Source organism: Lathamus discolor, chromosome 3, assembly GCF_037157495.1.
Source record: "Lathamus discolor isolate bLatDis1 chromosome 3, bLatDis1.hap1, whole genome shotgun sequence".
Taxonomy (NCBI): domain Eukaryota; kingdom Metazoa; phylum Chordata; class Aves; order Psittaciformes; family Psittacidae; genus Lathamus; species Lathamus discolor.
The window spans coordinates 138,997,498-139,141,676 of NC_088886.1; the positions used below are offsets into that span (position 1 = coordinate 138,997,498).

A 144,179-nucleotide genomic window follows, 5' to 3' on the forward strand; every position below is an offset into this window, starting at 1 on the left:
AAACCTGAGATTAGCGATACCTCCAGCTGCAATAGAGAGTGCTGCTGTCTGAAGCTAAGTGAAAATCAGCTTTGTTTTGTGAATTTTCCCCTGGGAATTTTGATTTTAGATAAAATTGAACGTTGAAGGGGAGAGAGACGTAGAACATGATACAGAGCAATTAACCGTGCAGCAGGGGGAGGGAATGGCTGCCACACACACTCTTTCCAGGACCACAATATAGGTTTTCAGTGCAACTGAAAGGCAATTGCATATTGATGGGACTGAGGATAAGCCCAAAAGGTTTACTCGCAGTTCGATTTCACATGCTCTTTAGCCAGCCATGGAATGATCTGTCCCTTTGCTTAGGAGTGAAGGACTTCCCAGGAAGTGACTTCACACATCAACCAAGCATAAGCAGGTAGCTGTGTCTAAGTGCGCTAGCTAAATCTCCAGCCTTACAGCAGACATGTAAGGTTTGAGCTGCAGGGTGGTGTTACCTTAGGAGCTTTTGTCCATCTCTAGGAATGTTGTTTACAGGTGCAGGAAGCATGTTTCTGAACTGCAGTGCAGCCATAATTGTATGCCAAAACTTTAGGCTGCTGGACTTGTGCTGATGAAAGCCAGCACAGTGGAATCAGGGCTTTAAGAAAGCCTAGAAATAAGAAAAACCTAAGAACATGCATGTCTGAAGAAAGAATCTAGATCAAAGCCTAGAGGAAGACTGTTTTACTACTAGAAGAGAAGGTCAAAACCAATCTCTAGTGGCTTGGGTTGGCCTCTTTCTCTCTGCATCTGCCTACTCTATGGCAGATAATACTGTAATAATCACAATAGCATGGACCAAAACTCTGCTAATTGCCTTTCTGAAAAAGGATTTTATACTGATGTGATCTCTTCTGTTACCTAGCAACACAGAAGCAGTAAATGAGGGGGAAAAAATGCTCCAGGAAGTCAACAGCTCAAAGGAGAAAATGTTGTGGAGCTGCTCAGCTTTAAAGCACGGTGGGTTTAGTTTAGTTTTGTTTGTAAATACCGAAGATTTACTACGCCAAGCAGGACTGCAGATGATCCTGGGCTACAGAACTCACTTTACCACAGTGTGTGGCTGGCCCTGGGAAATGGTAACTCCCAAGCTAGGTAGACTTGTGCTACAACTCTTAAGCTAGCTGCTTCTCAGACCTGTTCAACGCTGATTCAGCCCCAGTGATCACTGGAAGGCAGAGTTATTAATGAAGGGTGTGCAGAGCATTCCATGGGGCTGGAAAACATGTCACCAAGGAAACCGTGGTGGTTTTATTACATTAATTCATAACTAGCTTTGGATTTCCTTCCAAAGCCAGAGAACATTAGAATATTAACAAGGAGGTGCCATACCCTTAAACCAGGGAAAGGGGTTAAACATGAGTCTAAGTGCTGGTAGGTGGTTGCTGGAATTTGGCTGTGGATAAACAACCAGGTAAAAAGGATTCCTCTAGCTGAACTGGAAGTACAGGAGGTTTCTGGTTCAGCCAATAAGGGCAACATCTACCAGCAATATTTAGGGCTTGCCACAAAAGGGTTTATCCAGAACAATTATTTTGAATTCCTGTGGAATCATGTTCTCAGGGAAGTCTGAGACATCCATCCCTGATGTTGTTCTGCAATCGCTATTCCACTTTATGTTCATGTTGCGTTTTATTCTGGAGCCTTTTCTACAGGCAGTCAGAAATCAAAGGTGTTCTTGTTATTGGGCTCACAGTGCTAGGACCACACTGGGCATATCCCTGCTCCATCCTTCTGCTCTCTCAGAAACAGTTCTGGGGGAACTGGAAACAAACCAGACTTCACACTTTAGGTTTTGTACAAGACTTCCTTTATTATAAATAAAGCTGCATGAGAAAATCTATATAAATTCAACAGTGTCCTGCTATAATAGCAGCGGTTCGAGTACAGCATTGTGGATCAAGAAGACCTTAGTTCGGGGAGTTTTGGTGTTACTGCCTATCTCAGCTGCATTGCTAAGATTGATCCTCATACTACAGTTTTGCTTCTGAGCTAACATAGTACCCCCCAATCCTAAAAAAGACAAGTCATAAATAAAGCTATTTACTATGTTGGATCCTATGGGAGCGAGCCCCTCAATGACCAGCAGCTAAGCTGTTACAGGTGGCTAAAGGCTCATTTCTTCACTACAGCGAAACCGTTGCAAAGGCTTTGCATTAAAAACATCTGGTGAACAAGCACCAAATCCTGCTGCTTGAACACTGGATACGTTTTAGATCCTTTTGCTGAAATACATCTTTATACCCCTGTAAGACCTGTGCCCAAAGCAACTCTGAGAAAGAGAAGCTGTGTTCTGTGGCTACCACATACTCAAGAGTGAACTCCCAACAGCTCCCTTTAGAAGACATTCAGCTTCTGAACAACAAGAATAACCTTAGACCAAGGCATTTCCTAAAGGCAAAGAGCTCCTGAGGCTATGATGTAGATCAGTGGCTGCTATCAAACCACCATTAATTCCATTACTTTGACAGAGTCTATAATAAAATATTAAAACCACATTTGAGGGAGGGAGGGTTTGAAATCAGAAGACAGCAGGAATTCATCTGGTAAATTCACCTGGTTAAGCAAGAACAGCACTGAGACACAAGGAAGGGGTCTGGGACAGGCTGTTTACCCTTCCTTAGGATCTCTCATGGAGATACGGGCATTACCAAAGAGGTGGTTTGTGTTTGTTACTCGTGTCATATGCTGTTTGGTTTTAAAAGAACTTTATTCACTTTAAACTACAAAATACCACTTCTACCCCTACCCTTCCTTCTACCCCAAGATGCTTCCAATAAATGGCCTGGCAGAACTAAACACAGGTGTCTTAGGACATTTTTACTGGCTGACAGCTAAACTGCCTTATAAACCTTTTCATGAAATGTGAGTGTGGCCTTTTACTGATAGGGCAAAGATTTAATACAGGAGAAACAAGGCAGTTCGAGGAACAGTGTGCTTCACATCATGGCCTCCTCGTACCACTGCAGACATCTGATCCAGAGGAACCAGTGTCTGTCCACCAGCATCTCCCCTGATGGGACATATATATATATATCCCTTGTACATATTCTGATATATGGCTTGCAAAGAAGATCTCTGCCCCGAGGCTTACTGGAGCACAGCTTATAATCACAGAGCACTTCTCCCCCTGGACAGGTGTGAGTGGGTTCTCTCAGCCTAAATACGCAGAGCAGGCCTCTTAAAAGGTGTTCAGGGCAAAATGAGCCAAGCTGTTTGCTTTCAGGGTAATCAAACCCATGAATTCCTTGGTTCAGCTCCAGCTTGGGTTCAACTAAACCCCATGGGAACACTTCAGGGTTAGTTTGGGCTTAAGGCAGAGCAGGCGCAAAAGCTTCTACCCACTTACCAGTTTAGGTTCCCTTTGAGTCTGAGCAGCAGTGCTTGGAGCTGTGTAAAGACGAGTTTAGGCATGTTTGCAAGCCCATACGACTGGAGTTACAAAGCTTTGTTCTGACATCTTAACAGGGGAGTTGCCTTGTTCTGTTCTACAGCCTTTTCTTCTCACCCTCCCCCTGCTCAACCTTATATAAAAGTTATTTTTCAACCCTGAACGTCATTTCCTGAGAGGCCTGGGTCACAAATTTCTTTCTGTTCTTTGCACAGTCCAAATTTAGACCCCTGTCAGGAAACAGCAAAGAAACTTTTATTTCTCTCTGGCTGGCCTGGGAGCACATTTAGAAGCAACTCTGACCACAACTGCTTGAGCATGACCTGCCTGCCAGCAGCACATGCAAAACTGGATCTGCTACAGGCACTGCGCAGTAAATGTAGGCAGATAAAAACGGCAAATTGCTTGGGTCTGCAAACAACTTCTACAGCTTCCAACGTAGCCTCCAGGCTCCAGTATTCACCCACCCTCCCTGTACCTCTGCTTGTCCCTACCTGCTTGTCATGCCTCCTGAGATTGCTCCTGCGCTCTGTCCTATTGGGAAGGCTTGCTTGGGTGTGCTAGTGAAAGCCAGGGGCTTACAGCACTCTTTAGCGTTAGCAATTAGTCCTACCCTGTAGCTCTGCTAGCCCTGGCAGCCTCCCAGGCACTCATCACTAAGGGTGCTGAAGCAAGCACTGATGATCCAAGACTTTCTTATTGGCATAACCCACCAGCCTCTTCTCTTCCATTTTGCTTCCTACCCCTTATTTCTGCTCCAAAATATTACTTAACCACCCTGATTAAAAAAGCTAAGGGGAGCAGCAATTCGAGCAAAGGATTCCCTGACCCCTTCTTGGAAACCAGGTGTGGAAATGGGAGTTCCAGCTTTCTCTGCCTTTGTGCATGAAATGGCCCTCACTGGTGGAGGGACAGATGAGCAGACATCAAAGAGGTGGTGAAATGTTTTCTGCCAGGAAAAGGGAAGACAGAACATGTCTATGGGGAGTTTGCTTATCATCAGGCTGGGCAATAAGCCTCATGCTGTATGCTGTCCCTAGTAGTGGTAACAGGATTAAATTTTCTCTTATGCCTTCAATATAAGAAGGACGTGGAGCTGTTTGAGCAAGTCCAGAGGAGCCCACAAGAATGATCAGGGGACTGGAGCACCTCCCGTATGAAGACAGGCTGAGGAAGTTGGGGCTGTTCAGCCTGGAGAAGAGAAGGCTGCGTGGGGACCTCATAGCAGCCTTCCAGTACCTGAAGGGGGCCTATAGGGATGCTGGGGAGGGACTCTTCATTAGGGACTGTAGTGACAGGACAAGGGGTAATGGGTTAAAACTTAAACAGGGGAAATTTAGATTGGATAGAAGGAAGAAGCTCTTTACTGTAAGAGTGGTGAGGCACTGGAATGGGTTGCCCAGGGAGGTTGTGAATGCTCCGTCCCTGGCGGTGTTCAAGGCCAGACTGGACAGAGCCTTGGGTGGCATGGTTTAGTGTGAGGTGTCCCTGCCCATGGCAGGGGGTTGGAACTGGATGATCTTAAGGTCCTTAAACAAGCAGCTTCCTGAGGGAGTCCAGGCACTTCCGTTTGCCCACTGGGGTTTTTAGCACATGATTCCAGACTCTCCCCTGCCTGGAAAGCCTGCAGAAGCTGTCATTTCCCAACCATGCTCCTGCAAATTAGCCTGCTAGCAGCAGCTCCTCAGAGCCTCGTCATAGCAGCAGTCTTTAAAAGGACTGAGGAGACCCTACAGGGAGGCAAACCCAAGCTTTTGCCTGGGTACCTGTGAGCAGAAGGAATGCAACACAGACCACAAGGCAGCTGCAGAGGCAGCGCTGCCAAGCTCTGCTACAAGTGCACCTCCTTCATCCCCTCCTGCTAGCTCAGGGCCATCCTGCTGGCCTTGGCCTCATTAAACCATGCTGGGAGAGGCACACTCTCATTCGGAGGGTGATTGTTCCCTCCTGCTACCAGACTGCTGGGACTGGCTTCATTACAGGATAATTTTGGAGAACTGCTTCTTTTATGAAAGCAAAACCTGCAGCAGTCCTTTCTGTCTGGGCTGTTCTTGGCCTTGCTGCCCTGAGGTAAGGAAAAGAAACAAGCCAAAACACCAGAACCCAACAATGGCTCTTTTATCTAAGGTAAAAAAGGTCCCTGTCCATTTATCCATGGAAAGTGGCCAGGAATAGAACCCACTAGCCATGTTACCATGAAGAAAATGGAAGACTCAAATGAAATGGCCTGAAGGCACAGACCCTGCTGCCTGCTCTGCTACATCCTCCCCGGGGAGGAGAAACATGCAGGGTGCAGGGGTGCTTCTGAACAAAAGGACAAGCCATTTAAACTACTACAAGTCCTATCAAGAAGGCGCTTTTTTTGTCACTACAGTTCCCTTCTGATTTAAGAGCTGTGGTTGACTTAAGAATCTAAGTCCAGTCCAGATCTTGTGCACGACCCTCCTCCCCACAGCAGCACTGAGTCTTACGTTGTGCTTGTAGGCTGCTGTCTGCAAGCATACAGGCCCCTGCAATCCCAAGATCCTGTTTCTGATTCCTCCACCCTTTTCTTATCTTCCCTTTCCAAAGGAAATGAAGTATTTGGCCGCCACCACCACAGCTTGCATTGCAGGCATCTGAATAAATTAGTCATATTTGCTGCTCACCACCACTGTAGCATGACTGAGGCACAATAGAAAAATATATTCTTAGCTGCATCAAACCCAGCCAGCACACCAGTGGAGCAGAAACTCACTTTTATACCACATCTTCCAGTTTTCCCTATCCTTCCCCCATCCCCTCTCCCTTACTGCAGAAACCATGGCCCAGGACCGGTTCAGCTGCAGACAAGACGCTGTACAGGCAAAGTCAGTTGTGTCCAGGAGGCTTCGGAAAGCTGCCCTCTGGACTTGTGCTTAGCGGAACAAGTGCTCTCCCGCTGGCTTTGGTTAAAGGGATTCTTTACGGATCCCGTTGGTGTGTGCAAGGGGAATGTGCACCGTGTACTCATTTATCAGTGCAGACATGTTCCTGAGCATCTCATGAAATGTGTCCACTGTCTTCCTGTAAACGTCCCTGTGTAGCACAAAGGGACGGAAAAGGTTCAGAGGCTCAGCCCTCTGGAATATGATGGGGAAGCCCAGTTCTGCTGGTACCTTCCCATTGCCAATGAAGAAGTGGTAGAGCTTCTTTTCGTGCAAGCATTTCTCCAGGTATTTCAGCATGTCCTGTAGACGGGCCTCCAGCTTCTCTGGGGCCCAGTCCTGGCTGGGGCATGCCTGCAGGAGATGCAGCATCACCGTCTTTAGGTGGTAGTTGCTGAGCCCGCTTGGACCTGTGAGGCTGCACTGCTTCCCATGGACAAAGGAGAGGATCTGAAGGCAGCTGACATGGCAGGCGTTGGCAGGCAGCGTTTTGGAGACGAGCTGGATGAACCTCCTCTCATACACTGCAAAGGTGAGGAACCAGCGAGTGCTGGAGGGGAGCTCGGCTGCCAGGCCACCCCGCGGGAAGTGAGAGATGAAGTACACGTCCGAGTTCTCGTACTGCACCACAGGGGTAAGGTTGAAGGCAATCGATTTCCCTGATCGAAATTTGATCTTCAGGGCTCCTGGCGAGTCCAGGAGGCTGAAAGAAAGGTCAAATTCATACTTGTGAGAGATTCTGTTCCAGGCCTTGGTGACTGCGATCTGGAACCACTTCATGACTTGATCAGCATCCAGATATTGAGTGTTTTTAAAGCACAGGAGGTCTTCCATCTCACTGCTAGGCCTTGTAGTATTGGTTTGGCTATGGAGGAGGCACAGCATATCTTCCCCTAGTTTAGTCTTGTCACAGATGCAACCTGTCACATCCTCATCTGCCCTGCATACCTTGATAGTGCCATAACCTTGTTCATCTGGGGGAGAAGAGTCGCTAGAGCACCAGGCCTGGCACCGAAAACAGTATGGCTCTGGGGGGGCAAAAGGCACTATCAGATCACAGACAAAAGGTTTACGCACTCTCCAATTCTCATACATGCTCCCCACACCCATGCAGTCCTCCACTTCCATGTCAGCATCCCGGTTACAAACACTCCTCAAGGCTTCCAGCAGGTCATCTGCAAAGCCTTCCACCATCTCCCGCATCCTGGCCACATCTCCAGTGGTACCCAGGATGCGCTTTTCATAGAAGCTGGCCAGGACGGCCTTGTCAGGGAAGGACACTCCTTTAAATGCTCTCCCCAGGACAGCCATGTCATCCTCTTCTCCTGTGTCCTGCCAATTCCCTTCCTGGAAATCCTGCCTCCAGAGCTCGATCAGCAGGAAGATGACCATGGAAAGGGCAGTCCACATATCCCATCGGACCTTTTCCTCTTTACTTCCCTCTACTACCTCTGCAGCATTTTCCACAGCCTTCTGTGTGGCTTCCTGGTCTGCAATTTCCTGCTCCAAGCGCAACTGCTCCAGCCGAAGGCTCACCTCCCGCTCCTTCATCTTCTGGATGATTTCTTCCACATTCTCAGGGACAGTGCCATTCTCTTTAGGGAAGAGTAGCGGGTGGTTGACAATAGCTGTAATCACCACTAGGCACACCCGGAAGATTCCCACGGGCATGGCAGTTCCTTCCCTGGAAGAGAAAGAAAGGTAGATTGACCCACAATTCGGAGTATATGCCCTCAAGAAGAAAAACGAGACACTCCCTTCTTAAATAAAAGCTTTGGCATCCTTTCTAACCCTGAAAAAACTGCTTGAGTTTGGAAGCTCCTAAGCACATGCCTGTTTCTGCAAGTTATCAACCACGCTTCCCAAGGAGACTTGTCATGGTTTAAGCCCAGCCAGTAACTCAGAACCACATAGCTGCTTGCTCACTCCCCCCTTTTACCTTCCTGCTCCTGGAGGGATGGGGAGGAGAGCTGAAAGAATATAAATCCCATGGGTTGAGATAAGAACAGTCTAATAACTAAAGTATAATGCAAAACTACTACTACTACAATGACATACTACTACTGCTACTACATACTACAATAATAATGATAAGGGAAATAACAAGAGGAGAGGATATAAAACTAAAAAGGGAAGGGGAAAAAAAAAAACCCAGTAAACGTAAGTGATGCACAATACAATTGCTCACCACCGGCTGACCGATACCCAGCCTGACCCGAGCAGTGACCTGCCCCTTCCGAGTATCTCCCCCCAGTTTATATACTGGGCATGATGTGCTGTTGTATGGAATACCCCTTTGGCTAGTTTGGGTCAGGTCCTGTCTCTGCTTCCTCCCAGCTTCTTGTGCCTCTCCTCACTGTCAGAGCATGAGAGACTGAAAAGTCCTTGATTGGGGTAAGCATTACTTAGTAACAACTAAAATACTGGTGTGTTATCAGTATTGTTCTCAGACTAACGTCAAAAACACAGCACAGCACCAGCTACTAAGGAGAAAAATAACTGTTACAGCTGAACCGAGGACAAGACTTTATTAGCAAATGTTGGGTATGAAAGTGTCCCCCTGCCAAATTAAGGCTGAAGAACAGAACTGTGAAGGCTCATGCTACTGTCAACCCACTGTGATGCTGTTGAGGCATGTGGGAGGGCATGTCCTTCCTCCCTCCTTTAAAGTTCTCAGGACAGAAAGGGAAAGAAGCAGGCAAGACCTCCCTAGGTATTAAAAGGTAGGACCGGAGATGAGCACCGCTTTCCCTCAAGATAAGGCAAATATTGCAGACATGGCAACAGCACAGGTAGGGCTGGCCTGGCCACCTTCCATGTTATGAATATCTGGGGACCCACACAGCCTTCTTGTATAAAAGCAAACTTCACTGCCAGTGCTGGTGATGTGCACCTGGGGGGTAATAAGCCTATCTATGGGTTTGTGCTTCTAAGCAGGCATTACAGGCAAAGCTCTTCCTGTCTTTCTGCACCACCAAGATCAGGCTGTGGCAAACCTTCTGGGCCCCCAGGATGACCACAGGGAAAGGTCAGAGACAGACAGACTGCTGAACTGGAAAGGGTTTCCTTTACCCCAGTGGTTTTAAAAGCATCGGGCTGTTTATTAATCTTCGGAAGACACTGGTAAACACCATGGCTTTGATCTAAGCCATCTCTCCCATACACCCCTTTAGCAGCTGCGCTTGCAGCCAAGCTCACTCCTGTTTGAAGTGACCTCAGTGTGGCTGTGAGACACATGGTGCTTGCTGCAGGCAGCTGTGTGCCAGCAACAGTCCCACGTATCACCCAGCGCACAGGCCCTTGGCATGGCCAAGACTGCAGTGGTGTTTTGTGTGCTTACTGGCTCTGCCGCTTGGACCTCACACTTCATAAAGCTTTCCATGCCAGGGGGATCATGGAGAAATGATTTAATTCCCTGCTTTCTGGGACATGGTCCCATTGCTGGGGTATCTGCCTGGCTCTGACAAGGCCTCCAGGGGTCTGGAACAGAGTGCCTGGGTTAAAGCTTGGGCTGTTCCTTCCCAGGTGGCATTTCTGTTTCTGGAGAGCTGGCATTGCCATCAAGTACCTCCTCAGAACAGGACAATCAGAGGTTGTCACCCACTCCTGAGATATGGCAAGTTCACCCTCTTTCTAGGAATATCAGCCCTCAGTCCTAGCACTGGGGAGACCAGAAGGACAAGACTGACAAGTATTTCTTCTTTGACATTTAATGCAGCTGCTTTTTAGTGCCTCAGAAGTGTTTGAGAGAAGGGTTTCTGTTACAGAAATAAAGTCTATCAATAAAATACCTTATCAATCAGACCAGAAGTTATAATCTCATTCCTAACAAACCAGTTCACCCTGCTGTGGGAATGAGGCTGTTTCACAGAGAGCCAAGAGACAGTGAGACACCAAGAGTGCACCAGGAGCCGAGGGCTATAATTCCCTCCACCTGCAATAGCTCCTTCCTGCTTATGCTTTGGTTCCACAGCAACTCTGCTGTCCCGGCATCTGGGCAAGATGGAAAACATCTCTGGCAACCACATTTTTGTCTCCACAGGGCATGCAACAAAGCCAGATCCACCCCAGTGGGCCTTGTTATCATTACTGCACAACAAACTGCTGGCTTTCTCTTGATTTCCTCCGCGTAAGCCCTTACTGTACATAGGAACTGCATCCTCCGGCATGCAAATAGCTTTGCTTCGAAGAGGCCTGGGACTGGAATAACAAGGGAACAGGATTGAGGTACATTGTCCAAGCAGCAAGAAAATTCACACGGTGCTTAGGGTAACACTATGTGCCCCTCCCTTGGGTAACATTTACTAACTACCCTTTTTCTTAGATCCCATATACATGCACAGATGAAGGCCCTTTTGCAGATACCGCTCTGGAGATGGTTTGTAGGCCTTTCTTGTCCTTTTTACATTTATATTAACTCTTTGATTCATCATGCAATGAATGAAAGGTGAATTAGTGCCCAAAGCTGGGTGTTCCACTTATTCAGTGAGCTCCGTGCCTGGCCACACTTTAAAAATAAACTGGGGTCACCGTGCTTTGGACAGGGCTTTATCAGCCTGCCAGGGCAGGGCAGGAAGCGCGGGTGAGTTCCTTTCCTTAGTGCTACATTCTTGCAGACCACGTGTGCTTTCCAAGCTTAAAAATAACATGGCCAGAGGCCAGGTGCCTCCTTTTGCAGTCCTGACCAGGATGCTCTGCCCTGCGAGACCTCTGGCTCTGCAGATGAAGTTGTTTACTGTCAACAGATAATTTCTTAGATGAATTACCTTCCAGTATCTGAAGAGGGCCTATAGGGATGCTGGGGAGGGACTCTTCATTAGGGACTGTAGTGACAGGACAAGGGGTAACGGGTTCAAACTTAAACAGGGGAAGTTTAGACTGGATATGAGGAGGAAGTTCTTTACTGTAAGGGTGGTGAGGCACCGGAATGGGTTGCCCAAAGAAGTTGTGAATGCTCCATCCCTGGCAGTGTTCAAGGCCAGGTTGGACAGAGCCTTTAGGTGACATGGTTTAGAGTGAGGCATTCCTGCCCATGCAGGGGGGTTGGAACCAGATGGTCTTAAGGTCCTTTCAAACCCAAACCATTCTATGGTTCTATGATTAAGGCTGAAAGAAGTCAGCTTCATTAGGATCCTCTGGTACCCTTCAAGACTCTCTCATACCCAGCTGCCCCTGGGCACACTGCTTCCAGAGGTTACCTGCCTCAAAGCTCTGCTAGCAGAAGGGGTTAGGCCAGGTATTCCCAAGTCCATCACCATCTGGCTCAGCTGAGTTCATTCTGGGTCACATTGACAGCCTAGGCTACCCCAGGTGACTTTACAGGAGTAGATTAGGAAGCATGCACCCAACCTCTTCTCCCAGCAAACTACAGGCATCAGCCTCTGGAAGAAAGTCAGGGTGGAAACTGAAAGTGACAATATCTTCAGGTTGCATGAATTTGCCAGAATTACGTCTGTTTTCAACCTGAACAGAGGAAGTTCTCCTGGTCAAAACTGCCCTTTTGCTACTGTAGCTATTCACACCAGAAAATAACCAAACGCTAACCTCAGTTAAGGCTTAAGGGTCATGATGCTCAGTGATCAAAGTCAGCAGAGCCTGGCCATGACAGCAGCAATGGTTGTAAGGGCAGAGCGTTCCCACATCTCATCAAACACAACTTTACTAATATGGAAAGACTAAATAAGACAGGTGAAACCAGTAGCACTGCCTGCTGCAGCAGTCCAGCCCTTCCCATAACAAAGGCCGCTCTTTTCCCTTGCTTTTAACTTCAGCCCAAGTAATTTAAGTCTGATAAAAATATTTATGCTTGCTCTGGCTGAGACAGCTTTTGTGTGGGGAAGAGGGAGAGTCCAAATGCTTCCAAGCTGAAGACTAAGAAAAAGAAACATTGTTGTTTCATCTACACATCAAATTTAGCAACATTTCAAGTATGGGGTGGGGAGAGAGGGCAGGTATTAATGAGGTTCTATACAGCAAGTTCCCAAAGCCATCTTCAACCTTCTCCAGATTTCTGGCCCTGACAGTTTCTTATTCAAAGTATAGACAACGTCCAGACTTGGTAACAGGCTTAAATCTACTGGAACAGGCTTCCCAAGCAAGTTGTAGATGCCCTATCCCTGGCAGTGTTCAAGGGCAGGCTGGACAGAGCCTTGGGCAACATGGTCTCTGTGAGGTATCCCTGCCCATGGCAGATGGTTGGAACTGGGTGATCTTAGGGTCCTTTCCAACACAAACCATTCTGCCATTCTACCTTTTGCAGACCCTCTTGTGGCAGTCCCAGGGCTCCAAAGCCCCCCTGAAGGAGGGTGCTGTGGTCCTCATCGCTTCACAGGCAGGACCTCTGCAAGCAGTGGAGCCTGCCCTCCCCCTGCTCCCTGGGTGAGAGCGCAGAGACCCCATCTCTTGTGCTCCCATGGGCACAAAGCAGGGAAAGAAGCAGACCAAGGAAAGCTTTTCAGGGAAGGGAGGAGGGCAGGAAGCAAGTGGATATGTGGAACCCCATCGTCTTGATGCAAAGCTCTGTCTGCTCGCTGCCCAGCATCTGATGCTGCTTGTTCAAACCTGCCTCTGGCACCAGAATTAGTTTCCTTCTGGGCTTTTCTATAGCAGTCTCTGCTTCAGTGGCTGAATACTGCACTGATTTTAAGGTTAACAACCACTGTGAACAGCCCTTAGAACTGAGGAGGCAACCACATCCCACTCTCCAGCTGGAGAGTGAGGGCTCTGAGATAAACCCAGCTGATGGCTCTGCTGCCTGATTAGAAACAATCATTGGCTGCATCCTACAGCACTTGGTGTGTTCAAAGGCCTCACCAAGAGCACCTGCAGCCCTCCAGCCTCAGCTAACAGGCAAATCAGGCCTCATCCTTTCAAGCCTCCCAGCTGGAGGATCCCAATCAGCCCCACAGCAGGTCCTAGATGATGTGGAAAGGCCCAAGAGGCGAAGGGGGAAGATGTTACTGCTGTCATGCAGTTCAAGTTGGTGTTCTGAAGCCGCATGCAGAAGGATGGCAGCTCTCACACTAGCTGATCTGAAAGCCCTTCCTGCACAATTCAGTAATGTTTAGTTTGCCATCTTACCTGGAGCAGTTATAGGTAGTGTGTTGCAAGGAAAAAGAAGAAGCAGGTGAAGCTCACAGGCACATAAAGCCTTCACACAACCAGGCAGTGGCTCGCCTAAGCTCAAGTGATGGATGGAGAGTACCCTCTGCATGGGGACTTTGAAAGCTGGCTGATAATCCTCTTGTGTACACATCATAAAGCGCAAGGGATGAGTGTGTCCAGAGAGGTTTGCCCCAGAGCTGACACTGGAAAAGACTCTTCTCCTTTGCCACATTTGGGCAGCACCAGACATGCCAAAGGCTTGTGAGAAGACAGGTTGGAGCTCTGAAAATGGTCCTTTGGGTGAGATCTGGCTCACCAGCCAGTGGAGCACAGGCAAAGTTGTAGCTCCTCACCAGCACAAATGCAGCCCCCTAAGCAAAAAACTGGTGCTGAGCTCTGCAAACCAGCACTTGCTGTGCCTGCATCTCTGCAGTAACTGTCTTCACATCACATGTGCTACCTCGGGCCCTGCACAAATGGCCTTAAGGGAAAATCATGTGCAGAGGCTACTGCAAGACAACATCAAAATAGCCATCCTGACTGTAGTCAGCCCTAAAGATGAATAGTGCTTGCAGTCCATGCTAGTGCAAGCAGATTTATTTAGTGGTGTTTTATGTGCCATGGGGGCAGAGCTTAGCTCTTCCTTCAGTTGCTGCCATGAAGACCTCCTCCTCACCTGGGAGCATCACAGTGCTCATCTGGTGTCCTTGTGGGCCAGCTTGGGACAGCCACTGCCCTGTGCATGTGCTTTCCCCCTTCCCTCCAGCCACCCTGCCATAGGGGACCTCTGCATGAGCTTCTTCGAGATGACAATGCTCAAAGCCATAGCAATGTCCTGTCCCTTCCAGCTAAAATGAGCTCAATTTCTGATGTCCCTAAGCCTTCCTCACACCTTTTTCCACAGCAGCTTCAGACCCTTTTTCCTCCTGCTCAATCTGGCAAAGGAAAAGAAAGCAGTTTGAAACTTGCCTCTGTAGGCTGGTCATGTGCTCTGAGCCCAGATAACCTTCTATCTTCTCTGAAGACACAGGAGAGTATTTCCCTTTCACTAATGGTCCTTTTCTTTCCTCAAGAGCTCCTCATACAGCGGTATTTTTTCCACTTAAATTTTGAATCATGGGAAGCAAAACACGCTCTGGTTGGTGTTCAGCAATAAACCAGAAAGGAGTGAGCTGAAGCTTTGATTCTTAAATTGGAAAAAACCAAGTCAAGCCCCTGAACGCAGTTCAGTAATGCACTGGAACACGCCAAGACATCATTTACGACACACTCGATTGCTTCCTGTGATTCGACTGACACAAAAGGCACTGAATAGGTGGTTACTACATTGTGCTTTGCTTTGGTAGGCTGCAAGAAAAGAGGCGATTCAAAGAGATGATAGAAAGCACAGCTGGCTGGGAGCTTGTTTCATTGAAAGCTGCCAAGTTTTTGAAACCAGAACTTTCACGGGAACAAATACGATTTCTGAGACTTTTTCTGGTAAAGGTCCTTGAGTTCCGAAAAGGACTCCACTGCTTGTTTTGACTGGAGAGATTAATAGCCCCAAACAGCCACTAACTTGCACTTGAGACTTGCTTACTGGGAGATGTGAGTCTCAAGCCCAGGGGTTCCAGGCCCAGCACAGCTGTACTTCCTTATGACTGAGCTTCTGGGAGCTTCATGATCCTTCCCCTTGCTGTAACAGAAAACAAATTGTCTTTTGACCCCTGAAGGTATAGCCTGAAGATGATTCTGCTGCATTTATGAAGACCTGGTCAAGAAAAAGGTTTGCTGAAAGCCCTTTGTAATATACTATGTCTTTCTCCAGTTTGCAAATACTGTTGCCACCTCTGCAAGTATTCAGAGGTATGCCTGGCTGCAGCAGAAAGAAATGATGTTTTCACTTACTAGGGACTGTATGCTCTAAACTGCAATAAACTTGCACAGTGAAAGAGAAATGGGAATTGCAGAGGCGCATGTCAGTCACTACTGTTCCTGCCAAACCCTAAGAAAGATGCAGTTTATTTAGTCAACCCCATACCACGCTTCTGTTTCTCCACCATCTACCCATCAATGTTTACAGAGCAACTGAAAGGCCCTTGCTGGCTCAGAACAGACAGTGAGGGCTGTTTTCCTTCAGCTGCTACATGTAAAGCCTCAGGAATAGACACATGCTGGATGGACGTTCACAGAAAAACATGAAGGTACCACTAGAGAAAGCAAAACCCTGGTGAAGATATCAGACTGGTCTCTGCCATTAGTTGCTGGGAGTATGTTATTCATGTTTTGCCTCTTTTGCACTGGGAAGAATGAGAAAACGTTCAGGTTTTAATTTTATATGGACATATTTGGAAAACAGAGCACGTATGTATGCCCTTATAGTCTGATCACTTACTTGGGATGACAGAAACTTATTTGAAGGCTCTCCTCCAAATTCAGGAGGGAGTAACAGTAACCTAAGCCTTGGTCTCCTTGGCCCCTGAGGTTGCTGCCCTCATCACTTGGCTGCTGTTTGACCTGGGTTTCACATGACTTGAGGAGTTAGTTTTGGCAGAACTTCACTCAAACCTGTCTTGTTCTTGAGACCATTTTTACTGGAAATGTATTTTCTGGGGTGGGCAGAGGAGGAGTCCCATTTTGGTGAAGAATTTCAGACCAGAAGTGGGAGAGGTTTCCTTCCACGTCAACATCAAGTTTGTTGGGTCCTGTGGGTTATCCAGCATCCTAGTGTAATGGATGCTGCCAGCATTGCATCTCACAACAAAGAGCTTCCATCTTCCTTGAGTCAGCAAGGTGGAGCTATGACATCAGATGGGGCTGGCGAGCTGTTGGACCCTCAGGGGGGTTGTAGGGCCCTTACAGCCAAGGCAAACACTTGTACCCACGTACTGAAACACACCCCAGGCTGACTAAAGGTTTATTGCACCAGTCTACCCTTCCCACCCCATGGCATACGCATTAGCACATGTGACCCTGCCCAGGCACAGGCAGCAAGGGCTCAGACACTCAGATGAGGATCCTCAGCTTGTTTCTACCCTCCAGGGCAAAACCACCACTGCTGCAGTGAGAACACATCCTCAGCCCTGTACAGACCCATGAAGACCCCCACTGCCTGCTCCACCATCAGCTGTGACAGCGGCCAGTACAGCCCACCCAGAGATCACACAGCACAGGGCAGCCAGGAGGGGCTCCTGCTCTTCCCTCTTGAGCACACAGTCAGCTGCAGCACACACAACCCTGCCAGGAAACTTAGGAGCTGCAAAAATGCCATACAGAGCCTGAGCAGCATCAGCTTGTGCTGTTCTTTCACCTCCCATGATTTAAGCTTGCATGCAGGACATTGGTGTGATGAGCTGGGACAGAACAGTGCCAGCCACAGCAGCTGTAACTCATGCTCTGACATGGCTTTTTTGAGCATTAAATTAGTCCTACAAAGTACCAAATTCCAGTTGCTAGCACAATCACAGCTGGTCCAGTACAGACTGGTGGGATTGAGCGCTATCTTTGGCTCTTCATCAAAGCCACCAGTGGAAAGGACCAAGTGCACCAACAGAAGGTGCAGAGGCCTGGATGTTGAGGCTGGTACCACAACCAGTTGGGTCAGGACTGCAAAAGACAGGTACGGCAGAGCAACTGGCTTCCAGAACATGCCTGGAAGCTCCACCCCAGGTCAGCTGCTTGGCCACAGCACAGCAGTTGAATAAGGCCACTTGCCTGATATAACTATTGTTTTGCTGTTTGAGAACACGTTAGCCTTTTGTAACATCCATGGACGTCCTGTCCTGGGCCTGCTACAGTGCCAAGGGGGTCAGTTGTGCAGCCTGAGTCGGACATCCTGCCCAACAGGTCTGTTGTGGACTTTCGGAAGCAATATTTTCCTCCCTGGGTCACTAGATCAGGTATTTCCAAGGAAATGGTGATGCTCATCCTGTGTTCAGGATGAGATAGCCCTCCCTTCCCACAAACAGGCGGATTCAGGGTGGATAAGCGTGTGAGCGGCACTGACAGTGCTCTGGAGGCAGATGCTATTGTGCACTCCCAGGTCCAAGTGAGGAGTGATTTTGCCAGCATCTCTCCAAGTAGAGGAATGCTTGACTGGCCCTGGGGAAGACAGGGAGTCTCTCGCATGCCTTCCAGTCATTCGCTCCCTTTGCCATCAGGAAGCCTTTTCTCATTAACTCTCCCTTGCTGCAGTTAGTGGTTCAAACTTCCCAGTGACCAGCCTAGGTAAAAGCAGGCCAGATTGCTTTTCTTCTCGCAGTAGCACAGAAGATGTTCAGAGGTCCTCCCCTCCTGCCTCAGCTTTCGCTGCACATAGATATATTTGTAAGTGTTGCCATGAAGTCCCATGGCCCCCTACCCCCAAAGCCTAGACAGTACAAAGCTTGCTTTCTGGCTCGGGAGTTATTTTCCTTCCAGGGCTCTTTTCCAAAACTTGCTACATTTTCAGTTTCCTCAGCAAGTGGGGGTAAATTACCTAGCTATTTCCAAGTCTCTATTTCCAGCACATACAGGTGTAAAGCCATGATTCTGGCCCCCTCTTCTTCCCCCAGCAGCCAGCAGCTACTGTCAAAGACAGCTGTACTATCTACTACATAAACACAGAACCACGTCATGCCCCCAAAGCATTGTTTATCCACTGTAAGGCTGGACCCAAGAAGAGGTGCCCGTGGAGACGACGAGACCGAGCTACCAGCATGAGCAGCCTGTTACTCAGCATCCTGCCTGCTGCCTCAATGTGTTATTTTGCTTTCCGGCTGTGCAGGCGGCTCCTGTCAGCAAGCAGCACGTGTGCAGTCTGCGCAGCGCCTCGGGTTCCCCCTGCTACAGCCAAGGAGGGGTTTTACAAACTGGAACGCAGCGCTGGCTGCGAGGGAGGCAGGAGGGGAAAGGTAGGAAGTGTGCTTGTGGCTCCCACCCACACACCGAGCTGTTGTGGTAGGATGCTGGCCAGGAGCAGCTTGGCTTTTTAAGCCAAGTAAATTTTGTCTTTAATTGTCAGGAAAACAATTGGAATAGAGCGAACCTTTTGTTTGTTTGTGGTTTGTTTCTATTTCTATGAGGAGAAAAGACACACACCAAGCAAAAAATAAAAGAGGCCCTACCACCCTTACCAGGTCCCTACCCCTCAAACCGAGTGTGATGGGAGCCCAGGCGATCGCTGGTCCTTCCCTCAGCATGGATGGACGCAACCCCTGCTGCTTCACGGTAGCGTCAGCCACAACACGCGGAGCAATGTCTCTGCACAGCTGCCCTCCGGCCTCCCCAGCGCTCTCACTCGGACCCTCCATGGCCTCCAAGACCTCCCATTGCACATGCAGGCAGCCGCGGCTCATGGATCCCGCCCCTGCAGCCACCAGTGAGGGGGTGCATCAGGGATGTCGGTCGGTGGGAAGGGGACAGGGGTGGCCATGAGGGGTGAGGGGAGATTGTGAGGGGAGAGCGTGAGGGGAGAGCAGGGGCGGCCATGAGGGGACATCCTGAGGGGAGTGGTGGGGCAGTTGTGAGGGGAGATCGTGAGGGGAGAGTAGAGGCAGCCATGAAAGGTGAGGGGAGATCATCAGACAAGAGCAAGGGTGGCCATGAGGGAAGATCCTGAGGGGAGAGGTGGGGCAGTCATGAGGGGAGATCGTGAGGGGACAGGAGGGGCAGCCATGAAAGAGGAGGGGGGATCGTGAGGGAGAGCAGAGGCAGCCATGAGGGAAGACCATGAGGGGAGACAGCAAGGGGGGAGCAGGGGCGGCCATGTGGGAAGATCATGAGGGGAGTGGTGTGGCGGTTGTGAGGGGAGACAGTGGGGTGAGAACAGGGGCAGCCATGGGCTGCCAGGGGTGGCCATGAAAGGATATCTTGAGGGGAGATGAGGGGTGGCCATGAGGGGTAAGGGCAGCAGTGTGGGCCACTAAAAGGGTACGGATCAGGGGTGGCTGTGACTGGAGATTATGAGGGCCAGCCAAGAGGGGAGATCAGCTTGCCCTCAGTGACATGGTTGAGTACTGGGCTTGGCAGTGCTGGCGTAACAGTTGGACTCAGTGATCTTAAAGGTCTTTTCCAACCTAGCTGATTCTATGAGTCTATGATCCGGCAGTCACCTCAGGGAAAGGTGGTGAGAATACAAAGAGGGTTCAATTGCCAAGAGGTTTGTTTAAATCTGCCCTCCTTTTCTCTACGGAATTCTCAACAAGGTGGAGAAAATCACACCAGTGTTGTTAAATCAGGTAGTTGTTATCCTGACTCTCCTCATGCTAAGCTAAGCATATGTCCTGCATCGCTACACATCCAACTTAACTGTATATTGTACACCCATCAAAATGAATGCTTTGGTATTAAAGTGTTGGTGGAAGCATTAATAGGAAGTTGATTTCCCAGCAGGGATACACCACTCCAGCACATCTAAGAAGAGCACATGTGGATATCGGCACGGCTCAGACATGACTTGCAGAATGATTATGTTTTGACATGTGAAAATATGAAGTCCTGTTTCAGTCATGTAGCAAGGAGCACTTATACAGTACAGACAGCAGAAAGCACAGTAGCTACCAGACCCTTCCACACTGAGATGCTGAACAAAAACACAGCAAAAAGAAGCTGTCATTGCAGGCTATGAACTAGGTTGATCTGACATCTTCTACTCCATCACAGTCTTGACTCAGTGACAAAGTCACATTCTTATATTAGGAGACCTGCAGGCCTAAATATCAGCCTTGAAAAGAGAAGCTCCATAGAGACTTCATAGCAGCCTTTCAGTATCTGAAGGGGGCCTACAAGGATGCTGGAGAGGGACTCTTCATTAGGGACTGTAGTGACAGGACAAGGGGTAACGGGTTCAAACTTAAACAGGGGAAGTTTAGATTGAATATAAGGAAGAAGTTCTTTATTGTGAGGGTGGTGAGGCACCAGAATGGGTTGCCCAAGGAAGCTGTGGATGCTCCATCCATGGCAGTGTTCAATGCCAGGTTGGACAGAGCCTTAGGCAACACGTTCTAGAGTGAGGCATCCCTGCCCATGGCAGGGGGGTTGGAACTAGGTGACCTTAAGGTCCTTTCAAACCCAAACCATTCTATGATTCTATCTGCTTAAAAAGGGCTCAAAAACACTGGATGGGACTGGAGGCTTGTGTGATATTGCACTATTGTTTTGCTAACTAGTTACAGCTGTAGTATTCAAACATTTGGGGAGGAACAGTATTTAAAGCTGGCTATTATAGCCAAAACATCACCACAGAAATGAAAACCAGTGCTTTATCCCATTGCCTGAAATCCCATTTTTTTTTATAAAACACAATATAGTTCCCTAAATAAAGTACAAAAAAACCCCAAACCCCAACACCCCAAAACAGACTGTGAAACCCCCTGCAGGGATGGGTAGAGGGTGTGGAAGGAGGAGAGAGCAAGAAAGAGCACTGGTACTACAATGCCCTGTTTCCCTGACTCTCAATAGGATGACTCCCTATCTAACCAGAAGCACTGTGCACTGCATGCCACTGTCTGCAGGAAGAATCAGGCCCTCTAACTTCATTACCTTGTGGCTTTAGAAAAGACCAGAAGAAACAACACAAATGCTTTGGGAAGCAGTAAGCCCAGTCTTGGCTCACTACTCATAAACCTAGGAACTGCCAAGACACACGCACGCTCACAAGTATGTTGGCTGCTGTACTGCTGGCTAACTCTGCTGCTCAAAATGACATTGAATAAATAAAAATTAGAAGAAAAAAGCAAAACCATACAAGAAAACAAACTGCCCACTTCTGTACAATATTTCCATGAAGCTCATCCTTTCAGCGACCTGTGGCCACCAACCCAGAGCCATTTATATCCAAAGGAATGACTCCAGAAACCAGCCTATTACCACATGCACCCATATTTAATAATTCTCATGTGCTCTTTGCTCAGTCACTTCAGTTTACCAGCAAAAGAAAACATCTTTAACCTCTTTCTTTCCCTGAAGAGTTTCTAAAGTGAATGCTGGGAAGAAAAACTCTGAAAAGACTCCATGGGATAAGAGCAATGTAACGTGCACTGTAGCAAAAGCACCAAACACACATGTTAATGCTGTGAAGCCACATGTTTTTCATTTGGAATGTGTGGGGTGAACACATATGCCTGCCTCCTTTATAGTATCAGCACAACAAAGGAAGGCTTTGTTTGAAAGCCAAGGGACAGCCTCTCTGCACACTTAAAGGCTAAGTTATAACGTAATGGGAACTGTGAGTCATAGCTATGGGGCCCCTGCTCATAGCACAAAAATCCCCCCCACTGCAGCAGGAAAGGAGCTTAGCGAGGAGCAAAGACAGCTTCCAGCTCCACATGGGAGACTGAAGTGTCCAGGACTAGCAGCAAATACAAGGCTGAGCTAAGAGCACGTGTTGTGGATGACTTAGGTTGCAAACACGTCCCTTTCAGTTTACATTTCTTCCTGTAACTCCTTCAGAGCTTGAGATCACAACCCTGCATGCATTCCAAGTGCATGAAGCAGCTCAAGAGGATGCCTTTTGACTTTGGCTGCAGAAGAGAGTGGCCATAATACTTGGAGTGAACATAGCCAGCTCGCTAAGTAGGACTGCAGTAAAGCTTTATGTCCTTAAGTCACCTAGCAAGCCAGCTAATTTATGTCACTGTCTTACAGTAGGGGAGGGTCAGCTGATGGGCTTCCAGCTACTCAAAAGACAGACACCCTTCTCATCCTTGTGCCTACTAACCTAGGAGAAAAAGATAAGGGTCTTCAATTACAATGAGTTGTTGCAATCTACAGTGCAGAAGTGGCTGTGCTGCAGAAAATCCAGCCTTCCCAAGATATTTGTTCGCTATATCTTCAGAGGCCTTTAGAAATCAAACACTCATCTGAAAACAGAGGCAGTTAGGTACCTGAACATCCAGGAGGAAACAGCTTAGGACCTAAGCATTTTGGGTGCAAATACAGGATCATAAGTCCCTCTGGGAAGCACTAGACTGTGAACATCAAGTCCCACAGTTTAAGCTTGAGAATGTCTCCTTAGCTCCATTGCTGATATATATTAATATTCTACAAATATTATTTAGAAGACTCTTAAAAAAATTGGGTAAAAAGAGGTCTCTAAAAGCAATACACTCTCCCCCTTCTGCCTATGTGCATGGCCTACACTGTGCCTGGATGGTTTCTGGCAAGTCTTTGCCTGCTTCTGAAAAGCTTCCAGCAAATCTCCATCTCTGCTTCCCAAGGCAGTCTAGACTACTGCTTAACTACCTCTACCTGTAGGAAAGTCTCTTTCTCACCACATGAGCTTTCTCCAAAACAAGCTGTAAGCCCTGCTGAGATTCTGGCCCATGCAGGCAGTATCTTGTCCTAGGGAGCTACTTCCCTCCCTGCAGGCAGCATGGGAACCATTTGCTCCCGCTCCTCATCACGCACTCCCTGAGCATCACCAAATCTTCTGCAATTAGGAAGAACTGAAAGCAAGGCACCCTGAAGCTGATTTTCATCACTTCCATTTGAGTTTGGTCACAAACTCTATTTTTTCAACCAATGGCACCCACCATCCCTTGAGGCAACATAGAGGAAGATGCAGTTGGTTGTGCAGGTGGCTCAGCTGACACCCTGTAGCTAATGTTCTGCCTGAACAGAAGGGTGACCTGCTCTACGTGCTCTTCCTCCTGGTTTTGAAAGTGAAGGAACAGTATGTTTTCCTTTGCCAGGCAACTGAAATAACCATATGAATTGGAGACTGTGCCTAACAGGGCTTAAATTCTGCAACAGTTGGCCTCAATGGTCCTCATTGTTGCCAACACCATGCTTGGTTTTTCCAAGCCACATGTACAGCCATGGGGTGCATCAGGTATTTTCCCTATAAATGCTGAAAAAGCATCTCTGCCTTGAGGCAAATACCACTGATATAAATGATGTACTAGATCAGCCAGAAAAACCTGCCTCTGGAAGAGGGTAGTAATGAAAGACAGTGAGGGGAAAGGAAAAATAGAAAGAGCTTAATTTACACACAGGAGGATGGCAATGGGCCGGCTCTCACAGCTTTGATTGGAGCTGGCTGGAGCAGCATGCCAGGGAATCCTGAGCTGAGCTTTGCTAGAGCAGAGCAGGCGTTTGAAATGACTGGGGTGGGAAGAAGGGGATAGACATCACCCAACACAGCTCAGATCCAGACTAAGTGAGAAAAAGAAAAAAATCGCACGGAGTAAATGAAGTAACAGGTACTCAGAGCTGCAGCAGGACATTGTGGCAGCCAGGACTGCTGTTCTGGCTGCTTCAGTTCCTATGTTCCCACCACTGCTGTTCAGAGCCTCCTGCCACACGCTCGCAAAGCAGCACAGCCCCATGTCTGGGTTTCACCCAGCAGTTCTGCTTTCAGTGGGTTTTTAGGGGTTTTCATACAAACATCAAAACTCTACACATTGCTGGCTTGTAAGAGCTGCTATTTCTCTTTGACCTGGCTGCCTCTGTTTATCTTCAGGAGGCTCTCCTGATACTTCCAGGCCTTCGCTCCCCCACTAACACCCGGATGAGGGGGGAATTAGAATTCTTCCAACTGGGCAAGGTACCTCTGGCAAGTTCCCCTTGCATAGCAGCAAATGCAGTAGTAGGTGTTATCAGGAAAGCTTGGACCTGTTGGTTCCCTTCTGCCATCCCTCTCTGACTAGATGCCAACTGTCCTAACCAGTGAGATAAAAGCGATTTTTAACTGAATGCCAAAAGAGAGGCTTTTAGCACTGATCTAAACAGAAGCCATTTCCAAGTTAAACCGTCACAATATTGCTACTTCTGCTTTGCATGCTGTGTGGCCCTTGCTGCTGGGAACATCGACTACAATATGAGCCACACCACTTTGCTTCCGGCATTTCTGCTGCAAGGCTCAAGATCTCCTAGTGAGAGCTCATCATTTTAAAATCACACCAAATCTGGAAGGAAGAATGACCCCCAGGCACTTACCTGCTACACGAATTTGCAGGTGCTCATTAAACTTCACATTACTACTATCACCGTGATGCAGAGAAGACTAGATTCAGTCACCCACCGAGACACAGCCAGGAAGTCTGCAAAACACACAGAGAATGAATGAGGAAGTTCCTGCAGAAGATGGGTATATAATGCAGTTATCTAAATTAGAGACTGATTAAAAGATCACTCCCTTACCTAATAAAATGATCATAAAAGTTCAAGAGGCCAGAAATAATCAGCTTTGAAGTGATCAGGGTAGAGTTAAACCGCTGCTTCTCCCATGGGAAAGCCTGCAAATCACACCATGGGTCTGTCAGGCAAGCAAAGACCTCTCTCTTCTCACTCCATCCTCACCCACCAGCACTCTCCTTTTAAAACGGATTAGGGTCAAATTAGCAGCTGCATAAATGCAAGTACTGAGACAGTTTTGTCTGGGATTGGTTTGTCTCAGAAAAGGCAAGTAGCTGCTGTAAGCAGCTTGCGAGGTAGAAATACTTGCTTGGGGAGCTGGGTTTAGAAAGCTAACATGAGAAACAAAAAACACAGAAGAGGCAGGAAGTCTGAGAGCATGCAGGAAGACATGAAACACATAACCACAAAAGATAAACTACCATATTTCAGCAGATAGAAGTTGAGCAATTTTAGATGAAACAGGAAACAAAGTTTTCCAACCAGGAGAGGACAGGCCCAACAAGGTGGTTGCAGGCAGTCAGCTGCACTCAAATGGGCAGGGGAGCAGGAATCTGCTGCCTTCATTACCAAACTCTATCAGCACTTCAAACCCCTGGCTGCCTTAATCCAAAGCCTGATGAAATCCTGAATAGTGTGGGCTGAGCCAGGTCCTTTAAGGGCTTAGTTTAAGGTGGATGTGTACTTGCTCTCCTGAACCCCTCAGTTCGGCAGCCTTTGGGGAGGGATGGATCAGCTCTCTTTCCTCCCACATACCTGCTCCACCAGACCTCACGGGTAGTTTCACTTCTGTGTTTCTCTCTTCAACTGCAAGGCCAAATGGGCTGTGCCCTGTCCTCCCTGTGCTTTGCAGGCTGCAGAGCTCCTTGTGCCTCTGCTCAACCAGTGCTGTGATACTACCAGCAACAGCACAGACTGCCAAGCATGGGAGCAAGAGACCCCAGTTCCAAAAGGGCTGGATCTACACTGTCATATCCCAGTGGATGTTTGCCAGCCTTCAGAGTCTACAGTGCTTGGTCTCATGATGGCTCAGGACCAGTTACATATAGCATGCACTTCTGCTTGCAGGAAAGACGCTACGAGTTGGATCTGCTGCTACAGAAGTTATGTGCTCATACTTGTTAGAATGATATTTGAATCTTCAAAGAGAAAGTCTGGGTCTCCCTCTACTACATGGGTAGAGATGTTGGAGAGACCTTGACTGAACCTTAGGGAATGGTTTAAGGTCACTAGAAGAAGGTCCTTCTTAGCAGTGGGTGCATCTGTGCTGCATCCTCACATACTGGCACAAACCTTCTCTCACTCCCTCAGAAGCAGTCCAAGCAACACAGCACAGTATTTGTTGTGGGTCAGCCCTACATGAGAGCCTCCTCTCCATGCCAGAAATCAAACTGCTCCAGTGAAACTCAGCTGCTAGTCCGGTCCTTAGGTTGTGGTAATAAGATCCATTTGTTTTGCTGTATTGCTGAACAAGGTTGGCTCGATGTGGAAATCTAAACAAGCTTAAGAAAGAGCCCTGTAGCACCTGCACCCCTGGCCAGATCCATCCCTAAGGCTGCTTGAGACCTGGCTACCTGCCTCCCTTCCTATTACCCATGCCAAGGGTGAACGGGCAGGTTCTGCTTACACAGCTGAGCCCATGCCCCTGCAAAACCTGGAATTCATGGTTGGGCACACAAGGATGCACACACCCTGGCCACTCTCCTTCCTGCCTGAAAACCAGAGTCTCTACCTCTCTCCACTACCTAGCAATTACATTTGCTGATGGAAAGTATGCAGCTTGGCAGCAAACCTGCTTTTCCCCAGTATAAATGGATTATAATAACACTTGGGAGTGAAAAAGCTGGCCCACCCAACAGCCCATTTTAAAGGGGATCTGAGGGAACAAGCCAGGAGCTCTTTTTCAGCTCCCTTCTTAATTGCACCATTGCTATGGATTGCAATTGCAGAGCAGAATGTGCAGGGCAGGACAGTCTTGCAGACTCTTCATGGAGTTTATATACTTCACCAGTGCTTCCCAGGACAACTGCTTCTTAATGTTCACCGTGTGAGTATAGGCTGAGTTTAGCTTAAATTTTGCCAGGACAGTTGTTTTGCAGATGTGTCAGTAGAAAACAATACAACTGGAAAAATAAACCACCCACCCCTTTTGTTGTGTACCCACTGCACTCAGGAAACTAATTTAAGCTATCAGGCATGGAACAGGGGAGAAGCACCCTGCAATACAACTCATTAAGCATATTTCATGATATCACACCATCTGCTTTAATTTACTTGCAGGCAAGCTCCAAGATAGTAAATAAACAGTCAGCAGGTAGACAGCTGGACAGTTGTAAAAGCCAGCTTAAAGCTGGCCTTTTGAAAACCATGGGTTTTGCTTAAAAAGCAAACTCAGAAATTAGTTGGATCAGCTCATGGAACACCAACGTTAGGTTTCTGTGGGTCAGATTCCCTTCCCCTGTTACTCATTGACACGTAAAGAGGATCACAAGCACTGGCATCCCTCTGAGAACATTGTGCAGCACAGGCACACAGAAGCCCTTATTGCCATGGAGAGAACCAACACAAAACAAAAGGAGAGCAGAACATGCAGCTTTGGTCATCAGACATCCCAAAACAGTCACTAAGGAAAACCAAATTCCCCCACTCCCCAGCCAGGGAGCTACTAACTTGTAGCGGGAAAAAAACCCCAAACCAAAACAGAAGAAGCTGTTCTTAGTATACTGTGATGCTTCAAGCAACAGAAAGAGGAAGGCAGCTAGGTGGGGAGGGGCCACTGGCTGAGCTCTTGATAAACAGGTACATCTTAGGTATGCACAGATAATTTCTTCCTTGCAGATCCACTTGTGCAAACAGATCACTGCATTCTGCACACCAAAGTTGTGCAAAAGATGAAGTGTCACCTACCAGCTGGGAGCCAAGCAGCCCTCAGGGCTGATCCCAGTACTGACATTGGCTCTCCAATCTTTGGCAAATCAATTCATCTCTTTCACATCTGTGGCAATCCCACTTAATATGTACATTTCCCATCTGGGAGCAGCGTGAAGCATCTATTGTGCTGAAAACAAGGCTGAAGGGAAGGTTTAAGCTTCCATTTCTAATTTCCATGCTCCATTTCCTGTACATTAACGAAAAAATGGTTTTAAAAGCAGATGCCCATGGAGGTAGGCAGAATCATTTTAGTCAGAGCTGCAGAAGAGTATTATCATCACCAAACTGAACTAAAAAACTTCACAAAACAAGCCATACTACACTACAGCTGCTCTCTTGTCCAAGTAATGTTTGCCTGGCAGCTCAAGCCTTGCCTGGTAGCTCACACCAAACACATGCCTGAAGGAGATGCACTGGGTATAGTTTAGGCCTATAGCACTCATTAAAAAACCCATGTTAACAGTAACAATTGCTTAGAGATGCTGCTGGTGCTCATCTTGCCTGACCACATAACACACCAACAGCAACAAACCCTATTTTCCTGATGGATTTTAATTTGGCAGTTCCCAAGAGACCTGCTGCAGTGGGAGATTGCCAAAGTGAAGATGCAGAGGCTCTGGTTCTGCATGTCGGTTTTACAGCCCATGACTTCCAGTATCCCACACTCCAAGTTGAGCTACAAACATGTACTGGCCATCTTCACAAAGATGCCCACACACATGAACAGCACCTCTACTAAGACCATCGCTTCAACTCTCTGTACTCATTATATGCTGTATCTCAGAAGAAAGGCAAAGAAATTTTGTGCCAAGCCCAAGCCACACACAAGTGAAGGCACAGGGAAGCTCCATGATGCATTCTGCACGGGTTGTACATCCCTGGGATCACCACTGACCGAAGGACCCCATGAGCTGTCCTCACCATCACACAGGCGGCTGCGGGGTCTCCTTAGCACGGCTCTGTCCCGCAGAGGCTCCCCATGGGCTCCAGCTCCTCTGAGGGGCTGCGGCACTTCCTCCCACGGCTCACAGTGCCCCCGAGAGTCGCATCCTTCTGCCCGGCCCCGGAGGAAAGCCAGCAGCGCTGTTCAAACTCCGGCGGGAGCAGGCGTGTGCCTCGGTGACTGACCCGTCCCGCTGCCCCAACACCCGCCGAGACGCGTCACTTGCGCAAGGACAGCGGGCAACACGCAGAAGTTACTCCGGAACGAGAACTCGGGGACGGTCGCAGCCACGCGACCTGTTGCAAGCGGACGGGGTACCCGACACCCCGCGGCTTTTCTCTCTGAAACCGCAGCAGCAGACACGGCCAGAGCCCTCCCTTTGTGTGCCCGGGATCCCCCCAGCCCCGAACGAGACTTACTGGGCCGGGCCGGGGCTGCCGTAACCTGCGGAGCTCGGCGCAGAGCGGCGGTGTCGGGGCGTCCCGCGGCGCTCCGCTCGGCTCCGTGCCGAGCCCGCCCAGCCTGGCCGGAGCGGGTTCCCTTTCCTCTTGGGTGGTTTCTCTCCTCCTTCAAACCACCCGAGCCAGCCCTAGGAGCCGAGCCATTCCCCGGGAGGCTACAGTTCTCTGCCCCAGGTCCCTCCCGTCTCCCCCATTAGCTTCCCAGATGGTTTTGCACTGAGGGCACGGGGGACGGAGAGGAAATGCGCTCATTTTGCTTCTCGGATGTGTTCTGACCTCCTCGTGGTCGCGCCTGAGAGTCAGGAAAGCAGCTGAAACACGTAACCTCGTTTGTTGCTCTTATCAAAGCAATACCCCAGGGATGCTGAGCTCAAAGCTGGCACAAGCAGAAACTTGTGAAGCTGGCTATCAGCCTTCCGAGGCAGAGGAGTGGTATAGAACTTTCCGTGTAGGGGCGGGGGAGCTGAGGCACAACAGGGTTAACTTACCAATGACAAAGGGATTTTAAGAAGTCTTTTCCAACACTGCCTTCATTCTTCAGTTAAAGGGCTTCTTACAGATCTAGAGAGAAATTAGTTTGCTCAGCATCTGTTACTTCCCCAAAGAAGTTTGAGGGCACCAGGTTTGAGCAACGGCATAGTAACCTCTATCTAGCAGGTCATGGGAGATGATTCTCACCCTCTACTCTGCCCTTACGAGACCCTACCTGCAGTCCTGCGTCCAACTCTGGGGGCCCCAACACAAGAAGGATGTGGACCTGTTGGAGAGAGTCAAGAGGAGTGCCACAAAAATGCTCAGAGGGCTGGAGCACCTCTCTTGTGAAGACAGGCTGAGAGATTTGGGGTTGTTCAGCCTGGAGAAGACTTCAGGGAGACCTTAGAGCAGCCTTCCAGTACCCAAAGGGAGCCTACAAGCAATCCGGAGAGGGATGCTTTATAAGAGCAACAGTGATAGGACAAGGTGGAATGGCTTTAAACCGAAAGAGGGTAGATTTAGATTAGATATTAGGAAGAAGTTTTTTACTGTGAGGGTGGTAAGTCCCTGGTAGAAGTTGCCCAGGGAAGCTGTGGCTGCCCCATCCCTGGCAGTGTTCACGGTCAGGTTGGACGGGGCTTGGAGCAACCTGATCTAGTGGAAGGTGACCCTGCCTGTGGCAGGAGGCTGGAATTCGATGATCTTTAAGGCCCCTTCCAACCCAAACCATTCCGTGATTCTATGATCCAGTTTAGGGGACCTATAGATCCCTTTATTTCAACCTTCCTCTTTTCACAGCATTGCAACAACTGTCTTACATTACCACTGGTATGGCATGTTGTATGTTCTCCACACTTGTGCTTTGATTTTATTTTTGTTAAGCTCAGGTGGTGGACATGTGCTGAGGTGAGAGACAATCTGTGTGTCAGATTGCACTAACAATCTGCAGTATCGAGAGGGCACCAGGTAAATGCAGTAGTGCAGCTTTGCATCGGAGCTGTCTTGCTGCTGAGTAATAACTGGGACTGTTAAGTCGGCCCGTTCTTTGAATTTCCTGAAGTCCTTATTGAATTAGTAACAGTTTTAATGTTATTCAAAGGGTTTGTGTTTGTAAATGTGTGCATATGGGTATTACTTCCTCAGTGTCTGAATCAAGTTTACTCAGGTTTATTGGCAACCTGGGTGTTGTTAGTACATTCCTTTCTCATTATGCCATAATCTATGAAAATCATCTCTAGCAAGAGCTGGAATTTCCCTGCTTCTGTGCTGCAGGACTCAGCCTGTCTTGGTGCATTATTTATTTCCTCTGGGAACTTAACAGCAGCAGCAGGAGAGAACACAGCTCCTTCTCCAAGATCACAGCTATTCATCACCTAAGCCGAAGTAAAATATCTATTAAATATCAGCTGCATAAAGCCTGACAAGGTAGTAATTACTGATTCTGGCCATGTATATATATATATATGTACACACACACACACACATTGAACAATACAAATCACTATAGGTTACAGTGACTATAATTTACATTCATCTGCAAAATTTCTGTAGGATACAGGGATAAAGCCTGAACATTTTTCAAAGAAAGGCTCACATCCCAACAGATTATATTACAAATCCACCATCCCATTCAGGATCTACTTTCTGTGCAACCTAAGATGGTATAAAATTATGATAACAATACGATACATGTAAATGGAAAAGTCAAACCAAGACACATTCAATTTGATTTGTATTAGGTTTTTTGATGCAGTTCAGCAGTTTGAAAGAGGAGGGAAAGCTAGAAGCACATATCCTGACAGCTCCAGCACATGATTCATTGTTTGAGTACTGCTGCACTGCAGAAGGCTTAAGATCATTATCTTGCTAAAGGTAGTAATTTATTTGATAATGAGCCAAGCTCCGCTAGCCTTACTTAGATGTTGGCCAGGACCTGAAGCTGTGACCAGTGGAGTAACAGTACTACAGTTCCTCTCACACTGGGACATAATCTGTGGCTCTGTGATGTGACTGCTACTGCAGCAGAAAGGAGATATAATATTATTTCTAAAATGGACTCTAAGATCCCATCAGCAGGAGCAGGTCAAGATCGAGGTTTGGCCTGAGTGTTATCCTGGGCTGCATCAAAAGGAGCGTGACCAGCAGGTCGAAGGAGGTGATCCTGCCCCTCTACTTTGCTCTTGTGAGACCTCACCTGGAGTATTGTGTGCAGTTCTGGTGTCCTCAACATAAAAAGGACATGGAACTGCTGGAACAAGTCCAGAGGAGGGCCACGAGGATGATCAGGGGACTGGAGCACCTCCCGTATGAAGACAGGCTGAGGAAGTTGGGGCTGTTCAGCCTGGAGAAGAGAAGGCTGCGTGGAGACCTCATAGCAGCCTTCCAATACCTGAAGGGGGCCTATAGGGATGCTGGGGAGGGACTCTTCGTCAGGGACTGTAGTAACAGGACAAGGGGTAATGGGTTAAAACTTAAACAGGGGAAGTTTAGATTGGATATAAGGAGGAAATTCTTTCCTGTTAGGGTGGTGAGACACTGGAATCGGTTGCCCAGGGAGGTTGTGAGTGCTCCATCCCTGGCAGTGTTCAAGGCCAGGTTGGATGAAGCCTTGTGTGGGATGGTTTAGTTTGAGGTGTCCCTGCCCATGGCAGAGGGGTTGGAACTAGATGATCTTGAGGTCCTTTCCAACCCTAACTGTTCTATGATTCTATGATTCTAAATTCTAGGCATTTTTCTCGGCTGCTTTCAGACATGTTAGAAGATAGAGGAATTATTTTATTCTTTCCACTAGTATTTCTAAGCCATTACAAAACTAGCAATATTCATTTAACTATAGCAAGTAGTAAATAAAAAAGTCATCTTGCAAGATCTACAGAGAGAATAGGAATACAATAGAGAGGCCATGGGTAGGCAGCAGTGAAACAGGTTTTAGTACAGCTACCATCTGTCCCCTTTGCAAGGAACACAGGAGATGGCTGCCAACCTGGAGCACAGAGAGGGATCACATTGACATTTAACACAGAGAAAGCAGGAATGATAATCTTGCTGGAGTCAGGCCTTGCTGGGGCCTTTTAGACTGCAAGTGTTTGTGTGAGCCTTAGAGAGACTGCAGCAGGACAGTTTTCTAACAGGTACAGCTCAGTGTGATCCAGCACAGCAGGAACATGAGCAGACCAAAGAGAGAAGGGAGCAGGGGACTCCTCTCCACCCATGAATATTTCACACCTCATAGTTACTGTGCAAGGAAACATGCAGGGAGATGGAGTTACCTCCTCACAGCTCACCATATGGTGTCTCCATCTACCCCGTTACACCTGACCTTATGAACATCTTAAATCTCTGTGATTTCTATAGCCTTCCTTGGGTATTAAGATTTTTTTTTTTTAATAGCCTCTTCCTCCCAGAGGACTCAAGTGTCGAGTAGTGCAAGATGCCAGACAAATTTTCAGAAGGGAAGATTTGGTGGTTGAGAATTAAAAGGGTGACAAATAACAGGGAAACAGGAATCAGAGATTAGGGCCTGGATTCTGCTGCTGAAAAGCTGTTGGAAAGCACGGGCGGAAGTTGTTTCTGCTAATGAACATGTGTCATACGACATATTTTAAGCTCATTTTCAAATATACCCAAATGTTCATGATTGGGAAGGCAGCCATGGATCAGAACTGGTAAGCAGGTAATGGAAGTCGTTCACTGAAGATCCTAGTGCTGTACAGCACCAAGTGTGTTTATGTTACCTTGTAGGCTTTCCTTAATAACCTTTCTAAGAAGTAATAATGCTGGGCAGCCAGGATGGTAGGAGGTCACTTCTAGCAGACTATGCCTCCAAATACATAGGAGGAAGTTTCCCCCCTCACTCCCCCTGTCACTCTCCAAAGCTGTAGGTCAGATCAGTAGCATAAACCATAATGCTGCTGGTGGGCAGTAACAGTGATGGGGATCCACAGAGTGCTGCTTTTCCTCCAGTCTTGAGAATCCCTGTGTTTGGATGGGAGAAGGGTAAAAGGGAGAAATTTTCTAACAAGCATGGCAGGCCATTGTAATCCTCATTGCAGAATGGGGAGGAAAAACTGTGAAAGAAAACTTCTGCAGTTTCAAGCCATGTGGGGAGTGACAAGTCCAGTTTAGTTCCAGGATTACTGACTTAATTTTAGTTGCTTTCCATATTTGTCATCTATTTTATGTAGAGCATGTAATTGTACATTATATGCAAACTGCTTGTCAACTTTAGCTTTCGTCTCAGAACTGAGCTCTTTATTTGGGTGTTTCTATTAATTAAAATGATTTAACTTTTTATGAAATGGTAATGTTTCTTCCTCTTGAGATCATTGGCTCAACTCTCATGCAAGACATGATCAAAGGTTACAGCTATTTCAGATCTGTTGCATGATCTTTATGAACAAAGTAGAAAGCCTCAATCCAATTTAAACTGAATGACTGTTCACATTATAAACCTATCAGTAAGTTGGAGAATAACAGGAGGAGAGGATGTTCAAAAAGGGTGTAGTAAAAATGTCAGATAATTAAGTAATTGAGGACTGCATAGTATTTCTTTGTCACTGGAGAAAAAGAAGCATTTTAGTAAGCTCTTGTTCCTTTTAATACTGCAAAAGTGATGTAACTGGGAAGGCAGACTGGCTTCCAGGATACGTCACAGGGTATCGGCCCACAGACAGTGTCTGCAGCATCACTGGTGCTTGAGGCTGTGAGGTTGTGATGGATTTCCATATCACTGGGGAAATTACAAGACTTTCAGTTAGGTACGTATATATCATATCTGTAATAATATATATAAAATTATATTGTCATGTTAGTAAATTGGCAAATTTTGCTTTCCTTAGTTGTAATATCCCATTGATGAGATTATCTGAGTAAACGGAGAAAAACTATATGCAGAGGACCTTATCCATGAACACATGTTCACCCAACCATTGTGTCTTCATGTAGTAATTAACATTTGTAATACATTTCTAAACCAGAAAAGCTTGACGGGCTGAAAGTAGTTGTTCCGGGGGGGCAGTTTTTCAAACCACTGTGGTGGTGGGGTGCCACCTAGCGATGTCCTTCCTTACAACAGCGTGGTGTGGAAGGAAGCATACTTCACACACCCTCCCCCCCACCCCGAGCTTTCCTTTATCAGTTCTTCTTATTGTTACTTTCCAGTGTCCACAAGGTTTATTTTACACTGTCCAGAAGACATGTACTGTCATGGTCCTTGCTCCAAATTTCTTGCATTCTCCTGGGTGACGTTATGATAAGATTTGACTCTATTTATATATAACTCTGCAGTAGCCCATAAATCCTTTCAGTCAGGAAGTGATGGCTTATCATTTTCATGCCACTACAGTTTAAAACATGCATTAAATTAACTGCCTGGGGGTTGTGATCTCAAATAAATCAGTGAGCAAACATTTCTTCTCTAGTAACCCTTTCTGTACAAACACAAACATACCCCACTGATGCAAAACTCACTCATGCAGCAGGTGATTCTGCTTGTTTACCATACAGTATGGGTATCTCTTGAACGAAGTCAGACACTCAGGGAAATAAATAACAGCCTTTTCAATGAGCTGAAACTTTCTGGGTCTGCCTTGTCCCTGCTGTTAATGGAGATTTATTTGTTTTTTTTTTTAAGGTGATTTATCTTTTTTTTTTTCCCCTTCCTTTGTGGCTGTAAGAGTTTTTTTTGCACTGACTAGCAGAAAAGTTTTTCCAGAGCTGGGAATGTAAGATTAGCTTAAAAGGGGGCATTAAAAAGTGATTCCACTTCCAGAGCTTCACTTTGTCTAGAGGTTCACTCTATGACATGAGTGCATCATTTACAGCCATGACAGTCACAGCACTATTGTAGGATGGCTGCTGTGGTTATTTCCACCTTCCTGATGGTCCCAGGCTACAGATAATACTTGCTAAGGTCAGAAGCCCTGATGTTAGACCAGCTTCTCAGGCGTGAACCTGCTGAGACATTCTGTAGGTTTGCTGCACAATTAATTAAAAGTAAATATTTGAGTCTTGCCACAGATTTGTGTCCTGGTTGCACTTAAACCTATACAGTGTGAGTTGTGATGTTTTAAGGCATGGTGACTGGCTTATCAAAAAAGGGCTTTAGCATGGCTTTATCACAGACTCCTAACACAGTCATCCTACTATGTCTGCACTGCAGATAGAGGTGCAGCTACCATGATGGTGAACTTACCAGATTTGAATGAATTTAGCTCAAATGACACTTGTCTTGAAGAACAGCCTTTACAGTCACCCTTAGAGGGTCTCACAGGACACAGATCACCAGAAGTCTGAAAAACGTAGAATAGAATCACAGAATAGTTGGGTTGGAAGGGACTTTCAAAGGTCATCTAGTTCATTCCCCTGGCAATAAGGATACTTTCCAGTATATCAGGAAACTCATGGGAATGCCTCGTGGGAATAAATAGGCACTGGTTTTGGACACATTCATGCTGTTACTCAGAAACACAAACACGAAGCTAAAGCACAAAGGTAATCACTTCCCTTCGTAAGTTTCCACTCCTGTTTTGTTGTTAAAGGTGTAAGAAAGAGTATAATAAATATCAGGGTTACATATTTAAGATGTGAAATTGAAGGGTTTTGTGTTTATCATATATTTATTTATTTATTTATTTAAATTCTGAGCATATCCACTTCCTCCAGCAGTATTTTGATAGCAACATTAAAATCATACCTTTGATATAGCAGCCTTCCAGTATCTGAAGGGGGACTATAGGGATGCTGGGGGTGGACTCTTCGTTAGGGACTGTAGTGACAGGACAAGGGGTAATGGGTTCAAACTTAAACAGGGGAAGTTTAGACTGGATATAAGGAAGAAGTTTTTTACTGTAAGGGTGGTGAGGCACCGGAATGGGTTGCCCAAGGAAGTTGTGAATGCTCCATCCCTGGCGGTGTTCAGAGCCTTAGGTGACATGGTTTAGAGTGAGGCATTCCTGCCTATGGCAGGGGGGTTGGAACTTCATGGTCTTAAGGTCCTTTCCAACCCTAGCTCTTCTATGGTTCTGTGATATTTATTTACACCTGCAGCTGTTTTATTTTAAAGGTGTGAAAGTTTGGTCCTCTTCAGAATCTGAAATCCTAGAATCAAGGAATTTATCATGATCATCTTCCTAGTGATTTTATTTCATAAGAAACATCAGTACAGAAGGAAATGAGGAAAAAAAAGAGTTCAAAATTTAGAAAAGGAACTTTATTGATTTTTTTATTAGAAGCGTGCTTTGAAATGATTTGAACTATGTTTCAGTGTGTAGGATATTTTGTAAATTAAATCATACATATAGCGACTATTTTAGAAAATATTTGTGATTCTCCAGTTCTGATGGCAAAATCAAACCATTTGAAAGCATTCATTTGAAATTGTCTATTTTGCCATGTAATCACTAAAATGAAGTGTTACAATTCAGGCTTCATTAAACCAGGAAAAGAAGAAGGTTTTTGCCATCATTATTAGTTTTGAGTGGTACTTTAAGGTCGTAACTAACATCCATTCAGCTAGGAAGTGTATACGTGGTGCAATACTTTCCCTGCTCTAGAAAAGCTACCAGATGGAACTGTGGCTCCACAGATAAAGCCAGCTATTTCAGGGGTTAGCAGGGAGCAGAGCGAGCACAGCAGCCGATGCTTTAGCGCATCTCTGGAAGTGCAGAGCCACTGTCCTGTTCTTCTACACTGTGCTTTGTACAAAATCACTGCACAGGCACGCTAGTGTGAATAGTCAGGTGCAACGAAATGGCAGAAACCATGCTCTAAAAGCAATTTGTGACCCAACCCCGCACAAACCCTCTTTCCTCACCTTCCACAGGACCCTGCCTACCTCCGTGCCTTGAGGGCACTTGCGACGGGCTTCTCCAAGCGGCTATTCGGAACTCTCAGGGCCCCGACCCTGCTCCCCGTTCCATGGGCCCCAACGGCCCGCCCGGCCCCGCCCGCCGCCGTTGCTACGATACTGCGTGGCGGCTTCTGTACCTCCGCGGCTTCGGGCCGCGGTACCTCCGGCCCCGACCGCGACCCCGGTCCTCACCGCCCGCGCCCTCCGGCAGCATGGCTGAGGTGAGCCCCCTCACCCTCCTCTCCCCGCCCGTCTTTTGTACCTCCGAATAAGCCCAGCAACATCGTCTGTGTACCGTCTGGATCTATGTACCATACTTCAGCCCCGAGTTATTTCTGTGAGCAGAGCTCAGTTATGTCCTGTGTTCAAAGTAGGAGTAATCAGGCTACTGGTACAAGGCAGTAGTAACACTTAAATTGTAGTAACGCTGCTTTTAAGATTGCGGGTGTAATTCCCTTGCCCCATATGCTGTTACTGCTCTTCTTTTAAAACCAATTATGATCACAAATGTAAACGAGGTCAGAACTGAAGGATTGATGCTTGAGAGGAAGGTGAAATGAGAAGCAGCCCAAATGAATTGCTGTGAGCGTCACAGCAGGTTTGGAGGGGTTACACACTAAGCTTTGTCCATGTTAGGCAGATCGCCCTTCCATGCCCGCAGCAGCCCAGGGTTCAACATTCGAGTTGCCTTTGCTGTTTTACATTGACGTTTCTGACAGAAAAACAAAACACAATCCCTCAAATAAGGGCCCTGGCAGGGATCAGGGATTTGCAACCAGTGCCTCTGCCTCAATGTGTCTCATAGCATGACCTTTCAATTATAAAGGTGTGTTTTTACCCTTTTAATTTCAGGTTTTCCAGGTAGCATGAACTTACATATTCCCCTCCCTTTCCTCCCAAACATGAAATAAGCATGTTGTTTTGCTTTTAGACTTTTTTAATTTTGAAAATTCCCACATTTAAGCCATTTATGTTCAAATAGTGAGTAAGGGCCTGAACCATTCTTGAAACAGCAGTCTATTGCTTTTGGGGGGGCAGATATGTCCGATGGCTTGATGTCCGGCTGGAGACCAGTAACGAGTGGTGTCCCTCAGGGATCGGTGTTGGGACCGGTCTTGTTTAACATCCTCATCGCTGACATGGACAGTGGGATTGAGTGCGCCCTCAGCAAGTTTGCCAATGACACCAAGCTGTGTGGTCCGGTTGATATGCTGGAGGGAAGGGATGCCATCCAGAGGGACCTTGACCCGCTTGTGAGGTGGGCTGATGCCAACCTTATGAAGTTCAAGGTCCTACACCTGGGTCGGAGCAATCCCAGGCACAGCTACAGACTGGGCAAAGAAGAGATTCAGAGCGGCCCTGCGGAGAAGGACTTGGGGGTGCTGGTCGATGAGAAAATGAACATGAGCCGGCTTCAGTGTGCGCTCGCAGCCCAGAAAGCTAACCGTATCCTGGGCTGCATCAAAAGCAGCGTGACCAGCAGGTCGAAGGAGGTGATCCTGCCCCTCTACTCTGCTCTTGTGAGACCTCACCTGGAGTATTGTGTGCAGTTCTGGTGTCCTCAACATAAAAAGGACATGGAACTGCTGGAACAAGTCCAGAGGAGGGCCACAAGGATGATCAGGGGACTGGAGCACCTCCCATATGAAGACAGGCTGAGGAAGTTGGGGCTGTTCAGCCTGGAGAAGAGAAGGCTGCGTGAGGACCTCATAGCAGCCTTCCAGTACCTGAAGGGGGCCTATAGGGATGCTGGGGAGGGACTCTTCGTCAGGGACTGTAGTGACAGGACAAGGGGTAATGGGTTAAAACTTAAACAGGGGAAGTTTAGATTGGATATAAGGAGGAAATTCTTTCCTGTTAGGGTGGTGAGACACTGGAATCGGTTGCCCAGGGAGGTTGTGAGTGCTCCATCCCTGGCGGTGTTCAAGGCCAGGTTGGATGAAGCCTTGTGTGGGATGGTTTAGTGTGAGGTGTCCCTGCCCATGGCAGAGGGGTTGGAACTAGATGATCCTGAGGTCCTTTCCAACCCTAACTATTCTATGATTCTATGATTCTATATAAGGGCAGATTTCTAAGGCTGAGCTGTGCATCTCCTTGCCTGTCCTCTGTGAGGTGGGCTTGCCATACATCTGGAGCCAGCGCCACCAGGAGATCTATTTGTGTATCCAAGCGAGTCCACCTCAGAGGTATGGTTGTAAAGATACAACTAGACTTCAATTTCACAGTATGGAGATGTTCCAGTCAGTTTTGATCAAGCTTGAGTAATGGCAGCAATGTACCTGTGGCAGCATGATGCATCCTCTGGGCTGATTCACCTTGCTGCTTAGCAGATCATGCTAACTCCAAAGAAGTTGCCATACTGCTGCCTTTTGGTATGATTGTGTTCTTCTGAAGGCTATAATGGAGGCTTATTTTAAGCTGTTTTGGAAAATACTGGTGGAACTTGGTGTCCAGCAACAAAGCTGGCAAAATCTGGTGTTAGAACTGAGCTAGATTAAAAATTCTTCCCTGTGAGGTGCTGGCACAGGTTGCCCAGAGAAGCTGTGGATGCCTCATCTCTGGAAGTGCTCAAGGCCATGTTGGACAGGACTTGGAGCAAGTTGGTCTAATGGGAGGTGTCCGTGCCCATGGGAGGGGGGTTGGAACTGGATGATCTTCCAACCCAAACCATGCTATGATTCTGTAATTCTGTGAGTTGCTACAGAGGAAGAATTGGCATGCACTGGCATTACTGGAGCTTTCAGACATGCTTATCTGCAAGTGGTTTGCTGGCACTGTCTCCATAGAAAGCGTAAAGTCATCAGACTTTAGGTGTAGAGAACTGGGAAGAATTGAGGCTAAAATACTGGGCTTCCTGAATAGTTGACATCTTATTCAAATACTATCACAATGATGTTTTACAGCCCTATCTTTAAAGTAGTTATGATACTCAATGCTGTTAAAGCACAAGATGTTTCATTAAAATCGGGGGAGATCTGTTTGAAAAATAGCCTGCAATATGTGTATCATATGCTAGTAAGAGAACTGTTATTCCAGAAAATTTTGTTATGATTTCTTAACAGCTGTTACACATTCAGTATCTTGTCTTTTTATATTCTGGGGTGTCCTCATTTCAGCTGTGTTAATTTTCTTCTTGGTAGCTGATACAGTGCTGTGTTTTGGATTTACTATGATAATGATGTTGATAACACAGTGATGCTTTAGTTGTTCCACATTACTGCTTACCCTAAATCAAGGACTTTTCAGTCTCTCTTCTTCCAGTGAGGAGGGGCACAAGAAATGGAAGGGAAAACAGCCAGGACAGATGACCTGAACTAACCAAAGGGATATTCCATACCACAGAGAGTCATGCTTAGTATAGAAACTGAGGGGAGCTGTCTGGGAGCCATCAGTCACTGCTTGGGTACAGGATGGGTATTGGTCAGCAGGTGGTGAGCTGTTGTGTTGTGTGTATTGGATTTGATTCCTCTGTTTTTCCTTTTATATTATTATTATTATTTACTTTATTTCAAATATTAAACTGCTTTTATCTTATCTTACCTTTTTCTGATTTGCCTTCCCATCCCACTGGGATGGTGGGGAGTGAGTGAGCACTGTGTGGTACTTAGTTGCAGGCTGGGGTTAAGCCATGACATGGGGTCGTGAAATGTTCCATTCCTCCTATTTGCTGATTATCTCTTTTATTTCATTCAGTCTTGCAAACCATATCTAGATGAAAGTACATTTGAAGCACTGGAGAAAGACTTCCAAGATGTCATCAATCACCTTAAGGGAGATAAAGCTCTGGAAAAATTCCGAATAGAATATGAGAAGCTCCATACTGTTCTGAAGAAGTCTCATGACAATGAAAAGCGTCTCATGGAGGAATGCAGGAACCTGAATGCTGAGCTTGTGGTGAATTCATCTAAAGTAGCTGCTCTCACAAAGCTCTCTAAAGATGATCGGAGAACTATATCATCAATGAAGACGGTAACATTTTGAATAGAATTAAAAATGATCTGAAACTGGTAAAGACAAGCATGATAGTAAGAAATCCATCTACAAGAACACTTTCTTTTATGTAGAGAACTAGCTGGAGGACTAACTATAGAGCTGGCATCTCCAGTTCTTTACCCTCTGCTTTGCAATCAGTTGCTTTGTTTCTTCAGCAAATTCTGTCTCAGTCAAATTCTGTGTTTATTTGCACTAAACCAACTTTATCAGCTTTCCGGTACTAATAATTTTGTTTAAATTTTCCCTTTGTAAAATAGCACATTTTCAACTTAATATACAGGTTTTGATTCGTTACCATTTCTGAAGGGCTGCTTGGATGTCAGCTGCTGCCAGAACATTAAAAAAAATTACTTACTTGCTGAAATACAGATTGTAGACCAGGGAAGTGCCGTCAACTCACAGAAGTAAATGTTTCACAACTTTTTTTTTTTTGTTTTTAATAGAGATCCTTTACAGCATTTCAATGTGATTTTACCAGTTGAGTCTGAGGTGTTCTTTGTTATTGATTTGAACTCTGTCAAATCAGAGTGTTTCACTCAGTAAAAACAGTCAACATTTTTAGCCTTGCAATGAGGTTTGACTAGCAGAAACATAAAGCTGACAAATGATCAGAAGACTGTATGTTTGACACTTTCCCTTCTGATAGTTTAAAAACTTAGGCTTTAATTTAGCAGTTAATTGAGAAACCTCAATGCCTTACAATCAAGTGGTTGGTTCCAGTAAAATAAATTCAGTGTAACAATCCAGAGTGGTCTATGAGCACTACATAAATAGAAGTTCTTTGAAGTGAAGTTTCTTGTCCTTATAATTATTAAATAGCATGCTGTCATCCTGTGGCTGCAGCTCACAAGCCTGTGGTACTGCTCCAAGAGAAGGAGGAAAACTGTATAGAAAATCTTGTTTTTCACTGCTGCTAAGCAAAACCTGGTAGGAGGGTGTCAGGAATCACAATGATCCTTCTAATTTACTTTCTGGTATTACATGGCAATACTCTGAGTGTGTACAGTAGCAGAGGCAATCCTTCAAGATGTTCCCAAGCTGAGGAAACATTGTCTTAGTAATGTCATAAAACTGAGGAGGGGAAGAGTAGGAAAAATAAGAGCCTTTCCAATTTCAGCCGCTGATTTGGAGCTCGGGCAAGATTATCAGTTCTAGTGATTTTCTGTGGGCCAAGTAAAGAGCACTGACACATTATCAGTTTGATTATGAGGATTAATTTTCCCCTTAAATGTTCAGGAATTATTTGGATGTTGTTTAAAATGTTTAAATGTCATGTTTTGGGGGTCTGTTTGCTGTAACCCCCATATTTCACATTATTCTCCTTTCTGAAGGGAAGTTCCATTACAGCTGTAGTATTTCACTACAATTTTACTAATGTTCAAACAATGTGCTTTGCGAGTGCCCAAGGCAAGTGATGAGGCAAGTTCAAGTGATAAAATAGCAAAGATAATATTCTTCAGTGCTAAGTTAAACAAGCAGTCTGTTCCTCTGTTTCATTATTTATAAATGCTGGGAGAACCCTGGTGGGGCTGTTCCTGTCAAAGTGGAATAGCTCCTTCAAATTAAGGCCCTAAATCTTGGTGATCTGATGGATCATCAGGGTTGCAGGTATAAAACTTTCCTCTTTTAGGTCATTGTTTCATATACAAATACAAGTTGCAGAAGCAAAATTTTTCTCCATGTGAAGCCTAGTTGTAATCACTAGGATTGTTTAGGGACAGGGGTTAACCACACAGATCAGTGGCTGGTAGCACCCAGGTCACTAATAATTGATGGCTGTTAACTGTATGATGATTGCTCAGTGCTCTGGTTTATAGTTTTAATAAACTGGATGCAACAGTCTGCTGTTTACAGTCATCAAAGGAGTAAAGGGTCAAGCTGAACACGAAGGGAATACAGTTCTCTTTTTTCATTGATAGGGACACTGATCCACAAGGCTCCATGGGAAGAATGCTAGAATGGGAATTTATAGGAGCTTGTATTACCCAGCTTGGAATCACCAAGTTTTCAATTTCCAGGGGTATCAATCCAATATACTAAGAAAGCATTTCAGTAATTCTCAGTTTCTGAGCAGTGAAACTGGTGTGATCTTTTGGGGTACTTAATGAAAAAAAATTAAGGCTGTCACATTTCTGAATCACAGTTTCCAGAGTTCCAGTCCTTCTCCACAAAACTTTTGAATGATTCTAACTGCAAACATCCAGTGGACTTCTGTCTTCAATTATACACAAGTTGCATGTGTGTTACCTACCCAACAATGCATGTTGCCTACCTACCTTACACTGTGATGCTGACAAACTGCATTCTTTCAGTTCCCCTCTCCACTGAGTAATAATGTGGATATTTTTGCAATGAAGGCTTCCACCATCAAAATTTTCCTTCTCTTTATGTTTGAAATTAAAGAAAGCAATCAGCTGATCCACTATTCCAGGTAAAAGACACGACCAAGAAACAGAGAAGCCCAGTTTTGCTGATGCTAAAGTCTGTAGCAAATTCTTATTTACATTTTGCTTATTAATGAGGCCACCATCTGTGCCTGCTAACTTTATTGATCAAAATTGGTTTTATCAATATAAATTCAATAAAATTGTTTTTACCCATCAAAAGCAAGACAAAGTTCAAAAAGGACAGCTTGGGATGATCTGAAATCACTGCTTATCTGAATGGCCTCACTGACTTCAGTGATTGCTGTTGTGAATATTCACCAGAATAAAATACTTGCTGAAGCCAGTAAGACCTCTCAGAGGTCATATTGATTTTATTCACCAGTTCTATCCCCCAAAACTCCAATCGTAATGATTTAATTCACCAATTTTAATCACAGTCTAATCAGCCAGCAGGAAGCTTTGATTTAAGTAATCAGCTTTAATCTTATTTTCCATTTGCATTTTTCTAGAGAAAGGTTGGTTGCCTCTTATTGGTTGGCAAATCTGAAACATGTTTATTTACAGTTATATTTTATGCTATTCTGCCAGTCAAGATGATATACTATATCTTCATGCTGTTATTTCAGCCTAGTGTGCATTTATTTCAATTTCATAATTGAACATTTTTATGTAAGATAATAATGAATGGAAAATTTAATATTTACCAGATGATACTTAATACTTTCTGTGTGATCATTGCTGCATTTGAATGGAAATTAGAACTCAAAATATATAAACCAAAAGTTTACTTTAATATTTAAACCTGTTTAATTATGCTTGGTGCAGAAGTGAAAAGCACATCTTTTAAACTACGTTTTGAGCTAAGTAATGTACTGAGTAATGAAAATACTGGTTTTAGGTAGTGAATTTAATTGACTATAATCTCCTTCAGAATTTCTGAACAAGTAAAGTCCGCTGCCTAACTGTTTAATAGGGTGGGAAAAAAAAAAGAAGAGCAAACATTCCTGATCTTTAAGTTCCAGATGGCTTCTCAAATTTGGATATGCTGAACTAGTTGGGTAAATAAAAGGAAAATGTATTCCCTTTCCAGTTTGAAGAGGCCGCAGATGTTACATTTTGTGTTATCTTTTCAGCAAATTCTAGTAGCCTGTTACTTCTGCCAGTTTAATAGCTTCAATTTTTAATTTAGGCAGTAAACAGCTAAGTACTACATTTGATTTTAAAGAGTTCGGTAAATATATTAACAATATACCACAGTATAGGTGTCATAATTTTGAGTTTAATGTTACATGGGGTTCTTTTAGAACCAGATATGTTAATTTCAATAAAGAACTGCTGTAAACCATCTGATATAAATGAAATTATTTTACATACTTCATTGTGGAGGTGTTTTAAATTTTTTTCCCTGTTCCATTTTCATATGATGCAAATAAGACTTGAAAGGCATAGTATGGCCTGATGTAATGATGCTTCTATCTGGCTCTGCTTAGGGAGACCCTAGAGCTAATATAGAGCCACACAGCCACACTAGGAGTCTAAATCTGTACATGTCCATCAAGTCAAGGACTCCACTAGGAGCCAGCCAGGAAAAGAGCATGAGAGAGGACATCATGCTGTGATTTGCAGCTCAGGGACTTCTAGTGTCACAAGCAGTGTCTTCATTATTTACTGAGTCTTTGGGAACTTTTCTTCCAGTCCAGTCACTTTCTGAATTTATGCATTTTTTTTTTAGCACAGGATTCTAGAACTGGTAAGAGCTTGGTTTAAACCTGGCAAGGAATAAGCCTGCTCTGTGACTCTTAAGGATCTGATTCAAAGGAGAGAGATACAGAGGAAGTTAAAAGATTTGAGTGAACCCTGTTCCCCTATCCTCTTCTATCCTGTTTGTGGGTATCAGCCCCGGGCTTGTGAGAGGCTCATGAGTCTGTCATTCAAGTAATTCTATGTGCTGAAATTTGGCCTAAGAATTATAGCTTGTCTAAATATACAGTTAAAATAAAAATACACTAGGTCCTCACAGATGAAAATGAACAAAGGGAGAGAAAAGCCCAGAGTACCATCTTTTTCTCATCCTAATTAAATTGAATGTTCATTGTCATAACATCTAATAAGATTTGTACAGACATAAGTGAGCCATTTAAGTAGATAGTACCTTTGTGGGCACTGAATTTTCTGTAAATTTTTGGGTACTAGTGGGTCTGACATGGCCATAACCTTGTAGAGTGAGATTTGATAATGTTCAGATCTGTGTGTTAAAGAAAATGTATTAAAGCTTTTGTGGTGTAAATTGACATAGTCTGTATGGCTCAAAATATTTGCTATGCCCTTATCCAAAAGAAAAGGCAACTAATAAGGAAAACTTTTGTGAATCTAAGCATGAAAAGGCATGAAAATCCATTTTCTTAATTAACTAAAATGCAAGGCAATTAATTTGTTGTTCATTTTCAACACAATTTAATTTGTGCAATTGTTTTCAATTTCATTCCTAGGAGATTGACAAGGCCTGGAAAATGGTGGATATAGCCTATGAAAAGGAGCAGAGAGCAAAGGAGAAGATTGCTTCACTGCAAGAGGAAATTGCACGCCTAAGTAGTTCAGTGGAGCAAGGATCTGAAGCATCCCTAGGACAAGATCACAAGTAAGTTTTCCTCAGCGAGGGGGAAATCCTAATCTGATTTTCTGTCATTCTACACTGCATTCTGTTCTGGTTAGCCGTTTACACACTACAAAGACACTGGGAAACAGAAAGAGAGGTCTTTCCTGCCTTTTACTTTTCTCAGGACTGCACATTTATTGGTCTACATGTGCATGCAGTAAGCAAGTACAGAATCAGGCTCTGAGCAAGTTCATTCAGTGTTGGATTAATCTGGGAGTTCAAATAAAAATCAATATTATGCACTTTCTCAGTATCTGTCATATTGTTTTATCTGAGTAGGATTTCAGCATACTCTGTCTTTGAGATTAGGATCCTGTCAAGATTTTTACATGTGATGGCAGCAGGGTCAAGTAGATAAGTCAAGGAAGCAGGAGACTTTATTTCTATTCCCAGCTTTGTTACAAACAGTTATTATTGTTTGTATTCTTGTTTGTATTTTATATTTACATACTTTCAAGACTATGGATTTTTTCTACTGAGCATCTATGCATAGAGGGACTTAGTGTCAGGTGGAGCCTCTGGCTGCTACAGCACACAAATAATAATGAACTTCAGGAGCTGCTCAGAAGTCCTCTAAAAGTTAGTGTTTGTAGTATCAAATCCTCAGACTGTGTTTATGCTGTAAGTTTAAGTCTAAACTCAAAGATGAGATAAATATATTGACTTGTGCACTTTCTGTGGAGATTGCTGATGCTTCACCTGGCTGGTTCTGGGCTGAAATTCTCTCACTGTATAAGGTATTTATGTTAAGCATTCAGGATATGTATGGGCCATGCTTATCTCCCCATGCACTGTGTATCCAGGGCGCATAAACAAGACTCGTGTCTGTGAGTAAGGCCTTTAGTGTGCTCAGACATTTCCCTCCCAAGGAATGTGCTAGCACATAAACCACCTGAATGCATGAAAAATCCACTCCTTCACCTTTTGTCCCTGAAATGTTCTGGGCCTGTGTAACAGGTTTCCTTGGATCTAAAAGCTTGGTCATTAAGCCTTCCCCCAGTATAACTCTCTCTAAAAGCAGCTCTCTGGCTGCTTGTAGCATTTTCCTGCAAGAGCCAGGAGCTGCTTACCGTTTCCAGCTGCTGCCCACCATTTCCAGCTGCTGCGCAGGCTGCTTGAGACCTGCCTACTTAAAATCGCTTCTTAAAGTTCCTTCTGTATTTCCTGCTAGTTCCGTGCTTAAATACTTTGTCCAGTGACAAGGCCAGGGCCAGACAACTCCTCTGGAGGTTTTCGGCCCTATGAGGCTGAAAGTGCTGTAGTCTTTTAGAACTATAGGCTGGTTTTGAAGGTTGAGCTTGAACCCACACTGCTTGGACTTTCTTTTAGACTGAAAATGTGTCCAAAGAGGGAGTCTGGTTTATTCTTACATTAGGTACTGTAAGACATACCCTAATTAGGTGCCCAGTCAGGTAATCTGCAGAGAGACTGGTTACAATAATGTGACATATTTGGTCCCTGAGTAATTTTGCAATAGGCAGAGAAGAAGGAATTTTGTTCCCTGTTACCTTTTTGGGAAACTGAGGGTTTCTTCATACCCATAAGGATGTGATATTACAAGAAAGAGTGATTTATTGGACTAGGTTAGCTTTTAAGGCTACCTATGCTGAGGGTGGCTACAGTGACGACAGACAGTGTATAACTCAATTGACCAGTAGAGCCTTAATCCAAAAGGAGTTTAAAATGAAACAAATAACTTTAAAACTCCTGTTTCTCGCAAAAGAGCTTGCTCTGGCATAGCAGGAAGAACAGAAATGGCCTGTGACACTGCTTGACTGTTATTTTCTTGCTTCCAGTATCTGGGATTTGCTAAAATCTAAAGAAGACATAACAAAGGAGCGAGACCAACTGTTGTCAGAAGTTGTGGAGTTACGTCAAAGTCTAACTCAAGCCACAGAACAGCAGCAGGCTACAGAGAAGGCAAAAACTGAGGCAGATCAATCTATTAAGCAGGTCAGTACAGATCACCAGGTGGTAACTCTAGACTTTATCCTGAACCATTCTCCATGCTTGCAATTGGTCTCCATTGACTAGTTTGCTACTACCTGTTCTTTCACATCTCAAACATTTTCAGGAGTGCTCAGAAAGGAGTCTATTGTGAACGATTTTTATGTTTTTTCTCTACTTCTAGGCTATGTCCTTTGCAAAGTGTAATGTCATAGACCATCTTCTTCCATAACTTCCCAATAGCCTGAATGAGGCCAAGCTTCCTTTGCCTGAATCATATATATCTTTTGTACTGGAGATGTTGGTTTTTTTTTCTGCATTGTAAATCCTTATGCTTCCAAAGAACCATTTAGAATGTAGACCTGAAGTAGAGATCGTAGATTCTTTGTTGTTGGCAGTGGTCACCATACCATCCTTTTTAAGAATGTATCAAATTCTGACTTCAAAGCTAATTAACCTTTGAATTAATTAAGCTTCCCCTACTTTTTTTGTGGGAAGCTTTCTCCAACATCACTTTTCTAATGGTTAGAGACCTCCTTTGTTCTTCACACTGATTCCTGCCTACTGTTTTTCCGCTTAAATAATTTTTCACATCACCACTGCCTGTAGGGAGCAGTCATATTATAGAGTCGTAGAATCACAGAATAGTTAGGGTTGGAAAGGACCTTAAGATCATCTAGTTTCAACCCCCTGCCATAGGCAGAGATGCTTCACAGTAAACTGTGTCACCCGAGCCCTGTCCAGCCTGGCCTTGAACACTGCCAGGGATGGATCATTCGCAGCTTCCTTGGGCAACCCATTCCAGTGCCTCACCACCCTTACAGTAAAGAACTTCTTTATATCTAACCTAAACTTCCCTGTTTAAGTTTGAACCTGTTACTCATTGTCCTATTGCTACAGTCCCTAATGAAGAGTCCCTCCCAAGCATTCTCGTAGGCCCCCTTCCGATGCTGGAAGGCTGCTATGAGGTCTCTATATTCCATCTCAGCTTTACTTTTTTGTTTCCTTTTTAAGTTAGGTTTTCTGTTTTTCTGACCATCTGAGCAGACAGTTCTACTTTAGTGATCAATCTGTACAGCTTCCTTTAAATGCATATAGCAGCTAGAGATACAGAAGACTGAGGATCAATAGGATGGCCACTGAGTGGAAAGAAAGTAGAAAAGCATGGAAGATGGGATGAAGAACTCTGATTGATACACAAAATATAAAAGCAAAATAATGAAGAATAAGAGAATTTAAAGGAGAATGTAAATACGGGCTGGAGCAAGACAACAGGAGAAAGGAAAAGCAGAAAAGAACACTTAAAGAACAGAGAAGAAAAGAAATATTTAATTTACAGGGTTTTATTAATCACAGATAGGAAAGTAATGATCAGTTTATGTTTTGTGCACAGCATCTGTTTCTAAAGCAGGTGGCTGGGAGTGTATTACAAGACAACATAAATCTTTGCTTTTCTGACAGAACTGTGGGCATGGGAGAAAAGAGAGAGGATTGAAACTCCCATCAAAACTTACTGAATCTTGCCAGCTTTAATCTTCTGATATTCACTTTATCAGCCCTTAAATTTACAGGATTGGTACAGTATTTGTAACTACCCCCCATTCTCCCAGTTCTGGAGAAATTATTCTCCACTTCAGACTGCTTAAATGACAATGTCTTTCTGAAGATCCTATCAAAGACCCTGTCTGTTCTGGCAACTTTTCATCTGTGGGCACAGAAGGAGAGGAAACTTCAAGCAATGAACATCTTACAATTGCTGGTTCCTGGCTGAACTGAAAATTTCCATGTGGATCAACCCCCTGTGTCTCCTCTCTGCTGATTCTGCTCCATCACATTTTTGGGGAGGGAGAGAGCAAGTGTCACAAGACAGTCTATTAAATATGAAAGGAAGCTCCTCTTTCAAAGTTCCCACAGAGGAACTTTGAGAACAGAAGACTAAGACCAGTTGTGAAAATGAACACTGGTCTGACATCTCTCTCTTTCTTTAAATATCAGTATAATAAGTGTTTCTGCTGGTGAGACAGAAAAATAAAAATCCTTGCAGTACAATATGAAGCCCTAATTAGTTTTAATGCTGCATTCAGAAAGTACAACTTTACCAGTAACTTATAACTGAAAATACATGTCCAGAAGAATGCTTTTTTGCCTGAATTGTGTCAGACCCTTCTGTGTAGTTGAACTGACTGATGCTTAATTAATTTTTGTCATCAGTGAATAGGTTCCCTCATGCAGGATATTCTGTTCAACCCCTAGAGAACATATTTTCTTCTGAGAAGATATGGCATATTACATGGAGTAGTGGGTACAGTAATACAGAAGCTGTTGTTTTCAAAACTAAGCACAGTAAAAGGAGAGGTGAGAGGCCTTGTTTTCCGGAATAAAAGGCTGCAGAACTTAAAACCCTCATCTTGTCTGTTGTTACAGCTGCAGCAAGACATCCAGGTGCAACAGAATGAGGTAACACGAGAGGCTCGAAAAAAGGAAAGATTAGAGAAGGAGCTGAAAAATCTTCTAGCTGAAATGGATGATAAGCAAACTGAGATAAAGAATTTACAGCAAGATATACAGAGGAATAAAGAGGAACAACTGAAAATGGAACAGAACCTAAAAGAGCAGAAGGTAGGGTACATGGTACACTGTATGTGTCAGGTCTAAGCTGCTAAAATAAGAAGAAAATGGAATTTCCTGAAGGGAGAGGGAGGGATATTAATTTAAGTCAATAAATTTTAACAAATAATTATTTTAATGTAAATATTAATTTACTAATAAATAAATATGTAAAGCTTGCTGACAGATTTCAGATAGATTTGCTCACAGAAATCCGTAGTGGATCACAATGATATTGTAAGACATCATTTTGGAAAGATCACATCAAATGAGACAGTCTAATGGTAGTAACAAGAGACTGCCAGGTGGAATTTCTGATGTGTATTGCTAGTTTTGCCACTGATTGACTGTAGTGGCATTAGTAAAAAAGTCATTTTACCTCCAACCCCTTCTTTCTTCTCTGTCACAATAATTTTTATCTGCCTCTCAAGCTTGTGGAAGACTTTCTGTGAAAGGGCAGAGAGCTGTCTTCGTAAACCTTTTTGATTGATTTTCTCCATTCTGTTTCTAAAAACTTTATCTGGAAATGCCCTAACATAGTGTTCTTCAAGTGTTTGAATTTCAAGGTTTTCAGTCCATTTCCCCTGACTTTAAGAAAGTCTCAGAGAAGCAATTTCGGTAAATGGCAGGAGAGATCTCATCACTGTAAACTAGTCCTACCTCAAGGGAAACTTCTTTGGGAGTTGTGTGTATCTTGTAAATTTATTACTTTTATAGCTTTTTTCCCCTTCAGGTACCTGAATTTGTGAAGGTAGATGCCTGTGACAATTTTTTGTCAACAGAGAATCCTAGTAAAATAGTTCACATAAAGAGGTACAGAGAAGACTTGATTTTTTCTCTGAATATCACTCATTTGATGCAGCTTTTGAGGGCAGCTCCATGATCTGCCAGGAAATCACATTTTTTAAAAATAGGATACCTACATTTCATGGTTCTGTTCCTTTCTTCCTCTTCTTTATAGTCCCTTTCAACCTTTCTAACTGCAGATTTTAGGGGAATTCAATTGTCCAAGCTATCCTGGAAACCAATAATTCACATAAAGTGCTGCGTCCAGGCTAATTAATCAGGCTTTGCGCTGTCTTTGTTACTTGTGCTGGCATGAAGGTGTCTGTGGATGCCCTGCATTGTCTTTTTCAAAAAGTCTGTCCGAAACACAGGGTATCCAGCTGTGCATGAGCTAGAGATCTGTGAGGGAAGGTGACTCAGCTATTGCAATGTCATTGGGTTGCTGTTTCTCAACTGAATGGTAGTTGGCTTGCTTGCACGACAGTGAAATGGTTTGATACAGCTACTATGGACTTCATCTGACCCATGGACAAACCTCAATAAAAAGTCACCTGAAACACAGTGTTATCCTAACATTTACAACACAAGAAACAATATTGCTTGTTTTTGATAAGAAGGAACTTATCTTTGCTTCTGTATGAGTTCAAAAGAGGGAGATTCCACTTCTTTGAATGTTTGTAAGGGCATAGTATATATTGACTTCACGAGTTTATCACACATTAATGCTTGAAGTGAAAAATATGATGCTTTTTCTTTCCTCACTTATAGAGTAATATTTGTTAGGGGAAGTCCCATAAAGCAGAAGACAAGACTGCAGCTCCAGTATTGAAGTATATGTTCTCCACACAGACCACGAAACTGCTGTTGCAGGCTTTTGACTGATGACAAATTAGAGAAGAAAATGGCTGTGTCCTGGTCTCAGCAAACCATGTACCCAGAGAAATGTAATCAGCATATTAATGTAGGATTTGCTTGCTAAGAAACAGAACTTCCCTGCCTTCTGCTGATTGAAGTAATTTAAATCTCATCCTCGTTTTCAGCAATTATGTGTAGCACGTTGTGTTACGTGGTGCTTGCCAAATGCCTAACAAGAAGTAAAATATTTATCTACCACCTGCAAGAGAGACCTGCTAAATGTTTTTCTTATTTTTTCCCTCCTAGAAAGAAAATTTTGAAATGACACTGGCTGTGTTATTTATTAGAAATTATCATTTCCTGTAGTCAATATGAGCATGTATCATATTTTGCATTAGTAATTTCATCAGCAATTAAGAGTGGTTTTTAAGCATCTAACAGTCTGTAGCAGGCTTTATCTCCTCGGGAGATGGAAAGTTCTGTCTTCGTGTATATATAGATATTGTAATGAGATTATAAAGAATTACTATGATTGTTCTTTAATCTAACAGCTCTTGAATGAAAAAGCTGGTAAGGAACTTGAGCAACTACATATGAGAAATAGTAAGCTCATACAAGAGACTGAGCAGCACAATGTGATGTTTGAAGAGGTGATGAAGAACATGCAGCAGAAGACAGCAGAACTGAAAGTAAGTACCAGAAGGTGCATGCATGCTATCAACTGTGTTGCTCTGATGGCAATCTTACTGCCTGGGACAGGGATGACCTCAGTTCTTGTACTGGTAGCTCCCTATGGATAGTTTTGGAGAAAATATCAGCTAAGGAGTTTCTAGGAATAGATCTGGCTATCACTGGATGCCATTCTTTCGGTGGCAGTACCATGCCTCCAACCCTGTCACCTGACAGTGGAGTACCCATCCTGCTGGAGGAGCTGTGTTTCATAAAACACATAAACCAAGCCACTCAGTACATTGTGTTCATAAAGGATGCATGGTACTTTGAACAAGCATGATGGTTATTTTGATTGTGAGATCTACAGATAAAAGCAATTTCTTGCTTACAGTGATTAACATAATCTGAATGTTGCCAAAAACCTTGTCAAATCTTAAGAAATTGTAATGACAGTTTCCTAGATAACTTCTATTGAAGGGAGTTGCTTCCAACACTGAAATTCCCCCTTCCCCAGTATCAGTTCGGAAAATGAAATATATGTAACTAAGATGGTGTTTACTTGCTGATATAAATTGTTTTCTTGCCTGAATTTACATTGTTTAACAGTTGTTTTGTACCACTCAGAAGCAGGTGAGTTTCATCTGGGGAAGGATTAAATGATTCCTGCATATGCTTTTTAGGGTACTTTGATTACCCTTTGAGAAAGGGTAATGTGTGTTAGATGTTATTACTCAGTCTACTGTACCTTGAATTTTGTATTATCATTGGGATTAAAACACTAAACATTCAGGTAGAGAATAATTATCTTAGCAAGGTTTAGTCAAGTGTAATCAATTCCACTAAATAAAAAGGGAACTGTTAGTCAAAATGATGAAAACTAAAAAACTAACCACTGACAGGTTAAACCACAGATGATTCTGATCCTCAATGGACTGTATGGTAGGAGCTTGTTTTCTGTTGTATTTTGTTAGGCAGACTGAAGGATTTTTTTTTTACCTATTTGAAAACCAAATTGCTGTCTTTTCCAGGTTATTTGATTTTAACATTGCTTCTGGCAATACCATCACTGTTTAAAACTTCACAAGCAATGTGTTCAATTGTGACTTACATTTGAGGCTCTAGAGTGTCTAAAGGAAGATTTTGATTCTATGATCTTATCCTAACATCAAGAAAAGTTGATAGAACTTGTAGAATCATGCAGATGGAATTCTGGGAACAAAACAAAATAGAACTTACTGAGTAGTGACTAATTAAGCCAATTGCTAAAACTTCTACAAGCCCCAGTCATGATCTGAGACACCCTTTTTATAGCTGTTGTGCTTGCAGTTCCATCCTGCATCATGCTGAGTGCCTCCACTGTGATGTTCACTGAACCATGAAAGTACTCATACGTGTGTTCAAGGTTATTGTTAGTAAGAACTGAAGACATTCACACTCTCCCAGAGGATGCTCACACAGTAGGATTCAGCATCTCACAGGGTCAGTAGCTGAGGCTGGAAGTGGAACACTGTAGTCTGTGATGGCTGCAAAACCTAACAGTGGCACTAAATTGTATGAGGAAGTTATATTTACTTCTTAAAAGGAAATATACTAATTTCTCTTGCAATTATTGGTTGTGTTTCCTGGTAACTAGTTATGCAGTGTTTTGATTGATTATTTTCCCCTCTGTACAGCAGATGAGTTGAACTCTGCATTTTGCTTTTTTTAAAAGCCTGTCCTGGGTTAAACCACAACAAAGCCATAGGTTATAAAAGAGACTGAGGGGTGACCTCATCAATGTTTACAAATATGTAAAGGGTAGGTGTCAGGATGATGGAGCTAGGCTTTTTTCAGTGATATCCAGTGATAGGACAAGGGGCAATGGGTGTAAACTGGAGCATAGGAAGTTCCACGTTAACATCAGGAAGAACTTCTTTACTGTAAGAGTGACAGAGCACTGGAACAGGTTGCCCAGAGGGGTTGTGGAGTCTCCTACACTGGAGATACTCAAGGCCCGCCTGGACAAGTTCCTGTGTGATGTACTGTAGGTTACCCTCTTCTTGTGGGGGGGTTGGACTAGATGATCTTTTGAGGTCCCTTCCAACCCTTGGGATTCTGTGATTCTGTGATTCTGTGAGATAGGGATAACAGATACTTGCTATTAGGGACATGCGATGAGATCACACTACAGATATCTTTCTCATCACAGTCACTGTCCCTGATACTTCAAAGGAAATTAGAGCTGCCCATGTTTAATCTGCGGGACTAATAGGGTAGTGCTGTGCAAGGTTTGCAGCTGAGGATTCCTTATTGATCATCTTTAGCCCTAAAGCATAAGATTTGATTATAATTTTCCTTGTCCTAGCTGGCTTTGCTATAAATTATTTTTAATATTGTTAAACTAGCTAATTACTTTCTCTCAGGTGACCCATGGCACTTATGCCTTTGCTTCCTGAATTTAAAGGAATAAGTATATGCCAAGTACAGAGGCGTTTTCTTTCTGTAGAGGCATTCTCTCCCCTTTATTGCTGCTCTGTAGGCCAGAGATGAGGAAGTGACTCAGATGCGCCTTGAAATTTCAAAGCTGAGCAAAACCAGAGAGATTCTCCAGAGCAAGCTGCGTGCTGCAGAGGAACAAAAACTTGATGCATCACATGAGAGAAACACCCTAAAAAATCAAATATCTGGACTGGAGAAAGGTATGTTCTAACTGATGGGTGGATCTGTCTTGTGATTTGTAATTTATTTATTTGGGGTATGTTGTCCTCTTAGGATTATGCTCTTTTAGTGTCTAGTATAAGACTGTATAAATAACGTTTGGAATCTATAGCAGCATTTGAAGAGCCTTGTAGATTTATTGAATTTTCATAATGTAGCATATGTGGGGTGGACATACAACAGGCATAACTGAACTTTGTGATGTTCCAGTTGGTGCCATGTCATCCCCAATGCAGTTTCATTGCTCCTAAACTGACCTGTGAGAGGAGCAATCTTACAACTTAATGAAAGCAGATATTGTTAGGACATGGTTTTTTTCGCTCCTTTGATTCCGCTGAATAGTTACAGCCTGGAAGTGAATTTCTGCAAGTGAGCCGATGAGCTTAGTTCTGGTATGTTCAGGACTTCAGCTGGTCAGTGTGGATGCTACAGCTGTCTAAGTATTGACTTTGACTTGCTGGCATATCTGGAAAGCTTTAAGAAGGAACTTGAAACATTTTTGCCAAATGGATGTTTTGGAACAAATGGGTCTAATAAAATATTTTGTTCAGCTTTTAAAACCAACTTTCTTGTATTTTTTTAGCATTTAAAACCACCTCTTTTTAAACATTAAAGCGCAAATACATTTCAAAATCAAATATGCTTTGAAATACAGGTGCATTTACAAAGTGATTTTTCAGAAAAAAAAACCCCAGTTTTGTGCTTTTTTCCCCCTGAAGTTATATTATGAAGTTTGCAAAATATTAGAGTTGTTGGGACTTTTTGGGTGGAAAAAACTACTTTGCTATAAATTTCATCTAGTTTGAGTTGATACATACAGGCATAAATGCCTCTCCCTTCCCTTGTTTGTTTCTAGCTTATGTTCTGAAGAGATTGCATGTATGAGATATGAATCCTCACGTGTAACTGTATTTATGGAAATTTATGTCTGGTTTTCATGCATCTCTGCGAGGGTGGAAGAGCTTTCCCACAAGTATTGTGCTAGCACTGCTTAAGGTCATGAGCTGTGCTAGAAAGCAGAGAGGAACTTAGGAAATTCAAATCTGTACTGGAATGCCTGAGAATGGCTACTAGTAATGTATTTCACCCATCACTCCAATGTACTGCATTTCCTGACTTGCAGTGTTGGTGTAGCAGGTTTTAATTAATTTAAAAATGTAGTGAAATCATGTCTCCAGTTTTTAACATCTTTTCAATAGTATATTTCTGGTGTTAATCTTGACCCATAGCAGGTAGTTTTAACTCCACTGAAGCCAACAGACTTCAACTGCCTCAAAGGAGAACTGGATTTCATATAGAGGTATTAGGATAATTCTCAAAGTCCCTGCTTTTGAAAGCACCTCAATTTTTGAATGCTCAAATTGATGCTTCTTAAAAGGCTCTGATTTTCTGTGTTCTCCATGGTTTCTAAATATACACTTCTTTTTGGTATATTGGTTTGAAAATTTAAATCTAATAAGTCCTCATACCATTAATTACTGTGCCTGAGTTCTTTTAAGTACCAAATAAATATCAACATTATTAGCTGAAGCCTGAGGTTGTAAAACCTGGTCATAAGTAGTTGAACAGTTCATGTAAGCTTGAAGCTTTTTAAGAAGTCCACTAAGTTGTTTCTTTATTTTTAACAGCTGCACAGGTTGAACCCAGGATTTAGTCTCTTTTCTTCTTTTTTCTAGAGTTGGAGACTGCCAAAAAGCAGGCTGATATTGACAAGAAAGCTATAGAGGAGCTTGTGAGGGAAAGAGATATGCTAAGCAAGGTGAGCTTGCATTGGTAATACTGATAAACAAATCCCAGCTTGAGAATGAAATACCTCTGGTTTAAACACAGCAGCTCATAAATGTTGTAGAATAAACAATGTTGAGTAAAAACCTCAGATTTTCTTAAGCAGATGCTCACACTGTTTCTTTCCTATCCATTGAAATAGCGTACCCATAAATGCACAAAAGATTTCTAAGTTCTAACATACAAACTGTTAGGGAGTTAAAAAATGCTACATATGTTCACCTGTATTGCAAATCCATTATTTGATATCCAGAGTTCATTACGTCTGCACTTTTACACTCTGAAGCATATGAAGTTTAATATTCATTTTCGGCAAACTAAGTCTTTGCTAGTAAAAGAGCAACCCAAAATGTTGATGCACCACGTAGCAGCTTGGCAGGCTATGTTAATGACAATCCTTGCTTTTAGGTCCATTTCTCATACTGATCATTTTCCATCAGCCCAAGAATCTTGTACTGCAGGGTAGCATCTCATGTTTATGGGCATTCCTGAAGTGTAATCTAGTACATTCAGTGCTAAAAGATGATTTCTGAGGTGCTTTACTTTATATAGATTCGCTGTCGTGGGTCTCAACTCTAGCAGAGGTTCACATTTGGCAAGTAACGTTTTGTGTAGGGAAAGTAAATTTTTAAGTGGGACCAGAATGCTGATTTTATAAATATTTCAGTATTCTCTGTTTAATCCTTATGCATAATTTTAACCCAAGCTTGGTTAATTTCCATTTTGAACTTGCTATTTAGGACATGAGAAGGAAGGGTATTTGCCTTTATTATTTATTTTTCTGGCTGTTGGCATGCTTTACAACCTAAATGCCTCAAAGCTGGTAAGGTTTTTCCAGTCATTAGTTATATCCACTTGTAAACAATCCTATCCACTTTTTGTTGTAATGCAGACACTAGTGTTTTAACTTCAAATCAGAAAAAGCACTATTTAGCAGCTCTGTTAGAGATGGGTAGTTTTTAAAATCAGATTTGAGGTTCAAGTATTTCAACTGAACAAATTAGCTAAGGGGTAATGACATTGCGAAGTCCGTGATCATATGGCATATTTTTGCCATAGTGGTGGTAGTGTTGCCTTTTCAGCTCAAGAGTCATTATTTTGTGTTCCCTGTAGAACTTGGTCAAGGCCACCAGTGCCACTCAGAAGCAGACGAATCTGGTGAAGCTCCATGAACAGTCAAAGAGGAACTTGGAAAGTGAAATCCAAAATTATAAGACTGAAGCTCAGAAACAAAGGAAGATTATTTACCAATTAGAGAGGGAGAGAGATTCTTTCATCAGTGAAACCAATGAGCTCAAACAGAAGGTATGAACAGATTTTTGTGCAAGTGGTTCTTTCCTGTCTTACTCTCAGAACTGTAAAGATGCTATATTCATTTCCTAACATGCCAGTGGCAGGAAGCTTAGATCAGTGGTCTTCACGTTGTTGACAAAGATTTCTTCTTGTCAGTGCATATTGCCTGCTGCTCTTTCAATCTTCCTGGGCGAACAACATCAAGGGGTGCGTATTCTATGAGAGGCTTGGAGTTACAACAATGTATTTCTCTTATTCAGTGATCATTTGGGAAATTAAAGTAGAACTGGAGTTCAAAGCAAGGCCTCTGACTTCCTATAACCAAATCCTACAATTGAAACTCTCATACGCAGTTGGAAATTATTCTTTGATTTTTCTGTCTTATCTGCAAAGGACCTTATCCTGCATACTGTTGAGGCCAGTGAGAGATGACTATGCTTGGCACCTTTGTAAGAGACAACATTCTGAAGGATTACTCCCATTACGTGAAAGCATCTGAACATGTTCAAGCTAGTCTGCAAACCAAAAGTCTTCCAGAAACAGCTGCAGAGAAACACTGCATAAAATTTGTCTTGCCTTCTACGCATTATTATGTACAACTTTATTCCTGATGGTATACTTCAGAACATGGTTGTAACATGTTCCATTAATTGCTGAAGATCACATTGAAGGGCCCTCCAAAAAACTCATTGATTTACTGGGATTAGCTTTCAAGCTGTTTCAGTTCAGAAGTTATTTGCTATCTCTTCAAGTTAAAATGATCCTTTTTAACATGTGACTGGCGGCTTTTAAATCATTTTTTTTGAATGGTATATACTCCCTTGTCTGGATTACCTTTTGTCATTTCCTCAGAATAATATTCCATGAAAATGAGATTTGTCTTTGTGGCAAAGTCATATTTGCATCTTTCCCTCATAGTGCATTTCTAACAGTACAGATATGAGTTAAGAACATTGTAAAATAGGGCGAGGGAGTAATTCATAACACTCAGAACTACAAGGCTCTTGCTTTCAATTCTGATTAAGGTTGCTTGCAGTATTTTGAGGGTGAAAATGACAGATGTTTGCTTGCTTTTTCTTTTCTCTTCCACTTTGGGTGCAAATTTTCTGTCACTTATTATAAGGCAGATTCTCAGTAAATGGATTATGGCACATGTGCTGTTCATATAATGATGCCTGCATTGTGACTGCAAGTTTCTGAAGGACTTGCATGCTTCTGTGGTTCACTGAAGGGGCAATTCCTGACTCAGCTTGCAGGTGAAGAGCAGCAGGATTTCTGAGCATGAAAGTATGTGAGACAATAGTCTATTCCCTGCAGTGGTTCCCTACATGAAATTATGGTTTGGAAGTATAAGACAGGACAGAAGGACATAGGATCAGAATTATTATATCCACTAGGTAGTATTTAGGTTCACTGTTTGACCTATGCAGGCTTGAGAACCTGTGGCAAAACCACAGGAGCAATTTCACAAATGGCGGGGAATGAGCTTCTGATGGGCAGTAATCATATGACCAGTAAAGGCTCTTCTGTCACCTTTTACCGTCAAGCCATCTCTAAAGAAGCTCTCTGCATACCTTCTGAATTGTGTAAGGGCTGGTAAAGAGCCAAATTGGTCTAAGTCCAAAGACTTCTTGGAACTCCTGCAAGGCAGACAGACCCATGCTGGCTCTGAAAGCTGTCTGGTTATTTACAGCATGACAGAATCTATCGAGCTGCAGAATTCCTCTTTTAAAATTACCATTTACTATTTAGTAACTGATGAACAGAGTCAGCAAAGTTATATCAACAACAGCAAAATAGTTCAGTGGTGTAAATTCATGCTAGATTTGCTCTTCTAATTATTGGCCTGGCTGACCACTCATTTGTATAATTTTTAAGCCAGTGTCACTTGTTGAATATCCTTTGAGATTAGTCAGCACAAAATCTGTCTCTTTGCTGTTTGCTGTGTAGCCTGTATTACTGAGCTGCTAGTGTTAGTAGATTATTTCTTTTTTTAATTAAAATACTTAGAGTATGAAATCTTAGTTTCCCTGTGGAAGGTTTAGGCTGCTGAAAAGGAAGCAGTGAAGTACAGCCTTCAGTTTCACCTGAAGTGTTCCCTAAATTGCGCCTTATGAGACGTTGCGAAACTAGCCGTAAAGTGTTGGATTTTTTAAGAAAAAAAAAAAAAAAGCCATTTTCAAAATTCAGTTTTACAGTTTAACAACATAGCTAGGAAAATTATTAAAAAAAAAACCAAAACCAACAACCAACCAACCCCATATTTCTTTTTTCAAATTCACATAATCTTTGGGAAATCTAATGCGCAGCAGGCACATCGTTAAGACCATGGCAGTGCTTCTAGGAGTGGTTAAACAAAGGTAAGAAAAAAAAATGGTGCCTTTACGGAGATCTTGGGTAGGTTCATTGAACTAAAAGGTAACCAGCAGTAGATGCTAGTTAAGTGTACAGATGAAATACTGTGTGGTACAGAAGAAAACTATGAATATCTAATACTTTCTGCTTAGCTTTGGCCCCTTGTTGCGGAATCTGAGAGGTGTAGTGTGAGGATGCTCAGCTTCCCGCAGGGCTCTGTTGGGAAACATTGCATGTATATTTTCTGTATTTATAAGGGAGAATTATTTGGGTTTAATCATTCCAGAAAAAAAGCAGTGTCAGCGTCCAACCTGTGAACAGAACTCAAAAAACTTAGTCCACAAGCTTATTGTGCTTATATTGTATCAAAACCAAGTAAAAGACTTACAAATGCGGTGACCTACTTTCAAATGTTGCTCCAGCCTATGATCACCATAGCGCAAATAGAATACATGCCTCATTGATTTCTTCTCCCTGCTATTACTATTAGCAGGTTGTTTTAACAGAAAAGGAAAAGGCAGGAGTAAGTTATAAACTGGGACTGTGTTTTTGTATTGCACTGTAAGCAGTTCCTTGGATCCTCTGCTGTCAGCTACAAATGTGCTGGAATTGTATTCCTGCCACTGTGATAAAATTTTCTATATTTAGCTATCCCCTATCTTCAGAGTTGGTTGGAGGTACCTGGTGGAATGATCAATTAATTAAGCTCATCCCCTTCGTTACACCTCACAAGGGTTTAGTGTTAAGCAAGGGACAACACTGTCAACCACAAACTTTGCTGTTATTGATTATTTGTTGTCTTTTTATTTTTTTATTCTTCTGCTTTGACATATGATCATAAACCTTACCTCAAACTGCTGCTATCAAAAAGAGAGCCAGGAAAACTGAGTATGAAATGCAGTTGCAAATGGACTTCTCCCCCGGATTTTGTCTATGTGATTCCTCAGCTTTTTTTTTAATGCTTCATCTTTTTCCCAGCTTGAAGGGTGGCATTGTGTTCTTCCCTGGGCAATGAACCTGAAAAATTATGTTCTTGATGTGTGTACTCCGTTTTCTTCTTATTTCTTTTCTTTCTTTGTAATGCTGGATTCTGCTTTTTTGTGCTCCTCGGCTTTCCACTTTGTACAAGCAGGCAGAAGGTTCTTACATTATAAAAAGAAACAATTAGGAAGCCCATCATAACAGTTAGCAACTATTTGCATTTTTGATCCTTTAATATAGTAATCCTTATGAATTGTTGTGTAACTGTTAGTAAAGGTGTTCATAAAATTTTGTATTTTTGCTTGTTGATACTGCATGTGATCATCTGCTTTCTACAGTCTACAATTCTCCATTCTCTTTAGGTAACCTTCACAATATTATTTCTAACCCTTCATAGAAGCAACTAATGGTGATTACCTACTTATTTAGATCAAGTATAAGTTACCTTAACTGACTTTCTTCTTATTATTTTGATCATATATCAACTGTTTGTGACCATGTGTTCATTTAAAAAAAGGTTGGGTTGTTAGAATATAGGAGTACATGCAGATCTTCTTGGGAAAACCTGTGTGGTTTTGTTCATCTTGTCATACAGCTGACATGCAAACCAACATATAAAGTCTAGCTTTGCTCTATACATAACCTAACACTATTCTCGATGAAAGCTGTTTATATTGATTTTACTGAATCTGTTCAGTGGCAATATTTTCAGTAGCTTGTTTTTAAATTACATGTTTTAAATTACATGTGTGCACGTCTTTAAGTTTTAGTCTTGAACAAAACCTAGGTATCAGATTAAAACAGAATGTTGTCCCATGTAAGCAATCTGGGAAGGTTAAACTTGTACTTGGGCTAAAGTTGTTTTTAGCTGTAGCTAAAACTTCTTATCACAGGGATCTGAACTTGTCATCTTAGAAGAAAATCATAAACTCTTCCCCATCCTTATAACCTTGTGATGACAATTTAATTGTGTTCACTTTCTTTCTGCTCCAGGTCCTCCAGAACCTGAAAGATATTGAAATACGGGAAATGCAGATCTGTGACTATGAGAAGAAATTAGAAGAGTCTACAATTAAACTTAAACAGGAACAAAGCCAGTGTGAAGCTGTGAGAACAGAGAGGAACCTCTTCAGTAAAAACCTGGTTGAAGCTAAGGTAGAATAATACATTTTTCTTTGTGTTTTTCTCTCTGTTCTTGTTATTTCTTTCCTGATCTAATTTTAATCTGATAAAAGGAAAGCTCACTGGGTCAATGACAGAAGTGGTTTCTTTATTTCTGTGTGTTTTGGGGAATGAATGTTTTAGGTCCCTGACATGTTATCTGAACAGTATGTATTTGGAGTGGAAATAGGAACCCACAGTCATCATATGGCAATTTCCCTGCTTCAAACCATGCATAAAATCACAGTACACTGAAGCTATGGAATTACAAAACCCTACCAGAGAAGAAACTTTTTTCTTTTCATTCTAGCTCCACTCTGTTTATTCCTCTAGGAGATGTCTGCATTTATGGGAAATAGGGTAGAAGGGGAATAAGATTGCCTCCTTAGCCCTGAATGTGTATGCACATTACTGTGAATCATGATTAGAAAGCAGAGGGAAAACTTTCTCAGCTGAAGTGATATTTTCTGACACAACTTAACGCTTCCACCTCACTTGTTCCTTTTAGGGAGTGTAATTTTCCTCAGCTAATGATGCTCTCTGCATTCATATCTCTTCCTTGGGGATCTCACTAACAATAGTAGAGGAAAAGAACAGATCACTGTCTGTTATTCTGATGTAACAATCTAAAATACTACACAAATCCTATTGTAATCATCAGAGATTTGGACCTCAGATAGCTGTGGGTTATTTCAGAATAAGGATTTATAACATAGACATATACAGTAGATTATAAATTTATACTCTGCTTTGAATAGGTAGGTGCTTTGCTTGAGAAGCAGATGGAAATGAACTATCCAAGCTCTTATCTAACTGTGTGCTGAGGAATGAACCATTTTGTCATTTATGTGGGATGCTTTACTTGACCTTTGTCTGCCTCTCATCACTGGATATGGTGTTGGGATTCTTGCTGCTTACAAACAATCTCTCAGGAGAAATAAGGGTGAAAAATTGCAACACTGATTTTTATTATTTTTTTAATTTTCTTTTTAAACATACAACATAAATTTGCTTACTTATAAAGAGCTGGCATCTATGTGCTCAGTTACAAAATAAAACAATGAACTAAGCCTTTCGGGGTTTTAGAATATTATATGGTGATATCACCAATGCTGTTCATGGTTCCAGTTGTTAGAGGCTGGTCTGCAGACTTCAAAAGCTTACTTGGCTTACCATAGAACTTTTTTAGCAAGCCCTGCGTGTGAAGATAGGTGATCCTAAAAGTACCATAATGTTCAGCTCAGTAAAATCTCTTGGAAGAAGACATTCTGGAAGGCTGTTAATATGAGATAAATATCTGATGCTTTTGTCCTTGGGATTTCTTTTAGTGTTAGGATCTCATTTGTTTAAGCAAGTTTATTAGGAGACCTGTTTGCAAAAATTGTGTGTTCTTACTGTTCTTCATTAAATATAGAATTAGAGGGTATTTGTCTATGTCTGAGAACAATGTTTTAAATATCTCTCATCTCTTACAATACTGAAGAGATTTATAAGCTATTTAGCAATGAGAACTTTTACTATGACTTTTGCATTCGCAGGAGTGACTGGACATGCAAACAGGTAGGCCTAATGACATTACTACCTTTATTTCTTTTTCATTTAATTTCCCAAATAAATGTGGAATCCATGGATTTTGGTTTTGAGAACTGTTGGATGGCTAGTCAGTACTTTCTGTGTGCTCTTTGTGAAGACTGCTATGACTCAAGGCCTAGCTTAATTATGTCAAGCATTTCATGCAAGAAAACATCACTCGTCTGTCAAGTAAATCCACCCCTGTGATGGACAGTGCTGAAAGAGCTTTACGCTACCCTGGTTTTGTACTGAAATGATCATATTCACATGAAAGGTTATGCTATCTTCTCTGTGAGGTGGCAGCCTCTGGCAGAGGAGTAATAGCTTCTAAATCATGCCTGTCTAAGCACTGAATTTATTAGCTTCCATTTCATGTTACAACATAAGCCATCACTGCAATGAGTTGAAACAAGATTTTTTTCGTACAGGCAGGCATCTCTGTGCTGTGAGTGGAAGTATTCCTAGTGACCTGATCTCTCTGCATGCTACCAAACTTTTTGTTCTGTGTTTTGAGCTTAAAATATTTGCTAAATATTCTCCTATCAGGGACTTCGTAGTCTCTGAGCACCCTTTTCCCCCTTGCACCTATGTGCAAGCTAGCACATAGGCAAAATGGAGATAAGCATTTCTTATACTGCCTTGCAGGCATATAGGTATCTTATGGTTATGTTCATTTACACAATGCAGCAGCTATTCTCCAAATATTTGTGCCCAATTGCATACAGCATTATTGAAAAACACATTACTAGAAACATGATAACAGATGGAGAGGATCAGAATCTTATTAGTTTGGATTGACTGCTAGTTCTTATTATATATTCAGCACTTTAAATAGATTATTATACTCATAATTGATGGTCCTTATTTTTGCCAATGTATCTTTTAAAAGGCTTTTTTATTGCAGTGTCATTCTGGCATAAATGAAAAATTGTCATTTAATGAAACTGTTCTGTTGGATTAAAAAGTAATTGTCTTGTGGTACACAAACATATCTCCTCTTAAGCACTGTGGCTACATTTTCCAACATCTAAATGGCCTGAACTCACATCACAAACTTACTCTTTTTTGATCCCTCTCTGTAATCACACTTCTTGTCCTATTAGGATGAGATATCAGAAATGAAGAAGAAATTTAAATCTGTAATACATCAGGTGGATCAGCTGAAACAGGAGATCAAAAACAAAGAAGATGACCTTGTAAAAGCACATCTGGAAAATCAGCAAACAGAGAAGGAGAAGGAATTATTGAAAGTAAGAGCCTTTACACATACACCTTTTTACAAAGGATGGTTGCCATGATTTCACAGACTGCATTGTGTTCCTGCTCTGTGGTAGTTGTTTTGTTGTATTTTAATAAATTGTTCTGTAGCTGAAGCATAAGATCCTTTACACTTTAGAGGTATTAGTTACATAAATATTCTATGTATCTGCCAAATTTAATCTCTGCCTGTAATTACAATCCAAAACATCCTGGTTTGTCTATTGGAAGCTTTAAATCTCTTGGTGATTAAACGGTTTTACTATAAAGTTCCATTTTGCTTGCAGAAATGTGGGTTTTGAGGCTAGCTTGATTCTGGCAAACTTTTAATATAGACCCTTATAATTCAAGTTTTTCTTCTTAAAACTTTTTTTCTCTCTGCTGTTTTCAAGTGCAAACCCCATTGTGTTATACTTCACAATATTGTATTTCTGTGTGACTAGCAAGCATTAGTCTTCTGGGAGTTAGGTAGTGCATTTTAGTAGGTCCCTCTGTGCAGAAAGTTATTTTAATATTGTGGTATAAAGCAGCAAGAATCTGTTTTAATTCAAAGGAAATCTGAGCTTGAAGATCTGTACTTCTCAGCATTGGCTGCAGCCCATCCTTAGATAAGCTGTTAGATTTGTGGTGATATCTCAACTCAATTTACTGCGCTCTCAAAAGAATGAAGGAGTTAGTGTTCACAGCAGCTTATTTTTTCTCTTCACTAAGCACTAGGAAAAAAAAAGCCACAACCCAACCTGGAAACAAACAACCCCGCACAAAACCAGAAGTCCCCTGCCACTTTCCACAATATTTTCTTTTGTCAGTTTATTGCTATGCTGCAATGACTCCTTGAGTTTTCAGCCCTTCTCAGCACATTACAGTTATGACAAGATGTCAATAGAGCTTTGTAAAAAGGTGATGAATTTGTGTTCTTGTACCTGATCTGTCTCAGAGTTGTTCTATCACCGATGGAGAAGTCAAACAGTGTCTCATTTCCTGTGTACAGCTTTCTGCCTTAACTAGTCCCCAGTTCTGTCTGATCATCTCAGACAGAGGTGCCATCCGTTTGACAATAGGATTGCTAGATGGTTTACCCACACAATTATTCACTAGCAAGTATGTCCATACACTGACATCACACTACTGACTAGCTTAAGGACATTGTGTACTTCTACCTGAATGTCTCTGCTGAATACTAAAGTTGAAGAGAATTCAAAGAGGGAGGTGATTGATACAGGCACAAAAGAACCCAATTATTTGTGTAGCAAGGCAGCTTCAATTTGTCCTGTTCGCACTGATATGAAGCAAACAAGCAAGCTGTTCCTGGGAGATCAGTTTAAAGAATGTGCTAAATCATGGAGGACTGGGTTTCATAGGAATGAGATCATACAGACATTGGAATTATGCTTGCCTCAGCTAGCATAAAGATCTTAAAAATGTATAGTCATGGTAAATGAAACAGAGGACACCTTACCCAAGCTCCGTTAAAGCCAGTACAATGCCATCTTTTGGTTTCAGTTGGCCTTCATACAGGCTTGTGGATCAGACTGGTTTGACAAAGCATCAGAATGGTGAGAAATGCCTGTCTATCTGAAAGCTGTAAAAATATGGACCTCATGCCTGAACTGCAGTGGAGTGCTTTTGTATATTTTTGTAGATGTTAATGCATGTCTTTTATTTCTTTTTAGCATTTTCTAGAAATCTGCAAGCAAAACTTCTGACTTGTTATTTCAGCATTCTGTGTCCAGTCCCAGTTACACCTTTTATAAAATCCATATTCTTCTCCCACCTCTAGAACAAATAAAACCTCTCTTCACTTACACTAGTATTTCAGAATCTAAGCAAGAATTTGGTTTGAATTTGGTTAAAGATATTGCCATAGGTCCCACATAAATTCTTCTCTCTTGCCGGCTGTTCTTCAGGTCTTCGAAATTCTATGAACCAACTTCAAACGAGCTGTTGCTGATTTACAGCAGTTTCACACCTGTTTTCCTGCTTGCACTGTGACTGTGTTAATTCATTTCCTTTTCTCTTACCTAATATATACAGATCCTCTAACTCTAGTTTTTAGCATATTTAGTCTAACTGAAAGTCCTGTTAGGTTGTGGGGCCTTTGTGTGGCTTGAAGTGTTTATGTTCTTTTCTACACAAGGCAGTTCAGATTTATTTTAACTTAGTGCATTCCAGTGAGGAGATTTGTTTATATGAATGTTTGCTGTCGACATCTAATGCCGCCTTTGTTTACAACTCATACTTTTTCTGACATAAGGAGACTATAGAATTTTGATATATTAAAAAAATATTATCCAGCAATGCCAAACGCATGAGCAGTTTTACATTTGTAGACAGCTTTTGCACAGTGTTGATTGCACTTCAATATGAAGTGGCTTGCATTTTTATTCGACTGATGGATTCTGATGAACATCTAACACTGAGTAAGAGAGATGTGAGAGTTGCACATATGGGAAAATGAGTGTTGCTTTTTTTTTTTTTTTTAAGAAAATAAGAATGGAACAAGCTATTTTATTATGACAATGGAACTGTTTCTGTCTTAAATCATTGTTTTTGCAGGTGCAGCCTTCATCACAGCTTCATTCTTTCAGCATTGGATGATGCTCTTTTCCAAAAGACAGCTTGAACATCATCCTTTGTAAGGGTCAGAGTTGTGGCAAAGTGTTTGAGTCAAGGCTTGAAAGTTTTCCTATCTATCTATCTGTGGAAATAGACTGTAGTCAGCTAGTTCCATCTTGGCTCTGACTAATTGCCTAGCAGTGATAGAAATTTCCTATAATCCAAGAAGACCCTATTAGTTTTTATCTACATACATGCCTTGAATTATAGACATGACAGTGGGGTAGAATTATTGGGCACATTCCAGTCTTAGTTTAGGTTAGTGGTGTGCAATTACTGTAACAGTGCACTTAGGGACAGCTGCTCTTTTCCGAATCTTCCTCATCTACACATCTACTAAAAAGATGCTAGAACTCTTTAATTTTGCTGTTCCATGCCTGGTTGCCATGTTCCCCATTTATTCTGTTATTCCAGTCTGAAACCTGTCCCAGGTTGATGCTGATTTGTATTACATAATCCTTTGTTAAAAGGATTGTTGCCCTTTCCAGCAAGGTGAGCTATCATTTCTCACATCTCTGACTGATTTTGAACTTTAAATATCAACTCCATTAAAAGGCTTTCCAAATAAGACCTACTTAATTAAAAAAAAACCCCATCATTTATTAAATGAGGTGCTCCTGAATTACAACGTGAATCATTGTAATAGATAAAATTCCATTCAAATTTCTGTTATGTATAACAATATTAAAATACTGTTTACATTTCTTTAGGGATATTCATGCTTTTTTGTCTTAGTGATTTGTTCTCAAAAACTAACAAAATGCGTACCTCTCAGGAAACTAAAAGAATGTAGGAGATTTTATTAAAATCCTAACTCCTGATCCCTGGTTTTGTAACGGGAAGTTGATGCTAAGTGCAGTTTACCTGTATTCTTTGACTCCATCAGGCTGAACTGCTTCAGATGAAAAAACAGGCTCTGGAAACAAAACACTTTATAGAAAATCAGGAGGCAGAAGAAAAAAAGCTGCTAAAAATTATTGCTGAAGCTGATGCTGAGAGGCTGAAGCAGAAGAGGGAAATTGATCAGGTAGGAATCTCTGATTTGGCTTTTCAAAAAGTCCACATTCTGTTCTCTCATTTGTCCTGTGTATTTTTAAGATTGAGATCCTCGGCTACTGTAAATGTGGTACTACTAAAGCTTTACGGTGCCATTGAAACAAGAATGTTAAGATACTGAAGTGAATGGAATATGTAGCTTATGCTACTCAGGCAAGTCAACCCTTATAGGGGAAACTATTGGGCCCTTGCCATATTTGTTTCACTAGTAACTGTGAAACCTCTTAATGCGCATGATTTTGACTAACACAAATACAGTCATGATCCTTTGGGATTGTACTGAGGAACTATAATTGATATTGTTGCTTTGCCCTGAGTCCTTAGGTTATCAACGAGAGAAACATCCTTGGGTCCCAGCTTGTTCAGCGCAATGATGAAGTTGCTCTGCTGTATGAAAAGATTAAAATTCAGCAGTCCATTCTAAACAAGGATGAAAACCAATACCGTCAGAGAATGGAAGACATCCAGCTTCTCAGGATGGAGATCAAAAAACTTCGGCGGGAGAAGGGAATACTTGGCAAAAGTGTGGCTAATGTGGAGGATCTCAGGTAGAAAAACTTGATTAATGCATTTACATAGCAACTGCATCTGTGATTCTGTGTTTGAGACAGGAAGTATGTTCTGTGCATCGTAAAGATTTGTATCAACAGCATTATAACTTGGAGAAGGGAAATGTTTGGTTCGACCTCAAACACAGATTGGATTAAATTCATGAAACAACAGCAATTAAGAAAATCATAATATAAGAAGGAGGAAAGGAGGAAAAAAGATCTTGGCCAAAGCTGTAATAGTTTCCCTATTTCCCTTTGTACTGTGAGTTACTGCCTACAGACTAAACTTGACAGACAGGAGCAGAAAAGATATTCATAGTTCAGTGAGCTACTTAGTTGTACCCAAGGCCCATATTAGTGGAACTGCTTTTTATTAGGCAATCCACAGAGGATGGGGAGCACTTGACATATTTATAACAAACCCCTGCACATTTTCACAGCTCTCTTCTTCCAGATTTATATGAAGACTTGCTCTCTCAGAAAGATTTAGTTAAATTTTCATCGAAGGTTGTGTTTCTTTAAAACAGAAGTTTAATAGCCCCAGCCTGATTTATCTCCTCCTTTTCTGTTGTAACGCTTCCTTTCTCTTTTTAACCCTCCTGTATTTGAGGTGTATTATTTGCTGATGGGAAATTATTGTCCTTTTTTATAGAATTAGCCTTAGTTTGTAAGGAGGGGCAGCTATGTTTTTAGCAGATAACTGTCATACCAATTCTATATAGCTAGCACAGTGTTGACTGAAATCTTTAGCTTAACTGTATCGGTACAATTCCATGGCTTTCAGTAGAGCAAATTAACTTCAGTCGTGGTCAGTCCCATTGACTCCAGTGGAATTATGCCAGTTTGATTAGGTGGGACAGAAGAGCGAATTGGGCACAAAACATTAGCAATTGCAGTTTTCATTGACTGACTGTAGACAGGAATAGGGTTTGAACTTGCTGCCCAAATGCATTCAAGCTGAAAGTCTGTTACTGTATTGAAACTCGGTGATGGTATTGAAGTATAGTGCGATGCATGCCATGATGGGTGGATCAATTCTTGCTAACTGCAGCAGCAATCACATACTTAATGAAGTCCAAAACCATCATGAAAACTGCCTGTCGAAAGACTCCATTTATCACTTGTGTTGCTAATTAGCTTTCTTGATTCGCCAATTGGAGATATGGGGTTTTTTTTCCTCCTCCATAACCTTGTCCAATCTCACAGTTAAAAAAAGGTCTTTTTCTCTCTACTGACCTAAATGCAACTCTGAGCTTAGCAAGAAGAGATTCAGCAGCAGAGTAGGCACATGTTGATCCTCCACCCCCTTTTCACCTTGGAGAGCTTACAGAATCCACCCACTAAAGTGATAAGGGTTGGACCATTGCAGAATGTGCCTTTATTTTCCCTGCGCCTTGATACCCTATCCTCGCCATAAGAGCCTAGTTGTCAAAGCATTTTGGAAGTGCTCAATTAATTTTAAATTCAGCAGTAAATCACCCCTGAAATTCCTTGAGGAGAAGTAATGAAAGAAATCAAACTTACGTTCTCTAAAGAACAGTGTCCATAATAGTTAGGTCCTAGAGTGTATTTTATTTATTGGATTATGTGGGCCATGTAGATTTCAAACCTTTTTTCAAACACAAGATGTTAGATTCAATACAGGATTAACTAAGTATGACTCCAAAACTGATCTGTAGGTTACTCTAGATGAACTAACTTTCCTTCTGGCCTTAATGTACGTGGGAAGAGATGAGCAGTGGGATCCAGTAGGCAGTGGAGTAGATTCCCTAAGAACTGAAGAAAAGTCCCTTTTTTTAAGCCAGTCTTGCTGAAGTGAGTGAAAAGGTCTAACTTTGTTATCTTATGATACCACCTGATAGTGGTATCAGTGTTGATTATTAATCACAAAAGTCACTTTGCTCATGCTGTAATGCATGGAAGAATGATGTGTTATTGTCCATATTAGTGCCTTGGCCACATTGGTGTGGTTTTGGTGTGGTTTTTGTCTTTTCATTTTATGCTGGTCTTTAGACAGGAGATTCATCACATGCGGAAGGAGCTATTAAGGGAGCAGACTCGATGCAAAGTTTTGGAAGAAGAGCTGGAGAATCCCTTGAATGTTCACAGATGGAGAAAATTAGAGGTGATATGTGAGCATTTCAAGTCCCCAAAGCCCATGTTGCCAAGTCAGTGACACAGCACAAAGCCTATTTCGTTTACTGTTATGCAAATTATGTGGAGGGGCAGGCAGACTGAAATTTCCATAGTACCAGCAGAATGGTTAACTGCTGAATGGTTTCCTTGCACAATGCAATCAGTGTTATTTTTGTGTTACTTTCTCAATGAAAAATTGCAGAGGGATTTGTAAAGAGCCAGTCAAATGCTAAAGGAAATAAGAATGTATAAGGTGAATTTAGAAAGGGGTGGTTCCTTAACATGGATGATGAGAAAGAGAATGATAGGAGAAAGATACAATCCTACCCTCACCAATTAGGGAGAAGTATATGGGAAAAAAAGCCAGAATTAGAAAGGAGTGTATGCAGGTATAGAATGAACAGGTATGGAGTCAAATGGAGGATGAACAGTTATGAAGTCAAATGGTAAGTTACATCTGTGAGAAAATGAAGAGGCCTCCACATAACAGTGGTGGGCTCCCAAAGATAGCCATGCCAGGTAATGCGAGTTCAGCTGTTATGTAAACAGCAAATCTAAATTTCACACTCTTTGAACCTGCCAAATGAAGGGGAAAAATAAAGAATCCATCAAGCACAGACCGAATATGTGAACATCAATTGGCATGACTGGGTATTTTCGAAGTCAGTGCCAGCTGAGACCTCTCTATTGCGTGTATCTTTGATCTGATGCCAGCCTGAGTTGCTTAGCTGCTCTAATAATGAGTGGTAACATGCTAGTCCCTACAGAAGCAGAACTGAATATTTTGGCTGTGCTTACTAGCATGATAGTTCATTTCTGATCTCTTCATGCTGAGCTTAAAGCAGAATGGTGCACTTAGCTTTTCTCATGGAAGGGAGGTAAAATTCAAGATGCTGAAGTAGCTTAAAGGCATCTAGGTACAATCTCCAGCAGCACGTTGGAACAAAGGAAAATTGGGCTAGTTAAAACATTTCATATTGGGGAAATGAATTTATGAAGAGACTGATACAGGAAATCATGCCTTTCCATTCTAGGCTAGTGGTCTGTATTTGGAACACAAAAAGATGTCAAGATCCATGTGAAATAATCCTCATAGGGTTTTCGTTTAATTCCTAATGAAAAAATACTCTTGTATCACTAGAGTTGTCACAAACTGGCACCATATTTGGGCAGTGCTATATACTATATATAGGTTGGGCAGTCAAGGACCGTGCGGGTCATGGGGACTGAACTACTTTTTAGCCTAGTTTCCCAGGAGGTGATATTCTGTTGTGAGTGGTGCATGTGTATCTGTGTTAGTGTCCTGGTTACACTTGAATTGATTAGTCAATTTAGATAATATCAGACAAAAGATTAAGAGCCATGAGATACCAAGTTCCTTGTAAGCTCAAGCAAACATACAGAGAGCGGGACTTTACTGGAGCCTTTACTGCAATGTGAGTTTAATTCTCATGAGACATCACACGAGAAAGGAGAAACCACCTGGGAGAGGTGTTGTGAATGCCTGAGTGGGGAAAAACTTCTTTCAGAGTTTGCTCTTCATTAAAGGATCCAACAAGAAGATACAAAGTGGTGGGAAAGTAAGCTTTGCTGGCTTTTCCTCACAGAATTATTTATTATTATTAGGTGTTTTGAGGAGGTTTCAGGAGGGTAACAGTGTTAAACATAAACATGCTCCAACCTATCTTCAAGAGGCAGAGCTTCCAGTTTCAGGACTGCTTGTGTACTTGCCATTTAAAAAAATAATCAGCACTGCCCTCCGCCTTTCATATTTGTTACTTTTGAACACTTAGATATTATGGTTTTAATTTGCAAGAGAGAAACACTAACTTGTTATTTATTGTTATTATAATTTACAATTTTTGAGACTGCTTTGCTCTTGTCTAGGCCAGTGACCCAAGTACCTATGAGCTGATTGGGAAAATACAAAGACTACAGAAGCAGCTTATCACCAAGACAGGTGAAGTGATAGAGAAAGAGCTGCTCCTTCAGGTACTGCAGCATCGTTGTTTTGTTGTATCTTATTAACACATTCGACTTGCCCTGCATTCTCTGTCTACTCAGGTGTGCTTCCTGAATGTTATTTAGATGCGTGACTTTGAATTTCTTTTGCACGCTTTTTAGGTAGCTTTAGATGGCAGCACTGACTCACTGGAAGAGAACAAATAGCATATGATTAGCTGATTTTTATAGTCTGGTTACTGTTACCTGGACAACTCTGAGGGGAAAAAAAAACCAAAACCCATGAAAAAGAAAAGATTACTTTATTCATGTAATAGATTAGTCTTCAAGTGAGTGTTAGACCTCTGGAAAGGCTTTTCTGTCCTTTTGAACATGCCTGTTATGACCGGAACATGAAGGAAAATCCTTGCTTGATAACATTTTGTGCTTAGCTTGGCTTTTGGCAGAAGTGATACTACCGAGTTTGTGTGATTTAGATATGCTGCTGACTGGGCCATGTTTGTCTTCAAGGTCTTCTGCTGAACTTTGCCATAAAATAATTTTTGTGGTAGTTTATCTTTTTTAACTGTGTCTGATGTCCCCTAACCCCAGTGCTACCAGTGAGATTTATGTTGTAGAATCAAGGGGAGACTATATTCCTGTAGAGCAAACCTTGCTATCAGATATGACAAAAAAGGACCACCTTTGTCTTAAACACAGGTGTAAAACTGTGAAATTTATCTCCTTTCCCGTAGTGACTGTAGGGATAGCTACAGTTTGCCACCTCTAGATATGATTTTAACATCTCAGTCTTTAATACCCTAATAGTCTTGAAGCCTATGTTGGGTGTTGCTCAATGAAGAGTCGAATGTGACCTGAATCTCCCTCTGTTTTGAGAAGCAGCTCAGCAGATGTTATCAAGGCTGGGTTTGTCTCTCTTTATTGTTTTGTAGGAAAAAATGGATCTGCAATTTCGCTTGAAGGTAATGTATGGTGTATTATGCCTTTGCTTGGAAAAATTTAATCTTTGCTGCATAGCACTGCTGCACACTTAAATGCTGTCAGTGAAATAGTTTGTAGGCTTAAACAAAATGTAGCAAAAATAGCTTCAAATTTACTGTTATACCCATGCACAAATCCAGTTCTGTTAGATTTTTATGTAGTCTGTATTGCGTATCTTGCCTTATCCTTAGTGTGCTTCAATTTAGTTATTGTCCTTATTTAGAAATGAAGAACTGAGATGTAGAAATATTAAATTGCCTACCCAAGAAAATCGTTGAAGTGATAGGTACCTGAGCCTCTTGCTATACTAGCCATTGGCACAATATGTCTATGCAGCAGTCTTTCTATGGCAACTCTACTATTTTTTGGTTTGTTTTTCTTTTCTGTTTTCCTAGAATTAAGTCAGAGTTTGGCAGTATGAAGTTTAATTGTTACATCTAGAATTGTTAATGAATTCCTTTGCATCCTGAATTCAGGCACCAATTTCCTGTGCAACAATGCTGAAATGAAGGTCTCCCTCAGAGTGACTGACAGTAAAGAGAAGGCCAAAATACCACGCTCTACATTCTGTTCAGGGCTTTATCATCAACATTTCTGATCTCTTTTCTGTTTTGCCACAGTGTTTTTGAGTCCTCCACAATGACTGAGATAGGGCTTTTTCGTAGGAGGGTGTGAGTAAGGAAAGGTAACCATAGATGGAGCTAGATCCCCCAGTTTATTTCCTCAAAGGGGTTTCCTACTGGATAGGTCATTGGTTTAGGAGCTGCAGATTAAGTGTCCTAGCTAGGCTTCTTCTGCTGTGCCTGGATAACCTTGTACAAGTAATTTTATTACTCTTTGTACAGGTTTTCCTTGGTATTATGATAATATCTGTTTTGTAAAGTGATACTCTGATGCTCATAAGGCAAAATACTCACTAATAGCTTATGAAACTGATGCTATCATGCTCCAGCACCTCCAGCAGCAGGAAATGAATGGAGAGCAGTAATGGTAACTTTACAGAGGGAACTGAGCTGTACGCAGCAGGAAGGTTGCTTCACTAGACCTCCTTCTGGGCAGTGTTTCCTTATTCAAAGGACAGTGTAGGGTGTGATCCTGACTGAAATTTAGGATTGTGGGAAAATGCAGCAATTTAGCTGCCATTTCTGGAATTTTTAATTTTTGTCCCATCAATATAATTCATTTTGGCTAGTGAGTTTGTTGTGTGGTCTATACAACAGTCAGTGTATAAGGCATTGCTCCTCCATAAGGTCTAATAATTACTTTCTTATAACCACCCCACCCCCCTTTTTTAAATCCTCTCATGTTTAAAGGCATTCAATATCTGTTTTTTTATCGGTCTCTCCTTGAAGTTGGCTCTGTTCAGTTCAGTCTCTGCTCATTTGCAGGGGTAGGGGAATTGCTGATGACTTGGCCTGTGCAGAGTTGGTGTAACATCCCCTGTATTTGGTGCCAGAGACTGTAGGAGCTGAGGGACATGAACTTCCTAGCTCAGAGAACTGCTTTCCCATATTGAGTTTGCTTGCAGAATCATACCTCCTCACTCTGAGCCATCTTTATCCACATCTTGCCCTATGACGAGGGCATAGCAATTGCATGTATCTGCTTTAAAATGATCTTAATCTCTTGCTTGCCATATATAACCATTTTTATGTGTGTGTGGCCATCATGCTGGCAAATAGGATATTTGTTGAAGGTGAAGCTTTCGAGTGCCTGTGTCTATGATTTCTGTGTATGCATATTATGTAACTTAAATTCCCTCACATCAAAATGTAGTAATAAAATGGAGTGCAAAAAACCTTTGTGGGTTGAATATTGAGTATTAAAAACACCCTTGGAATTTAGAAATAACCCATGTCTGACAATGGCTGAGCCCAGTGTCAGCAACCTGCAGTTTGATTTGTAGGGTATTCACCTTGCTGCATCCTCATGCAGAGCCGTAATGTTTGTATAAGGAAAAAAATAATTCCATTTGTATTGTATACACTGTAGTTCTGTCTCCTGACTTTTTTTTTTTTTGTTGTTGTTGTTTTTAATGGTCTTTCAAATAAAGCTGGTTTATGCAATGTTTCAGGATGAGGTGGATATATAAATGGAAAATTTTGCTAAGGATTACAGTATATAGATTCATGTAGAAAAGCATCTGCTTACTTTACCTGCTCCTGATGTGTATTTGATCATATCCTTTTTATTAGCTTTTTCAATATTTCTCACCTGTTAGCTCTTTCTTTAGAAATGATGCAGCTGGAAAAGCGTGCTACAATCCCTGCTATGTGATTAAAAGATTCACCATGTTTCAGTCAGAAAATTTTGATTGCTGACAGTACAGAAAGAACCCAGCTTGACTCTAAAATCCCATACAAAAATATCTTTTAACATGTCAGCAGGGCACATTTTTTGTGTCAGACATTAACTGAGAGGTATTGAATATGCAACATGCCGTATGTTGTTTTTTTTAGAATGACTTTTCAGAGTTGAACACTTTAATAAAGCATAGAAAGATATCCCATGTTACAGAAACTATTAAACTCTTTTCTTGTTTCTGATTTATCTGTGCCCTGTAGCCACAGCATCTTAGGTTATAACCTATCGGCTCTCATACACCAAATAAGTGTGGACACCCTGAGACTTTGAAGGGTAGCTGCAAAGCAGGCAGTCATACTTTCTCCTTTAACTCAGGTGTTCTTACAGTTGTGAACTGCTGTGCTGATGAAAAATGGTGTCTTAAAAATCAGATCCAAACCCAAGGTCTTGAATACTTATGGTCAACAAGAATGCAAAGGCGTTTTTGCCACACACAGGAAATGTTACTTCAGGGTTATCCAACTTCCATGTTTGAGTCATTACCTTCCTTCTGAATCTGTGCAGCTAAGATGCAGCATTTTTTTGGTTCTTTTTCTAAGCTGTTGATTAATACTGCAGGACTTTGTGGAGAAATACACTCCGTGGTAGCCAAGGAATTTCAATGAGGGGTGAAGATATTTGGGAACGCATGTGGTATGACCAAAACGTGTTGTATGTCCATAAGGTATAAACAGTAATAAACAGAAGTGCTCTGCTGAGCAAATTCCAGCTGCAAAAAAAAATATACTTGCTCACTTTGCATGTGGGGCAAATCCCTCACATGCCTGAAGCTCTACTGCATACTGAACAGGGATGTGGTAAACTCACAATGTAATGGATTACCTTGTTAGGATTATGATTAGTGTGGTTTTAGGAACTTATCCCATTAAAAGTGAATTATGCACTGCTTTATTTGTTTCAAATTTAGTTCTTTCTCTTCGGAGTGAACTACTGTAATTTGATTTTATGTCTGACTGAGCAGAATTTTATTCAGCTGCACGTCTAGAATGCATAACAGTGGGAAGATTCACATTACATGTCAGTTACCTCCGTTGTCAGTCATCTCAGAAGATTGTTCATAACTGTAAAAGAGATGTGCAACCAAGATTATTTGTGAAGGGAGGCAAAGGCAAATGTTTTTCATTTAAGCCTTGCACATAGTAGCAAAAGTACTGTTTTTCTGTATGTATATATTTTTAGTCACCATTGTTTTAAGTTGTCAGCATTCAGTGTGCAGGATGAGGCAGTCAGGATGTGATGCTCCCAGACTGTTAGCATCTTGAGCTCATAGTTTCAAAGAGTGCAAGGGCAAAAGGCATGATTAGCTCATATATCTGACTCAGAGATTACAGTGAGATAGCACCCACATGTCCTTTGTATTGAGCCAAGATTTCAGTCCCCCCAAAGAGCTGATGGTCCCACTGACAGAGAGTAGGAGGAGTAGAGGGGGTGCTGCTGTCTTCAATATTTATCGGTAGAGTTTCATTTTGAGTTGTGTGAGATACAGGGAGGAGACAGAAAAAGAGGCTTTCTCTGCGACCTTGGGCTGGTTACATAGCTTTTGCACAGCAAGCAAAAAGGGAATAAAATAATTTCCACTCTTATAGTGGCGTGTGAATGAATATATTAGAGACATGACTCACTTCAGTAGTAACAATAGCTAGCTAAACACTCAAAATAGGCAAATGTTTTATGGCATTTATGCTAACTTCGTAGTAGAACTGTTTTGTCCAGTTTGAGGTGCTTGTTGCTATAATCTCTGAACATATAGATAACGATCTTTATTTCTCAGAGCTGGTACTATAGTTTCATAAAGAAATCTGCTTTAGAACAGTGTGTTGCCATGTGGGTTTGTGCAGGCTGGCAGCTACTGGAATCAAAGTTTTCTCCCGACTAACACAGGAGCATTGGGGTTTGCTTCCATGTATTCGTTATTACAAAAAATCTGACCATTTATTATTTAAAAATACTATTTTTTTCAATCTTGTTTCATTTTTCTCAGCCCAGTTCATGAGAGCCTCATCCTTCTGGAAGTAATTTCTTTCCCTAGCTTGGCAGTTTCATGAAGCATGCTTCTGCTAGGTTTTTCATTGTTCTCACAGTGCTCATGTAGCTTCCATTATACAGCATGTAATACAAAAAAGTGTGCTCAAATGCTGAGTAAGAGAGTTTTTTCATCAGACGTCCTGCTAGGGAAAATAGGAGAATATTCTCCCATTACCTGCTTTTATTTTGGTACTCTTAAGGCACTGTTCAGTTTTAATTTAGGTTTTATCTGTACATCTTCAAAATAGTTGAGACTTGCTTTATGCACTCAAATATGGCGTATATATGTTTTTGGTGCTGAGTATGGATTCTGCTTGGATTTGACAGTATAACCTACTTCGTGCTGCATGTAGGGTAGAGAGTCTGAGTTGGGGATCTTTTATTTTTTCTTTGCAGAATTGTCTATTTTCATAAAAATAACTGCAATTCACTTTGGGAAACTAATGACTGTAGAATCCCTAAGAGTCTCTTTTGACCTGCCCATTATTGTTTCTCTGTCATCTTGCCTTTAGAGAGATTTTAGCAGAGGTAGTTTGGGAGTGCGCTTTGTACGTACTGAAACTTACAGGTGAACTGTAAAATCCACTGCCAAAATACAATCCTTTTTTTACTGCTCCTTTATCATTTATATATAAAGTCAATCTTTTGAAGGGATTTTTCCATCTAAAAATGAAAAAGGAATAATTTTTTTTTTCCTGGCTTTTAATACTTCACTGGGACTTGCCTCTTTTCTCTCTCTGTTTCCTGGAGGATTTGATTTCCTCTGGAAGCACTGGATTAATGCCCTATCTTGCAGCTAAAGCTAGTGGTTCTCTCAGCCCTCAATTAAAGGGGTGAGTATATTGAGCCTGAGGCCTTTTCTATGCTTGGAAGTACCATTCCTACTCACAAAAAAGGCCATTTTTCTGATTTAGCTTATACCAGCTCTTGAATGGCAGAATATTTTCTTGCCAGTATAATTGCATCTAATTGTATAGCAAGTAGCTGGCATAGCCATGTCAGCACAAAGAAATTGCACCACTGAGAAAGCTAAGCTGGCAAGACTTCTAAACATTGATCAAATGACTCCTGACATGGTGAAAAAAAGGCAGAAAAATTCTTTCGTGTCCTCATAAAAATCGGGGGGTTGTTAGAGATCTTAAGGAAGAGGAAAAGAGAAAACAGTACCTGGTGGAGTGTGGGTCTTTGAGTTTATGATTCCATTCGTAAACTGGTGGCCAGAATTTCAAAGAATTTATATTGGAATATAGAAATGAGAAATATAGTGAGGACTCAGGCCTAACATTTACTTTTTGGCTTTCATCTGGGTATGAATCATGAAGAAAAAGTTTACTTCCCCTGTGCTACGCAAATTTAGGCACTGGTATGTCAAAGGCATGCTGTAAGAATTGCCTTGATTTAGAATTGGACTCCAAAGAAATTCTCTGTGTTTTTTTTCAAATGAAAAACTAATATATTTCCATAAACTCTGGCTGTAACTAGTTCTATCTAGTGATGAACAAAAAATATCTTAATTATCAGCACAATATTTTGATGCACAACAGTTTACTGAGTTTGTGCCATTAAATTAATTTCAATCCAGTGCCTTGAATCTGATTTGAACTGGAGTCTCCATTGTAGTATGAAGTGACATATCGAGGTACGTAATGCATTGATTCATCCTTCAGGAGTACTTTTTGAGGTTCTTTCCTTCTTATGCTGCCCTTTTATTTTGCTTTTATTGTACTTGAAATGTTCGTTGCTGAACTAGGGCTTTGACTGGGGTCTTTTTGACTGTAGGTGGAAATGTTTTGTATTTTAGTGTTGGTATTAAGTTGAAGGATTAGTGTCATTTAGAGATCTTATGCCTGGCCTGATGTTTTCCTATGCAATTTTGTTCTGACACAGATATTATTTTTCTGATTAATTAAATTAATTCAATTATTGATTTCTTTTTAAACTGATTGCATATCCAGTAGGGTTCTGTGAGTAGGTTAGAACCACTTACACTGAGCAAACTGTAGGATCACTGTGTTAATTCTCAGTGCAATCCTGTGATGACGCGGTAAGTAATCACATCTCATAAACAGGAAAGATATGATTCACCTGTGTGAAGGGTCTATTGAGGGTCTATATATCTAACTGAAAATTTCAAGTACGCCTTAAGAATTCATTAGGAATTTGGGGAATGTTCAGTTCTTGCCCTAGCTCTCCTCAGAAAGGAGCTGATTTCTATTTCTGCATATTATAAATATGCTTCTTGGCGCATTAGTTTATTTTAGCCCTTCTAATCTCAGTTCATCTAGAATTAGAAGATGTTCTATGCTATAGAAGCTTTACAGCATGATAAACTGCTCTTAAAAACACGCTGACATTTACATTCTTTCCCTCCTCCCACATTTGATGCAATTCAACTGGAAGAGAATAAAGTCTCAGGAAAATAGCCTTTTTAGGGTTTTTTTTTTTTGTTTTTTTTTTTTGTTTGTTTAGGGTATGCTTGTTTAAACAGGGTTCTGAAAAACCACATAGGAAAAGTGCTGATCACTTTAATCAGGTTTAATCGACTACTCCTTAGGGTAGCAAAATAATTTTCCATTAAAAGTGATTCTGACACTGGGAACGGGGAAGCAAAGCAGATTATTTAGCAATCAAACAAAATGTTTTTTTGGAAAATTGTCTTAGTGGAAGAGTTTAAGTCTCACTGAATCTCTGTGGAACTACGCTGCCCTGAAACAAAACAGAGTTCCTGTGTTAAATGGTTCTGGATAGAAGCAAGGTGCAAATTTATTTGAGAAATTAGAAGAAAATAGATCAAAACAACTTTAGGGGTCCTGCACCGTTATTAGCTGCTATAATGATGTTTTAGTAAAGAAATATTCAGATGCCATTTACAAAGATGAAGTAGTTGCAGGTGGAGTAAAAATCCCCCAGGGTTTGTAGGTGGCAAATGTAGATGAATGCTTAATCTGGTTTTGAAATTTTTTAGGAGAATCGATATATTTACTTGAATTTGAACCTGGAAGTGATCTCTAGTTGGGCCCTCAGATGCCATCCCTGTACATCATGCAAGATTGATTTAATGACACAAATACCATCCTTTATTGATCAATGCAATTTCCTTTATTCCAGTACAGGTACTCCTAGTTCATGAATTTTAGCATGCCAGATTGTTGTCTTGAAGTGTACTCTGGTTTATGGTTGTGACTTTTCTCCATGCTTCTAACCTGCTGCTGTTGTCCAGCCCTGGTGTTTCTGAAAAGCAAGGAGCTTTTCAGCATGGTGGTCCTGGGAGCTTGGGAGAGTGAGTTTCATCTCTGTGTACCTTCAAGGAGTTTTAGTGAACTTTGGCAAATTCATGTAGCAGCTGTTCGTGTCCAGACCTCTTGTAGGATGAGAATAGGAGCACTGAAGCAGTACTTCAGCATAAGTACATTAAAGATTTAACTGCATTCAGATACTGACAGGAGGAGGCTACATGAGTACCCGCGGTACATCAGGGTTATCTGCCATCTGCATCAGAAAAACAGGAACAGTGATCACCAAAGTATTTTATTCAAATACATTACAGAATCACAGAATCACAGAATCCCAAGGGTTGGAAGGGACCTAAAAAGATCATCTAGTCCAACCCCCCTGCAAGAGCAGGGTAACCTACAGTACATCACACAGGAACTTGTCCAGGCGGGCCTTGAATATCTCCAGTGTAGGAGACTCCACAACCCCCCTGGGCAACCTGTTCCAGTGCTCTGTCACTCTTACAGTAAAGAAGTTCTTCCTGATGTTAACGTGGAACTTCCTATGTTCCAGTTTACACCCATTGCCCCTTGTCCTATCACTGGATATCACTGAAAAAAGCCTAGCTCCATCATCCTGACACCTACCCTTTACATATTTGTAAACATTGATGAGGTCACCCCTCAGTCTCCTCTTTTGCAAGCTAAAGAGACCCAGCTCCCTCAGCCTCTCCTCATAAGGGAGATGTTCCACTCCCTTAATCATCTTTGTGGCTCTGCGCTGGACTCCTTCAAGCAATTCCCTGTCCTTCTTGAACAGAGGGGCCCAGAACTGGACGCAATAGTCCAGATGCGGCCTCACCAATGCTGAGTAGAGGGGGAGGAGAACCTCTCTTGACCTACTAACCACTCCCTTTCTAATGCACCCTAAGATGCCATTTGCCTTCTTGGCCACAAGAGCACATTGCTGGCTCATGGTCATCCTCCTATCCACCAGGACCCCCAGGTCCCTTTCCCCTTCACTACTTTCCAGCAGGTCAACCCCCAACCTGTACTGGTACATGGGGTTGTTCTTCCCCAGATGCAAGACTCTACACTTGCCCTTGTTAAATTTCATCAAGTTTCTCCCCGCCCAACTCTCCAGCCTGTCCAGGTCTCCCTGAATGGCAGCACAGTCCTCTGGTGTGTCAGCCACTCCTCCCAGTTTTGTGTCATCAGCAAACTTGCTGAGGGTGCACTCAGTTCCCTCATCCAGGTCATTGATGAAAATATTAAACAGCACCGGTCCCAGCACCGACCCCTGAGGAACTCCACTAGTCACAGACCTCCAGCTAGAATCTGCGCCATTGACCACAACTCTCTGCCTTCTTCCTCTCAACCAGTTCTCGATCCACCTCACTACTTGATCGTCAAGCCCACACTTCCTTAGCTTATCTGTGAGGATGCTGTGGGAGACAGTATCAAATGCCTTACTGAAATCAAGAAAAACTACATCTACCGCTCTACCATCATCCCTCCACCTAGTCTTTGAGCCAAGAAATCCTGAGCGTGGATACCTTGTGTCATTAGACTTAAAATATTTTGTAAAATGACCCATTCCTAGAGTTCTTACTTGGTCAAAATTGCCATTAGCTTCAATGATAATTTGCTACAATAAAGCTAGAGTAAAAAGTTCAGGAATTGTTCCAGTAAATAAGAAATAACTGAAAGCAAACTTGTTTACTCCTCATTCCTGCATTCAGCATGTATCTGGGAAGGAAATAAATCTGCCATGCACCCCAGGGTAAAGTATATTAATCAACCAGTTATCTTGTTAAGGGAAAATAAATGACTCGCTGTGCTGACTGAATACATTGAAATGCACAAGCTTTGCAGTGCTGTTAGCAATCCGATACTGTCAGCCATCCAGAAGCTGCTAGAGAAGTTAAAATACTGGAGGAGTGCAACAGCAATGTAGCAGTACATTCGCAAGCCTGTATTACATAGTGTGGCCCAGAGCCAGCTGCAAATCTTTATTATTCAGGTATACCCTTTGGCAGGAGTTCTTGCATTGAGGCAAGGGTGTTCTGCTCTTCCTTCGGCACCAAGATATGGACAATCTACAGCAGCCCTTTCAGTGAAGGATTGTTATTTTATATGGTAGTTACAACTTTAACAACAAAACGCAACAACAGCAGCAACAACAAAAAGACATTCCACAGGGACAAACTATATCTATTTTGGATAAGTTATTTTTATTCTTATAAGAGTGTGAATGGTGCCCTTGTTGAGAAAACACATGCAGAAAGATGCAGCAGGTTAAGGCTGTTTTAGGGCAGTGAGAGGGTGCAGTTAGAGTCACTGTGTTGTTTTTTGTTGTGTATTAAAAAGTAGCTTAAAATTGGACACATGAGGACATAAACATGCATAGGAAGAACTTTGTTCCTCCATTCTTCACTCTGAGACAACCAGACACAAGCTGCTGAGTGCACAGGAGGCAAGCACTGGGGGACTGCCAGTTGCTCAACATCCTCTAAGCTCAGATCTCAAGTCTTACTGTGCCTGTCTTGGTAGATATAGCTGTAATCTTAAACAGGGGATATCACGCTTCAGCACAGCAGTTGTCTTTACATTAGGATTCACTCTCTTTCCCCTTCCTTTAGTCCTGTTTCTGTTTCTTTGAATTTGTAGAAACAGGCAAGGGGAGCGGAAAGAGAACTCCTCAAAGGATAGCAGAGGGTCAGCTCTAATTATAGTGAGTCTTAATAAAGCTGTATGCTGAAACAGTCATGATTTCAGAATTGCCATATGTGTTTCTTAGATATACTGTTATTTCTTAATAGGTTCCAAAATGTGACAGGTGACCACTCTTTCTTCCCTGGGGTACTTGGCATATGCAGGCAGACTCTACTATCATGTCAGAAAGATGTATGTAGGCTTTACTGCCTCGTAAGATATTTGTAGGTTTAAGTGGTGGCTCGACTTTAGACAGCTGTTCAGACATAGCAATTCCAGAACATGAAAGGACTTGAAGTTAAGTGCTCTCATCTTTCAGGGAAATCTAAAGATCTGAGTCAAGCAGGTGATTAAAGTGATGTAGGTGCCTAACTTAAAGATAGGTATTTCTAGAAGCAGCTCTGCAGTTACTCTGACCCTTTGAGGTCATCTGTCAGATCAGTCAGAAGTGAGAGCAGAAGCTGGGTCTGCTGGGAATCCCTAACACAATCCTCCACCTGCAGGAGCAGCTAATCATTAATAGCAGAGCTGTGATAATTCTAATTTGATTCATCTGATAGTCTGAAAATCTAAATGGTTGTGGAATAGCTAAAATACATGCTGTTACACTGATGTTAAAATACAGAGGTTTTAAAGAGGCTTGAAACACTGTACGTAGTAATTATTAGCCAGTAAAAGGTTCCCCACTGTTTGCTTTGTAGACTTATTTATTTAGAATATTTAGATTCCTTGTTGATAAGATTCATATCAACCACTGAATCTCCTCCAGGACACTTTAAGACAAGCCACTAGTAGAATGTGAAACAAAGGTTTGTTTAGAGCTCTCTTCAGCCCAACTGTCAAGCTGCAGGCAGAGTGGAAATAGATGGAATATTTACATCAATCCATGCCCTGTCAAGGGTAATTCTCACCTTCAAGGAAAAGCTCTCTTTTGTGTGTATATAAGTGCATGCGTGTTTCTGTTCACACACATAGAAGAGCAGGGGATAATTAATTGATCATCTTCTGCAATGTAAAGTATAAAAGCTGTGACTAAATGAGCTACTCTGGATAATGATTTAATAAACTCATGTGCCATCAGTAGTAAAAAGGGAATTGCAGCTGTTATGTCAGCAAGAGGCATCCATGCCTTTTTCTTCTTATAGATTTTTATCCTTGCGTGGCAGAGTTCAGGAGCTGAAGGACGGGAGGATATGTAACCTGTTTGTTTTTCCTTTGGCAAAAAAAAAGCAAATGTTTCTCTCCACAATACCTAGCAATAATAATAAAAATAATAATAAATTGCAATTGCACTTTAGCTGGAAATGTTTGTACTTTGTTGTTCCTGGAAGATGGTAATAATGCAGCATTCAGCTCTTGTTGTTACAAAAAAGAGTCAAGGGTGAAGACCTTAAAAGATGCTCCAAGGTGTTTTTTCCTCTTTCATTAAGTTGTTTTGAAAATGCCAGTCAATTTGGTGCAGTCTGCTCTGTGCCAAAGGAAATGGATTAACTCTTGAGGAGCATTAATATCAAAGGGAGTGATATGTCGTTAGACAGGTTTAATTTAACTCCATGTACATTGGTGCAAATTTCACCAAAGATGGGGAGATTACCCCAGCCTTTCCTTCAAGTTGGTAGCAGCATATTAGCAAGAAAACCCAAAGTGTCTAATGTGTTCTTAGTGTTGACACATTGTGAAAGGGCTTCAGTGCTCTGATTCAAACCTGAATTAATTTCCCCAATAAAAATATCACATTGGACAGTTAAAGGAGGGTCTAGATGGTGATGATGAAATACAAGATGTCCTAGGGAACTGCATGCTTGCAAAGGTGTTTGCTGATGGATATGGAATAGACAAGAAAGAGCAGAAGCTGTTGAAAAGTCTTTATTGAGAAAGTTTATCCTGCACATTTCTCATAGTGCTGGAGGCAACAGTCTTCTATTGTTCTAAAATTCATGAAGGTTACCATATGCTAATTTTTTCCTCATAAAACTTTTAATTATAGATGTCCTGGGACAACAGGTATACACATACACACAAACATGCAGCTTATACAGGTAAAATGACTATGACTAGATGTGTATGTCTATTTATGTATTTAAACCATATTTCAGTGTCCTGTTTAACGCTTCTGAAAAGGGATCACAACCCCTTAAGGATGCTCTGCTACTGCATGGCATCGTAAACAAAATGGCTCTGGAGTTCAGCTTAGTGGTGACATTTTGGTTATAATGTCAATAAACAAGAAACCCCCCTGTGGCACATTGACTGACTTTGCCTCATCAAACCAGGAGAAACTGTAGTGTGCTTACATGGTTATGATGTTGCTTTCTCCACCTTACTAATTAAAATAAGGATTTTTAGCTAGGTTAAATATGCTGGGGTTTCAGCCCTATACTACATTGCACACTTTTGCTTTACATCTTTACCTTGTTGGGTTTTTTCTTTAGCTCAATTGCTGGAGACAGGCACTAACATGAAATTTACTCTGAGTCAGAGGCTTTGGGATTTGTGTGTGTGTGTGTGTGTGTGTGTGTATGTGTTTAATAACATGTGTGATAGAAAGCTTTCGGTGCACGGTAGGATTTTTGTGGGTCTGGTGAAGAAGTCTGCTGATGTGCTGCTATGCCAGCAAATTTGTTGAATTATCTACTTGGAAAGACAAGCTGATAAAAATGAGGAAGCTGGGACTTTGTGGCGTATTTCTGGTGTGAATACATCTTCATTAAATATACAGTCATTCATCGTCTCTGGCTCAGCATGATACCATGGGCTAGCTAACAAGATGGGTCATTTCAGGAGTTCCCTGGTGTCATGGTGAGGGATAAGATGACATAAAATGGAGTCACATCTTTAGAGCTACTACCAGGTGCACTGGTCTATCCCAGCACTGGTGACTGTTTCCCACTCCTTGTCAAAGCAGTGAAATGCTTTGGTGTCACTTTGGGAATGTGTCTAATGGTGCTGATGGTCCCTCTGACAGGGAAAACTGAGCAAAACATGCTGTGCTGGTTGGCAACAATAGCTTCTTTTGAAGCAGGATTATGCTGGCAAAAGTGAATCTTCTTGCTGTAGACTGAGCCAACTTGCGACCACTGAATCCAGAAGAATTGATTGAAATTTGCCAAACACCAGCCAGTCTCCTGCAGAAGAAAATTCTTTTTCTCAGTTTGCTGTAGAGCATGCAGAGTGGGAGAACTCCAGATTCTGCCTGAGACAGCAACTATGTAAATTTAGGGGAGAGCACCACTCACCCCCACCTTCCCCTGAATTAATGGCTGAGAGGCTTAGGGATGCAGAGAGTTATTGTCATGGCCAAGCCTAAAGGCAGGTGTGTGTGCTCCTTGGAGTTCCCCTGGAAAACAAATCTAAGGCAAGAAGGGCTGTTCCAAGAATAATGTGGAGTTTTATTTACACAATTTTTACAGCAGGTATTCACAGAGGTGCTGAAATTCTCTTTGGTATGCCTGAAATTTGACTGTAACCCTCAATCTGAGTCTCCCAGTGTGCCCTGCATGCACAAGATGAATGTGCTCTCATCAATCCACCATTGGCTTGTCTTAGTTTCTGTGTCATAAACCAATGAAGCTGGTTGACATTAATTTGGTCCTACAATCAAACACCTCCTGAATTCCATGGGAATTTTGCAATGGAAAAGATTGCATAAAAAGCTTTGGTACTGGCCTAGACCTGATCTGAAGACATGTACATTACTCTTACTGGTGAAGACTTAACAGCATGGAGTTATGGAGAGATCTGATAGGTCTTCCTTCACCTCCTCAAGAAGAGTAGTGTCTCACAGCATGTTTATGACTTTTAAGTTCTATTCATCTCAAGAACATGTAACACTGGCAAGATGTTTGTTGTGATTGCAGCCAGGCACGAGGATGGAGGGGAGTGCGAGGGAAGGCAGTTGGGGTCAAGCCAAAGAAATCAATCTTACACACACTGTAATGGATTGACTTATTCCTACCCAACGGGTGTAGGATTTCAGGTAGCTTTTTCTTCAACATCATCTATGCAGCCACCAACAGAAATAAAAGTTTACTGACTTCTACTTTGAACAAAATAGTGTTAACTGCCTTACAATAGGCATCAAACAGATCAGTTTACCCTCTTTAAATTAGTGTTACACTGCTTATTATCACTGCTGACTTATGATTTTCTTGACAGTGTTAGGATGCCTTCTCTTGTCTGGTCCCATTAGGTTCTCAGACATTTAAAGGAATGTACAGGTATTTTGCTTGTTCCCCCCAAATCCCCCCCAAAATGTAGCTATGCTGGTAGCTGGCTATTTGTAAGGTATCCCTGTGTAATACACATTGCACAGCTTGTCTGTCTCTTGAATATAGGTAGAAGCTAAAATTTTGCTTTATTAATTTGTGCTGATTTCCCCTCCCTGGGCATTTCTGGTTTCTTATGTGTAAAGATAAAAGTAGCTGCTATAAGCAATGTGTTTTTGGTAGGCGTTTCAAATGTACCTTGTGACTGACTTAGATACACTCGTCATTGCTGGTTTAAAATTAATTGAAATCAGTTGATTGTTTTAAATTATTTTTCTCATCCTGGGGTAAAATGTCAGAAATTATAGAAATGCCGACCTGTGAATGCAAACTTCTGCTGATGAGGAAAGAAGTAACCAGGTTTTTCTTTTAATGTTTTGCTGACATATGGTGCTTCTAATCCAGTGACAAATTAATTGACTGGATGTAAAAGAGATGGACAGCTGTTAGCAAGGAAGGACAGGATATGCATTATAAGACAGCTGGTTCTGCCTCTGTTGGATTATGAAGACAATATTCAGTGGACAGCTAACGAGTCTCTGTTGCTGTCCGACAATAAGATAGATTCTCCTTATAATAGAATTGCACACTTTGTCTCTAAATGAGGTTATTATACACACCATTGCACAATGTTTGAAGAGCTTGGTTGGCCCTTGTAGAGGTTTAGGAGAGAAATAAATTGGAAAACAATTGCGCATAAGACCTTCAATCCATCAACTGCTCCATATTTATCCAAATTACCATTACACTCTTCCAAAATACAAATCTGTGATACATTCAGGGGTGGAATGTTAATACTGACCGGCCAGATTTTGACAGGGCCTATTTTTCTTTTGCTGTTGTTTTTAACTTGCAGTATAATCTTGTTTTCCTCAGAAAGAAAAGGTGGTAGTGGATACCACTTGTAGTGACGTAACAGCTCTCTACTGAGAATGAATTCTCAGTTCTCACCAGTACGCAAATTTCAGTCCGGGTCTCAGGAGGTTTTGATTTTTCCAGAGAAAACCTGTGAATGACTTCATTTTTAAGGAACTTTTCCTCAGTAAAATTAAGAGTTTAAGGGCAATGCTTGCAAAAGTAATTTATGAATTGAAGCGCTTTCATTTTTGGGTCCCAGCTTGTGACCATTATAATGCTTAGTTTTCAGAACATGCTGAGGTCTAAAACCTTTGAGCTTCTTGTGGTCTTGAAGACTGGACCCCCAGAATTTTCCATCGTCTTCAAAGTGACAAGACACTTCTGAAAAACCTGGCTCAGCCACCCAGCAAGGCCACATGTAGCAGTTCTAGGTGATGTGGTGGCACCTTTTCCTACATTCCCCATGAAAGGATTCCATGATAAGAGTTATAGACAGAGCTTATAAAAAAGACAGCAAAATGGGGTTTTGCCAGAGCCAGAGTAAATAATCACCTGTCCTACCTCCTACTTGCCATTTTTGTCTGCTTCAGTTAGATTGTTTGTCTGCAAGTCTGACTTCCAGTCAAATAACCCTCCTTTTTAATTCCAGCTCTCCAGGTACCAGACAAGGATAGGATCTTGCTAAATAATATTAAATAAGAATAAAAATCTTAGTCTGACAGGGCAGATACTGAAAATCTTGTAATATGCAAAGCTATGAAGATAGTTTTGTTCAGAGCTTTATTCCTCAGACTAAACCCAAGTACATGCTCAAAACACAGTTGAAGCAGCATTTCGGTACAGAGAGCTATAAGTGGGTCCCTGGTGTGGTTTCTGTTCAGGCACGGCTATGTCCAGTTCCCACAAGTATACTGTTCCAACGTGAAGGAAGAGGAGACACGTGACAAAGACAAATTACTTGGTGGTAATTGTGTTAGTCATAGTTGTTGCTGTTTATACTTCTTTCCCTTTCCCAGAGCCCCTGCGGTTAAAATGAAAGGTGTTACATATATGTGTGTATGTGTGTGCGTGTACACGTGCTTTGCAGGATTTCCTTTGGAAGAAGTTATTCTTTTGTACAGTTTTTCCCTGACATTTCTATAGCCTGCTTACATCCTGTTTGGTGATGCTATGATCTTTAATGTAAGGCAATGTTGCTCATAAGAATAGAGATTGCAATGCACACAGTTACTAGTAATTAATTTTCCATCCCTGGATACTTCTCCAGTGACTGTTTTATATTCTCTGTGGCAGAGAGTGCTCACTGATGACAGTGTTTAAGAGTATTTCATTTGTGGCTCAAAGTAGTTGGATGTTTCTCTTAATGAGCTCTCCCACTGCTATCACAACAACTTTAAATACCTTATGGCTAGTGAGAAAGACTGACACACAGGCAGATTTGTTTCTGCAGATGTCTTCCTAAGTTGCATTTTTCAGTGAGGTTTATTTCATCACAGGTTGTGCTGATTCTATAGTAATTTTATAAGACCTTTCCCTCTTCCCTTTTTCTTAGGAAAAGGAGAAACTGTATGTGGAATTGAAGCACATTTTAGCCCGGCAGCCTGGGCCTGAAGCCGCAGAACAGTTGCAGCTCTACAGGCACACTCTCCGAGAGAAGACTAAGCAGCTGAAAGTAAGAGATGCCCTCTGTCTCTGGTTGGGGGGCTACCAGGAGTGCAGAACGACTTCATCCTTGATCCTAGGGAGCAGGGCCTCAGGAAGGTTTCTGATGAACAGTGTGCATGCCTTAGTGTATTAGATCAGGAGAATAAGGTTAATGCTGCATCTCCCTAAGGAAAAACCAATAGCAGTAGAGGAAATTTTTTTTCACATTATGCTAGTTTGTTTCATTAAAATGGAGGAAAAGTCCTATTAGAATATGCGTGTGCAGCGCAATTCTGTAGATGCTTTTTGAGCATGGGCATTCTGGGACACTAGCAGTTTTCCATTAAGCTTATTCTCCTTCCCTTTTCTTAAACTTTTAAGATCTTTAATAAGCAAATCAAAGCCATTTTGTTTTCCTTTTAACAAACTAGTGGGAATACATGTGGAATACAGTCTTTAATTCTTGTTATTTCTCTTGCAATATGCATATGCATATTGGGCTTGCAACTTTTAAATGGATGACAGGAGTAACCTGTCCTAACCCTTTGTCATTAGAAAGGAGGATTTCCTGCTGAAGGTATCTTGTGGAAAACTTTGAAAGCATGATATTAAAAAGTGATTTTTTGATAGAATAAGCTGATCTTCCCTTGTTCCTGCCTGCATGAAAGATCAGTCTCCCCAGGAGTTCATCTACTTCTACTGCTCCTCTCTTTGTTGAAGTCATCATCTCCTGTTCACTGCATCATAATCACGTCTATACTAACCATGAGGAAAAAAATGCAGGAGCAGATGGGCCCTTAGGAAACAAAGAGGCTGTTATGCAAATCTTAGCTTTCCATGGAGAAGAAAAACAATGTAGAAAATGTAAAATAGAAGCCAGAATTTTGCTGAGCTGAATGTGATTTCAAGTTTTCCATACGGTTCCCATTTGTCCTTAATGCAGTCTGCTGCTACTGTGTATTTCAGGCACAGTATGCTCTAGTGTACTGGCGTGCATGCCATTCTGTAGTGCCAGGTCAAGCTATTCTCCTTCTTAAAGAAGGAAAACACACTATACATGTTCCTACTTCCTTTAGGGTTTACTGATTCATATGAAAGTGGCATTGTATTCATATTTGCACTACCTAGCACATCTTTGCTTGTGTGGATTGAATTACTTCACATAATAAAGTGGATACTGGTGATAAAACCAATTATTATTATTATTAAATAAATCCGTGCTTTATTTTGAAGATCTTCAGTTGAGGTTTTCACTCACATTTGTATGCCAGAGCATTAAAAGCTAATGTATGTATTAATACCATACCCCTAATGTTTGGAGCATATTTTACATGTCTTATTGCTGTTAAATGACATAGGCTTAATTTTGTAAATTATCCTTAGGTGAGAAGAGGTGATCAAATGAAATAACATGATAGAAAATGAGATGTGGTACAGAATGGTGATTTCTTATATTGTCCAATGTGAAAGGAATAAGTGCTTGTAAAAGTACTAACTTATGTGTAAATGAAACTAACAGCTCCTGTTCCTGCTTTTTGCCTTTTGCTCGTTAGGTTCTGTCCTCAGAATTGAATATGTATGAATCAGAGAACCAGGAATACAAACATGAAATTGAAAGACTTGGCAACGAGCTTGTGAATGTGAAAAAGAAATATCTGGCTCAGAAACGCAAGGAACAACAGGCCAAGTATGGGAAAATAACAGTTTTGTCTACACAACTTTTGCATAAACTAGATTTTTATTTAGATCCTGCTTTACCCTTCTGATTGGAACATGGCCAAATTTGACTGAGGTGTTATAATATTGTTCCCTAATTTTCCTTCATATTACTTCAGTCTGGTCTAGATTTATCATGATCTATGGCCTGGGCAAGAACATCCAGGAGAGATGTTGCTGACCTGTTCTGCAGTCCAGTTAAATTATTCATACCAATGATGCCCAGAGGACACAGATTAGTGTCTGGTCTCCAATGTTGAATCAGAACTGTAGAATAGTTTGGGTTGGAAGGGACTTTTAAAGGTCATCTTTAACCGAGTCTCCCCTACAATAAGTCAGGATATCTTCAACAGATGGGGTTCCTCAGAGCCCCATTATAACCTTGAATGTTTCCAGAGATGGGGCATCTACCACCTCTCTGGGAAACCTGTTCCAGTATTTTACTATCCTCATTGTAAAAAATTTCTTTCTTATAACTTACTCTAAACCTACCCTCTTTTAGTTTAAAACAGTTACCGCTTGTCCAACAGCAACAGGCTCTGCTAAAATGTCCTTCTTATAAAGCCCCCTTCAAGTACTGAAAGGCTGCAACAAGATCTCCCCAGAGCCTTCTCTTTTCCAAACTGAACAACCCCAAATCTCTCAGCCCCTCTTCAAAGGAGGGATGTTCCATCCCTCTGATCCTATTTGTGGCCATTTTCTGGACCCACTCCAACAGGTCTATGTCTGCCCTCTGCTGAGGACTCCAGATCTGGGCACAATACTCCAGGTGGGGTCTCATGAGAGCAGAGTAGAGGAGCGGAATCACCTCCCTAGACCTGCTGGTCATGCTTATTTTGATGGAGCCCAGGGTATGGTTGGCTTCCTGGGCTGTGAGCATACGTTGCCAGCTCATGTCCAGCTTTTCATCCACCAGTACCCTCAAGTCTTTCCCTGCAGGGCTGCTCTCAAACCCTTCATCCTCCAGTCTGTATTGATACTGGGGGTTGCCTTGACCCGTGTGCAGAATCTTGTACTTGGCCTTGTTCAACCTCATGAGATTCACATAGGCCTACTTCTCGAGCTTGTCCAGGTCCCTCTGGATGGCATCCCATCCCTCAGGTGTGTCAACCGTACCAGTCATCTTGGTGTTGTCTGCAGACTTGCTGAGGATGCACTTGAACCCACTATGTCATTGGTGAAGATATTAAATAGCACTGGTCCCAGTACAAACTCCTGGTGGACACCACTCATTACTGATCTCCATCTGGACATTAAGCCATTGACCAGTACCCTCTGGATGTGACCATCTAACCAATTCAGCATCCACCAAACAGTCCACTCATCAAATCCATTCTCTCCAATTTAGGGAAGATGTTCTGGGGGACCATGTCAAACCCCTTATAGAAGTCCAGATAGGTGGCATCCATAGTTCTTCTTTTGTTCACTGATGTAGTTACTCCACTGTACAAGGCCACTAGGCTGGTCAGGCTAGATTTGCCCTTGGTGAAGCCATGCTGGCTGTTTTGAATCACCTCCCTGTCCTCCACATGCTTTAGCATAGCTTCTAGAAGGATCTGTTCCAAGATCTTCCCAGACACAGAGGTGAGGTTGACAGGTCGGTAGTTCCTCCTTTCTACCCTTTTCAAAATTGGGTGCAATGTTTCCCTTTTGCCAGTCACCAGCGACTTCACCCGACTGCCGTAACTTTACAAGTATCAGGAGAGATCTCAAAGAATTATGAAGACCTCAGTGCACTTTAAAAGTTATAATGGAACAGCATCTGATATGGGGGACAACCTTTCTTCGAGTGGCAGCTGCATAATCCTGGTGTAAGAGCAATGTCATTGTTATTTCCAAAATGTAGCAGTTGTGACTGATGACCATCCCCTACTGGCGGCATATATAATTGCTGATGGTTACAGAGAAGAGCATTCCCCATCCGCTATTTTTTTCCCTTCCTACATCCAGATGGAGGAAAGTGAGCAACGCTTAGTCTGGCTTTGTCAGATGTTTTACCCTTTTGATGGCAGAGCCTAAGAACTGTCCTGTAAGTAGATGTTGGCTCTCCTTAAGCAGTAGCAATTTGATGGTACTTCCCTGCTACTCTCAGTCCACAACTGAGCGTTCAGCTGCTCCTCTTGATTAAAAGCAAATAACTAGGATCTTAGTTGCCCAATTTCTGGTACAGTAAAGTGACCTCATTTGTACAGTCTGAGAGATGAGACTACTCTCATAACGAATCCCCAAGCTGGGACGCCAAAACTGTTTGTGACTTCTGAAAATGGACTGATTGAACTTTACTTTAAAGAGTTTCTTAATTAGATTTCTGCAGTTACATGACATGATCTGTCACCAAGTTTTTCTGTGTATGCTTTTTGTCTTTCCACCCCTTTCCATCCTCAGCCTGTCCCTTCCTCACACACAAAAGCCAACAATTCTCTGTGTTGCTGAATATAATTCAAAGCTGCCTGTATCTATTTTTCCTGAATCATATTCCAGCCAGCAAACAATTTTGATGACTAAATTAACAAAATTGTCAGTGATAAACAGTGACGAGTGTCTATCTGAAAATGGCATAATGTTACCTTTATGTTTGGAATTAGCAAGAATTGTGCAGTGCTAATGGCTTTTCTGGAGCTTTAGGATCAATATGAGAGGCCACCATAATGCCTGATGATCCATTTCCAGCGGCTAAGTGTCCTCTTCGTAATAGTTTTAATGTTTCCATTTTGGACTCTGGCATCATGTTTCTTTCTGTTCATCAGATGAAAAGAAATTTACTCATGTTGCGTTGTTGCATTGTACCTAGAATTGATTCCTGTCATAACTATTGAAAAATCCCAATAACTGTTAGGGGCATAAGTGCTTTGAAGTAAAACAAAAATAGTGTGTGAGGTGATAGTGACTGAACTTGTGTCTTTTAACCACGCACAGTGAATGGAATTTCGTGTTGTAGGTCAATTAGTGCTGAAATCATAACACTGTTTGTAGGTTCAGGATAAATATCTGCCATTAGTGTGGCTTGTTGTTCTTGTGGTCAGGCATGGCTGTAGTCTGATAAGCATGGTGTCTTTGTGACATACATGTTTTGAATGTACGTTCTGTGAGTGGTGCTTCCACAGGATGATAGCTCCTTGTTGTTCCCATCTCAAGTTCAGAAGCTACCAGCACTGTGCTGACTTGCCCTGATTTACACTTGTGTTTGTGGCAGCCAGACGTAGTCAGGTGCTGGGCTTTGCTCTCCTCTCCTCTGTCCCTCACTGTGTTGTTCTCCAGTCAAACCTGTTGGACTTCATCCTGCTTTGAAGGATATGCGCACCCCAAGGCATAACTGAGCATATCAATCCTGGATAACTGCAGCTTCTCTAATCTCCAGGCTGTGTTTTGTGTTGCCCAGCAACAGTGCAAAGGAAACAACCTTGCTGTGCAGCCTTCCTTCTCCAAACTGCCAATTGTGCATGACGTGTCCTTTGCTTTCTGCAACACAGAGCGCCTGTTGTGCAGCCAGATACTTCCTCAAGGAGTGCTTCATCCCTGACATACAGCCATTCCATTCCACATTGTTCCTGCCTTAGACTGGGCTGGACAGGCACTGTTTGGAGTGTACATGCTAGCCAAAGAGACAGGGCAGTACGATTCCTACAGTCTCAGGTTGCTCTAAATCCCAGCTGACACAAACCCACTGACTTGATTTCTGTCATGCTGGCTAATGTTAACATCGTGTCTGAAATAAATGTGGCTGGTTTTGCTAATAAAAAGAGGATTCTGTCAGGACAATAGCATTAATAGCATTATTGACTACCCTGGTATGTAAGAGAATTAATGCACTCAGATAACCTCACACAAAGGTATCATCAAAAGCTTTTATTGATTCGCACAAGACAGTTCTGGTTTGTGATTTAGAGTCTTGATACTGACCTAATGCAGCTTTCCATGGGATGCTGAAGGAATATAATGAGTGACAACAAGAATGTAGCTTTGTTTGTGTTCTAGCTGAAAATCCAATGTTTAAGATTTTGGTTGTGAATTTGAAATCCTCTTTTTCTGCTCTCTGATTCTGAATGTAGTGTTTCCCAGGTGTCTTAGGCTTTCTTTCTCTTACTCTTCCCATTCTCTTCTTCTGCTTCTTGCACCCTTTCTGCTTCACTACTTATGCTAGTTACTTCTGACACCAGGGTTCCAGTTTGATGTTGATAAGGATTGGTGAGAAAATATGGAGCTTAAAACCATACCAGAGACCTGATCTTGCAGTCCTATTTAAGTAACTGCACTGAGGGATGTCAGTAGTAACTTGGAGCTTTTGCACATGGCTGCTTGCACATTGATTGTGCATAATATATTACGGTAGTCAGCTGCGTAGAATATTCCATACAAATGAGCACATCTGTTGGCTGTCTCCATGGGAAGCAATGACATGGACTCTGGATCATTTTATCTTCCCAAAGTTGGAAGCGCAATAATGAGATAGGATGAGCCATCTAAACATAGCATGTTAGATTTTAGAGCTGTCAACTGGCACATCCATTAGTGCCACAGTGATACAATTAAAACCAGTTATAAATGGTTGTCATGGTTAAGTTCAACTGTGCCATCTTTTGCCTATTCTCCCACCTCCGTATGGGTAAAATTTGGAAAAGGAAGCATGACTAGCCATCCTACAGTGTTTCTCTGAACTTCCTCCTCTCCTGACACAGTTATTTAGGGACAAAGAGAAAAGTATTAATTCCAGAAAGTGTTTTCTTTTCCTTTACTGCGGACTGAGAAAGGGTACTGATATGACAAGGCTACATTTTGCCAAAGCGTGGTCACACGTTTCAGTCTCAAAGACTAAAATAAAAGTAGTGGCACCAAGCTTCTTTGTAAAGCCTTGAGACCTCTACTGTTCAGATAAACTAGGACTTCATAAAGCTTCAGTTGGTTAATTATAATATCACAAGACCTTTCTCTGACACCTCCGGGTATATCACAGTAAATGTGAACTAGTGCCCTTCTGATTTGTTCTGTGTTTACATCCCCAACCTCATAAGTGTAAAAACAGCTAACCCTTGTTCCCTCCTCCTAAGGCCATTTAACCGCCCCTGGGTCCTCTGATGGAGAACATTCGTGGGGCTATCAGTGCACCCACAGCACATTGTTAGTTTTCTGCCAGTGTCACAGGCAGGGTAATTATCACTAGAACTCTGTTAAAATATGAAGACAGACAACACTATTTATTCGTTAAAATTCAACAAAGAAAAGGTATCTCCCCATTGTGCCTTTGATGAATGTAACTCTTTGAAAACAAGCATATACTTGCTAGAATGGGATGGTGATTAGGAACCTGAAGTCACTGAGCTCATATACAAACTTGCTCTAATGAGGTGCTCTGACCATTTTGGGAAGTAGCAGGAAAAGAGCTCATTTATTTCTAATTTCTAGCAGTTCCAAAAAGCATCAGTAAGCTTGTAATTGGATCCAAACAGACACCTAGTCTTGGCTGTTTAGCCCAACAGGCTTTAATCAACAATTTTTTTAATGATCTCTTGATATGTGATGGCATGAAAATAACTTTGGAGGCTGCAGATTTCCTTGGTTTGCAAAGGGCTGCAGAATGAAAGATGTGTTTTCCTTTTCTTTGCTTCTATTTAAAGGGAGAAGGAGCGATTGTTGACTGACAAGGAGCCAAAGTTTCCACGCAACAGGTCTGATGTTCCTCACTTCATCGGAGCAGGCTTTGCACTCAGCAGACCCCTTCCCAAAGTTACAGCTTAGGAATGGACTCATCTCGCCATATTCCCATTCCCAATGTTTTGCTAAACTCTATTTGTGCTGGATTGTTTGAGAAACTGTAATTTTAAAAGAAATTCAGAATCAATTTTCTCTCTGAAATCATTGTATTGCCTTCAGGAAAAGGCACTTTATAGTAGAATTAACATGGTTTTGGTTTAAAAACTGTGGACCAAATCTGCTCTTATAATGCCAGTGGAAGCTTGCACTAGTGTAACTTAATAATGGAGACCATGCAGACACTTCTTCTTCAATATTGTGTCTTTATTTAGCACTGTAACATCACAAAATGCCTTAATATGTAGTTATTTCTCCTTTCTCTACCTCTATTGTAAGCACTCCATTTATCTTCTGACTGAAAGCACCTGAAAAAAAAAAGAGAAAACAGAAAAGAATCAAAATTAATAGGCTGATGTTTCAAGCCCTGCTGAGCAAATGCAAAATTAACAAGTCTTTACTTAGATATACACATGCAGCAGTTCTTTGTGCAGGTAGGATATAATAGGGTTTATCCAGTGTTTGCTACAGTTAGTAAGATCAAGGAAGTTCGTGGCCACATTGTGCATTATTAAGAATACAATTCTGTTTACTCCGGTAGACACAAAGTGGCATAATTATGTCTGTTCACCTGGGGAGCCTGTACACACTGACTGGGATGTGCTGTTTTCCCACATAAATCCTTCCAAGTGATTCAAACTTGGACTCAGAACACGGCAAACTTCACTCTTTAATTCCTAGACACTTGGGCATTTTTGTAACTTTCAGAAATTGTTTTTGTAATGCAGCAGGAGCCCTCCAACCTTTTCAGCCAAAAGAGATTTAATTACCATTCATTAACAAGTGAAATAACAAAGTCACGGCATGAGGTGCTGAAGTATAGAAAACTTCCAAGCTGTAAAATAAAATGTTTTGAAACTGATTTGTACACGGAAGCTTTTTCCCAGCCTGGGGGATAAAAATACTTGTCCAAAGAGATATGCTGATAAATATTTCACATGCATATAAAAAAATCCTTTGCAAAGATTTTGTTCTTTCCTTTGGTGGAATACATAATTAAATATTAAAGCTACTGTGGGAAACTTTTAATGGAAGTGTTTAATTCAAAGGAATCAAGTTAAATACGACAGGGATCTACTTTGCTCTTACACTGGGGACCAGAACACTTAGTCATCAGATCCATTGTGTTTTTCTTTTGTTCCCAAAATAGCTATTATTGCTTTTTCACTGTCAAGTGCATTATGCTAAAGTTATCATTTTAGGGCAGTCATGCTGTCTGAATTGCGTCTTTGGTGTACCTGACATGTCCTTATAGTTAGAATAATTGAGAATATCTGACACGGGCACTTGAGTTTGATGGGATCCCAAGTAGGTTTTACTGAAGCTTTTAAAAGATGATATTTGTTAAGGGTACCCAGCCTGGAGCTGGACTCTGCTACGCTTACTGATACTGTGAAGTAATTTGCACTCAAATAAATCATCAAAGTCAGATTTGTTAATGCACATGAATGAGAGGCACAGTTAGACTCCCAGAATACCATCGTGCTGTAAAGAAACGACTTTTCATTACACTCTGAATTGTACAGTGCACCCCCTAACTTATCCAGAGTAATCCAAGTCTGTGTACATCTTTCCCTCTGTTACCAGGGTTTAGGAGACAAGGTGTTACAATGGTCAGAGCAAATGAGGGGGAGTCAAACAGATGTAATCTGGTCCCTAATTACATGCATTTTTATGACTAACAAAACACATTTTTTTCCATCTTCATAAGTACTTAATGGTAGCTCGCATTGCACAGATTGGACTATTTTTAGGGTAAGAAACTCCATCCCTAAATGATTCTTTACCTGAGTTTTCCAGCCTCTGTAATGGGTGGGATAGTATTTGTCTAATGACTTGCAAAGGTGAATTCACTTATTTCTAACAAGTGATTAGTCTTCTAGATTAAAAAAAACACAGAGGAATGCAAAACAATGGTGATTTTCTTGCACAATATGTCCTTCCAGTCTGTAGGGCTGGGAAGTGAGTACAGTAAATTCCACATACAATGTACAAGAGCTTTTACTGTGTTAACCCACAATTTCAGGCATACAGATGTGAATGTGTTGGCTACTATCTCCAGTTTTATTGCATTATTTACTTACTGCCTGAGAAACTAAATTCACAGGTTAATTCTGAAAAAGAAGGTAAAAAAGAAGGGCAAGGAAATATAGTCATCAAATTATTCCCAGTAACTTTCAGCATAATCAGGAAAAGAATAACTGCAGCCAGCTTAATTTATAGTGCTAGAGAGTGAAAACCATTTCTGAGTTCATATAATAGAATGGATTAAAGCACACCAAATCCCTTCCCCCTTGGTCTATAAAAGTCAGGGAGCTTGAAAAATTGCTCTGGATGTCTGTGAACCCAGCTGATGCTGAGGTGCTTTTAGTGTTCAAGGATTTGGCTTGCGCAGCAGGGAAAGGCAGAGCGTTAATGAGAATATCATTTGTTCAGTCGCTTCTGCATTGTGAGCAGCAGCTCTGAAGTGCTCCTCCAAGTTTTGTAGCAGAAAAATGTTAATTGAATTCCAGTCTGTGCAAGATGTAAGCCTAGAAGTAGCAAGTATATCTTTAACTTCTTGTTCCTGTAAAGATATGTGAAAAGATGGAGGCGAAGGGCTATGATACATGGCACTTAAGTTAGAGGAAATCTTTCTTCACTTTAATTGGTTCCAATTGGAGCTGTAGTAGCTTGCACAGTGTATTTATCCCGGAGTCCCTTTTGGTGAGCAATGTGTGCAATATTGTTCATTTTCAGAGCTTTGGCAACATATAGATAACATTTTAAGTAACTTCACATCTAACTTAGGTCTGATCTTGTCTGGCAAGTCTGTATTCGTTGTATTGTGTAGCAGGACACAAACAAGACCCTGTACACCAAACTATCCACTCAAAGGCAGAGGTACAACCCTTCTGGGATAACCTGCCAGCTACCAAAGACATGGCACAAGAATCCAGCCCTTAATTTACAGTTGCTTTGTGAACTCAGAGCAACGGGAACGCATACTGCACACCTGATAGCATGTCCTGCTGCTGTAAACCTGGGAACCCTTTGAGTCAACGGCAGTGAAAAACACAGCTCAGGCTCTGTTGTGTTAAAAGCTACAAACTCCAGGGCAGGCAGAAGGAAAGGCTGAATGAATGCACAGCACCCACAGAACACAGGCTTTGCAGTGAGTAGAGCAGCAGGTGCTGGGCCTTGGGGCACTAATGAGCATTAATGGCTCTGATGAGCTCCACCTGAGCCCATGGGCACCATTTAACAAGCTCAGCCCCACAGGTGAGTTTCTTGTGCTTTTCTGTCCTTGAGGGAGCAGCTGGTTCTTGCTGCACTCTGGCACTGGGACATGAGAACATTTAGTGTCATTTTCTAAGTGTTTTTAAATGCAAACTGCTGCAGGATGAAGAATAATGGGTTGCACAGGAGATGGGGATGTGTGCTGAAAGCTCAAGTGAACAAGAGGAAAGGTTTCCTTCCCATATCCTATGGACAAGGAATTGCTACAGCGGTGTTCAGCTGTGTGTCCCAGCATGCTGCTTGCAGGTAGGTTACTGATAACCGTATGAGTACACAGTAGTAGGTCTCAAGATGTTGTTTTGTTCCCTTGTGTCAGGATGAAACTGTTGTGCCTTAAAGAAGGTGCAAGAAAGAGCAGCGAGAGCTAAATCCTTGGCTTATTCCCTATCTCTCATGTGGGTAAAGTTAGCAGGAGAGTCAAAAGAGAGAAGTTGGGCAGCCAAGCTAGTGCCTGCCATCTCTGAAGTGATGACTCTTCCTGAAAGTTAGTCCATCCTAACTGTCTTTACCCAAATTAGAGTCTCTAAATCACATATCTTTGTATTTAGGCACTTTAGCAGTTGAGTATTATTTTCCTAGCAGGTGGTTTAGCTGTTGTGCCATCTCCTCTAGCAGAGTGTATTTTTAGTGTGTTTCTAAAAGCAGGAGTTTGATTTTGATGCTCTTTCTATTCTGCACTTGTGCGCTTTTTAAGCAGCTCCACGCAGATCAGCTACTTATGCTTATACAGAAAGACGTCAGGATCTCATCCCATGGGCTTGCTTGAGGAGCCTCATTTTCCCAGTGGGATACAAAGCTCTGCCTATGGCACACACTGGTGTGAGAGAGCAGGGCAAGGTCTGTAGGATGTCTGCATATCGCTGAGGTCAAAGCAGCTGCCTGGTCTTATCTTCAGTCTTGCCCTTCAGCTGGGTTTCTCCCCGAATTGGAGCACCTCTGCGGGCTTACTGAACCCACATACCTTTTAATCCCCCTGCTGACCTCAGTGGGTTTATATTCCTCACCATGGGTATGTGGAGCCAGCCAGATAAACCTGTATGAGTAGTGCTGCATCTGTGGGGCTGGAACAGCCTGCTGAGGTCCTCCCCTGCCCTTTGCTGCCTCTCCTCTAGTGAGTGCAGGGTGCTGAGCTTTCCCCTGGGGCTGCTCTGCCTTCAGTACCCAGGTCCTTGCAGGCAGCCGCAGGAGCAAGGTGGTTTGGAGGTGAAGCAGCAGTCTTGGCCTCAGCGCACCCTGATGTAAAGAGGCTGGGTAGGGGCCTCCCAATATTGAGCAACCGCTGCAATGTGGCCACCCCTAGGGCAGGAGCTGCACCATGGTTGTCCCATGATGCAGCCTGGGACATGGGTGTCCCACTGGCTGCTAACTGGGTTGTGAGTGACCACAAGCAGGATGCCCAAGAGGGGAAGAGACCTTAAGTTTTAAGATGAAGGGGAGGACTTGCTAAACCCTGCAGACTGCTCTGAACCAAAGGTGCAGGTAAGCTTTGCTCTTGTGGTCTACCTTGGCTACAAACAGCATGTTTCTTGGGCTGTTGTGCCTAATCGCAGGGTTGGAATGTGCACCATTGGTGTCAACTCTCTGCAGGTTAGCTGCTGTCAGCCAGGGCTCTGACAGCATGGGGAGGCACTTCCACAGAGATGGTTTTAATTCGGTCTTCAAGAGGAACTGGTATTCTCAATGCATTTGTGCATCCAATAGCCCCTGCCCTACTTGCTGCTGGGGCTCCTATTTTCTCTGCTTCCTTGTGATCCTCAATCCTGCAGAGCCTCCTCTGAGAGAACAATGATGAACCCAGATCTGTAAATCATGGGTAAATTGTGGAACTGTTTCTTAACCAGGGTGTATTCGTGCATTTTCTGTTTGGGATCCTCCTTACCTTACAGCCTGAGTGCTTTTAAGGAGGTATTGCATCCGACAGGAGGCTGGCCTTGTCGTGGCTGGTCAGAGCTTTCTTGTAACGGTGGCTTTCCTGGTTGCATGTCTTATGCTGGCTTTAAGGGCTGTCTTGTTCCCTTATTGTGAATCCCAGACGAGCCATTTTCTTTATCTTTACTGTTATTTGTTATTTTGCAGATATTGTCAGTATTTTCTGTCTTTTTGTGTGTGTGTTTGGGTTTTTTTTTTAGCTCTTCAGCTTACCGAACATCCAGAGAGGTAAAAAGGGTGCAAAGGCTGCTTTGGAGGATGTTATTTTTGTAGCCTGGATTTTGGCAGATCTCAGTTTCTCTCCGAGGTGGCCTGGAGCCTCCTTTTCTGATGGTGGGCACTTTAATCTGCCCAGGTGTGAAGTGGATATAAACAACTGTGCTTTCAGTCAGCCTTGAGTATTTAAACTTCACAGCTCTTCACAGCAAGAACCATTTCTCAGGGCTTTTTCTTGGCAGAAGACTAAGCAGTAATTTTAAAGCCATTTTAATCTGTAATGAGAATCTCTTCATGGGGTTTGAATGCACTCCAAGTGAAGTATGTATTTGCAACTTTTGTTGATCCCTCTTAATTTTCCGAGTGTCCCTGTAGGAGCAAGGTATGTTTGTGTAGTGGCAAAACACAGATAGCTCAGCCTTCTTGAGAGCTGTAGGATAATAAAAGCAGCAATAGTAAGGGAGTGGTGTACTTGGGATCAGCACTGGAAAGCAGGTGATCGATCATTCTTCCCTACAGAAAATATAGATAGTGGCCAGCGTGTGCTCCTGTCTGCCCTCCTCAGGGACACCCTGAAATCTTATTCTAAGCACAGAGTATTTCTGGAGGCTAAGTGCATGTTTTGTTTCTAATATGAATGATTGAAGCACGGTGCCCAGCTCCTGTGGGAAAGCACGGTTTTCCAGGGCTGCTTTGACATTCATGTGAACACAAGCGATGGTGCCAGAAGCTACCCTGTGGCAGCTGAGCTGCAGGAATCGACAGTGGGTATTTTCTTAGCTGGCCCCAATTGCGGAGTAAAATGTGTTTGCTTAAACCATCTTTGTCACTCCAAATGAAAAGGTGCCTGAAGCAGCAGTTTAAGTAAGCCTGGTTTACTTTGCAATCAGGGCAGGCTACGAGCAAACATGCTCAGTTACCGCATCTCACCTGAAGGCTGATAAATCACAGCTCTCTGAACATCCTCAGGGTTGCTTGGTCTTGCTCTGCTAAAGCTGTGTCTTTTTGCAGCGCCATTGATGAAGGGTGTGCAGGGGCATGTGGTGTGGCTGCACAGCAGGGCAGACTCTGGGGGCTGGCTGGGTAATAGATGTTCTTGCTTCCAAGTCCCTTTTTGAGCTATCGCATCTGCTGCAGTTTGTGTTATCATTCAGATATATTCCCTTTGGCAGGTTAGGAAAACTCGTCACTGGAGTTTTATTTTAACTGAGCATGCACAGGTCTTCCTGAAATTACCAAGCCCTTTGTTGATTTAAATGCTATAGAGGAAAAAGGCAGACCTGAAGTGTTTCCTACCAGCATTTTCAAACAGCCCTACATGGCTTTATTTGCGTAGTGGTGAGCTGTTTGCTAAGTCCTCATGCTTGCACCAGTCCTCAACTGGGAACAGCTTCAACAGTCAGCTTTTTTTGCCAAAATTGCCTTCAAAATTCCTTAAAGCAACCCCTGTTGTAGCTTGGTTTTGGGGCGAATCCTGGTGTCCTTGTTGCAGAAATGAGTGTTTCATTGGTATGCAGCACAGCAGGTGAGTTAGAACTGCAAAAAGTGAGCAATTAAGTGAACTTCGGTTACAGAAGTCAACAGTTCTCTGCCTGAGTACATTAGCTGAGGGCTTAGTGTATTTTCAGTTGCTTCCAATCAGCTGCAATTCCTTCTTTGATTTTAATATGATGTGTGCTTACTGGATCCAAGTCTGATTTGGTTTTACTTTTTCTGTCTTTTATCATTGATATTGAGTGTTGATGTTATGCAAACCATTCCCAGAACAATTGCTGTCAGTAACACAGGATAAGTAGCCCGATTCTCTGGATGGTTACATAGGGATTGTCCTCAGAAATTAGTTGCTTCTGTCTTACAAGAGTGAGGGGGCTCTGGTGATGGTGGCATTTCTGGTGGGTTATTGGTAGACCCCATGGTGGATCCTGTGGTGGAAAGGCCCTAAAGGGAGGATGGATGTTTGAGAGATTACTTCTTTGGTACTGGGCCAATGTTTGAATACACGCTTTATCTCTGTAGCTTCCATGGAGTGGGGAGGAGTCAGAAGGATGTGATTCATAACCCTGGGAGACCTTATTTCTGCTGGCAAAGCCAATTTTTGCCTGCATAAAGCAGGGCAGATGATCGTCTCCACGAGGCACCAGCTGGCCCCCATGTGCCCAGCTCTGGCGGGGTGTGCAAGGGCTGGATGGAGCAGGGGATGAGCTCTGTCCTCCTTCCCCAGATGTGCAGCCTCTCCCTGTGGCTCCACCAACAGCAGAGCCAGCGCAGGGATGCTGGTGCCCAGGGCTGTGGGTCCTGCCCCTTCTGCATGGGAACAGATGCCTGTATTTTCCGGAGCTGTCAGTCATGCACCTTTCACAGCACTAACATTCAAATAGGGTGATAGCAGAGGGAATTACACGCAGCATCGCTTGTCTGATCAAGAGCTTCACCTTGTGCTCTTGAGGGATGTGTCTTGTAATTCACTTCAGGCTGAGGGATAACTGGGTTTTTTCTCTCCTATCTGCTTTAGTGCAAGCTGGCAGCAAATTACCCAAGCCCTCTGCTGCCCGATGTGTCCCCCCTGTCTCTTTCCTTTGCTGGCAGCATGCAGATTGCTGCTGGGCTTTGATCAAGTTTTGCAGCTGGAGCCTGGCTTTCTTCAGTCTGTTCCATGTGTTGGCAGTTCTGGTTTCCCCAGCACCATCCTGTGTCCCAGGCCTGAGCCTGCTTTGCCCGTGGTTGCATCCAGCCCCTAAACTGATACATCCAACCCTGCCTGGGAGAAATGTGTTGGTGCTCACTGCTGTACCACAGGGCTTGGCATCTGCTTACATCGCCTGCACTGCCTGGGTCGAAGCAGAGTTTGAGCAAAGAGAAGCAGGAGGCAGTGGCCATGTGTTGCCTCTGGTGCTCTATGGGTGCCACAGGTAAGATGGGTCATAAAGGTCTGTTCTGCTGGAGTTGAGGATGGAAACCTGAGACTTCTGGTGACAGATCTTGAGCTAACGTTCACCTGAGCACAGCACAGAGGAGTGTCAGGGTCTGTTGCAGCCCTGCCTCCTGGCATCATTAAAAACAGCTTTATCCTGCTCTCATGACACCATAACCTGCCTGATTCCCTCCCATCAACTCTGCCCACAGCCTGGTGCACGCACAGACAAATCCCCTGGGTGAAGCTGAGCAGGAAAGGGCATTAAGATCACCTAGCTGCAACCCCCTTTAACCCTTCCATGGGCTTTATTGTACTCCTGGAAAAACAGTAAGACTGGGTTTGCTGGGCAATGTTTCCACTAGGCAATGCTGCCATTTAAAGCACAGTCGATAAAGCAATGTGCTGCAGGCAAGATGAGCAGGTGAGTGTTGGGAGCAGAGGCCCGCAGGGTAGGTGAGAGGCTGAAGTGTTGTCACTGGTTTGAGCATGTGGTGCCTTCATCCCTTTCCTCTCTGAGCAGCTGCAAAGCAGAGAAAAGCAAAAGTGTGTTACCATGCAAGGCTTCCAGACCATTGCTCCCTGCTCCTGCACTGGGTTTGTGGTAAGCTGGAGAAGGGAATTTGGAATGAAATGTCATCTGGCTGCTTAGAGAATGGCTCTCGCTTAAGACTACAGCATGCCATTGCAAAGCACTTGAGCCCTGCTGAGCTTTATCTGACCCTTGGGATGTCCAAGGGAACCTTCACACCCTGCTGTCCTCTGGTTCAGTGCTGCTGCAGGAGATGGAGGATTTCACTCCAGACACCATGAGGCCTGTAATAGTATTTCACCTTTCTCTAATGCATTCTAGATGATGACTAGAAGGAATGGGGCCAACACTGACCACATCGTAGCAACCCTGCTCAGGAGAGGTACCCACATCACATCTTGGGCAGCTGGAAGCTCAAGACAATTTATTCTCAGACAAGTCTATGGCGGAGTCCCTCAGAGAAGTGCCTAAGGTGTGCTAGGTTGTTGCATCAGGATCCAAGCTTCTTCCAGTTTCTAACTGTTGCCTGGCACAGCATCACTGGGCACAAACCTCCCCAGTCTGGGTGAGCATACAGGGCAGGGCTTAGAGCTGGGGAGATGCTTCCGAGCCAGGACCTGAGCCAGGTCCGCATACCAACCATCCTGGCCTCAGGCCCTCTTCCTCTTTGATTTGCTCATGAAAAGAGTGAAGTTCCTATGCCAAGCCTTGGGCAATCCCTTGCTGGATTAGGCTATTACAAATGTAGCTGCAATTCTACCTTTTCAAGTCACTGCTTTCCCCATGGAGTCAGCACAGCAAGAGCCGTGTCGAGGTGAGATACTTCATCCCTTCTTGACGTTTTTCATCTAATACCCTTGTCAAAGACTTGCAGGCAGTTGCAGCTCAAATCATCCTGCATTTTTTCTTGTGATTGCTTTGCCTGATAATGTGGTGAGTATTTGTATCAAGTCAGTGCATGATAGATGGTTAGATTTATGCTGTATATTGTAATCCAGGGGTATAAATGTATTTAAGTGACTTATTCAGCTTAAATACCAGCGCTGTCTGCTGCTCCCTTGTCAGCATTACAGGCAGGGAGAGATAAAATAACAGCGGTAATTGTGGTGGTGGAGTCTCACTGGCAAATAATATGAGCACAAGGACCATTTTCAGAGACAGATGGAGTATAACTCGTCTGTAATTTCTCTTGACTTATTTTTAGAGCAGGACAGGCTGGAAGCCCCTTGAGAAGGGCAGCGTGGAAGGTGGGAAGGGCTGGGAGCCTGAGTGAGCTTTGGGATTTACAGAGAACAATGCTTGTTATAAAAACAAGGGCAGGGAGGGAAGGAACCTCAAAGTGAAAGACACAGCACAGGAGCGCGAGCTGTTTTCCAGGGAAACTGCTCCCAGAGCTGGAGCAGAGTTTAGTGAGAGCCATGGTGATAAACACAGCTGCTGGATAACGGGGTTGTAACCACAGCTCAGGGCTGAGGCTCTGCATAAATCATAAGGATGCATTTACGGCCCTTTAATGCCATCTTCCTCCTTTAAACCTGATTTACTGTGTGGATCGTGTGCCAAAACCCCTTTGCCCCCGGTTTTCTGGGCTTCCCTGCTCTGCTTGCGAGGTGGCAGAAGCTGCTTGTCCTCCAAAAAGCTTCACCCCAGTGCTCATCGTGCCTCCAGGCTGGTGTGCCTGCCAGAGGGGTTTGGCCCAGCTGTCTTGTGACTGCCTTCAGCGACTCTGCTGCTCTTTGCCTCCTGCTTGGTGCTTCCTCGAGGGCAAATTGAGCTTTGCAAACCCACTTGCTGCAATGGGTGTGAGGCTGTTGTGGCACCCATGTGATGGGAAGATCTCTGGGATCCCCCTCTTTGGGTGCCTGTTGGTCATGTCTTGCTCAACAGAAGAACTTATAACCCAGCCTATGGTTTTGGGCCAGCCCAGGGTCAAGCCCTGCTGTACTGAGCCCACTGAAGGGTTTCAGTTACTTTTTGTGAGTTTAAGGTTTTGCTCTCCAGGCCATGCCCATTCCCTTGGCTGGTGGGTACCACATGGGAGAAGTTTATGTGTGGTCTTGGTGGGAAGGATTTCTTATGGCCCAGTGTGTTTCCAGGTCCTGAGAAATAGAGGGAATATGTGGAGCCACATGGATGAGGGCTGACTGCTGGTTGCTGAGGGCTACTGCCATTTGGCAGGCAGGCACCTGGTGCAATAGGATTGTTCCTGAGTTATTCCCAGGTTTGTGGCAGTTGGTAAAACCAAGTGAAACCCTTCGGAATGGACAGCTATACCTGTACCTGGGTAAGAGCTGAATTTGACGGCAGCAGTGGCAGAGCGCGTTATAGGGACACAAGCTGGCTGGTGGAGTGCTGGAAGTCCTCAAGTGTCCTGAGCTGATGCCTGCAAGCACAGAGCCTGCAGCCCTGCTCATGTAATACCAGAGTCTTCCCATCTCTACTCAATTCCACATTGCTTTTCTTCTAATAGCTCCTTTGGGGCTGTTATTAAAGAGTTGGTACATGCTGCCAGTCCCTGGGGAATTGTCTAAGAGCATTTCCAGTATAAACTGTGGGTTCTTGTTACAGTGCAGTGTGCGAGTGTAATGATAGTATCCTGCAGAGGAAAATTATTCAGTGGTTTTTTGTTAGGGGAAAAGAGGAAGAAGGGAAGAGGTGTGCAGCACGCCTAGTGCAAAGAGTGGAGTGTTTTTCTTTGTGCTGGGGCTTCAAAGCCTCATCCTATATGCAGTGTACAGACCAAATGTACAGACAAGAACTAGTCTCACCCACAAGGACCTTACAGATGCTGAGGAGAGCCCAGGTCAAAGAGAATAAACAAAGAGTGATGGGCAGTGACTGAGCCACCAGGACAGACTTACCCTGGCCACAAGCAAGTATGAATTGTCTAGACAAGGACTTTGCTTTTGGAGTCGAGTGAGAAGAGGAACATTGTCCTTCTCTCTAAGAGCACCAGGTTCTGGCCAGGGCTCTGACTTGCAGCATTTCTGTGGCCATTATGTACCTCCATCCCATACAGCCCATCACTGCTGTGTCCTGGCTCCCTCTTTGAGTCAGGAGGCCTCTGGTCCTGCAAAGGAGCTGTGTGTGTGATGGGGCTTTGTGAGACCTCACCTGGAGTATTGTGTGCAGTTCTGGTGTCCTCAACATAAAAAGGACACGGAACTGCTGGAACAAGTCCAGAGGAGGCCATGAGGATGATCAGGGGACTGGAGCACCTCCCGTATGAAGACAGGCTGAGGAAGTTGGGGCTGTTCAGCCTGGAGAAGAGAAGGCTGCGTGGGGACCTAATAGCAGCCTTCCAGTACCTGAAGGGGACCTATAGGGATGCTGGGGAGGGACACTTCGTCAGGGACTGTAGTGACAGGACAAGGGGTAACGGGTTAAAAGTTAAACAGGGGAAGTTTAGATTGGATATAAGGAGGAAATTCTTTCCTGTTAGGGTGGTGAGACACTGGAATGGGTTGCCCAGGGAGGTTGTGAGTGCTCCATCCCTGGCGGTGTTCAAGGCCAGGTTGGATGAAGCCTGGTGTGGGATGGTTTAGTGTGAGGTGTCCCTGCCCATGGCAGGGGGGTTGGAACTAGATGATCTTGAGGTCCTTTCCAACCCTAACTATTCTATGATTCTACTGGAGCAGCCTGGATTTCCTTTGCTGTTTCAGACTCGCTGCTTCAGGTGCCTCTGCAGATAGGAACAAGCTGGCTTTTTTGCACTACTTTTACTAACAAACAAATGTTGGGGTCCTCTCCTAGAGGGCCCTGTCTCCAACCTTCATTCAAGAGTGGCCCTATATGAAACCAACTATTATGGGATGGGAAATAGAGTAGTTGATCCTAGAAGCAAACAGCATCACTCTATTGTTAGAGAAATAATATTAGGAAGAGTCCTAAATTGCCTCCCAAAGAGCTGCTGTGCCAGGGCAGGCTCTTCCCTAGCTCTGTGGTGCCTGTCTGTCTGTTCTTGTATGGATGACTGGTGGCAACTGGGGCCTTGAAGGCACCCAGGGCCACCATACACCCTCAGAAGAGAAATGACCATAGCATTGTGTTGCTGCCAACATGACTCCTCCTTCCTGGCTGCCTGGGCAGGGGCACAGCACACACCTGCTCTGAATGTCACCTCTGTATTCAACCAGGAGTGGTGCTGAGGACATAAGGAAATCAGCACAGCTGTGCCAATGCGCCGCTCCTCTGCGCTGCTGTGTGTTCACGATGGGAAAGCTGCTCTGACTTAGAGCTGAAGTTGTATTTTCCCCTCTTCTTTGTAACTTTATTTTGTTACATTTTTGCAATTATCCCCTCTGGGGCTGTAATTTTTGTTTAATATCTAATTCATTTTTAAAAGCAAAGTCATTGCTGTTTTGGAACTATGGGTAGATTTTATTTTTATTATTTCTTTAATACAGCAGCCATAAGCAATTTTAAAGCACTCCTTTAGTATATAAAATGATCTTCCCTTATGATTTGACATTGATACTGCCGCCTGATTTATTGTAGAGGACTGCAGCAAACTGCATAAATGCTTAAAGATAATTGTGTTGGTGATGGACGTATGGGTATTGTACACACAGCACATATTTAAAAGACAGGATGGCAAGGCTGGCGTTGTTCTGCTGCCAAGATTTCCTGGTGCATACAGTGTTCAGCAGTAACTGCATCAGCCTGGAGGGACTGTGATCTTCCAGCCTCGATTTGGGTGCTTGACACAAGGTCAGCCTGGCACCAGGCTTAAAGCAGATGGGCAGTGTTTGGACCTGTCTTGGTAATGGGCTGTGTAGGTGGCTAGGAGGGTTTAGCTCAGGTCTAGATGTGGGGGATTTAGGGAAAGAGATGGGAAGGGCAGAGCTGCGGGAGCACAGAGGGGCAGCAATAGTTATTCAGGGCCTGTGGCAGGAGCCAGGGCTGCAAGAGCAATCATAGGCAGATGGGTTTGGTCCCTCATATCCTCCTCTGTTGCTGTGCTGCCTCCCTGCAGCAAGGCTGCCTCAGAGATGCTGCATGTGTGTCAGGATTCCTCTCCTGCTCCCAGGCTCTATGGATCATGGCCTATTTATGCCAGGCTCTGTGAGACACCCATACCAAATGTGATGTATTTTGGCACTGGGAGCTCAACATGTTCCTTCCCTAATACGTAACTGGAATTTGGCTTAGTGAGGGGAGCCTTTATCTCTACCTCAAAACCAATGAGGACGACTTAATTGGTAGTAGGAAGGCTTGCTGAAATACAGCAAAAAGTGTACAGAAACTAAATGCTGAAGTACAAAAAGAAGGGGCAGCCCTGGCTGGGCAACAGACATCAGGAGACTTTCCATGCGATTCATTCCTACACCCATGGTGCTTGCTGCCTGAGAGCTGCCTCCTCCAGGGTCCTGTGCCCTCTTGCAGCCCCAAGCAGTTCTGTCTCACTGCGCTCTGCAAGTGTGATGGGTCACAATCCTGCTTTCCTGCCAGCCAGGCAAGGCACCGTGGGGTAGCTCTGGGCTGGGCACCCTGGGCCGGTGTGAAACGCAGAGATGTCAAAGTCTGTGTGGGTCTGAGCTGCTCCTGTATGAGGTGGGCTGAGGCTTCTCGCTGTGCTCCTCTCCAGCACACGCCACCGGAACAGCATCAGGCAAGACCTGAGTCCTTGTAGCAATGAGTTATGCTGCCTCCTGTCAGTTCTCTGATTTGCAGTGAAGGTTTAATTTGGTTACACTGGCTCTGCTGTAGTGCTGCTGCTCCAGCCCTGTGCCTAGAGTCCAACTGCATCCATCACTATCAGCCCTGTGCCGTTCCTTTGAAGGAGTGAAACATGAGTGAAGAGTTGTGATGACACCTTCCTGCTGGACTCTCCCTCCCTGCTCAGTTGCAAGGCTTTCCTTTGGATGAGGCCTGGAGGCTGTGGCTGTAGGGTCATTAAATAGGCCAGACACTAAGGTTATGTCGAGCCACCAGCCAACATGTACTTTGATGGGCTGAGCTGCTGTACCAGTCATTAATGTCTGATTTGTGAGGAGATAAATGTAGCTGGCAGCAGTTATCACCTGTGCTAGAAACAAACACCTTTTTTGGTCATTAACATAACTTCTGTGCTCTCACACAGTGTAACTTGTTGGGGAAGTGCTGCTGCCAGCAGCCATGCACACCCCTCTGCTCTCCCTGTAGGGGCAGGGGCACTGTTTCTATTCCTACCTTTTGGAGCAGGACTCACATCCTTGTTTTCTAGTTCATCTGTCCTTAATGTGCAAAGCAATAGTTATTTGTGTGGAACCTGCCACAAAGAAGGGCTCAGGGGAGGAGAAGAGATGGTGTGAGGCCGGTGAGAAGGCAAGGGGCAGAAGACCAGGGAGGAGCAGCAGAGGAAGAGATGGGGATGAAGACGCATTTAAGCAAGCGAGAAGACTGCTTTGTGCATTTGCAGTCTGGCTGGAGGGATGGTGAATGAGAACAGCCCTGCTGTAGTGCTACCATAGGGGGCTCAATATTGCTGCCCCTTGCAGGGTAGGGCTGTGCACAGCTGTGGCTGGGAGCTGGCTGTGGACCACATACAAAGGGTTTTCCTGTGTCAGGTGGCCCCTGGGCAGAGAAAAACTCAATGTTCTGTCATTTGGTCCCTACTGGAGTTGTTTCTTGTGAGGTTTCTGGAAGCCTCTCAGGTCGAGATGATATTTTATATGTATGGTTTATATAACACAGATGAGGTGATGGATGTGCTGGTAAGGTTTGAGTTTGCATCAAACCCCTTGGGTCTGGAAATCAAGTGCACGATCCTCTCTGGCCCTGCTCTTGCCTCCTAGGCTCACCCAACCTGGTCTAGTGGAAAGTGTCACTGTCTGTGGTGGGGGGTTGGAACTAAATGATCTAAAAGGTCCCTTCTACCTTGAAACGTTCTCCTCTGAGCTGTGCCTGCTACAGCCCTGTCTCCTCCAGCTTCTGGGGTGTGATGAATTTAGCAGGGAGATACCATCCTCTGCGCCAGCTGTAAGCATCCTGTGAATGGAAGATCTGTGCAAGGAGTTAGACATGTCTCTTGCTGTTGACATAATCCTGGGCAAAATCTGCTTTATAGCCAAAAAGCACTTCATAAACTTTCTGTGTACGTATTCAGGGCTTCTCCATTTGGAACAGTGGATATGAATAGGGCAATAACAAACACTTGCCTGTCTTTGTAGGGGGTGTTTAAGGGCTTTAGACTCTTAAACTGACAAGGGGCAGGACTATGGAAACAGGACAAATTCTTGGCTGCCTCACTGTGAGGTACTTCAGGCTCAGTACAAGCTGTTTAAATAATGGGATGCCTTGCACAGCTGCTTCATCCTCCTGACTCCCAATGAGGTGAGACAGCAAATGCCTCACCAACCATGGAGACTGTGCCAGTCCAATGTGATGTATCTAAGTATGATTAAACCAGAGGAAGAGCTTGGTCATTTAGCTAGCTTAGGTTCCAGACACTTACCAGTTTATCTGGGGTGTGCGAAATGTAGTACAATAGGATTGTAGTGAGGGCAGGATGCTCCGTGCTACAGTCACTGCAGCTCTGCTGACTTGTATGAGTATAAACTCCAGAGCAGAAGGATGCCGGCCAAGGAGCAGGCAGTGAGGTTGCTGGGGTGTCAGGAGTGGGTGTCCTGCCCAGTACCCTGCCTGAGTCACCAAGCCCAGGAGCTGGGGTCAACAGGGGGGAGCAGCCTCTTTACAGCCCATGGGGGTGATCTTCTCCAGCCTCTGTTAAACAGGGCCCAAGTGTGTTAGTGTATCACTGTCCAGCTCTTCCAAATGCCTGCTGAAGTGTGTAGTTTTCTATTCTGCAGCTGGACTGTCCTTTCTCATGTCCTGCCCTGTATGTTCACCCGGAAGCAGGACTTGGATAGAGGTGGTGGACAGTGCTCTCTAAGTAAGGCACCCTGACCCCAGGCAGATCTTGACCTTCATCCTGACGCTGCTGTGTGTGTGCTGGTGAGCACACTGGAGCCCTGGCACAATCCTCCTTTGGCCAGCATGTCAGGAAGGCTGCGGCACAGGAGACGCTCAGTCCCTCACTGGGGCTTCTGTGAAGGTGGTGCAGCCAGGACAGTGGCTCATGAAGGGCTGCTGGACACCCTGAACCCCAGGGTGCAGCAGAAGTGAGAGCAGACAGGCAAAGCTCACATTGTCCCCAGGTGCTCCAGGCTTTTTTCCCCCTCCAGTGACACCACACACAAGCAGAGGGGACTGATGCTGCAGCAGATCTGCCTCTCTCCAGGCACAAGATAGGTGTCAGTCCTGCTGCTCCAGCAGAACTGGAGCTCGTGTTGCTGGTTTTGATGTTAAAGATGTGGCAGGACTCCTCATGGGGAGCCTTGGTGCTGTGAGCGTGGCAGGAAAGGAATGGCTGAGGAAGGAAGCGTGCTGGGAAAGAGAATAGCTGCTCTGTGTGCAGCAGCTGCTTTTCCCTTCACCATCTGGCTCAGGAGCTGCTCCCCATTGCTACACAGTGCAGCAGGCATGCTCTGAGCTCCGCTGTGCTCCGCTCACCCCTCAGTGCATGGAGGGCTGGACCCTTCTTTGTCCAGCTGGGAGGAGAGGAACTTGGAGGGCTCCCATCTTCTAACGTGATTCTCTTATGTGCCTTGTAGGGAAGCTGCTGGCAGACTGAGCTGCTAAAGCGGATGATTTTGTAACTTCTGCAGACCTTGCTCTTTGATTTCCTCCATCCTGAAATGCCTGTCTGGGGAGGGGCTATTCAGCTTTTTGAACCACTCTTTTGATCTGTTGGGCCAATGCCTCTGCTGATAACTGTTGTTTCTGTGATAAGCGTGCAGAGAGAAAGCAGAACCATTCCTCTGCTTGCCTCTGCAACCTATTGGAGGAAGTACAATACCTCCATCTAACTGCTAGAGATGAGCTTATGTGTGTGATCCTCGGAGGAGGCTTCTGGATGCTTCTGGATGCTTCTGGAGCTTCTGGATGTTGCGTGTGCACCCACAGACTGCAGAAGCTTCAAGTGCGACAGGATCCAGGGAAAACTGAGTTGGAGCAGCCTGCAAGCATGGGCAAACTGAAGAGGAAGCTCAGCCACTGAGCTGTGTGCCAGGGGATGAAGGAGGACAAAGCTACTTTCTCCAAGCAGCCTGACTGTGTTGCTTTGTTACTGGCCTAGCTGGAAGAGCCCGCAGAAAGCCTTTGGGTGCAGCTAACTGTGCTGTCTTTTGCCCCAGCCCACCTAGTCTTTTCCATTGATGCTTCTGCAGCCCTCCCCATCCCTTGTAAAATTAAGGCTATTGTTTTTTTCCTGTTGAGGAGATGCTGCAGAAGAATGCAGCCTTGGAGGCATGAACTTTTCTCTGTCACTTCCTAACTTAAAAATACAGTCAGTCTGGATGAAATAATCTGTCGTGAAAGGAAGACTTGGACGACTCAATATGAGTTACCAGCAAGCTTCGTTTATTGGGCTTCTACCTTCGGTTAATATAACAGTGAATATGCAAATACTAGGCACTTGATTGGTTCTGGCACAAATAAGGCATTGTGTAAGCTCTATATTTTTGCAGCTACACCGTGCACCCCCCCACCATCCTCCTTTTCATGCACTTATCACTTAGTGGCCTTGGCTGTGATTGGTCATAGTATGTTGCTGTTTGCCGGTGTCCTTCATTTCCTCATTATCTGGCATGAGAGGTTTGCACCATGTTCTACACAGATGTCTTGTTTCAGCTCGTTGATGGGAGCGTGACCTTTTGACCTTTTTCGACAAGCCAATCCTCCACAATAATCCATACAAATGTTAAATGCTATTGCAGCTGGTTGGTAGCTTTCAAACTAAGCTCATTTTACCAGGATACACCAACTTGCTGGAACTTAAACTCTTCAAATACATGTGCTTATTTTAATGAAGCCTGAAGTGGTGAGGTGCTCTTGGCTCCATTACAAAGCTTCTGGCTAGAAATGGAGAAGGACCTGGGGCAGCTAATAATGCCCGGGTACTGGGCTGTTTGCTTCTATGGGGGATGCTCCAGCCAGAACAAGCACTGTAACTCTGGGTGCCTTGAGGAAATAGCTTGGTGGTGGACAGGGAATGTCCCCTACAGCTGTTATTGAGCCTTAGCCTTGTCTCACAACTTGTCACTTCTGCACAGCATCTGTTGTAATGTAATGCTGAGCCAAGATACATCAGTCCCTGGAGCCCCTGTGGGTTTTGTGGGGGGAGCAATCAGTGGGTCACATGCAGCTGCGTTGCAATGTGCCAGTTTCTGTAACACAAAGATGCTTTTTAAGGCCAAGCTAGATTCCCTCTTGAATGAGGGATGAAAAGGAGCCAGGGGGCAGCTGCAGAGAGAATGCCACCGGAAAAGCTATTCTTTGATTTGGGGTTAAAAGCAGATTTCAGTGCATTTTGGCTATAAGCACCGTTAAGTGCAGCTCTAGGCAGTCTGGAGCTCTGTGACAAGCACTAATTTTGAGAGATTGTTCTTTGCTGGTGGACAATTACACACGGATCGCAGCAGGAATCTGAGCGAGGCTAATCTTAATGGCCTGGCATTTTGCTATTCAGGAAGTAATGCTTTTTGATTTGTTAATGTTATAGAGCATTTACCCCGTACAATAAAAGTTCAAATGTTCTCCCCAGGTTTCATTATTTCCCAGGTTTACTCAGTGAATGCAGGAATGAAATACATGGGCACCGACGCTGTTTACAATTAGCAGAAAATTGCCATTTCAGTGTAACCAACCGCTCCTGTGCATGCCATCTATAGCGCTTGGAAGCAGGCAGGCTCTTGTCTGAGGCCTGTTCCTGATGCATCTTGAATTGTTAAATTCCTGTGCTGAGCTCTGTTGAGCTCCACAGGCTAACAGGACCTGCTGATGGTTGGTAGTCCAAGGGACCTGTATCTTCAATGACAGGCTCTTTGTGAACACAGCATCCTTGGGACTGTGCATTTGTCTTCATCAGATGGAAGCTGTCGGGTAGATGGCAGAAAGGGAAATTAACATGTACTGAGGCATGTTTTTTCCTCCTAATGTACTGTAGGAATGAGAGGTTCTGCGCAAAGCTCTGACTGAGCTGTCCAGTGTCTCTGTCACAGCTGAGAGCAGTTTCAATGCTTGGAGGTTGCTCTGTGTGTGGATAGTACCACTTCTCTCACTGAGCAGCACTACCCAAAGGTCAGTGCCATCTGCTGCAAGTGCAAGACTTCAGCCAGCTTAAGATGTCACTGCTTGATGGTGTGAGTTCAGCTACAAAGAGGTCACTGGAATTTAGGAGGTATTTGACTGGGCAGTTGCCTGGAAATTGGCCCCTCTTCTCTCCCTCTCTTCAGGGTGCTTGGATCAAACCTCTGACAGCTTGGTTTGAGTTCTCCTGACGCTGCTGAAGGCAATGATGACACAGCGTTGTCCCACTGCAGAATGGGCTCTGGATCTTCTGGTGGCAAGTGCAGGGGAAATGTTGGAGGTGTCTAATGGTGGCCTCTGTGGTGCAATATGGTGCCTTGCTCCTACTGTTTCTTCATCCTAGTAATGGATGAGCTGGGATCCAGCATCACCATGCATGATTTAGTAGGCTATTCAATAAATCCTTAGCTAGTGTGAAACAGCTAACTTCAAGGGAGTTGCACTTCCTTGCACCAACGAATAGTCATGAGCATCCAAATCCATCTGAGAGCAGCTTGTTAGTAGCACCTAGATACTACAGTAATTGGTGAGCTATAAATACCAAAAGCAGACATAATATTAAACAGGCTGTGTCATCAATTAGCTAATGACAGAAGCATAGAAATGTTGGATAAAAATAACCTGTAATAGCACAATCCTTTCTTCTTACCCCCTCCTACTCTTCCTCACCCAGAAATGAGCAGCTCTGGGACACCTCATATTTTACTATTAATAATTTAGGAGCTGTAACATTCTGTGATGAGCAGTGTCTGATCTGCAAAACATCAGCTTTTTCAGCTTGCTTTACACTTGCAATCGCTTGCAAGAAGCAAAGCTGGTACAAACAAGATGATCTTATGCAAAGGATTCTTTCAGGTAATGAGGAGGAACGTGTGTCGTCAGTGGGGATATATGGGGGCGCAGACACTGCCCCATGGACGGTGAGCATGCAAACTCTGCTCCTGATGTTTATCAGCCAGATAAAAAGCACTGACAGACTTCCCAAAACCAAATGCAAAGAGAGCTCTCCTGAACCTGTGTCCCAGCCATTGACCCCTTTTACCAAGCCTTTTGGTAAGGAAATGTTCTGGATGTGAGAGGCTGACCTGAGAGGGGGGCAGAAAGGTTTCCCAGCTCCAGCTCTAAGTTTCTCTCTGTGATTTAATAATAGCTCAGGGTCCTTTATATAAAACAGCATGAGAAATAAGCCACGACTGTCTATTGTTTGTAAAGTGCGGACAGAGGTGACTAGCACGTTGCTGGATTGCTCCCTGTCTCTGAAAGCCTTGGCACTGCTGCATGTCCAATCCACCACTGAGCTTGTCCCTGAACTTCAAATGCAGCCTTGGGCTTCCTTGGGCAGGGGGTGCAGGAAGCTGCTTTTAATGATGTCTTAGCTGAGATGGTGCATAGCACAGAGTGGCTCCTGGTACTCACTGCTCTGTCCCAGCCATTTTTGTGTTGTTTGCCTGACAGCACTTGCAGTTTGAGACTTGGGCTGTGTGGTTTGGGCCCTGAGCAGACTTGGTGTGACTCTGGGGTTGAGGGATTCACAGAGGCAAACTTTCCACTAATCTTTCCAGTTCCTTTTGTAGTCGGAGAGCAGCCTCTCCTCTGCAGGGTGATTCAGAGGGGCTAAATTAAGCTCTTCCTCTGAATCAGCCTCCTGGGCAGCTCACTTTGCGGTGTGCACCTCTACAACAGCCTTGGGCACTACCACTGGGCCGCAACTCAAAGCCTAGAGACAGCTGTGAGACACAGCGGGCTTGGGATGCTCCAGCTCCACGGGGCCAGGGCTGGACCAGCCCAAGGGAGGCACCTGCCCCCTCAAGGGGGACAGCCTCTCCATTGCCCATTCTCCATGTCACATGGTGGTGATTTAGGGAATCTGGGATTCTCTATGAAATGTGACTTGGGGAAACCTCAGGGTAAATCTGCTTTATATCTGGGAGTAGTTCTGAGTAGGGAAACCCTTGCATGGTCTGCACTCCCCTGAGCTAAATAAGTGCAACGAGGAGAAATGTTGAACCTGATCTTCGGCAGACAAGAGAAACTGTCACAATTCTGTTCTTGTCTCTGCTGAAACTTCCTGCTTTTTTTCTTCACCAAGTCAAAACCAGTTTGCTTCTATTTAAATGCTGAAGTTGCATTGCAGATGTTGGAATTCAAACATTCTGACTTTTCTAATCTTTCATATTCATTTCCTGACTTTGTCTTTACTTTGTTTTCTCTTTTCCAGGTTGTGAGGATTAGGATAGGGTTTGATGAGGATATCCTGAAATACCTTGTAAGAAAGGCTCTGGTGAACTTGCGCTGTCAGGATACCCAGGCTCAGAGTGGATCAAACCAAGGCAGTGAAAACAGTGCTGGATAAATGGGAGAAAAGAACTGTGATGGGCACAGACAGTGAGGATGAGGGGACGGAGTGGGCCGAAAGGGAAGGCTGGGAGGGGAGGGAGGGTGTGAGGGGCCTGTGGGGCTCTCCTCACCTTACACTGGGAGCTGTAGCTCATTCCCGTGTGAGCAGGCAGTGACTCCTCTCACTGCTCCTCCTTCTTGCTTCTGGCTTTTGTGAAGCTCTAGAAGCTGCAAGCAGGGGCGACTTAGCTTGTCACTGCTGAATGCAGGAGGCTGTGTGGCAATTAGCTTACTGCTGTTTCGGAGTATCTCTGAGTATTTCTTTGGGAGAAAACACTGATCAAGTTGCCACTTGCAAAGCGGTCACTGAGAATATTTTTTCCCTTTCTATATAAGGAGTTTATTCTTGCTTTTTAAATCAAAGCATACCAAAAGTGCGTGTTGAATGACAGGTCTTTGTAATTGGAGTGTGGCTTTTATTCGCCAAAAAATAAAAACCCACAAGAAACAAAATCGCAACCCAGAGCACAAAAGCAGGTACAAGTAACTCCTCAGCATAAAAGGGGCATTTTGTTTCACTTAAACTGTGTCAGACTTCTGATATGTGAAGGTCTCTGTGAACACACATTGCCATGTAAATACCACACTGTGGATTTTTGCCTTGCTCTTTCTTTACTGTTGACTTCCATGCCTGGCTGCATATACAGGTGATAGAGGGGACTCTGGTCTCTTCCTTGCTTGGTTATCAGATGTGATACCTGTGACCTTTGGGTGCCCAGCTTGTTGCCTGCTATGAATGGTGGGCTGTTTGACTGTTTTATATGAAGCCAAAAGATGGAAATAGAGCTGGTGCCAAAACTTTATGTGCAGCAAGGAGAAATTACTTTAGTGAGCGCTTATGATGAAGCAGAAAGCAACAGTTGAAGTGATAGATTTAAACAGTAAAGATTCATGGTAGAGCTGAAAACTGATCTCGGAGGTGATGTGCGCAGTGTCTGAGCCTTATTTATTCTCAGATATCTCAGTTATATTACAAATGTCCTAACTACAGAGGTCTCTGCATGTCAGTGTGGTGGGAGAGCAGGCACCGTGCAGTGGTCACCACCACTCCATGCTGCCTCACTTTGTCCATGCATCTCCAACCCGTCTGCCTGGGCACTAGCTGCTGTTTCTCACTTTGTGAACTGCAGAGCTGATCAGAGCAAGGATTGAGCTTTTGGCTCTGCAAACTAAGCAGAGCAAGAGAGAAGGAAGTTTGCTGGGGTTGGGGGGGCATCTCACGTGCTTCAAGCTGGAAACGCTGCTCCCTGTGACTTGGAGGGAGGAAGACAAACGCCAATCGTGTTTTCCAGACCGAACAGTGATGATGGTGAGTTTGGCTGACTAAATTAAAAGATGTGAGAGTTGAAAGGGGGACGAAACTTGTGTTTATTTTTAAAAACACATACCGCTTCTCCCAATATTTTCATGGCTCATTAAGTCCTTTTTCTTAATTTCCTTCCTAGAAACTGTACGATGTGCTGCTCATTGCTCAGACCCAAAATGGGGTTTTTATCATCGCTACTATCTGCTTAAAATATGTTTGACAGAGAAATTCCTCTTCCCCTTTTCTACCCACCCCAGGGCTTAAATAGCTCATAAACAACATCATCAACAAAAATTGTTTTGTTATTCAAATGAGACTTCTTTTCCCCACTGCAAATTCCTTTCTCACCACAAACTGTGTTTTTAAACAATAACAGCTGCCTAAAGCTCTCTGATTTTTCTTCATAGGCAGTCATTCTGGCCAAAACCATACAAAATAGAGAGCCTATTAAGCTAGAACCTGTTTTGCATCCACCTGCAGTAATCATTTAGATATGCACATCAAAGTGAACAAACTGTTGCACAACATAATTGGTTAATTTTTATCATGCAGGAGCATCATCTTGCTGTATGGGTAAGGGAAGCTCTTGCTTGCAGGTGAGACAGTCTCTCATTAGAGATGGGCCAGGTACTTCCCAAATACAGGATGAGTACCTGTGAGGATGGCGGGGCTTTGCCATCTCTTCACAGATACTTTTGGTACTTTACTGCTTGTTAACCAGCTGCCTGTTGCTACAGACTTTTTGAGGTAGTCAAGGGCTGGCACTCACAGGATCACTGATGTTTTGCCTATGTGTGTACATATAACAAATAACCAGAAATCAAGTGCATTAATAAAGCTTCAACCCAGTGAGTTACTGTCGACCTCATTTGACAGATCCTTGATTGAGACATGGTGAATTCACGTGATTTGACCAATGTTGACTTGCCCTTACAGCAGATTTGGGTTCAGAGCTACAGTGCGGTGTCAAGGCAGCTGCCACCCCACAGCTCCTCCTGTGCTGCTGGAGCAGAATAAAATGAAGTAGTAATGTGAGCCTTTTGCAGATGGGCCCTTCTGATGCCCAGGTGGTATCGTGGCAGCTGAGAAACCAAGTAGGAGAGGGGAGATTATTGCAAGCATCATTGAGGAGAGCAGGTAGATGGGCTGGCTGCTCTGCTTGCCTGGCCTTTGAAGTGGTGTATTTCAAGGGGTAAGAGGTAGCACAGAACTGGTGTTCCTGAAGGGAAACTCCTGTCGATGTGTCGATACCACACTGTCCACTTTGCTCTGGTCCCAGACTGTCATCAGAAGGTGGGGTATGGCACTAGGTGGCATAAGAAGCATCCTCAGATTGCTGGTGTTGCAGGTGGGGAGTGCAAGTTGCTGACATGGTGATGTGGCTATGGGGAGGGTTGGTGCCACAGTCATAGGTAGAAGAGGGTGAATAGGTTGCATTATAGGCAGTAGTCTGTTGAAGCCTGAATCACTGTTTTGCAAACAATTCGAACAGCTTAAAGGGCCCTTTGGGTAGGGAAATGCTTCCTTTACGTCTACTAGTCTGGGTGGCAGGCCCTACCCACCCTGTTGTCTGCCCTTTGGAGGGATGTGACTGCTTCAGCCCTACTAATGGAAAGGCCCAACTGAGCTCTGTCTGATCTGCTGCAGGGAAAGTCTACCAGCAAACACAGCCACAAAATGGGCTTGAAACTCCCCAGGTTGACCTTTTTTTCCCGTCCTTTGGACTAAGGGAAACTGCAGAGACCCCTCCACTGGCACACATGGGAGAGCTGGCAGAGGACAACATGGCTATGGGATGGAACCTGTTTAATCATTGTGTCTGCCTGCAGAGAGCACCTGTGTCTTTCCCCTCTGTATTCCTATAAGCGCTGCAATTGATTTCTTGGCAGCTGGAAACTCTTTTGAACTCAAGTTCTTAACAAGCCAAAGGGGAGCACAGCACAAGAAAAGTGCTTTTGGTTGAATAAACTACCCTTGGGGTTGCTGTAGGAACAGAAATTGTTCAGGTCAGGCCATAAAAGCAACCCTACTGGGGTGTGGGGAACCCAGCCCCCTACAAAACTAAGGCAGCTGATTAAAAGACAGCAACACTAAAACAGATGGTGAATCAGTGGCTATAGCCCGTTGGTGTTTGGCAAATGAATAGAGTTACCCATCACAGGTTCTTCTCCTGGGATGTTGCTCTGTGATGGTGGTAGCTGCTGGTGTTAGCTCAATGGTGCTGTGCTGAGGGTGAGAATTTGTCTGCAGCTGGGCAGAGGAGCAGGTGACTCCTTTGTACCTGTGAGGGAGGTCTGGAGGCTTGGATTGCACTGATCCTGAGCAGGGACCGCTGAAGTGCATGGTTCACTTTTTGATGTTTAAACACTTTTCCTTTTCTTCCTTCTGTTTCATGGGGACAAACACACCCAACCAAGGTACTGATTTCAGCAGAGCACTGGTTTTTACTGTATCTCTGTCCACAACCTCAGTGGGTGTTATGAGCTGAGATGCATGGAAAGTTTTTTTTCTGTGGACCCACAGAGTATGTTTTGGGCAAGAAGAATGTAATGGCATTGCTGAAAGGATGGAGAAAGGGAAGCCTTGCCCTGATTTGCAGTGTGTGTGGTCGCAGTGGAGAGGCACACGAGGCAGTTCTCTTAGTCTGGGTTAATCCATGAGTAGAAAGTCATGATCTGTGCCTCTTTAATGCGCCGGTTTTGCCATGGTTGGCAGTGGCATGGAGGGGAGATGCTTGGTTAATGAGGGAGGACAGCTTTTTGATGGCAACCCAGAAGGCAGCCGCTGACTCATGTAATCCTTAGTGTTTTGGTTATTAAAGCCACATGTGGCAGTGGGGTGGGTTGTGAGGAGGGTGAACATCTGGAAAGAAAGTTTTGGTGTAATATTGCCTCTCTGAATGCGCATTGCAGAAACTGGGAAACAAGAACTGGGAAAGGGAACTGAAGTTCCTCAGTGTGCCTGCTGACAGCACAGCATAAGCATCTCTACACAGCACTTTGAGATTTCTCCACTGACTATTAGCGCAGCCCTGGACCTTGTTATAACTCTCTTTGAACTATTCTGTGTAAAGTACCTTGATCTGTGGCTAAAAAGCACTATTTAAGAGCTAGATACTAGCATGATGCGGGTTTTTGTGTTGTCTAATCTTCTAGTTATGAAGTAGAAGGTTTGAAGCATGACATGAGAAGTGGGACTGCAGGAACTGCTCTCAACATGTCTAGTCTCAGGGACTAGAGTTGTGTGGCCTGGGAAATTGAAACCTTCAGCTTTATCCCTGCTGGTTGGTGTCTTTACGGCTGCTCCTTTTCTCTTTAGTGCCCCAAAGCATGCCAGCCTGTCTGTCGTCCCATAACCTCTAATGACTGGCATGCACACTCAAAGCAGTACACATAGAATGGTGTTATTTTTGTGTAGTCCACATGTGTGCTGAAAAGCTTTGATGGAGCCGTGAGTCCCAAATACCAAACTCTTGTCTGCTGCTTGGTGGATCTCTAGGTTGGCTGTAGCATTCAATGAGGGGGTAGTGAGAGGAGAAACAAGCTCCATGTTTGTTCCAGAGTTCTACAGAATAGGACTGGAGGGAGCCTTGATGATCATTGGACTTTTGTGAGGAATGAGTTTGACCTCAAGCACCAATAATAGTTGAACTGAACCAAGTCAAATTTGCATATAAAGAATCTTGCTGAGAGCCAGAATTTCATTGTCCAAAAGTAGGCAGAGACCCAGACTCGCTTTGCTGAAAGGAGGCAAACTGTATTTAAAAAGAGGTGTTCTTGAAAACTCAATTTTCTGAATGCTGTTCAATGTCTCCGTGTAACTTCAAAAATCAATCGCTTGCTTTTACACTAAACGATGATTAAGCTGTTCAAACCACTTGGCAAACAAACAGCTGTAACATCCGGAGAATGAGGACTTCTGGAAAGAGCCATAGTGATTGCTTAGACACTTGTCTTTTGATTTAATTAGAAACACAGATAATTCTTTCCCCCTCTCCTTTCCTCCAGGTCTGAGATGGTTTATGCAGGAGGCTCTGAACTTGTATTTTACATTCTTGAGCCTACCTCTGAACCCATCTTGTAATAAATATTTGAAAGTTTGAATTAAACTGCTCCAAGTGGTTTCCAGATTCCCAGATGAAATGCTAAATTGCCTAAAAGAGGAGCCTGAAGATGAAACAAACTGCAGGAGCAAAGCAGACCTGAAGACTGCATATTTCAGTAATTGATAAGCGTACCACAATTTCAGACCCTTCATAAAAGAAAGCGAGCCCCAGATTATCTGGGCAGACTCTGTAGCCATAGAAATCAAAGGCAGGCTGTCAGTTCGCCCTCTGTTTTTCTCTCCAGGTGGTGAACTTCTCTTCAAAGAGAAAGATTTTTCTATGGGAACCTAGAAGGCAATCCTGGAAAACAGATAGAGGTTAATATCCTTGATTTGCCACAGAAAAAGCAGGGTAAGGAAGCAAGATATTTAACTTGTTCAGGGCTGACCAGTCTGCAGGCAGCTTGGTGATGGTGTGCCCAGACACTGGAAAAGTGACTTAATTCCTCATCATTTGGCTTGCTGATTTGGGAGCCAACAAGTGTCTTTTCCTTGTGCAAGAAGCTTGCCTGTCTACCTAAATTAACTCCATCCTCTTTGTAATGGATCATTGTGAGCACCATAGCTATGTTGATTTTTGGTTCATACTGGGCTACAAGCTTGGGTTGAAAGCTTAGGTAAAGCACCTACACGTAAAGGCGACACAACACCAAGTAACAGTGCTGCCAATGAGGGTCTGGGGCAAAGCCTGGCCTGTGTGAGAGACTTATGTGGAGTAACCAAGAACAGATGTGTCAGTCAGCATTTGTGTCCCAGGACTCTTAATTTTTAACATGCAATATGGTCTCAACCACAGGCTTAATTCTTGCGAAGAGACAGGGACTGTTTAGGGCATTTCAAAGCCCTGTTGCTGTGCACAGTCTTCTTACAGGGGTGTTTGGGAGTGGTTTTCTGTTTTTTTTTTGTCGCCTTGCTGGTTGCTAGCTGCATGAGATGTCCTGTCTGCCTACAGCAGGGACTGAATGCAGTGCGTCACCTAACGCTCTGCATCCAAAGGCGCGAGCATCCTTGTGTGGGGCTGGCTGCTTGGGACAGGCAGATATCAATGCTCTGCTTGTGACAGTCCATCTGGTCCCCATCCTCAGATTGTCTATGGTTTCAGAACACCTTTGTGTCTTCTCTGCTCTGGGGTCGGCTGGAGGGCTGCCTGTCCTGCTATGGAATTCAGAGCAACTTTGGTAGAAGAGGACAGCTGTGGTAGGAAACTGGGCCACTGTAGAAGACCCAGACGTTGTACTGCTGCTCAGCACAGTGATGCCTGATGCCTAGGAAAGGCACAATCATAGTCTGGTTTTGTATCACATGAGGCTGTGTAAACCCTAGAAGCTTATTCTGTTTGTCAGTTCTTTCTTTTTCCCTTTGGGTTTTAATTTTCTGCTATTAAACTTTGTAAAATCGTAAATGGCAAAAAATGTTCTTAGAAATTCATGCCTTGGGCTGTGGCTTTTTCTAAGTAGTTTTGACTCTTCAGAGGCAAGCTACTATTAAGTAAAAATTACCGTAATTAACTAAAGTAAACTACCTGCCATTTGATGTCTGGGACTTAAAAGCTTCTGTTGGGATCCAGACAGTTTCTGAAAACAAGGCCTCAATGGTCTAATTAAAAAAGAAAGGAGAGAAGGGAGCAGGGAAGACTGGTGATAAATCTAAACAAACCACAATGAGCTGACAAGAGCGAAGGTAAGTGTAGCTTCATTTCGTGGTCCAGAACTATAGCCTGGGATGTCTGGTTTTCATCTTGCCCCAGTATGCTTTTCCTCTGAAGCAAATTGTACCTGTTGCTCTAGATCCTCTTCAGTGGAAGGGAATTTTGGATCTGGGTGCAATGTTTCTCTGAGCATACAAAACAGACACATCCCCTTTAAGATCTCCAGTCTTAGGAAAACACATCAGATTTTCAGTAAGTTCACCCCGAGGCAGCAGCAGCAGCTTCTGATGAATGTGGGCAGCACAAATGTTTGTATAGCAATTAGCTGTGCAGTGTAATGATAATAACACAAATATGTTTTTAGAGATAGTGCTTATAGCAGTTTAAATTGGGGCTGTAACTACATTGATTTCCTGGGAAGCAGGGGTATTCATGCCAGCAGAAGTGTTTTCCCTGAGCTTGTAAGCTGTTATACTGCTACTGCCTTGGTGGGGGCAAGCAGGTTTCAGAGGGGCAATGCTGATCACACACCAGCAGCAGTGCAGAGGTGAGGCATATTGCACTAAGGAAGGGCGTTCCCTTGCTCTTCTGCATGCTCAGGCTGCCTATTGCCCAGTGAAATGTGAGGAGGTGAGGCCGTTCGTCTTGTGCTGGAAGAAGCCTAGAAAAGGAGTTCATGTGGACAGCAGCTTCTATAAATGAGTGTGGTGGATTCCTTTTGCTTTATAGATATTTTCCAACGGCTCTGACTAAAGACATCAGCTTGCGCTTGGGTGTTGGAGGGGGTTTCCATGCCAATGCAAATAGAGAAGCTTGTGAATTGTTTCCTGAGCTTACAGGATGACCCCAGCCGTATCCTGGTGTATAGGTCTGTGGCTGGCAGGAAACATCTCTTGAAGCCTTGAATTGCAATGTTGCTACTGCCCCCAAGAAAGTTGCTTTGCAGCCACAGTGAATAAATATCTACCCAAGGACATTGGACCTCAGCAGCCAGCTGCTGAGACGAAGGAAGCATGACCCAAAGGGGCAGTCAGGTCATGGTTGCCTTTCTTGTACGCGGTCATGCAGGCTTGTGCTGTGATTGTGTCATGTCACACTTGGGATATGGATGCTCATGCAGTTAAGCTGTTTCTCCCAGGCTGAGTTCTACCTCGTGCTTCTCTTGCAGCCTCCTTCAATGCTGCTGCAAGCAAAAATACCAGCAGGCATGTGGTGCCTTTATAACATCACAACTTCTGGCTGAAACAAAATAAGGAGCGAAGAGAACTGCTTGAGGGAGTTTGTACTTCTAAAAGAATAATCAGACTTTGTCCTCAAGGAGGAATTGACTGGATTGCAACTGCCTGCTTGCTCTAATGATGGCTAGATATTTTGGTAAGCCTTTTAATGAGGGTAATTGAGCTCACCTTTATCAAAGCTCTGATGAGATGCTGGGTTTCCTGACTGTCTCTTTTGGCATTTTGTGGGGTGAGAGAAGCAATTCCTTTCCCTTCTGATGCTGACTCATCTCCAGCTGGGGCTCTTTGAAGTTCAAGTGTGCCCTAAGTTTGGCTCCATGAATTCTGCTGCTCTCCCTGAGTCCACGAAGGAGACTGTAACCATGGCAATGTTGTGGCTCAGGCAAACCATCAATGTGGATGTGACTTGGTGTGACATCCCTAAAGGGAAAAGCAAAGATTTTTTTGCCCTGAGAGCTGAAAGCAGAATGGAAGGCAGGAGTTAAGTAATAGAAAGAAGGAGTTAAGTAGGGCTTATGGCCACTGGTTGCTGAGTGTCTAGACTAGACACACAGACCTGGTGAGTCAGAGCATGGATCTGTGGTGACATTGTGCAGTCACCAGAGCAAACATGTGTAAGAACAGGGTGAGCAGAAAGTCATTCGTCTTCTCACCTGTCTGCAGTGTATCTGATGATCTTGGGCTGCCCGAACCAGACGTGATGTCTTTGTATGGAATAGCCCTGCAATATGGGCTAAATCCCATTCCAGCTACAGCCAGTTTGCAAAAGCTTTGACAAATGTTAATATCTGTATGCTAATATTCTGGGCCAGGTTGCTTTCTTTAAGGTTGTGCGAGTCCAACGTGATACTACTTCTAAAACAGAATCACCTTGGAAGTCTTATCCCATGCTGCTACCATTACAGATGTCCTAGCTGCACCCTGCCAAACTTCCTCAGGGCAAATAAGAAAATGCTACTGTTCTGGCCCATAGAGCCAAGATATCCAGCAAATAGAACAAGCTAGACCAGTGAAAATGTAATTTCTTATACCTTGTGGGCTATAGCAAAGAGACTACCTACCTGTCAAAACCGAGATGCTTCACTTTTAATGCAGGGTGCAGCTGAAGTGATCCAGTGTCTTCCTGATCCTGAGCACTTTTACTTTCCATTTGTATGCCTTTGGTAGTACAGCTATTGTCAGCTTTGATTTTTGGTTTTGCTGGCCAGCTCCTGCTGATGTGATTTAACTCACCAAGCTGGCAGGAAAAGCAAGCTGGCCAAAAGTTTTCCCCCAGGATAAAACAAAGGCAGTACTTTGTCAGGTTAGTGAGCTGGACTGGCTCTATGAGGGGTCTGACACAAGGACAAGGGTGGGAGCAGGGCTGATAATCAGGTTGGGGGAAGAGAGAAGGAGGTGTAGGAAGACTGGGACTGACAGTTCTGGTGTCAGAAAACTTTGATGTAATCCTGTGTGAAGCTGAAACCTGCTATTAGCTATGACATCCAGCATTACAAGAGATTAATCCTGTCCACTGACTTTCAACCGCAGTGATTGGGTCAGACAGTCTGTGTTAAATGCAGTGCAAAAGCCCAGCATGAGAACATCATCTCTCCTTTGTGGAGATTGGATGTGCTTGGAGTTATGAATGATTTTGCCTGAAATTTCTCCCGGAAAGCCTCTACAAGATTGCTTACGTGATTGTGCTGCCTTTAACCTAATTATTCACCAGAAGCCCCATGTGGAGCTGCAACGTATGCTACCAGAAGCCGAGGCGCTGCTGGTAGACCTATTTTGCCTCCCCAAACAGCATTAGACATGGCAAAGAAAGCAGCTGTCTATGTTACAGTTGTTACAAGCTGTTATTCCCACCTCCTACCTACCCTTTGAGATGATAATGTCTGCAAAACGCTGTTGTATACATACAGTATTTATGTGCTATAAATTGTAGTGCTTACTGTGAAGTGCACTGTGGTGATGGAGCTACCTTTTCTCATTCCCTGTCTTCCTGGGAGATGTATTGCATAGCCTGGTGGGAAGGCCCAGCAGCAGCTTACACCTGCAGCAGAAATTTCTCTCCGGAAGCCAGCCCCAGCTCTAGCTTCAGTTACGAGTTTCTCAATAGCTGGAAAAAGTGCTTTGGGGTGATGGTGGTGGTGGGAACCGCTGGAACCTGCTTGTGATATGGCTTTGGATACTGGAGAACATTTGTTTTTTTTATTGGGATTGGTGAAGCCTCTGGACCTGCTTCTATCACTGTATAAAAATCAATGTGGTGGTCTTGTTGCATTTGTGTTTCCCTGTGGCCCTGACAAGCTTTCTGGTCAAGAAGGCCCTTCTATGAGAAGTAAAAGTTAGTGCTTCCCATTCTGAATGCCCTTGCTGGCTGCAGCAATGAAGCAGTAAGGGTCTTGCAGTGAGATGCTGTTGCCTGAGGAAGGATGCAGCAGGGAATATATGCTGGTAAAACAGTGGGCCAGGGAGCAGTACCTAAGAAGTTCAGTGTAGTCATAGGTAAATCCTGGGGTGATTTGGCATTTTTCCCTAATGAGCTTCTTGCTGTTGGAGGCAATTGGATATGAGAGAGAACACGGATCTTGGTTTCTCCTACTGTCTGATAGCTGAATACATTTCTGTGGCTTTTGGTATTGCATGCTAACAGCCTCGGGCTGCTCAGCACATGACAAGTAGTCATGCGCCCTGTGAAGTGCCTGTGTGTGATCTTGCAGACTTGGTGTTCTGTGGGCCTGGCCATAAGACCCAAACAAAGGCATTCAGAGATGGAAATGTGGTCATCCCGGTCTCTGTACGTAGGCAGTAGTGAGAAAGTGCCATACCTTGAGCAGCTTGGTCAGGCATCTGGATCATTGCATGCAACACGGTGTAGTGTGAAGCATCCCTGCCCATGACAGGGGGTTGGAACTAAATGATCTTAAGGTCCTTTCCAACCCTAACTATTCTATGACTACTCAGCATAGCAGAGTGTTGGAGGTTCCTGCAAATGCAATGCTTACCTTGCACCTTGCTGTTTTGTCCTGCCCATGCCTTGCTTTGGAAGCGAACCTGTCTTGTGCTTCATGCCATCACATGCCAAATTGCAGCACTAGCACAATGTAAACTGCAGGTTATTAATGTCAACCAGCTGCAACTTCACTAAATTTGAAGCTTCAGAAGCCAGGTGCTGGGCTGCCTTCTCCACATCACTCTGCCAAAGTATGTTTGAGCAACATCTCTTCCTTTCCCGAGCACTTCATGCTTTCAAAGACAGTGCTGTCTGCAACTGCTACAGCAGCTTCCTAAGGTGCAAATCTTGTGTGGATCTGTCCTGGCACCTCTTCTTGCTCTTCTTCCAGTTTTATCAAACTCCCTACCCTCATCTTCTGTCACTGCCACTCCTCTCAGCAGCTGAGAATAGGAGTGAATGGTTTGTGAACTCTGGCTGAACTGACAGGGTTCTTCACAGCACTCCACATTTCTGCAATTAGTTTGCTGTTTTTCTAATTTAATTTTATTTATTTTTAACAGGCCCTGCTCCCAGATTTACTGAGCTGAATGAAACTGCTTAGCTTCATTATTCTGTTGCTGTAGGTCTGCTGGCAAGTTTATTAAGCAATAAGGGATGAAACGCAGCAAGTTTCTAGGTGGTTATAGTGTGTGTTGTGTAGTGTTGATAAGGCACAAGGTCGAAGGCTCACAGCTTTAATCACTGGAGAAAAACACCCTGGAGAGACAGAATCTTATTGGTATAATGAGATGGAGTGAGTCATAAAAAAGGAGCTGCTGTAAAAATTGCCCATTCTTCTTTGCCTGGAGAAACTGATGCTTAGGAGAGGTGGTTTGTAGAATTGCTCTAATATCACATCTGTGCTATCTTTCCCTTAAGAGTTATGGACCAAGTGTGAACTTGAAATGGAAATCCCTGAACCAGCTCCTCTTTCTGCTAGTCAGAGACCTCTAGTTTTGTTGATAAAATTCATGCTGAGAGGCTTTCTCCCCATGCAGAAGCCCTGGAGCTTTCTGTGTCTGTGGAGCAGTTGCCAGAGCTTGTGAAGTCTGGCAAGCTGCTGCTGGTGGCCCTGCCAGTGTTGTGGCTTCATGCTGTGCTGCTGCTCCTCACTTGCCAGGATTCTATAGATGACCTGCATTGATAAAGAAACAGCATCTTCCTTGGACCTGACTAGCTGAAGCCTTGCAGTTTTGTGCGTGTGGACTCCATTTTTCCTAAACAAGCAGGTCATAGAACCATAGAATAGAATCATAGAATAGTTAGGGTTGGAAAGGACCTTAAAATCGTCTAGTTCCAACCCCTCTGACGTGGGCAGGGACATCTCACACTAAACCATGCCACCCAGGGCTTTATCCAACATGGCCTTGAACGCTCCCAGGGATGGAGCATTCGCAACTTCCCTGGGCAACCGATTCCAGTGCCTCACCACCCTTACAGTAAAGAACTTCTTCCTTATATCCAATCTAAACTTCCCCTGTTTAAGTTTGAACCCGTTACCCCTTGTCCTGTCACTACAGTCCCTAACGAAGAGTCCCTCTCCAGCAACCATATAGGCCCCCTTCAGATACTGGAAGGCTGCTATGAGGTCTCCACGCAGCCTCATGGACTGCTGCATCTCATTCTTTCTTATCCTCACCTACTGGTGTGAAAACCCACTTTAAAATCTCTGCTCCAGTGTCTGTTTTGTTATTGGTCATCTCTGCGAGGTTTGACAATTCATGTAATTGCCACTAGGCCCCTGGCCATACATGCACCCGGTATATCTGGGCCACTAGTGCATCCCAACACAATAGAGTAATTTCAGGGTGAATTAACAAATTTTGAAGGATTAGAGACACATGCTTTAGAAATGCTAAGTAATAATATTGCTTCTCTGTGGAGGCTATTAGAAATTGCAAGATGACATCTGAGGAAAGATACCATTATAACAATGTAGGTAAGCCAGATGGGCAAGTGATCCACATGGCTCATGTCAAGAAAATGGGGAGCGTCTGTCTCTGTGGAGAACAGGGGAAATAATTAATGTATCTATGTATAGTCCGGGAGACTGATAGCTGTAATTTAGAGGTGGCTGTTCAGCACTTCCGTGAGCACTGACAAAGCGGCCTGCAGTGTTACCTGTTTCTTAATCAGTCTCTTGATTGCAGTATAGAAGGGACTGGAGTTACTCTCTTTAGAGAGAAAGAGATCTTACAAAGTGAAGCAACAGTGACATACAACCATATGGGAGACCATATGTGATGACAACATCTGCAGAGGGCTTCATTTTTTCATACTCCTTTCCCCTCCTCCTCATCTTATTCAATTGTAAAGGGTTATTGGATTAATATGCAGATCAGCTCGACAGCCATAGCTGAGGAGCCCAGTACTGTGAATCGGACTCCTGTGACAGGGAAACCAGAGCAGTGGGGTCCCACGACAGTGTCACAGAAGTAGTGGATGTCTGATTTAATGCCCTAATGTGCAAAGCCTGTTCCTGTGTAGGACATGTAGGAAGTGCATTACGTGGTCTCCGGTGTTAATGAAGAATGTTGAAGGTCAGCCCTTCAGGTCAATGCAAATTGTTAGCATGACAGGGCACTGTAAAATCAAAGTACTTGTCCTCCTTTTGTAGCTCTCCATTAGCTGTGGTATGGCAGCAATACTGTGGTGGCTGGAATAGTCTAAGCCTTTTGTAGGGAGAGTGGTGTGACAAGGGTTAATGTGCTCAAAAGCTTTTCTGCGTTGTCGTCTGTCCCCAATCCCAGATGATTTAACATGAGAGATTACCTCTGACTGCTAGTGTTGCTCCACCTATACAACACCTTGCAGCACACAAAACCGCCTGCAGCATGCTGCTTGCTCAGAAAGCAGAGCTCCCAGAAGCTTTCCTCTCCTGGGCTGTGGAAGGAAGCAGGATATGGCAGAGCTGGGTATGAGGAATAAGGAGTTGTGGGTCTGCTCTTGTCCCTGGTTCCCTGTGGCAAAGAGCTCAGGACAGGGTGGTTTCCAGCAGTGCAATGAAGAGCAGGAAGATGAGAGAAGGGTGGCCAGCAGGGAAGCACTCAGTGTCATGGGCATCAGTCCCTGGACCTCAGCTGAGGATTTTTCCGCAGATATTTATTGGTGTAAGTACAAGGTAGTCCTGACTGGGTAAGACACAGCCTAAAACCTTGCTGAGGAGAAGCTGTAGTAGAAGCAAGGGTGGATCCTAGCCTCTGAAATCCCATACCTGTGCTGCAGTCCTCAAGGCTGACTTTGCATCTGTAGAAAGGATTTCGGTGATGTGCTGAGGTGACTGGGGAGGCCGGGCCCATTGCTTTATGAGCCATGGTTCCTGATGTGGCAAGTGAGTTATATCTGACAGGCTTCATCACGCTGTGTCCTTTCAATTGTTTAAGTCAGCAAACAGCAGGCTTTGCCTTTCACCTGGCATGGCCCTTGGATTTGAAATCCAGTGTAGGGGAGAGATTTACTTTAAGGACAGAAAACTGTGTTTTACTGTTTTATAACTCTGATTCTGTTTATAGCCCTTTCTTGTTCTGTTCAACTTAGTGAAACACATTTTCATCCAGAGTAAATAATGTAACTGTTCCCTCCAGTGGAACTGCGATGATTCACACTGTCTTGGGTTTGGTTCCACCAACCTTAACTCCTCAGTGTAATTAACTAGCACCATTGCCCTCTCATACCCAAGTTTCACATCTTTGAGACTACTGCAATGGCTTTATGTAACCTGGGGTGAAATCCACCCTGATAAAACTTCAAGGTCGCCCTGCTTCTGTCAGGAATGGAGGTGCTCCTTTGATCCTCATGATTTGTCAAGCATAATTTTCATATGACTCTGAGTGCATAAGGTTTTGAATAGCAACAGTAGGTACCTGACATCTCTTTGCTTTAGGAGCCCTGACGCACCTCGCAGTTTGGTGTGGTGCTCAGGCTTTAGCACTGTTACTCCAGTGAGAACCCCTTGGGAGGGTTGCGGTGTGATGGTTCTCTGTCTGAGCAGCACTGGAAACAGCTAGGTGGAAGGCTGTTTGGAAACAGCCTCAGTACTTTCACCTTTCCCTTTGGTGTAACATTTTGCTGCTGTGGGTAAATGGCAAGTATTTCTCGACAGGGGTAGTACAGAAATGTGGACATTTACCCTGCAACAATCATAATAAGATAGCTGGAGCTAACAAAAGGTAATGGGGAAACAATATTTTCTAGATGCAGCTTGAACAGCAGCTGAGCTGCATTGATCAGTTCACTTTTATTGAATGTTCTGAGTCACTAGGCAGGAAGGGATATGAAAGAAAAAGAAAGTGAATTGACATTATGGCAATGGGTACTTTATTGCCCCATCACCTGGTTCCTGCATCCACCTCAAGCTCTAGTTATTTATCACAAAACTCTTGAACTGCAATCTCTCTCTTGCCACATCCTAGCATGATGGCTTTGTTGTATAGTGAGGATGTACAGTGATTCCTTATGTAGCTGTTGCAGTGGTTTGGGCAAGGACTCATACTATGGTCCTCTCACCCCCTGAAAAGGCTAGAGTGAGCCAGGGAGAGATAATGAGCCACAGTAAATTGAGCCCGTGATGCACTATAGAGCTCTTCTCTGAACATCCTCGCTTCACTGAGGAAGGCAGAAGTGGTATGGTGATGGATTTCATGGAATGGGACACCTGAGAGCAACAGCTATTCGAGTATAGAGGTGTTCTTTATGGAGAGATTATGTTTTTGTTTAAGCTTGCTTGGATGCTGAGATGACAGCTGTGTAGAGATTGTGTGGACAAATGAAGTGAGAGCTAATGCTCAGCAAGGGGGACGCAGGCTTCCCAGGGGGTATGGATTTGCAGTACAACACAAAATCAGATTTCAGAGATCAGCCATGCTGAAAAGTTATTGACTGAAGATAAAATGCAAGTACTTACCTGCTCATTTTCTACAGTGCTTTATTGCTTGCTTTTGTTTGGTTTTGCATTAAGCAAAGGGATCTTTGTCTTCTCTCTCAGGCAGGGCTACCCTTGCAGGCCCACAGAGCTCATCACTCATAGGAAAGGCTGAGTTATGAAGGAGAAAGCAAGGCTTCATTTTCTGAGTACACCAGCAGACAAAATTTTTCATTACTTGATCATATCTGCCATGGATTGGTGTGACTCCCTTCACCCATTGAGGAGTTTTTGACTCATTTCCCGTTAGGGGGTGAGAGAAGAAATGAGGACAAGGAAATGACGTGACCAAGTGCTGCCAGCTGCATTGTCCCTGGCAACGTAGGGCAAATTGTCTGGTCCCTGACCCACATAGTCCTGACCATGAGTCTATGATGTAAAGGGAGCTCTGTGGGTGCAGCCTGTTCTGTGCCATGGAGATCCTAAAGTCATTGTGGTTTAATGCCTCTCTGCAGCCTATTTGGTCCCAGCTCAACTCCTTGCAATGAATGTCTCCTTTCCAAACACTGCTGGAGTTGAATGGGCATGGAAACTGAGGTTGTCTTTATTGGACATGGTGGATGGATGCCATGGACTAAGGTTGTCCTGTACCCTTGTTGTGAGGTCAGGGGTTGCTTGCTCATGCTTTCAGCAGGCACCTTCCACTGCCAACGTGCCTAGGTAATTGTGGATCAGGTACTTCTCTGTTCTTTCCCTGCAGTCAGAGCTTCCATCTGCTTTCCACAAACAGAAAATACCAACCGTTTCAGAAAATCCTATCCCCACTTTGCACAGCCAGGGTCATGCAGGGCTCATTAAGGAAAGTAAATAAAGGATGTGGGCAGGCCTGGCAGCAACAGCTTTCTTGTGGTGCCAGCAGGCCCTCTGCCAGGTAAAGCCAAACTCCCATCAAGAGCTTCTCAGAGCACCTCTGGGATGTGTACAGAAGAATTCTGTGGTGAGATGAAATATTTAAAACCGCTTTGGGTTGAAGCGAGGTGGGAGAGCAGCAGCCTTTTTAATCCGCGCACAGCTTAAGACTGCATGTGAATCATTGATGAGGAGGGCAGAGTGTTTCTAAAGCTCTGGCAGATCATTAAACCTGGTGAGGGACTCATTAAACATGGAGTTGCGTGGAAAGCTCTGGACAAAAATGCTGGGATGTTTCACACGCATTGCCCTGTGGAGCACCAGCACATTTACCTGTGACTTTCAGGGTATCATTGCAGTATTTATTGAGGCAAACATCTTAGGCCAATGGATCGTGTTGCACAGAGGAAATATGTGAAAGAAGCTTATTGATCCGTGAGACAAAAGCACAAGATGCAATAGTTGGAATTGAGGGCTTGGGGTGCCTCTTAGCAGTCTGATTGTATTGCACATAGGGGTTGAGTAAATCACCTCTGCTAAGTCTTTTAACTAGGACAGGGAAGGCAGGGGAGCGTTGCAGTGTTAGTGTTCCCAGGCTTCAGTAGAAGAGAGGTAGAAAATGCCACTTTGCCAAGTGGTGTCCTCAAACCCGTGTGTGTTCACAGCTTCTGCTGGCCTCAGTGCCCGTGGCATAGTGCTGTTCGACCTCTACCGTACCTGCCGTTCTGTGCCTTAGGCTTTTTCTGACCCACCTGGAAAGATCTTATGTGCTGTTCAATAGATTGGATAATTTTCCAGTCATTGCAATGACAAATGTCATGTCGGATGGTCCTTTCAACTGGTTTAAATTTTGTCCTCTTGTGAGAAAATTCTATTTTTCATTAAAATCACACAGTAAAACTGTGCTTAAGTGCTGGCTGTAGACCTGAGTAAACCTGGCTTTATTACTTACAGCCCCTGTGCTTCATCTCTAATTGTTAATTACACAGGTCTAGATACTTGGATGGTGTAAACTGACATTACCCTCTTGGCTTCAAATAGGTTTACAGGATTTGAACAATATGCCCTCATTGTCTTACATTTACATAGCTGTCTTCCAAAGCACTGTGCAAATGTCAAGCGGTGTGGATGGTATCTGCCTTCCTCAGGGGGCTGGGCATTGTCCCTCAGCTGGCAAGAAAGAGGCAAATGCCCTTTTCTGTAGAAAGGCTACAGCTGTCTGCCTTTGCTTCCCTCGCCCTCAGGAGAGAGTGGAATCAGCTGCAAATGAAAAGATCCTTCATATTTGCAATGTGGAGGAGGAGCAAGGGGTTAACAATGTGGAGGGTGCTTCTGGGCTTGAGAGCTCACAGTTCCTCTTCCCTCTGCCTCTAGGTTGAGGTGAGAACAAAAGGAGCTGGAGGCAACTTGGAGGAAGGGCTTGTCTGGCATGGCAGAGATATGAGTGTTTCTTGCTCGGGTAAGTCTATGCATTGCTTGAAGCCATAGGTGGTGGTGAAATAGCTTCATCCCCTTTGCTGGGCATGGCAGCTGCAACTTGATGTTTATGCTTTCTACTTAAAACTTTTCCTGGGACAGCTTACTTCTAAAATGCAATTACTTCTGGCAGAGTAAAGAGCTGATTCCTACTTACTGTTGTTCAGGAATCCAGAAGAGGAAGTAAAGAATTAAATATAAAATTCACCTTCTGTTGCACACAAAGGTATCAAAGCTGCTCTGGTTTTGTCCTCAAGTAAACAGTAATTGAGTTGTTCCTTTTGGGTTTGCTGGTTGTTTCTTTTTGGTTTATTGCTTGAAACAAATAAGCTCTTTCTTGAATGAGCCATTTACAGAAATCTTGTAAGCAGTGTGCTCAGTGGAGGTGGGGAGGTGGGGAAAGGGGTGTGTGCGAGGGCTTGGGAATGCACAATTGGGAACAGGGAGTGCAGTGGGAAAGAACAAATGAATTCTGATGCTGTAAGTGAAGATTAAGCAGCGAAGAGAGTGCAGCTTCAGCTGGCAGTCATTGCATGAACAGCTTGGGTATTTCAATAATCAGTTTAAAGTTGAGTTTATCAGGCATGCGAAAGCTCAGCTCTTCAAGGTGTGTGGTTGTAGCTCAAAGCCATTGAAAGTCAAGAGATATTATGATGGTGTGGTGTAAAAATGCATTAATGAGATCTCATCTGTCCATTGAAGGAAGAGACAGAACTGGTGTAGTCCTGAACAGATTTCTTGTTGCTCATGATGCTGAAGTTCTGTTAAACTAGGAACAGAGGAGGAGGAAGCTCAATTTCTACTTAAGGCTGAACCATCTCTGAACTTTCCAGTGGCTCTCCAGTCCTGTTTTCTTTTCCCTTCCAGCTGAACAAAGTGGCCTGCAGTGGACAGACACAGCAGCATGAGCCCATTCTCCTGCTCATCCTTGCCCATATGTGCTCTGACTGGTGCATACCACTCCCTCTGAAGTCAGTGGGGCTGTGGGGAATGTCTTGTGTGGTTGTGCTCTCCTGGCCAGGCCTTTGTCAGATCTAAATCTGCACAAGATTCCTGCTTCAGCAGGGCTGGAGTAATTTGTGTGTTTTGCAGTACCTCTACTTGGGTAAGTCAGCAGGCAATTGGCTTGTGAAGAACTGCCTCTCCTAGGAATCTCTGCCTGGGGATACTCAGCATCGTGCTGTGCTCTCTGTGTCACTCCTGCCTGTAATTACAGGTGCCAACTCTATTTGTGCTGTGCTCTTTATATCCCATTCAAGCAAGAATATCTTGTAAGAACTGTTGATTTCATTTTGGGGCTCTGTGTTGTATGATTCCTCTCTTACCTTCAGTCACTCTCTGATTTCCAGCCCTCGGATTGGAAGGGACTCTGTCTCCACTGATTTCTCCAGCATGTAGCCGGTCTTTGGCTGTGCTTTTTGGCATCTAGCAAAGGGCAGCCCAGGCCCTGACTGCCATCGGCTGTCCCACAAGTGATTTAATGCAGCTGCTCTTTATTTCAGCACATGGGGAGGTTGAGACTTCTCCCAGAGACAGGAGTGGTGCTTTGATATCCAGACCTCTGCTGTGGCTGGTTGATGTACTGATGTCAATATGGAACATGCTTTCCTGAATGTATTTTTTTTTTTCTGTGCTCGTGCTTGTTTTTTCTCTGTATCAGAGGTTATCCTGATCCTTCTGCTTGGCAGGCACAGGTGTGTTCAAAGCACAAGTCTTGCCAACAGAGGAGTGAACAACCATCCAATCTCTCATCCACTGGAGAAGAAGAATGTCTGTGTTTATCTTTTCCCTTCTGGAAGGAATTTGGTGCACTTGACATCATTCTGTAGTCTGCTGTGTCTTTGTCCTATTTCTTTCCGCAGATCAGTGTGCCAGTTTGAGCTTTTCAAGTACAGTGGGACAACAAAACATAGAGACAGGTGGGAGGGAAGTAAATGGAGAAAAACACATCCAAAAAAAAAAAGCTACTGCTTTTCCCTAAATCTAAAAGGGCTGGAAAACGTGTTTGGAAAGGTTGAAAATGCTGAATATAGTTTACAAAGCTAGGAGACAAGGATCCGTGTGCACATGCAGAATGCGTGCTGAGGAATGCCCTACAAAGCAGGCCACAAAAGATTGCTGAGAGCAGTAACATAAAATGAAGAAAAGGAGAAACTTTAGGCTGGAAAGAATTGAAGTTGTCCTGGTGAGAGATCTTCAATGAGCTGTGGGTCATTTCTTCAAGGGAAATGATAGACACTCTGTTGTTGGAGTTGTTTGAAAAGTAAACTGGATACAACCAGAAATATGCTCCAATGACTAATCTTCTGTCGTCAGAAGCTTAATTGGATCAGCTTGATGGATTAATGACCTAGCTCTTCCTTTAGTTTCCTTCCATCTCATGGCTACTGTTTTGTGGGCAGCAGCTTCTAGTCATTAGGAATAAGGCTAGGTGAAAGGAGTAGTGTTTCTCTTTGACCCTGAGAAAGCCTTGGTGTTGTAGGAGATATAATGGGTGTGGGGCTCAAAGTGCCAAACTGAAATTTGTTCTCTGATTTCCCTATAAGGCTCTGAGTTGTTTCTGTCTCTCAGGTTATTATCCTGAGACTTGGCCCAAAGCAAGCTATTCTTACAAATCTATGGGAATTCATTGTCACTCCTACATCTTCTAGCTGGGTTGTGCCAACCTACTCTTTCTACATGTATGTTTGGGGCTTTTTCAAGGCACAAATAGACATAGTTTTCACATCAGATCTCATGGGCTTGGGCTACTTGGCAATGCAAAACAGGCAGGAAGCTTTGTGAATATAATTCTTCCTTCCCCATGTATTTTCTATCTATCAGGCTTCCTGTGCTGCTTAAGTTCCCACATGTCCTACCTAGGAATCAAGCACATGATCATGGAAGAAGGAAGGGCAGACTGGCTGTGTTTCAATATTCTTTGTGCCTGGAAAATACCTCCCATTCATTGGAGAAAACTTGAGGATACTGAAGATACTCGAGAGATCAGAACCTGTCCAGCACTGAGAGAACATCAAGGTGGTCGAAGGTAAACACAACAAGACACAGAGCTGGGTCTTGGACCTATCTCATTTCATCCCTGTTATAATGGAGGGCATCTTTGACTGTTAACCCTTCACTTTGCCTCTCTCTGTACCATTTAGGATATATGGGTCATCATTACATCTGCTGTG

The 144,179-nt window shown here is 43.5% G+C and overlaps 2 protein-coding genes and 1 long non-coding RNA gene across 5 annotated transcripts; 1 reads left to right on the forward strand and 2 right to left on the reverse strand.

Annotated features, from left to right (window-relative positions):
* Positions 1 to 1,817: 1,817 nt before the first annotated feature.
* On the reverse strand, positions 1,818 to 29,150 carry ITPRIP (inositol 1,4,5-trisphosphate receptor interacting protein). Of its 3 annotated transcripts, XM_065672202.1 has the most exons (4): positions 28,372 to 28,769; positions 24,526 to 24,620; positions 24,322 to 24,425; positions 1,818 to 8,005 (listed from the first exon to the last, which is right to left on the reverse strand). In XM_065672202.1, the coding sequence occupies exon 4, from the start codon at positions 7,990 to 7,992 to the stop codon at positions 6,346 to 6,348; it is 1,647 nt and encodes a 548-aa protein (XP_065528274.1). In that variant the 5' UTR covers positions 7,993 to 8,005; positions 24,322 to 24,425; positions 24,526 to 24,620; positions 28,372 to 28,769; the 3' UTR covers positions 1,818 to 6,345. The 3 variants fall into 3 exon arrangements, with proteins under 3 accessions (XP_065528274.1, XP_065528272.1, XP_065528273.1); XM_065672200.1 differs by lacking the exons at positions 24,526 to 24,620; positions 28,372 to 28,769 and adding an exon at positions 28,813 to 29,150; XM_065672201.1 differs by lacking the exon at positions 24,526 to 24,620.
* A 4,028-nt stretch (positions 29,151 to 33,178) lies between these two features.
* On the reverse strand, positions 33,179 to 37,272 carry LOC136011295 (uncharacterized). The gene is made up of 3 exons (XR_010611314.1): positions 37,142 to 37,272; positions 35,522 to 35,618; positions 33,179 to 34,057 (listed from the first exon to the last, which is right to left on the reverse strand). It is a non-coding gene; the product is annotated as an uncharacterized LOC136011295 (long non-coding RNA).
* Positions 37,273 to 37,389: 117 nt separating this feature from the next.
* Positions 37,390 to 100,975, forward strand: CFAP58 (cilia and flagella associated protein 58). Its single transcript, XM_065670709.1, has 18 exons — positions 37,390 to 37,398; positions 40,871 to 41,146; positions 46,047 to 46,195; positions 48,010 to 48,166; positions 50,585 to 50,779; positions 52,960 to 53,097; positions 55,599 to 55,758; positions 57,454 to 57,536; positions 58,676 to 58,867; positions 63,185 to 63,346; positions 66,028 to 66,174; positions 69,684 to 69,824; positions 70,178 to 70,401; positions 72,418 to 72,529; positions 74,428 to 74,532; positions 92,475 to 92,594; positions 94,120 to 94,253; positions 99,895 to 100,975. The coding sequence occupies exons 1-18, from the start codon at positions 37,390 to 37,392 to the stop codon at positions 100,013 to 100,015; spliced, it is 2,625 nt and encodes an 874-aa protein (XP_065526781.1). The 3' UTR covers positions 100,016 to 100,975.
* Positions 100,976 to 144,179: the final 43,204 nt, after the last annotated feature.

Bases quoted from the DNA above. Each gene is read 5' to 3' on its own strand.
- CFAP58 (XM_065670709.1), top strand. The intron at 41,147-46,046 runs GTAACATTTTGA...TTTCATTCCTAG, and splicing joins CTATATCATCAATGAAGACG to GAGATTGACAAGGCCTGGAA. The intron at 74,533-92,474 runs GTACTGCAGCAT...CCTTTTTCTTAG, and splicing joins AGAAAGAGCTGCTCCTTCAG to GAAAAGGAGAAACTGTATGT.
- ITPRIP (XM_065672200.1), bottom strand. From the start codon at position 7,992: ATGCCCGTGGGAATCTTCCGGGTGTGCCTAGTGGTGATTACAGCTATT.